The 143,934-nt window shown below is 34.8% G+C and overlaps 8 protein-coding genes across 14 annotated transcripts in view; 4 read left to right on the forward strand and 4 right to left on the reverse strand.

Annotated features, from left to right (window-relative positions):
• LOC132559764 (cyclic AMP receptor-like protein A) overlaps nucleotides 1-2,400 on the reverse strand; it is a 23,087-nt gene extending 20,687 nt beyond the window's left edge. For both annotated transcript variants that reach the window (XM_060224388.1, XM_060224387.1), the window contains exon 1: nucleotides 2,329-2,400. In XM_060224388.1, coding sequence (XP_060080371.1) covers nucleotides 2,329-2,385 — 57 coding nt within the window. In that variant the 5' untranslated portion in view covers nucleotides 2,386-2,400. The remainder of the gene's footprint in view (nucleotides 1-2,328) is intronic.
• A 6,743-nt stretch (nucleotides 2,401-9,143) lies between these two features.
• On the reverse strand, nucleotides 9,144-31,391 carry LOC132559768 (major facilitator superfamily domain-containing protein 1-like). Its single transcript, XM_060224395.1, has 13 exons — nucleotides 31,235-31,391; nucleotides 21,419-21,627; nucleotides 19,356-19,423; nucleotides 18,350-18,458; nucleotides 16,517-16,715; nucleotides 15,631-15,742; nucleotides 14,827-14,883; nucleotides 14,279-14,435; nucleotides 13,290-13,387; nucleotides 11,447-11,559; nucleotides 10,681-10,728; nucleotides 10,060-10,120; nucleotides 9,144-9,633 (listed from the first exon to the last, which is right to left on the reverse strand). Exons 1-13 carry the CDS (start codon nucleotides 31,389-31,391, stop codon nucleotides 9,615-9,617), a joined length of 1,407 nt encoding a protein of 468 aa, XP_060080378.1. The 3' UTR covers nucleotides 9,144-9,614.
• Nucleotides 25,499-26,899, forward strand: LOC132559763 (beta-1,3-galactosyltransferase 1-like). Its single transcript, XM_060224386.1, has one exon. The coding sequence runs from the start codon at nucleotides 25,499-25,501 to the stop codon at nucleotides 26,897-26,899; it is 1,401 nt and encodes a 466-aa protein (XP_060080369.1).
• A 313-nt stretch (nucleotides 31,392-31,704) lies between the features above and the next one.
• LOC132559755 (chromatin complexes subunit BAP18-like) lies at nucleotides 31,705-39,888 on the forward strand. Of its 2 annotated transcripts, XM_060224379.1 has the most exons (6): nucleotides 31,705-31,776; nucleotides 33,605-33,699; nucleotides 34,072-34,173; nucleotides 34,697-34,866; nucleotides 36,760-36,849; nucleotides 37,447-39,888. In XM_060224379.1, the coding sequence occupies exons 1-6, from the start codon at nucleotides 31,759-31,761 to the stop codon at nucleotides 37,467-37,469; spliced, it is 498 nt and encodes a 165-aa protein (XP_060080362.1). In that variant the 5' UTR covers nucleotides 31,705-31,758; the 3' UTR covers nucleotides 37,470-39,888. The 2 variants fall into 2 exon arrangements, with proteins under 2 accessions (XP_060080362.1, XP_060080363.1); XM_060224380.1 differs by lacking the exon at nucleotides 34,072-34,173.
• Nucleotides 39,889-47,112: 7,224 nt separating this feature from the next.
• On the reverse strand, nucleotides 47,113-94,703 carry LOC132559750 (glycogenin-1-like). Of its 2 annotated transcripts, XM_060224370.1 has the most exons (9): nucleotides 94,676-94,703; nucleotides 88,838-88,979; nucleotides 76,890-77,064; nucleotides 74,110-74,272; nucleotides 73,734-73,860; nucleotides 72,957-73,137; nucleotides 57,103-57,129; nucleotides 50,825-51,244; nucleotides 47,113-48,603 (listed from the first exon to the last, which is right to left on the reverse strand). In XM_060224370.1, exons 1-9 carry the CDS (start codon nucleotides 94,686-94,688, stop codon nucleotides 48,346-48,348), a joined length of 1,506 nt encoding a protein of 501 aa, XP_060080353.1. In that variant the 5' UTR covers nucleotides 94,689-94,703; the 3' UTR covers nucleotides 47,113-48,345. The 2 variants fall into 2 exon arrangements, with proteins under 2 accessions (XP_060080353.1, XP_060080354.1); XM_060224371.1 differs by lacking the exon at nucleotides 57,103-57,129.
• LOC132559751 (myosin-4-like) lies at nucleotides 90,728-100,582 on the forward strand. 4 transcript variants are annotated; one of them, XM_060224374.1, is made up of 3 exons: nucleotides 90,728-90,805; nucleotides 97,463-97,723; nucleotides 99,261-100,582. In XM_060224374.1, exons 2-3 carry the CDS (start codon nucleotides 97,468-97,470, stop codon nucleotides 99,968-99,970), a joined length of 966 nt encoding a protein of 321 aa, XP_060080357.1. In that variant the 5' UTR covers nucleotides 90,728-90,805; nucleotides 97,463-97,467; the 3' UTR covers nucleotides 99,971-100,582. The 4 variants fall into 4 exon arrangements, with proteins under 4 accessions (XP_060080357.1, XP_060080355.1, XP_060080358.1 ...); XM_060224372.1 differs by lacking the exon at nucleotides 90,728-90,805 and adding an exon at nucleotides 94,843-94,932; XM_060224375.1 differs by lacking the exon at nucleotides 90,728-90,805 and adding an exon at nucleotides 94,843-94,932 and having other exon boundaries at nucleotides 99,270-100,582.
• Nucleotides 100,583-101,062: 480 nt separating this feature from the next.
• Nucleotides 101,063-121,540, reverse strand: LOC132559758 (gamma-tubulin complex component 3 homolog). The gene is made up of 25 exons (XM_060224383.1): nucleotides 121,409-121,540; nucleotides 120,406-120,451; nucleotides 120,077-120,138; nucleotides 119,316-119,383; nucleotides 117,946-118,023; nucleotides 117,475-117,698; nucleotides 117,168-117,253; nucleotides 116,602-116,688; nucleotides 116,245-116,363; nucleotides 115,489-115,614; nucleotides 115,269-115,337; nucleotides 114,881-115,010; nucleotides 114,181-114,275; nucleotides 113,859-113,930; nucleotides 113,351-113,461; nucleotides 112,745-112,847; nucleotides 109,813-109,940; nucleotides 109,104-109,168; nucleotides 108,529-108,664; nucleotides 107,810-107,878; nucleotides 106,717-106,852; nucleotides 105,648-105,868; nucleotides 104,470-104,610; nucleotides 103,453-103,572; nucleotides 101,063-103,082 (listed from the first exon to the last, which is right to left on the reverse strand). Exons 1-25 carry the CDS (start codon nucleotides 121,491-121,493, stop codon nucleotides 102,927-102,929), a joined length of 2,733 nt encoding a protein of 910 aa, XP_060080366.1. The 5' UTR covers nucleotides 121,494-121,540; the 3' UTR covers nucleotides 101,063-102,926.
• A 6,915-nt stretch (nucleotides 121,541-128,455) lies between these two features.
• LOC132559779 (sulfotransferase 1C4-like) lies at nucleotides 128,456-140,363 on the forward strand. Its single transcript, XM_060224406.1, has 6 exons — nucleotides 128,456-128,609; nucleotides 129,196-129,422; nucleotides 129,562-129,691; nucleotides 132,729-132,823; nucleotides 138,687-138,861; nucleotides 140,251-140,363. The coding sequence occupies exons 1-6, from the start codon at nucleotides 128,456-128,458 to the stop codon at nucleotides 140,361-140,363; spliced, it is 894 nt and encodes a 297-aa protein (XP_060080389.1).
• Nucleotides 140,364-143,934: the final 3,571 nt, after the last annotated feature.

Below are 143,934 nucleotides of genomic sequence, written 5' to 3' on the forward strand. Positions count from 1 at the left end.
ATCTGGATGAACACTTTGACACACCTGAGAACAGGTGTGCGTCCAGTGTCATCATCAGGTCTCAAGACATTTGATTTACCTGTATATTTTCATACAGGTAAAGCAGACTTAGAGAGTGGATATTGTTTAAATATTTTCTATTATGTCCATTATTATAAAGCCAAAGCATCAGTTGAAAAAGCAATATATTTATGTAACAAATATCTGCCAAAAAGCCTAAGAATGGTGAGACCTATAGTAAAACAGCAAAGAATATCACATTTTGGATAGTGCGTTTGGTGATTTTTTTGCCAACAAAAAACATAGCTAATTGTTTTGATCTATCTTATCAAAAAGTGAGCCAAGAGTTCCTTCCTTTAAGTAACACAGGTAAAACTGTCCGTCTTGCTGCCTTATCAAGATGAATTCAGATTCCAATTAAGTAATTAGTGTCCTGTCACTACCACTATTCCCTTCCAACTGGCAGTTCTCTGATGAAGGACAGTTGTGTGCTCAGGAAACCCGGGGAATTTGGGACTTTACAGAGATGAATAATGTAATGAATATTGCATTAAAACAATTTTTATTTCTAAGACAAAGAAAGTTTCCTCTAAGTGAGTATAGGATGAACATCACAAAATGAACGAAATTATATAGAACGATATTCTCTTCAGCTACACAACAGTCATCACTTCTATGTAAATATAGATGTGCAGTAAACAAATAGAAGTTTAAAAAATAGCTTAAATTTGCCTTATTATTCACCAAAATATTGTATGCTTATAATTTTTGTTGGCATCAGCCAACCAGGATATGATTAATTGCCGTAATTATCATTACTGTACAATGTTTAGCTACTCTGAAGCTCAAACTGTTTCCTGGTATATGGTTTAATAAAAAAGTTTACTTCTTAGTCGTTTTATGGTGTTGATTAAATAAAATATAAACGATTTTATGATCATAGCCTCCATAAACACTTCTAATGAGTATGTGTCTAGTGGCAGAATTGAAGACAAATGAACGACCAATGAGAATCCTTGGTTTTCAGAATGGAAATAGATCTAGATATGTTAACTTCCTTGGATGTTTACAAGTAGAACGGGTTTCACGGAGATGAAAAATCACCATCATAATCATGTTTACAAGTAGAAATAGTGCTACCTGTACATCGCCTTACACACCTAACACTTTCTTAAGACATTATATAATGATTTTTCACAAAAAAAAAAAATCATTTTTAATGTCAGGTGTTAAGTGAACATTGTATTTTAGCACTATTTTCAAGGTCTGCAATACTTAAATCAATATGAAACTTATCACATCTTGTTTGAAAAATATGCATTGAAACTACGGTGAAGTCTTTTATATATCTATGTATATACACTGTATTACATGAACACTTTGTTAAGAAAACATCCATTTTTCTTAATTGGTGAGTGGACAGACGTACAGCAACACAAAACTGAGATCATCGTCATATCCATTTTGGTGAAGCTGCAGGAGATCAAGGTATATCTGTTTATCATTATATAGGATTACCCCAACATAACAAGTAATTGTTTATCACAAAAAATGAGGATGTTTCCATTTTTTATCATTGTGTGACTTTTAAACTGAGTGAAAAAGTTGAACCCTTAAGAATGAAGTCATTATTTATTATGTCAAAATCATCATTATGTACATGCTTCTGCACTTAATGTAAAATTGTAAACGTTATTTTCTAGTTCTTCAGAGCATAAAATTACACTTTATGTACTGTATGACTGAGAGATCACATTTAGGTATGAAAAATAGATACTTGCGTGGTTTTTTTTTTACCAGCGATCCATATATAATATCACCACAGCAGAGAAAAATATTACCAACTATGGCATTCATTAGGCCTAAATCAAAGCTAAAGAAGGCCCTAAAATTACTTTTTGACTCAATGGTTTGAAGGGATATATCTACCTTATTAATGTTTGGACCCTTCATATTTGTGATTTGACTTTAGCAATTTTCAAAATTTATTTCCTGGGGATAAAAACAAACATCATTGAAGTTGAAACGATGACATCATTTTCATGAATAGCTTTTTAAAAAAATGTTGTCATTGTTTTATACAAAGATTTATGTTTAAAGTATGAATATGCGTACCACGTGCAACAAAATCTATGTTTCAATCCTTGATATAAACAAAATGACAAAAGGAAAGACATATAAGGAAGTATTTCTGTAGGTTCAGCCAGGACAAGGATGTACATCACCTTACTATAACTAGACTGGAAGAGAAACTGTACGATATGGATTTATAGGACAATCAGACGTGTTATCAATTAAACAATGTCAATAGATAAGAAGAAGACTTACACAATGTCCAGGTTGGTCTGGAAATATCGGACAGTCAGAGTCCGAAGTGGAATTCATCCTTCTAACGTCACTCCTCCAATGTTGACAAACATACGAACTAAACCAATTTTACCTCCGCCGATGGAGAGCGTCTCACTCAAACCCTGACTAATTCTGTCGTAAATGAAATATCGTCGAAGTGAGTATGTGTTTGTGTGTTTTCCTCTCTATTCTGCGTTTAGGCTATGAAAAAAACATCCGGAACAAGGATGATGAATTTATATTCTCATTAGGCTATCTCAACAGTAGATTGTCGTATTTACAGTTAAATTAGCTTGTCCACACCTTTAAGTATTTTGAAAGCTATTACTACACCGTATTTCGAAATGTATCGGGTCTCGGACGTATAGAATATTGTTGTGAAATTGGTACCGATATGCATAATGTTTATTTCAGTGTATACTGTCAGTCAAGAAATGTAGGATTCATCTCCATCTGTTCATCGTTTTATATGTTCTATTTATCTCCAAATGATTTAATAATACCCAATGGACATTTATGCCAAACTCTCTTATTTCATTCCTTGGAATTCATTAAATCTTGTTCTTTAATCAGGTACGACTTTTATAAAGCTTACTACTGGTATTTGATCGTTCATAGTTAAATTTGTTTATGTGCTAAACAATTTGCTAGCATTTCCGATATAAAATTCTGTACATACCGACTGATTCCATTAAAATATATGGAAACAAATTGAAAGTCATAAGGGTTATGTTTCATTAAACTGTTTATGAATTCGGAGCCTATGAATTCTTTGGGAAACATTAGATAAAACAACACATTTAATACTGTCAGATCTGATCATCGTACTCAACATTACACTAAATGAATAAATAATGACGTCACAGAGAAGAGACTACTATAGATGGATAATCGTTTTCTGTTCTTGTTGTTTTCCAATAACGTCATAAAAAATTAACAACAATAATGTTTTTTATTTATCCAAGGTAACATTTAGGTATGTCTAATTTACTCTGTGACCTTTCATCAACATATACAGTTCATATAAACAGATATCACAAACAATTATGAATTTGTGGTTAGGTTACAATATTAAAAGAAACACACCTACAATCTACATATAAAATATGCAGATCACATAAAAGTCAGTGTCACTTTAGAAAAAAATCCTGAAGGCATTTCTTTTGAAAGCAGCAACATGTCGCAATACAACACATGGTATTTAATTGTCCACTATCCAGTTTATTTGTACTTTGCATTGTTACATATAGTCTGTCCTCTATGCTCTTAACTGACACTTCAACTTCCTGTCCACTTTTTTTCTTACTCTCCCTTGTCCGTTGCCTTTTGTCACTCTCCCTACCTCTTGAACTACATTGTATATATACATAAAACTACTACGCTGTATATGTAACGCCCCTGTGTGTATATCATTAAAAAGACATGTGCATCATTGTGCGGATAGCCTTCAATGATATAACTTGCAGTTAGTATTCATTACTCATCCAGGCGCGTTGGAGAGAGAGAAAGAGAGAGAGAGAGAGGGAGGAAGGAGCATTCTAATCATTTAATCAATCACACCAGCTGCATCTAGCCTGTGTTTCAACAATGGGGTACACAGTACACGCCCCTCCCGATATCAGGCTTGCAAAACGAACTGTCTCTCACGGGGTTGTTTACCTTGGTCCAGCATTACCTGACTTTTGACCTAAACTCTGCTCTCAATGATACCCACCAATTTATCGTTATTTACTTCATTAATTTTGTTACTTACCTTCCCCACAAAGAATATTAACTAACATCCCAAAACAAAATAAAACAAAATCTTACATGATAATTAATAACCGTTAATCCATACCACAACTTGCTTTTCTGAGAGAAGACTTTTATAAAAGTTTAACTAAGTTCATTAAGCTTCAGTGTCTTATTCTAAAACAATACGCCTGCAAGTTCAACAAAAAAGTTCACGACACAGAATTATGTACAGTTCCAATAGTGCTAGTCGTTACTCCATAAGATAATGACAATAATTATTTCTACAGTTCACAACAGCAAATATTCCAAGTTCATGATAATGGCTAATCAAATTGATATTGGTAATTATAATCACAATTCAAAATAAGAAGAGAACAATTACTTCCCCTTTAAGCATGCTTGGTGTGATTATGTGTAATCTTGAGAAAAAAGAGTGCATCATTTGTTTTCCTGTATCACCACTTCTTGGCTTATTGATACAGGAAATTTCCTACATTGAGTTTCACCACTTCTTGTCTTCTAGATGTAGACCTAATCACCATGACATCAAGTGTTTTCCTGAACGACAATGACATATTATTGTATTTGGTGAAGTTACAGCTCTTTGTTTTTATAGCATTAATCTTGCACAAATATCTCCTCTGAATTTTGAATCAAATTCTTTCACATTTTGTACACTTAATTACCCAGGACCTGAAGTTGTGTTTTCCTATTTAGCAGAAATTGAATGAATATATATACATATATTTTCTGAATTTTAATTTTGTATGAAGATCTCCTTTCTCAGTTTTTCGTCAACTGCTCTGGGAATCCGTATTCTTTATACCCTTTACATGAAATGCCAGTTTTTTGCTAGCATAGCGATTTTACAATTTTGGAGATACAGCCCTTTGATATTTAAATTTTTTTTTAATCTTTTCAAGATATCTCCTCCCTCCGTTTTCAAATAAATTTTTTTAAAACTTTGTACATCACAGGCTTTAATTTTTCTATCGATCTCTTTATACTTCTCCACACCACTCTGGTAGGGATTTGGGATATACTAGCATCACCTGTCCGGTCGTCCTTAGATGAACTTTGTTTGGGTATATGTTCTGTTTAATGAATTTATTTTTGAAATTCTGTGGAATTGGTTAGTACAATACAGTTTTGTCTCACTATGCATTTTGGTTCATTCATAAATAAGGCGTCCAAACACCTGATAATGGGGAAAGAATTTCTTTCTTGGTATAAGTGTAATAGGAAGAAGTAATGAAAAATACCCTTCCACCACTGGGGTTCCAACTAGCGACCCTTCCGGTCTCTAGCCGTACACTGTATCACTTGAATAGAGGAAAATTCCCTCAAACCGAGGCTAGAAAGACGACATGTACGCTCAACTTCTACAAAGAAACAATGAAAAATTTCACCTTTCTAGATATTTTCTAGGAAAAAACAAACAAACAAACAACACATTGACAATTTTTTGATATATTTCAAATTTGACAAAATAAGACCTGGGAACTTAAGCATGTCAATGAAATCTTTATTCCCAGTGTTATAACTAGATATTTAATGGACAATCTCCCATATCACTGAAATACAAAATATGATTCACTGTTTTCTAAATAATTCACTCTAACCCCTTTCCTCCACCCTTAAACACACAGATTAGGGGAAAGGGGAGCTCATCCTGTTACAGTCACATTCCTACTCATCAACTATGTGGGACTCCAGGGTAATACAACTGGTCCTGGGCACATCCCAGCCACATCTTCACATTTATATAATAAAGTCTGACCTTTCTTTTCTCATTACTAAATTCCAGTTAATGCATTTTCCAGATTTGGTCCCAGATTACGTCAGACAATCAGTTTCAAACTAAGACTATTTATAAGCTATAAGTGGAACAATTCAGCTGAATATTTCTTTTTTGCAAAAACTGATTTTTACGATACAAAATAAATAAATAGGAAATTCAAATGTTATTGTAACTAATTGTTCTACAAAATATCTATTTCAGTCTATATAAAACAATACAGCAAAATTATAAGAACTTAATAAATAAATTCAGCAAGCTTGTATTTCCAATAATATCTGCATTCATTTCTATAACAGATGTAGAAAGTCATATATAAGGTGTCCGTCAGGTTCACAATAAAAATGTTTCACATTTTCATTCAATATAATTCAATGTACAAATTTTCAAATGTCAATAGGTTTTCATGACATAATTATGTTAAAATACATTGCATTTGTATTAATCACGATGTAACTAAAATTTCTGACAATGACATTATATATTATCATTTTCTTACACATCCCCCTCCCACAACAGAGTTAGGGGTATTTGTTTATTAATCTGTTCCAAAAAATTTTGCCCTTAAAACTCCTGAACCTGTGAGCTGATTTCAGTGAAACTATACAGAAATATTGTGGGCTAGATGTAGATGTGAAAAAAAAAAAAAAAAAAAAATATGGTTGCATTGATAACTTGATCACTATAAATATATGTTTGCATAATATCCTATAACTTTTACACACCATATATGGTATGGCAATTGACATGACAAGGGAATGGCAAATGACTAGAAAAAATCAAGGTCAAGGTCACTGGGATTAAAACTAAAACAACCGATGTGTAAAAATTCTTTAAATCTGCATATGCAGGTTGGGGGAGGGGAGGGGAGGGGGGAGGGGTTTGGGAGCATTAGTTATCCTCAGGGTGACAGCTCGAGTTTAAAATGTTGAAATGAAATACATACAATCATATTTAAACAGTATGTACATATCAGTCAGGAATGTGCATAAATAAAGAGGAACTATACATCTATCATGATACACAGGAGGGCTGGCAGCTGGTGTTTCACCTCTAAAAAAGGTCATTTTTACTTTTGTGACAGCACAAAGATGTGTCTACACATCATCCCTGATTCAAAGAAGAAGGATGGACTTAGTAAAGCCTAATGAACAGCACTCATTGTCATTTCTTCTGACAAACTGTAAAATATCAACAACGGAGGTTGGAGACGCAATGTCCCGCAAACAGTGAAAGCAGGAAATTCCTTCAGGGAACAGCCGTGGATCCAAAAGGATACCGAGTACCCACTATAAATAAGTAGAATAGACGTTGGGAGTAGGCACAACACAAAACAGTTCCGGTCCAATCCACGAATAAATCATGGATTGGACTGAAACTGCTTCGTGTTGTTCTTACTCCCGACGTCTAAACTGTAAAATATGTGTGAGTTTATTACCAGACATGGAGTAGTTGGTGATTGTTTATATTGGTGAAACACTACCTGAGAGAATACCTGATATGTATCAAGATAAGATACAATATTAATGGCCAGTGAAAAGCACCATTGGAAAGTCCCATTAATATCACTTTTAAAAAATGACACGTACAAATCACCCATTTCCAGAAGTCTTTCTTTAAACCATATGATAATGTAAAAGAAAAGTTGTAACACAGTATATTTAATTAGGTTCAATATCAAATAAAATGCCAAGAGTTGCTTCAGTTTCTTATTTACCAACATTGTTGTCTAAACTGGTGGTTGAAATTTTACTTCCTGTAATCTGGACAATATATGAAATTTAAAAACGAAGTCGAATTCCTGTTTTGTATATACATGACATTTAAAAATGAAAAGTTTAATCCTGTCTCGAATAAAAAAAATAGGAAATTATAATTCTGTCTCGAATATACATGACATTTAAAAATGGAAAGTTGTAATCCTGTCTCGAATATACATGATATTTAAAAAGGGAAAGTTGTAATCTCATAAAAATGATACAAGTATTTACATATTAAAATAGGGCTATATGGATATAAACCAAAGACTATACAATGATCAACAGCATGTGAAATATGTTTTATGAAAGTCGTACATTTAATTCTCTTGCTGATTTTTCAAATACTTAATGTAAAACCATGCAATAAGACAACCTACGGTTCAAGTTCCTGTTCTACAAAAACTTTATCTAAAATGATGGCAATCAATACAGCAATGATCAAAAATGATAAAGTATTGTGATAAAACCCGCCAGGGTCATACTTACTAATTTGCTATTTTTACTGTTGAAAAAGAAAATTCATGCTATTTTACTTATGCCAGAGATTTACGAACCATATATAGATATCCTAGTACGTATTTGTACTATTTAAACGAACAAGAACGATGCAAGCAAAACAAACTGCCAGAACAAATTTGAAAACTGAGATTAAAAATTGTGAATGACAAGTATTTGATCAGGTACAAGTACATACTGATATATTTCATCAGTTTTTGTTTTACACAAAAGTAAATAGATATAAAATGAGCCATTATTTATTGTTTTTTTTTCCAATCTACAAGCATTTTGCAATAAATAAAAAACAAAATATATATCTGTTGGAGTAAATACAAGATAAGTATTAAAGATAGGCAGGTCATTGCTATCAACAATTGTACAAAGTCAAAATGACCAATTCAGAGCATGACAAGAGTTCAAGACTGAAATATTTTAATGCCACTTTATCAAAATAATTTTTTTAAATAAACCAGAATGAGGAATCGGAATAAAACATGACACTGAAGCTGAGTAAAACATTGAAGTGAAGCAGAATTATATCACAATGGTATAATATAACACAAATCGTAAAATATTTCAAGCAATGAAATATGTGTATATATGTGAATATTTGTGTTCCAAACAACCATATCTCATTCATATATTAATAATGAATAGGACACATCAACAGTCAGGATTTACAACACTTAATTCTTTTTCACTGAGTTTTTAATGTTTGTTGATTTATACATAAATGTAAAATGTTCAAATTGTCCTACAACACAAATCACAAAGTGACTCCTTAAGAAATATATAAACTTGTGCATGAAAATTCAAAATAAAGAAATATTCATTCATAAAATTTGCAAAATGTCAAGATTTTGAAATAAGATACTAAAAGCCTAAAATGTATATACCTCGTAATGTATAATGCACCTTATGAAAAATGGAAAGGTCATGCTGTTTCAATTAAAAAAAAATGAAAAAAACTAAAACTATTTATTTTTCAAAAATGATACCATGAAAACAGAATGTATAAATGGCTTTAAGAACACATTACTATAGTTTGAAATTTGAAATTAATAATATAAAATCAACTGGCCAGTTTCTATAAAATCATGCCTTCATAACCTATTACAATCTGATGATATGTAAAATGGTCCAAAGAAATGTTTTGGCAAAATATTTATATATCTACCAGCATACTGTCGTGAAGCCTGTGACAGAAGAGTATAATATAAGTAAGAAAATGTCTTCCTTGCACATTCCTGTCAAACACTTTGGTGTTTGGAATATTTGTACATCACTTGAAGGAAAACACTCTGATTACAGAAGTTTGACTGGAAGGTAGCCCCTCTGTGTGATGTGTTGCCAATGATAAACATCATTATTACATCACAAATGTGTTCATAATCACATTCAGAACATCAAAAATGATGAGTACAAGAGTCCTTTTTTTGGCACTGTGAATTTTGTCCAAATATTCAGGTGGAAGTCTAATTGATCACGTTTTTCCTGCAAACCAACGAAGAAAGCATATACAGCAAAATATTGAAATTATTTCAGTACAATTTTTTTTCATTAATCAGATCACTTTCATTCTGAATGTTAAATAATGTTTTAAGCACAATAATTTGAATTCAACATTATGAAGAAAAAAAAGACGATCGCAATAGGTCATCAGACCTTTCGGGTCAGATGACCTAATAACAATAGGTCCACGAGCGTTGTACAGTACATGAATTACTCACTAAATCCTATCATAAAACACAAAGTTACACACACAAACATTCAAGTTATACAGAAACTTCCAAGAGAATCGCTGCCTTAAACACTCCTGTTATTGGTGTTTCAGGTATTTCTGCATTGCCTGAGACTTTTGACATGAGAAAACCATATAACTACATATATGAAATAATGCTTAATTGGTTCCAGACTTACTTCTCCTCTTCTTTTTCTTTTTCTATTTTTCTTTGCTTTGCAGACATGTTGAGTTTTCCACCTGTAAAATAAACCATCTTGCACTATTTTTTCAGAACAATGCACTAGTATTTTTTTGCCTGTTTTTTCAATGATTTTCCAAATTTAACCGAGAAGGTGATGGAAATAAATGAATTCATGAAGGAGGCTGAGGAGTTATATATTATTTATCATAAAATATTCACACCTTTTCCTTGGATCCAATGCTTGAACATGTAAACAGTTATGTGGTGTCACATTTTAAGGTAGGATGAAGTCTGAAGTTAACGTTGGGCAGTTGATGTATAAAGAGACTTTTTGGGAGATTTCAAAATTTTCCTCATTTTTCGAAGTGAACAGAGAAAACTAGACCCTTAGGTTATGATTCTTAATTACGAAATTCTCAGCAGTTTCATGTTAACAAATTTTACAGCATTCTATAGGCTTATTCACCAATATTTTTAAGGATTATGCAATAGGCTAGGCTTAAATAAGCCTTCTCCCTATAAGTAAATATATCTCCAACCACAGCTGATATTAATATTTATTATCTCTGGTTCAAACACTACACATCAGACTTCTAATCTGATCCAATTTTTATACCTTTAGATGCGTCCGAAAGATACAATAAAACTGCAGCAACAAGGGCGACTGGAAAAAAGAAAGAAAAAAAATTCATTTTATATAAAGATGTACATATAAAGTATGTTAAGTATTTCTTCAACAAACAAATTTAGACCTGAAGTCTAATGGTGGCCTTATTGTATGATAATGACAAGAGGCCTAAAGGATCTGTTCGCTCACCTGGCCATTTTGATTCCTCTTCACCCAACAATGCTTTAGACCGAATTTGGTCATAATCAAAACATTCCTACAGAAGGAGTAGGATTTTAAAGAATTTGCTCTATTTCCCCTATTTAGCACCAAACCCCTCCCACCCAAGGGAGCTGAGACCTACCATTTATACAAAATTGATTCCCCTTCATCCAACAAAGCTCTATACCAAATTTGGGTAAAATCTGATCATTTCTACAGGAGGAGTAGGATTTCAAAATTTCTCCAATTGGCCCCCTTCCCTCAGACACCTGGGAGCTGAGACCCATCACTTATACAAAATGTGTTCCCCTTCCCCTTGGAATGCTCCTGACCAGATCTGGTCGAAATCCTTGAAGTCATTCATAACTAGTAGGTATTTGTATAAAAAATTTGATGAATGGATGACAGATGTTGTTATATGCCATAAAAAAGCTTGTTATTCTTTTACAAGCAATAGATATAGGTGGGTGTATAATCACGCATTATCTTATTACTGGATGGGCATGGGTTATGGTAAAAAAAAATGCTTAGCAGAGTAATAAGAAGTACTTACTACACAGCCAAACAAGGAAGAAGACCTCCAGTATAAGATAGCCACTAGAATCGACTATAGAGCCTGCAGCGATGGATATTACAGCCAGTCCGAGGTTCTGAATAGCCTGCATACTACAACACAAATACTTATCTATTACATACCTTTAACAAGTGAACTCACAGATTATAATGTCCGATAATACATTAATATCTAACACTGGTATGTACATAATAAACAGAACTTAGTGATGACAGTACCTACACAGTAAACAACAATAAACAGTGATATTACAGTACCTACACAGTAAACAGCACTAAACAGTGATATTACAGTACCTACACAGTAAACAACACTAAACAGTGATATTACAGTACCTACACAGTAAACAACACTAAACAGTGATATTACAGTACCTACACAGTAAACAACAATAAACAGTGATATTACAGTACCTACACAGTAAACAACACTAAACAGTGATGTTACAGTACCTACACAGTAAACAACACTAAACAGTGATATTACAGTACCTACACAGTAAACAACAATAAACAGTGATATACAGTAAACAACACTAAACAGTGATATTACAGTACCTACACAGTAAACAACACTAAACAGTGATATTACAGTACCTACACAGTAAACAACACTAAACAGTGATATACAGTACCTACACAGTAAACAACACTAAACAGTGATATTACAGTACCTACACAGTAAACAACACTAAACAGTGATATACAGTAAACAACACTAAACAGTGATATTACAGTACCTACACAGTTAACAACACTAAACGGTGATATTACAGTACCTACACAGTAAACAACACTAAACAGTGATATTACAGTACCTACACAGTTAACAACACTAAACAGTGATATTACAATACCTACACAGTAAACATCACTAAACAGTGATATTACAGTACCTACACAGTAAACAACACTAAACGGTGATATTACAGTACCCACAAAGTAAATAACACTAAACAGTGATATTACAGTACCTACACAGCAAACAACACTAAACAGTGATATTACAGAACCTACACAGTAAACAACACTAAACAGTAATATTACAGTACCTACACAGTAAACAACACTAAACAGTGATATTACAGAACCTACACAGTAAACAACACTAAACAGTGATATTACAGTACCTACACAGCAAACAACACTAAACAGTGATATTACAGAACCTACACAGTAAACAACACTAAACAGTGATATTACAGTACCTACACAGTAAACAACAATAAACAGTGATATTACAGTACCTACACAGTAAACAACACTAAACAGTGATATACAGTAAACAACACTAAACAGTGATATTACAGTACTTACACAGTAAACAACACTAAACAGTGATATTACAGTACCTACACAGTAAACAACACTAAACAGTGATATTACAGTACCTACACAGTAAACAACACTAAACAGTGATATTACAGTACCTACACAGTAAACAACACTAAACGGTGATATTACAGTACCTACACAGTAAACAACACTAAACAGTGATATTACAGTACCTTAACAGTTAACAACACTAAACGGTGATATTACAGTACCTACACAGTAAACAACACTAAACAGTGATATTACAGTACCTACACAGTAAACAACACTAAACAGTGATATACAGTAAACAACACTAAACAGTGATATTACAGTACCTACACAGTAAACAACACTAAACAGTGATATTACAGTACCTACACAGTAAACAACACTAAACAGTGATATTACAGTACCTACACAGTACCTACACAATAAACAACACTAAACAGTGATATTTTACAGGGATATTACAGTACCTTCATGGTAAAAGACTGTACATTACTTACATTCCGTATGCAGTGCCAAGTTGTGATTCTTGGATGACTTGAGCAACAAGGGGCCAGAGTGCACTGGCTAATATAGAGTAAGCTAAACCCATGCAAATCTGTAATGAAATGTCATACCCATAAGTATTTGTAACAAGTCACAGTAATCCATTATAATCATTTTGGGGATACCGGTATATCTACAAGCTACTGTCAAATCAGATGTTTTTGTGGTGCTCAATTTTCGTGGGTTTTCGTGTTCGAAAAACTATTATTTCATGGACATTTGATTTCGAGGATAAATATTACAGCCCAATAAATGTACTTGTACTAATTTTAACAGTTCATAGACTTATGAATTCTTTGATTAAGAACACCAAGGAAATAAATGGAAATAAAATCCCCATGAAAATTAACGATTACTCAGTAAGTCAGTGATCATGTTCAAAAATCAACATCAAGGCCACAGTGCCCAAATTCCACATGCAATATATGGTCATTGTAAGTTGGATCCATGGTGTGAAATTTGTAGTACGAGGTAGAGTTTTCATTCCCATAATAAATGTAACATGAGTGCTGCGAGACAGATAACATATACACCTATTCCATGCTAAGGAGAAATTGAAGTAAATATGAATCACCAAATAAAACAATACCTGTCTTATCAAAATGTCTTTTTATGTCAAAAAACTTTCCAAAGTAAGTAAAACAAAATTGAAGGAGACAAACTAAAGTCAAGATAAGAAACCTACAAAGAATGTTAACTCTTCCTAAAAATTTGGCAACTCAATATTCAATAGGAAAAATATATGCTATAAGAATTGTTTATAAAGCACGGTTTCAAAAGCCTTTTGAATTGATATACATAAATACATATTTATACACCAGAAGAAATGTTCATAGTTATTTTTAAAGTTAAAGCTATGCTAATTAAATATCTACATCATGATGCATTTCAAACACAATATTAACTTGTAACCACTGCCAGATAGTAAAGAGAATAATCTTACCATGGCAACGAAGGGGTTGAGGAAGGTGAAAGCTAATAGGGCATGACATCCTATTGTTGCTACGGTACCCAAAATTATCCAGAATACATTCTTTCCACTTCTGTCAATCAGGAAACCAAACAAAGGGGAGGCAACTGCTGATATGATGTACACAAGGCTAAACAGAAATAATAGCATATATATATATATATGTTATCTGTAAAACATAAATCTTTAAGTCAATGATCAGATCACAGAAACCATTCACATCAATAAACCAATTTTCAAATATTTTTCTATAGATATATTTGATCATTAAAAAAAATTTTGTTTTGAAAATAATAAAATGTTGCTAAAATTTAGAGATAAAAGAATTCAGCATCTATCTAACAATAAGCCAATGTCTGATATTAAATCCAGCAACACATATAGTTCCAATATTAAACAAATTTCATCTCCCACTTGACCCCCTGACTCGATTAGGTAATAGGCTTGTGTACCCTCAGCTGTATTTTGGAAGTATAAACATTGGCAGTAAAATTAATTGAGGTTTTTGTTCAATTCTGTACCTGTTCACAGTATTTGCAGCACTGGGACTTAGGTTCCATTTCATTTCAAAGAAAACTCTGAAACATCAAGGTGGTCATAATATAATTATGATTAGATATGTCATAGTAAGTTCATTAACAATGATGGTTAAAACTGATCCTTCAATTCTTTTATGAATTCACTGATCAAGGGGAGGGTACTTAGAGACACAGACCAATGGTTACTTAAAGACAATGACTTATGAGGGAGGGTGTACATTTACAGACACATACTGATGAATGAAGTGGTTATTTAAACACAATACTTACAGCCACACAGACACAGACTGATGTAGGAGAGGGTATCTATAGACAGACTGATGTAGGGGTGGGTACTTATAGACACAGACTGATGTAGGGGTGGGTACTTATAGACACAGACTGATGTAGGGGAGACTACTTATAGACACAGACTGATGTAGGGGTGGGTACATATAGACACAGACTGATGTAGGGGAGACTACCTATAGACACAGACTGATGTAGGGGAGGGTACTTAAAGACACAGACTGATGTAGGGGAGGGTACTTATAGACACAGACTGATGTAGGGGAGGGTACTTATAGACACAGACTGATGTAGGGGAGGGTACTTATAGACAGACTGATGTAGGGGTGGGTACTTATAGACACAGACTGATGTAGGGGTGGGTACTTATAGACAGAGTGATGTAGGGGTGGGTACTTATAGACACAGACTGACGTAGGGGTGGGTACTTATAGATACAGACTAATGTAGGGGTGTGTACTTATAGACACAGACTGATGTAGGGGTGGGTATACTTACAGACCAAGGCCAATGAAGGGGAATACAGCAACATAATAGGCAACACAGATCACACACATTAACCAGAAGGCAAGTGGAAAATCTTTAACATCTGTAATCCTGATCACCTCATCTGAAACAGAAAAAGACTCTTTGTCTGAAACATGTCATCTCACCCTGAAAATTCTGCACCATTTTTATCTAAGAAAATGCAAGCAAACTAAAAAATGATAAATATACCTGAAAGTGTTAAACTAGGCTTGTATAAATATTCACATAAATATGCCTAAACAGATTTGTACCTTGATTGTGATGAGCTAAATGCTGGGTCCAACCACACGAATGAATCTTAATGCTAAGCTTATCATGTAACAGAAGTTCGTCATTGTGAAAAATGAAACAAATGTCACCAGTGACCGATATTGATACAATCTGTGGTAAATATTCCTTAAGATGTGCCTACATGGGATGTTTAGTGGTTATACAAAACAAACAACTGAACCAAAGTTAATAAAGCAGTTGATAAGCCAAGGCATGATATCTATCTGAAAAAAAAAATTAGAAAATAAAGAAAAAAGAAAAAAAAAATACTGCATGAAGCAACTCTGCATTTTATCATACAATCACCTACCATTTTTAAGAACCTGTTAAAAACATTTTTTTTCTCTCATTTTGACGGTTGCACAGTACCTAGAGAACAATAGGAGCCCAGTTAACAAGAGCTTCACCTGGTGTCCTCAATACAATCAAAACATGATTTATGTACGAGAAGATAACACAGATATTGTCATCTTACACTTTACAGGTCACACTATTGTTGTTTTACTTAAAAATACAATCAATGTACAATTTAAATCATATCATTCATGATATAATTATAGCATTGTTCTTGTTTGATTTTCAATACCTGACGCAGTGGCTTTCCTGTGAAGGATTCTGTCGGTTCTCTTGTCGAAGAAGCCAAGAGCGAAGGCACAGAGGAGTGACAGGATACAGATAATACCGCCGATAAATAACGTGATGCCAAGACACTTATATCCTGTCATTCCATGGTCTGCGATCAGCTGGTACAGGGGCTGCATGACATTCATGTTCACGGTACTGCCCTACAAGTCACAAAAACACATATTCAGGATATGTATTTATTGCATAATCTGCCTGTTATCTAGTGAATTTACCAACCTAGCTTAGATCTGATATGTATTCAATAGTCTGTATCACATGCAAATGAAGAAACAAATCTTTCACAAATAGTGAAATTAGAAGAATGCTTATTTTTACCAATAGTTAAACCAGGAAAATTATTATTTTTACAAATAGTTAGACCACAAGAATGTTTATTTTTATCAATAGTCAAACTAGGAAAATGCTTATTTTTACCAAAATCAGACCAGGAGAATGCTTATTTTTACCAATAGTCAGACTATCAGAATGCTTATTTTCACCAATAGTCAGACTATCAGAATGCTTATTTTCATCAATAGTCAGACTATCAGAATGCTTATTTTTACCAATAGTCAGACTATCAGAATGCTTTTTTTCACCAATAGTCAGACTATCAGAATGCTTATTTTCACCAATAGTCAGACTATCAGAATGCTTTTTTTCACCAATAGTCAGACTATCAGAATGCTTATTTTTACCAATAGTCAGACTATCAGAATGCTTATTTTCACCAATAGTCAGACTATCAGAATGCTTTTTTTTCCCAATAGTCAGACTATCAGAATGCTTTTTTTTACCAATAGTCAGACTATCAGAATGCTTATTTTCACCAATAGTCAGACTATCAGAATGCTTTTTTTCACCAATAGTCAGACTATCAGAATGCTTTTTTTCACCAATAGTCAGACTATCAGAATGCTTATTTTCACCAATAGTCAGACTATCAGAATGCTTTTTTTCACCAATAGTCAGACTATCAGAATGCTTTTTTCACCAATAGTCAGACTATCAGAATGCTTATTTTCACCAATAGTCAGACTATCAGAATGCTTTTTTTCACCAATAGTCAGACTATCAGAATGCTTTTTTTTACCAATAGTCAAGACTATCAGAATGCTTGTTTTTACCAATAGTCAAGACTATCAGAATGCTTGTTTTTACCAATAGTCAGACTATCAGAATGCTTATTTTTACCAATAGTCAAGACTATCAGAATGCTTGTTTTTACCAATAGTCAAGACTATCAGAATGCTTATTTTTACCAATAGTCAGACTATCAGAATGCTTATTTTCACCAATAGTCAAGACTATCAGAATGCTTTTTTTTACCCACAGTTAGACCAGGAGAATACTTATGAACAGCAAAGTTATATCAGCATGTTTATTTACATGAGATTTCTTGGGACCAAATGAAAACCCATGTCTGAAATTTGTAAAAGACTGTTCCTTTCCTTCTTAAGAAAAATGATGGCATGAAAAATTTTAAAGGATGGTTAATTGACAGGCAATGCAGAACAGTGAAGTCAAATATTAACAACCTATTATCATTATCAGTTCGTTTCATGTGGTTCCTGTTCAGTTTTAAAATGAATGAAAAAACTCAGTTAATCAAAAATTGCCTTTATAGACAATGAAATAATTAATATACAAGAAGTTGAATAACAATACATCTGGTTTCATGGACCACATGAAACATGAATACAAAAACAGGACATTCACACTTCAGTATCTACTTTAATGATGTATTGAGGTCAGACAGATTGGTAACTAGGACATTCAGTATATCACTTCTTACCACACGAGAAAAGCTGAGCTGAAGACCAAACACCATGTTGAGTTCCCTCCCTTGAAACCATTTGACGGCGTAGGTGTTCTGTGCTACAGCCAAGGATTCTCCACCTATCCTGGAGAGAGAAACACAATAATCAAAGAATAATTTTATATCTACAGATACACTGCCTATATCCTGGAGAAGGAAACATGAAACAAGCAATTTCCACAACCATGTTCCCCGTAGTCAATCAACTGAAATGCGAGCTTTCCATACTAAATACACTGATTGTACTAAATATGCACACTTGCCACACTGATTTTACTAAATACACTTGATACGATGATTTTACCGAACACACTTAAATACACCAATACATGTATTACTAAAATACACTGATTTTACTAAATACAGTAATTTCACTAAATACACTAGATACAATGATTTTACCGAACACACTTAAATACACCAATACATGTATTACTAATATACACTGATTTTACTAAATACAGTGATTTCACTAAATACACTTGATACAATGGTTTTACTGAATACACTAATTTTACTAAAATGCACTGACTTCACCAAATGAACTGATTTTGAAGGGTTATGAATGTGACCAGGCCTCACTTGTATAAAACATCTCAACTTGAGATTTCCTCAAGTCGAGATTTTCCTCAGCTGATATCTCCTCAAAAACGGCTTGTATAAAATTTTCTCAAGGAACAGGAGGAAGTCATCGGCTAGGATGTCCTGAAATTCCTTGAGGAATTTTCATACAAGATATTTTCAAGGAGATATTAGCTGAGGAAAATCTCGACATGAGGAAATCTCAAGTTAAGATGTTTTATACAAGTGGGGCCTGATATCTTTGTGATACCTGATATTTTTGTGTTCTTGACTGAATTAATGCTACCTTGCCTTGAAGTAGAGGTACACATACATACATCGTATTAATATATCAAGGTCAATTCCATAAGATGTATGTTCTAAGCTTGTTTTCTTTCCTTTACCTGATACAAACACTTACCCAAATATAAATCTTGCTAAATCCATCAACCAGACCTTATTGACAAATGCACCTAGGGCAAACAAAACCTGAAAGAAAACATTAAAACTTTGCTAGTCTATCAACAACATTACAGAATTTACATTTCTTGGTGTCATAAGTTTAACTCCTATCACAATGACAAGGGATCCACCACTTCTCCCTGCCTTACACTCCTGTCACTTGATTAAAAAGGATCAAGCACTGTCCCCTGCCTTACACTCCTGTCACTTGATTAAAAAGGATCAAGCACTGTCCCCTGCCTTACACTCCTGTCACTTGATTAAAAGGATCAAGCACTGCCCCCTACATCACACATCTGTCACTTGATTAAAAGGATCAGGCACTGCCCCCTACATCACACTTCTGTCACTTGATTAAAATTATCAAGCACTGCCCCCTGCCTTACACTCCTGTCACTTGATTAAAGGGATCAAGCACTGCCCCCTGCCTTACACTCCTGTCACTTGATTAAAAGGATCAAGCACTGCCCCCTGCCTTACACTCCAGTCACTTGATTAAAAGGATCAAGCACTGCCCCCTGCCTTACACTCCTGTCACTTGATTAAAAGGATCAAGCACTGTCCCCTGCCTTACACTCCTGTCACTTGATTAAAAGGATCAAGTACTGCCCCCTGCCTTACACTCCTGTCACTTGATTAAAAGGTTCAAGCACTGCCCCCTGCCTTACACTCCTGTCACTTGATTAAAAGGATCAAGCACTGCCCCCTGCCTTACACTCCTGTCACTTGATTAAAAGGATCAAGCACTGCCCCCTGCCTTACACTCCTGTCACTTGATTAAAAGGATCAAGCACTGCCCCCTGCCTTACACTCCTGTCACTTGATTAAAAGGATCAAGCACTGTCCCCTGCCTTACACTCCTGTCACTTGATTAAAAGGATCAAGCACTGCCCCCTACATCACACTCCAGTCACTTGATTAAAATGATCAAGCACTGCTTCTTGCCTTACACTCCTGTCACTTGATTAAAAGGATCAAGCACTTCTCCCTGCCTTACACTCCTGTCACTTGATTAAAAGGATCAAGCACTGCCCCCTACATCACACTCCTGTCACTTGATTAAAAGGATCAAGCACTGCCCCCTGCCTTACACTCATGTCACTTGATTAAAAGGATCAGGCACTGCCCCCTGCCTTACACTCCTGTCACTTGATTAATAGGATCAAGCACTGCTCCCTGCCTTACACTCCTGTCACTTGATTAAAAGGATCAAGCACTGCCCCTTGCCTTACACTCTTGTCATGTGATTAAAAGGATCAAGCACTGCCCCCTGCCTTACACTCCTGTCACTTGATTAAAAGGATCAAGCACTGTCCCCTGCCTTACACTCATGTCACTTGATTCATATGTTGAATTTTACTTCAAGTTTATATCTCACATTTTATCATATAACATCACAGACAATACATGGTTATCCTACAATAAGCCCAGGGAGCCAATAGATTTCTCTCTGATTGGAAAGTCACAGGGTTCATAGGGTAGGCTTATTATATAGGATATAGATCAGTATTTGGCTATACAAATTATGTAATTCTACTAGACAATAGTGAATTTAGGCGGGCATATTGGTAAATATATATATTTTGTACAAAGGACATAATTAGGTATTTTTTCACACAAAATCACCAACTTTGGCATTTTTAGCTAAAGATGGTATTTTTGCTTTGCTGACTGAAGCAAAATTTCTGTAAATTTCAACATGATAACAGACCATTGGCGAGTTATTCAACAAGAGCTTGATCACCAACAACCACCATTAACATGATAGTGCAATCATTACAGTGGTATATTTCCTACCAAAAATTATCAATTAAAGACTTATGAAACCTTACGTTACTAAAACCAGCAATCAAATCATAATTGTCTCCAAAAGTATCATTTTGTGTTTTCAAATACTAGTGATATAAATTAAAATGCAATCTTTTTAAATATGCGATTTTTCATATGACATTAATACAAACTCTTAAGAAATGGAGATCAAGTTTGAATGTATCTGACCAGTAGACTGTTCACTGTACTGACCTGTCCTCCAGTGACAAACAAACTGAAAATGATGGCTCCAAGTCGTACACCGAACACCTTATCAATGAGGAAACCGCCAAAGAAACACAGGATAACATTAGGCCAGGAATACCAAGAGTAAAACCCCATAAAGGAGCTCTCGGACAGGTTAAGGTCCTTTATCATGGTGTCTTGAAGGGCAGCTGGGTTGTCATAACAGAAGTAGCTTCCTGAAACATTGGATATAAATATTAGTTGGAACATATGATAGATACATCCTTTGTATATAACATTATTCTCTGGTCATGTTTTAGACAACTTATATATCAATCATTTAAATATTAGCAACAATATCTAGGTACAAGTTGCAGTGGTGATGCCAAAAAATTGGCCAATATCCAGACATTGTGACCGAGAAATATACACCCATCAATTGATGAATCAGCGATTTATGTCTGGAGCAAATATCACAAAGTGTGTGATAAAAGTAACTGACCCAATTACTTAAATTTGTCTAAATAAATAACTTTATTTTAGCTTATATTTACAGCCTTTAAAGTAGATTTCTAAGCTACATTACAATTCTGATATTTATCACTTGTACATCATGATAACTCTACCTCCTGGTTTTATTTGTACAGTTTCACAACCCTTCCTCTTATTAATACCGAACTATCCTGACAATAAGGCTATTGATCACTCAAGATACATTTAAAAATGATTGAAATAAATTATATGACCTTTTAAAACATGTGTTTGTGTACAGTGTTTTACACAATCTCTATAAAGCCAAGCCCATGCAAATGCTTTTTACCCAAAAATGTATCCTTCTCTCAGGTAAACAAAATCAATTATGATCAATAATTGTTCTGGTTTAGAGAAAATCATTTTTCAACCAAATAAAAAAAATCCCTGATACAATGATGGATGCCTGTATATAACACATTACACCATGGCTAGCACTAATCAAAGGAAAAAAAGAAACAAAAAAATACACATTGTTCATGATGGTAAGGGATTTACACCTACATTCTGATATTTCACCCATCGACACATTGTCAAGGTCTAAACTCATTGAAACAATTTTCTATAGACTATGAATACATTTATTTCATGCATATTAAGTCTTTACTAGAGCCAGTCAATCCTATATCTCAATCACTCATTCACCCATACAAAAGTTTAGGTATTCGATCACTGATCCAGAAAAACAATCTACAATCTGTCTGATGACATTAGTCATACAGCCTGTCAGCTGATGTCAAAGACAAATATTACAGGATATTTACTTCACACTTATCTAAGACTACCAATTTCCAGAAGTAAAATTTAAGAAAATTTGGATTATGTTCATTAAATGTCCTGTTTACTTCATTTATTGTTTTTGTTTTGTTGTTGTTGACATTACTTGTCTTAACTTCAGAAACATAATTAAACATCAGTAAAATGGGGGTTAACATTCATGCAGAATCAGAATTCTCAAAAATATGTTAAACTAACATTCTATTGAAGTTTCATGTCTATAAAACATTTAGGAAGTTTTGAATCTCAAATCTAAATCTCTACAACGTTTTATTATAGGTACACTTTCCATATCAATGCACTGTAGTGTACTAGATTAACAATTACCTGAAAGAAGCTTTAAATATCAGCAGTCTTATTACCAAATAAATCTGAGTGATCGATGTATAAAAACGTATTAAGCTGTTTTACCAGACACAAGATCACTAAAATGAAAAACTATCAATTATCAACAAATATAGCTATATAATTGGTGAATTGTCATTAAATGAAAATGATATATATGACTTTTTCCCCCGGTTGTACATTGTCTTCAAATACTTTTAACACAAATTTGTAATGAAAATTTCACTATAAATACAGAGTGAAGTTGACTAGGCTTTGTTTGACTATGTCTGGGAGTGTGTTATAGTACAATTAAGATCTGATAAATAATGAGTTCATGAACATAGTTTATTAAAGAGATTGTATGTTCAACGTATAGTCACAGACGGACAGTTCTTTAATTCAAAAGCACATGCTTTCAACACATGTGTTTTGTCACGTCATACGAGTGCAAATGTGTAACATTGTCTATTCTTCATTCAGGCTGTTGGAATGATAGCAATGAATTACATATTATTGAAGGACAACATGGCTGAAGAACAAGACATATGTAAACACTGAAGGAGTTTTAACAGAAATGGACAAAAGAGTTTCAATAATTCAAAATGTATGTGGACATTAGAAGGACTGAGGAAGTTACCAGGACAACATCAATAGAAGACAAGTACACAGTACAATTTTTAATTTCCTGTTCTACGATCAACATTATTTAAATACTTACTTAGAATATTGTGAGTGTAGTTTAACAATTCATGTGAATGTAGTTTTAGAGTATACTGAAGTTCGTCAACACTACAGGCATAATACATACAGACTAGGAAGGACCTAGACAGGAGTGTGGTAAACTATGTAAACTACTATTGATCCTGGGTGTGAAGGAGGACTCCCACGTTCAAAGTCTGGTCAACCTCAAATATACAATGTAATATGTTTTACAAATGAATTCTATTGTTTAAATATAAATATGATTTTGTGAGCATTTGATTTACATAATTCTTTTCCATGGTAATGTCTGTAAAATGAATCACATGTATATAATCCAAAGGTGAAAAACTGTGATTCTGTTAAACAGCTGTAAACTACTGGTTTCTCCTGAATGACTACAGTATATCTACACATCTTTGTCCATCAGATGTTTAATAGATCAGATTTTCGTTTTAATTTAATTTTTGATATTTTGTGGTAAGTACAAATTTTGATCAGTTTGAAACAATAATTTATTACAACGTACAATGTCTAAGTGAATTACCTTTATGTCACAGGAACAGGCAAGCTGACATGTTTTTACCACAAATTTGTAGGCAAAGAATTTACATATTTTTCAACCTCAAATTTGTAGAATTTATAAATTAATTGAATTGTATGAAAAAAAGCAGAAAATTTCCAGCTCAAATTATCTTTAAATTACTTAACAACATAGTGCTTTGATCACTAAAAAAGAAGCCCAGACATGTCTGTGCATTTCATTTTTCTTTACCAGCAAGGTAGATAAGTAAGTGTTTGCTAATCATATATCAAAAATCTTTAAATAGAAATACAATTATCTGTTCATGTAAAGATATGTGATTTTTACAGCGTTATAGTATGACAGGCAGATATATATATCATGTATATTTATCATTTCTGGTTATGCATCAGTTCAAAATCACCTGATAATTATTATGTATCATGAAACGTGAAATTGATTAAATCATTAATTAAATTAACTACATCGTTATGTACCTTTGCCAAGTTATATAATATCACATCATTATCAGCCTTATTAATATAAAGGTCACACACCATTCCGGTCGATCACACAATCAAGTGATAAGATCGTTATGTATTTAACATTAGAAGATTTACCAGAGGCAATCCTTCATTATCACACATACTAAAATTTAGGCCATGTATTGGAATTTAATAATTATATTAGTCATACATTTGTGAAGGAACAGGGAAAACACGCATTTCTATCGAGTGCTCCAACTTGGAATCAAACCTGGGCTCCCGGCATGATAATCAACTGGTTCTACAGCCTGCACCAAAGAAGCATGCTCTGGCAGCTGAGTGACAGAGACTGTACTTAGCATGATGTACTAACCACATCTACCCCTCCTCCTATACTACTCCCTCTGGTTTCCTAGAGATTTCCTAAATCTCAATTTGAGACTCCAAATACCATAATCTGTGGGATTTTCGTGATAGAACAGGGAAAATACACATTCTTCTAAGTGCTCTAATCAGGAATCCAACCCAGGTCTCTGGTGTGATAAATGACCAACTCTCTCAACTGAGCCAAAAAAGTATGCTCTACCAGCAAAGTGACGCATATCATATTTCACACAATGTATATACAAGCCATTAAGACCCACTCTTTTACACATTCAGCCTGCCTTTTAATTCAAATAATTATCAAAAATTCTTATCTACAGATAATTCTATAAATATGTTTCTGACAACTAAATTTTTTTTTTTCAGGTAGACTGAAAACGAATGTATAGATCTGGACAAGAAGCAAACTGCTACATCTTATATATATACACACAGTCTTTGCAGCATGTAAAGTACAAAATGGCTGTCTGGGGAAACAGGCACTGTCAAAGACAACTATTTCAAATATTGCTGTATGCTGTCCTTATACTCGGTATTGTTGGACTCTTTTCACAGATCCTGTATTTATCTTCGAAGTTACGGAATTTATCCCATCCTGATGATGACCTTTACATTTCCAACGACACACAACAAAATGAAAACACTAAACCAGTAAAATTTTTATCCTACAGAAAGAATTTCTCATATCCTTTAGACGTGGATATTGCTTATCTTGTGAATGAAAAGATTCAGTATAATAATTCAATTCCACATAAACAGATCAATCCACATCCATTTAAATACATGAATCTTCCTGATGCATGCAACTTCAGCTTGGGTGAAAATGGTTTAACTGAAAACGAAACAATTCTTGTGTTGGTAAAATCTGCGGTAAGACATTACAGACTGCGTGCTGCTTTACGTTCAATATGGAGGTCTTGTAATGATCCAGGCATTAAAAAGGTGTTTTTGTTGGGTTACGATGGGATCAACCAAACCCAGATTAACATGGAGAGTCAAACTTTTGGTGATATAATACAGGAAGACTTTGTGGATGTTTACAGAAACAATACTTTTAAAACAATAATGGGATTTAACTGGGCATTAACATTCTGTACCAAATTAATGTTCCTTTTCTTCATGGATGATGATTACTATTTGAAATTATCAGAACTGGCTCACTATCTCCGAAAAATTCCTGAAGAAAATCGCTACAACATATTTAGGGGGTCACTTTCCAAGACTGGAGTGCCATACAGAGACAGAAATACTCGTTGGTATGTTACTGCTGAGGAGTATGCATTTGATCAGTATCCTCCATACATTGGCGGAGGTGCATATGTTGTTTCTTATGACGTTGCAGAAAGACTCCATCTTGCTTTTCCTTTTATTAAATACTTACCTATTGATGATGTGTATCTAGGTATTGTGGCACACAAGCTCATGATCACTCCTCGCCGCGATATCAAGTTTCAGTCATATTACAGAGGTGCTATTGCCAAAGAGTGTTCCCATGATGCCTCAGAACTTATAAGACAGAATTGTCCCCTTGCTCGGTTTGGATATAACATGTATATACATCAAAACAAAAGAAATGCAAAGAACACCAAAGTCCTTTGGGCACTAATAATAACAATTTGTATTCTTTGTGTTGTCTGCTGTTGTATTGCATTTCCAGTGATACTGCATATATACTGTGACAGACTTTATGAAAAAAACATCATGAGTGAGCAAAACCCTGGTAGGAAGCAGATACGGAAAAAAACATCTTCTAAACTGACAATAGTATATGAACATCAGTGACACATTTGATTCCAATATGCCTGTCATCAGGGTGTGTTATCAGAAGGGTCATGGATTATAATAGTTGAATAACATGACCTAGATCAGCTTGCAATAATGAATCATGACATACTATTTTACTAAAGACACTTTAAGCAGTAATTAGTCTTGCTAAGAAGATCACATTTTAATCAATTTCTTTCAATTGCAAGATAAAATTATTCATGACAGCAAGTTTGGAGCTCTTAGATAAAATACTCCTAACACCTCATCTTTTTAGGGGTCAATGTGACCTGATGGCCTCTCTACATTTGAACCTTTAAACTTTCATAACTGATGACCAGTGTTATCTGAGGATTTCAATACTGGAGTGTAACATCAACCATGATTGACTTCTTTTTTTTTTTTTAAATTGGTATAAATATACCTGTTCCATGATCAATATAAATTCTGGGTATGACAGTCAAAATATAGCTTCTGTAATGTATTTCATTTCCTTTCTTTGTTTTTTTTTTTTTTTTTTTGTTTTCTTTTCTTTTACAGAGAATGAATTAAAATTACCAAAACACTGTTTGATACCATATATACTGTAGGAGCTGTGGCATGAAAACACACAGCTATTAATGACCATACGAAGAGGAAAATGTGTTTAAAACTACTTTTCATAGGAACAATTAAGTTGAAAATTTTATTTGATATCGGCCAATGTATTGAAAACATGTCTTAATAAGATTTTTCATAGTTGAGATAATGTGAATTTTTTGTCAGATTTTTTTGTGAGAAAATTAAAACTTGAACAAAGAAAGACTTATCAACAGCTTCCTGAGCTTACATATATACCTGTGTTTATATACATGTATGTTTAAGGTAGGTATAAATGTTGGTAGACCACTTAGTGACTCTAAGTGGATACATGAGAATCAATAGGAAGTCAATAAAGTGACATCAACACTCCCTTATTTAATGTCTTTTGTTTTTTATTCAGGATTTAATAAGCTTATTCTGAATTCTCCTGAATAATTCAGATAACACCGTCATATAGTTGTCAACCACACAAAAAAAAAAAAAAAACAATAAATCACAGATCTTAGTCAAGAGCCCTTTGGACTATTTACAATTGCTGTAGTCAGGCCATGTTTGTGGTTACACAGAGACTGAAGTACAAGTACAGTCATTCATTTGAAGGTCTTTTATCAATCATACAACTTGTGCACTGTATACGTCAGTTATAATATACACTATACAATATATTTCTATAGGTGAAAATGAAGCCATTGAAGCATCCTACAGAGAGATCTTTTCAGTAATTTTTTATTTGATAACGAACAAGAAATTAAGAAAAAATTTTCTTTATGGTGTAAGCTGCATTTTTTAACAGATATTTTAAAAGGATGCGTGTTATGTTGAAATATATGTAAATGCAATTTTACACTAGTAAACAAAAATAAAAACAAAAATTACTTCTTATATTTACATTATAAAGTAGTTTTCTTCTTTATTTATGCAATTTAAACAATAATTGTAGTTTATAGGTCATTATATGCACCAAAGGAACAGTCCAAAAACTGATGGAATAGCAAAAACCGATGATTCCAATTTCACGTGAAAGTCTGTCAACTACAGGAGGTACACAGGAAACAGTCCCACAATAACATCATCTTTTTCTTCAATTTTTTAAAACATTATTGAATATTTACATTTCTGTTCGCATATTACTTTGAGTTTTCTAGCTTGTACAAAATAAAAGTAAAAACAAATTAGAACAAATACAATAGCAGATTCTCATTAATTCTTCCTGGTTCGGCTTAATTCCTACATACCAGACATCACTTTTACCAAAATGTAAACAAATTTGTTGATACAACCAAATAAGAATGAACTTTGTGTTTTATTTAGGTTATCAGTTTATAACTACAATCAGATAATTGAATAACTGCCCAGTCCAATAATTGGCAAAAGAACTGTTTTTCAATATTTCAACCATTATTTATTTAACAGAGGCATTTTAAAATGCTCAAAATGCTAGTACAGTGTGTAACATAATGACATTACGCAGGAGTCCTTTATAATCATGTCATATTACTACACAAACAATCATTATCTGTGTATAATGCAGGGCTCTCCATCTGCCAGATTTGGGGCCAATATTCTGCCCCATTCCCAATGCAAAATAGTATCGTTTTTCCCAATTTAGACCCCAAGTTTTCCCAATTCTAAGGAAAACGCTGCTATTTTTCCCAATTCTACGGGCTCCGGGCCCCAGTCCCAAAATGGGTTGTGAGAGCCCTGTAATGATAATGACCATTACCAAGATGACAGAGTTATTTACAATAGTAACAGGTAATATTCATAAATACACTAATTTCCCTTAAAATTGCTGTTTAAAAATTGACACTCCTTACACACATTTTATCCATGGAAAAGCCTAGCCTTTAAGCTGATAAGAAAAGATATAACTATGAGTAGAAATGAATATTAACATACATGTATATATTGTATCATTTTACAATACAACGTCTGTGCCATCAGTCACACCAAAGTTGTCTAAAGTGCTCTTAACTGTTCAAGTAACAAAGTCCTCTCTTTCTATATACAACTACAGATTTCTTTTTTCATAGAATCTTGAAGAAATTCTTACGGTGCGTTAAGTTGTAAAATACAAAGAAATTATCATATAGTCTTGCCTTTCAAAGGGAATTCCCAAGCAGTAGAATGTCCTGCTAAAGACTGAAGGGTTGCTAGTTTGAACCATATCGGCTTTTCCATTACTTTATTCTACTGCACCAGGAACAACCAGATAAAATATACGATATTCCTTTTACTTTACATCTGGAGAAGTGTTACCCCTGTGTTCAGGGTTTCAGACTCTGGTATTCATAGGGCCCAGTACAGACCAATTCCCATTTGAAAATTGACACTGTATTTTCTAAATTTCGGTTTGCATTTTCCGAAGGGGGATACTGGTTAAAACATTGTCTACATTTACAGTATGTATTCTGTTTTGGAAAATATGGACCTTCTGCAATGAATTTTAACAACCTTCAAAACAAACATGAAATTAATAGAAACAAACAACTTTATATGTTTAAGTTTCTGTGGAATTGGAGAGAGATGGGAGTGGAACTAAGGCGGGAGACATATCAATTCAGACGCTCGTTTTAGATATTCAGAAAAACTAAAATACAAACATCTATTGGAATCTGTAGACACTATCAGTTTACCAAGTAGAAAATGCAATACATATCTAACTTATAATCAAGACAGACCACTGGAAACATTATTCAAGAATTGCGAAAAAGGGATTTTAGAAATAATGACAGGGCTCTCGATCTCCCAGATTTGGGGCCGAACAATGCAAAATAGTATCTTTTTTTCCCAATTTAGACCCCAAGTTTTCCCAATTCAAAGGACAGACCACTGGAAACATAATTCAAGAATTGCGAAAAAGGGATTTTAGTAATAATGACAGGGCTCTTGATCTCCCAATTTTGGGGCCGAACAATGCAAAATAGTATCTTTTTTTCCCAATTTAGACCCCAAGTTTTCCCAATTCAAAGGAAAATGCTGCTATTTTCCCCAATTCTAAGGGCCCCGGACCCCAGTCCCAAAATGGGGTGTGAGAGCCCTGAATGATAAATTGTTCATAAGCATTAAAAATAATTAATCAACAATTGAAATTATTTTCTAGTGTTTGCTAATTTGTTAGTATTTTTTTATGTTATTTCTTGTACTGATATTTTAGTTTTACATTTTAGTTACAGTATTTTTTCCTATTGTTGGATTTCTTTGTTAACCAGTCCTAATACAATAAACAAATACAAATTATATGAAAACAATCCTATTTTGCATACATTTATTATTTGCCAACTTTTCAAAAGAGACACAGGCAGCTGTACATCACTACACGTAGAAAATGGTTTAAGGGCATACATAATCAGAAAATGATTCAAAATTTGTCTTAAAATAGCTGTTTTAATAATATTTATAGAATATTTGTAGAAATTAATTAAATGTCTACCCTGATTGTTATTATGTTATTCTACTTGTTTTATTTTTTAAATTGTCTAATTATTTTTTTCAATTTTATAGTTCTTTCCAAAAAATTTTGAAATGTCTATGGTATTTTCTCAATTCGTGAAAAATGTTGATGTTTTTTTTATGTTTTTGCTCAGGGCCCCTTTCCCAACGTAGCTGATAAAACCCTGACATTGACAGTGGATCATGGGCTGTGAAAACATCCCGAGAAAAAGTAAAAAGCGCTGTCGCGGAGTAAGTAGTCTCCATAGTAGTTGAGATACTTAACTGCTGTGACAATCACCGTCAGCTGATCAAAGTGTCATGACTACTAAAACTCACCAAAACTGAGAAAACACATGATAATCAAAATGAGGTATCTGTGCAGAAATCGGCGGGGATTACAGGCCAGAGTCGCTCCACATCCCGTCAATTCTTCGTCCTCTTCTTCATCGTCCGTTTTAGAGCGGAGGAGTGGAGTTTTCTCAGCGTCTGACATTTTGTTTTTTTGGTTGCTTCCTTCGCGTGACTACTTTCTCTGACCAGGTGGTGTATCACGAGACTGACTAAAAATAGAAAAATACCCTAGGGAAAATATTTTGCGTTTTCTATATTTTTGCTCACTTAAGTTATAATAAAATACAAAGACTACATTGAAAATGAATTGAAAAGTCTTTTGTCATAACTTAAGCTGATATACTTTAGTGTTTAAAAAGTTAAGTGCTTTATATGCTTTTGTTTAAAGACTATGCGGCTTGTTCCGTTGTAAACTTTACTGTATCCGGTGTTTCCCGGCTGAGAAGAAGAAAGAACGCACTGCTTCGCGCTTTTCATCATTTCATCTGTTATACTTGCTTTGCAGGATCATGAGTTCTGCAAGCAAGGTACTTAAGTTTATTGTCCCATTTTAAATTATGCATATATCGCAATGTGTGCACTGTACCGTTAAGTAACTTAATTCCATTTAACCGATTTAAGAAGACAAATCGCCATATCATGGTACATTGAATATTTCAAGACGAGTTGTCTTGTTGCTGTGGTTTTTGGGTTGTGTACATGTTATCATATCGTCAATGCTATATATTGGTTCTTGTTTATTATGTGTTATTTGTTCTTCGTCTTTTTATCTGATTGCGACATATGTTTATCTAGTTACATTTTGTGCATGTGCATCACATGTCTGCTCTGTGAGTCAAAATATTGAATTTCTTATTGGCATTGGCGTCAGACAGAAAAAAAACCTTGGCAAATGAGTCGGTTATTGAAGAAAAGACTTTTTGTATATTAATTTCATTTTGTTGTTGGTTTCGGTTGTAAACGGAACTTAAACCCTTTAACACATTTCATAATTTCCTTGAAGGAACAATGTGGCAAATGTAGATTAAGAAGTTGTTTTTGACTCAAATGATATTTCATATAACAAAAGGCAAAGCTGGAAAAGAACATCTGGTATTGAAGTTTTACAACTGATTTGATATAGGTGCATCCTAAAAGTGATTTGATAGTACTGTGAGCTTTGATGAAAATTGAAAGTCTAGTTGTAACTGCTTGTTGACAAAAATGTTTACAACTGTTTATTTGATTAAAATATTAATTGTTAAGTGATTTCTCAGTAAATTCCAATCAATATTTCCACAAGGACCTGTATAAGCTATTGTACCACATCTGCTGAAGTAGAACTCTCCCTTTCACAAGACAAAACAGTGAAGCCATGCTGTGTTGGTCGTGTCTGGCCTATTTTTTTTTGCCTATGGAATGTATGGTTCCTGTATGTATTGCAACAGTCAATGTGTTAAAAGTAAAATCAATATAAAAAGCTATTTATCCATACACTTTGTGCCAACTCTTTAAAAGAAAATGAGATATATTCTGGTAGCATTGAGTATTATTGTGGCTTTAATAATTATTTTATTTTAATTAGCATTCAAATTTAACTTACAAGTCACTCTCACAGCAACCAATGTTTTTTGAATGCCTAATTAAGGGAGATAACTCTCAACAGAAAGTAATTTACAGTCTCCAACTCTTCTATGAATAATTGTACAAAGTATGACATGAGATGTGTATACACTCTCCACAGTGATCCGTAGTTTCAGTGTCTTTTTCTTGACTGAAAATTTCAAAGAAAACCACAAACATCTTGGATTAATGATATGCTAAGTCTGTTTTTCAACTGGAGTATGGCGTTAGTTTTTTTACTAGTTGAAAAATAATGTTATACACATGATGTCCTTAAAAGAAACACATGTTTTTAATATGCTGTTGATTTTTCTTATATTGTTATCTTAATGTGCAAAACATAATGCTATCTTTGGCTATTGACTTTAAAAATATTCTTTTTTAAGTCCTGAACAGTTTTGCTCTCAACAAACATGTTTGGCCATAAATGACTTTGTTTGTTAACGGACTGTTAAAACTCAAAATCAAATCAATATATTGGAAGGAGGTAACTTTGTTCAGTTTTTCATGTCAGTTGAGGGCTGTTAATGTAAAACAGGCTTTCTTGAGCTGAAAATTTTGAGATTTTCATAATCAAGCATATATCGGGTATGCAAATCCTGAAACAAATCTTACTGTTGCTGCCTATGTGGATACTAAGTCCATGGCATGAAGCATTTCCTGTTAATGTATATTTATATAAATTCTGGTAGCAGATGAAGTAATGATATTTGAAAATTTGATATTCATGTATTATATCATGCGGTTTTGTAGGTGGGTGAGATATTCACAGCGGCTGGAGCAGCCTTTAGTAAGCTAGGAGATCTTACAATGCAACTTCATCCCACGGCAGAGCCAAGTCCCTCAAGGTAAGATTTTCACTCCTACAGGAAAAAAAGTCACTTTTTTTCTATTGTTGATTTACTGAAATTTCTAATGATATCTGCAGTTTCCATAAAAAATATCTTACTGAAGTGAAGTTACTGGGTGAAATCAAGATTTTACTGACAGCTATGAAAATTTTCTGTTTAAGCAAGTTTCAAGTAAGAATGTGCTTTAACGCTATTTTGGGAAAGAATATTAGATTAAAGTAGAACGCAAGGATGCACATACAGCCCCCCTGTCACACACCTGTCTTTATAGTAATAAAGGTAATTAAGAGAAATTTGATTATAGAAGTGTATTTGACGGTAATGTAGTGTAGCTTGTGTGTACTGTATGTACTATTGACCTTGGAACAGTGGGAAGTGGACACAACAGGAAATAGATCTGTTGAGAAATGCTGTGAAAAGGTTTGGTGATGACTTGGACAAATTAAGTGATGTTATTAAAACAAGGACAATGTGAGTACAGAATCTTGTCTGGAACTGAAACTTAAAACATGATATTTATTATTTTGCATGTGACTACATATACATGTTTGAATTTATTTTAGAACAAAACTCTAACATTTAGATTTCATTATATTAGTTTTGAAGGAAATTCTTTGGAACTTTAAGCTTGCCTAAACAAAAGATTTCATCGCATGTGATAAGAAGTTAGATGTTTTTGATGCTCGTTAGTATGCCTTGATGTTTCTTTGTTGTTCATCCTAAAATACTTATTTTGATTGACGAAGATTTCCCTAAATATTCGTGTTAGCAGTACATAAATATCTAGGTTCGATATCAATGGAATTAGGAAAAATGAAAATTAAGACTTCACATAATAAGTAACCTAATCAAGCATCCAGTATATTGTTTGTTCAAAGCTCATACACTGTTCAATTGTCATCATGTACAGTATACCACAGTGCACACAATGGAATTGAGTTGGATACAAGTTTAAGATTTTGTTGGTAATATATGATTGTATCTCCTATGTTAGTACTCAGATCCGAACACAAATGAAACGGAAGTCTTATGAGGATGCTGGTCTGCCCCAGCCCACCGACTCTCCCAAGAAGGTAGTGATCGATAAGAAGCTTGTGACTGTAACTACCACGCCCACTGCTGCTGCTGTGGGTGGGGAACCACAGGCCAAGAAACAGAAGAATGGTGGGTTGCAAAGTCATCTTTCTTACTTTTGATGGAGAAACTAAAATAAATTCATCCTTTCTCAGTGATCTTATACTGAGAAGTAGATATATAGATATATGTTCTAAAACAGCCACAAAAATTTGTATAAAATGTGATGGATATTTTCATTAATATCAACCTCTCTTTAGGAAGATCAGATCACGTTTTTAAAATCATGTTGTTCTTTTTTTTTACTTTAGTCAGAAGTAGACTAATAATCATAACTTTTGATGAAATTTTTCATCAGAATATTTAGAAGGACTTAAATGATATGATATAGATAGCTCATTTGTTCAACAAAACTTGGTTTCAGGTAAATCATTTAATAGTTAGGTGTGTAAAGTCTTGACTTAATGTGCTAGTTAAGTCAGTTAATTGTGTTTTATTTTGTATATTGATTTTACGCGTCTAGACACTATATTTTAAATGTTCGCATTAACATAATGGGGTTGTCAGATTAATAAGAGAGGCATATAAATTAATTTAACATGGAAAGAAAAACTTATATATATTGAAATATCGTTAATAGAATTACCTGCCACATCAGTGTATCAACGTTTGCCTGGTTGTGTTAATGTTTGCTTATTTCTTCGATCTTAAGTATCGTTTCCACAATGACAAGAATTCTGCAGAAAGTTAACTTTCTATTTTAGACAGAGTTATGACCTACTAGTGAATCCAATTTATGGTGAGCATCTTTGGGATGTATATTTAGTGTACATGTCTCCTGTTGGTAAACTAAGTGAACTCCACAGGTGTTATGTAGGGATCAGTCTTTGTCTTTTCTAATACTCTAATAGCAATGTAAAGTACAGAGATATGTGGGAACACTGGTCAGTACAAATGTGGGAAAATTTTGATCCGCAAATTATTATTATTATTACTGTTCTAACGGCCCATCAACACATAAAAGGTCATTAGGGCCAACAACCGGTGAATATGAAAGTGATGGTAAGGATTATGAGAACAAATCTCTATTCTTGAGATCTGTCTTTTTAATAAACATCTGAGTGTTTTAGCGTTAGTATTTAATCTATTCCAGCTTGATTGCTTTTCAGTTAGATGTCAGACTGGACAGGGTAATCTTACAAACATCTAATTAAATCAGATTACACAGGTTAATCTGAGAAATATGCTTTGTCCCACAGATTAGACAGGTTAGTCTGTATCAGACATGATAAAACTCTGAATATAGGAGCTTTCCATAGTACATGTCTCTAATAAATCATCATTCACAAATTTAAAGTCATTTTTATATTACTGTTCATGAAATCATATATTCAGGAATATGTCTGCAGAGATGAGATTGTGAGATAAGTATTTATGAAATTCAAGTGATTTACAGTATGCACAGGCCTCAGGATGTTAGCATTGGTATTGTCAAAGAGCAACTGTGTTTATCACATTTTGATAAGGTAATGATGCCAGTACTTTCCTAATAATTGTTGAAGCTTCAGAAAGTGCCATTATACCTTTCGGTCTAGTTTTCTGCCTTGCTAGGACCATTTTAAATACTTAATTCTGATTTTACGCATTATCGTCAATAATAGCTCAAACTCTGAGCTCAGGCATTCTTTCACATAATTCACATAAATTTCTGACTATGCAAAAGTTGATTATCATATGTTGTGTACTGCTGGATGGTAGATTAGACATGTTTCACTTTCATAATGACATGGATTGATCCCAGAAATGTTTTCTAACTTGTGACATATACACTTTCCTTGTTCTGTTGTTTGTTAAAATTTATGGTTTGTACTGGAATTCTTTTTTTCCCTTTTTGTTCTGTTTTTTATTATTACTTTTTTTTTTAATTTCACTTCAGTTTTGTTATTGTTGCGAGCGTTGTTCAGGTTATTGTCTAATTTTCAGATGTGACACTCAGTGCATTGAATGCTCCCGAAAGTGATGTGGATATTGAAGGTGATTCATCATCCTCTAAGAAATTAGAGTTTGACTCAGGTACGAAGTAGAATTCAAGAAACAGATATGTCGTCATACTTTTTTGTATTCAATTTAAATATTACATGTTAAGTAATTTATTAACTAGAGTAACTGTTTCAGCTTGTATGAGAAGCCTATATTGTCAAAAATATACTTTTAATCTTACACAGGAGGAGATACATTTTTCTTGCACCTCAGACCTAATTGCTCTTGATAGCCTGTAATGGGCCTCCCTTATGTTGTTCAGTAAGGTGGTCACCAGGTCCTGAAAGGCCTATAAATGTTGACGTGGTGATAAACCCAACAAACAAACTAAATCAAAACAGAATAAATACTTTGCTGCAAAAGGAAGTGACTATAAGGATATACAATTGTGATAAAGATTTCCTTTTTGCATTCACAACTAAAAATTCTTGATAGTAGTTGTAAAACAGATGATTGATAGATGACAACAACATTTTTAGACAAGAAATCAAGCCAGCCATTAGAGTTTTACTCCACAGAAGTCTTCCACTGTTGGAAAAGGATCAATTTTGATGTAGACATTGCTATAGACATGATCAAAATAAAGTTTAAATAATTTATAATAAAATCTGTATTTTTTTTGTGTTTCAGATGTGGATTCTAGTATGTTATGACTAAAGAAAAGCCTTTGATACCCCTGTCAGTGTGGGAACATGATGAAACTCTGCTACCAATTAGTCTGACGATTAGTTAGGTACAAATTTCTTGTGAAATTTTGTGTACCAAATCAAATATTGTTAAAAGATAATTTGCTTTGAGGATTTTCATTGCATTTGTTGATTACATCTATATCTTAATGATGTTTCAGAAAAGTGACTATGAAAGTGTGTATATGTGCGAGTGTGTTGTGTTAGTGTTTCATGGCATGACAATACTGGATAACCTCCCTTTGTTTATCACATTAGGGTTGTCATCATATATAATGCTTTTTCATATCTAATGTAGTGTTGATCTTGTAATAAGACTATACTATATTATCTTGTTTGTTTGGATGGATTATAATCTCAAAATTATCAAAATATGTTAGCAAATTGTACTGTATGTACCTGCTAATTCAGAAGTCTTTGAAACTGCAAATCTCATTTCAGAAATATCCAACAATAACAGATATTTCATAGAGGAAATAATCAGGAATAATTTCCTTATAAAGAAAAAATTGAAAAATAGTTGACGAAACTTGAGTGATTTTTGAGTGAGAGAGTTGATGTAAAATTTATGTATAAATGTTTTTTACTTTCTGTGGAGAGGCAGCATTGATACAAAATATTGTAATATGAATTGTGTGTACATAACTTTAATAAGCTTTTTTAATGTCAGTTAGGTTTTATTTTGAGTTTTATAGAAATGACAGACATCATTTTCATTGTATAAATACCATTATATAATATCATTTTGTAAATATGTATAACTTCATTATTTTCATTATAAACCATATTGTGTTCGTTGCCTTTATTTTATTGTGTATCATGAGTAAATTTTTGGACATTTCCTGAATATTAAACTGTTTACAAAATACATGTAAAAAGAATCAGTTAAAGCTGACATATTGATTTTTTGAGGTCCATGTATTTTTGACAATTATTCCTTACAGGTTTGTAGTGCTGGTTGTCAGAAAATCATGTTAGTGATGATCCAGTGTGTGTGTTAATATATACCAGCACAGAAATGTCATGACTTCATATCTTCAATTTAATAGCCCACTTGGTCTGATTGACCAGTGAAATCCTACTCCTTTAGAAGTCTTCAGATTTTGTCTAAATCAAGTTTAGCATTCTTGGGTAAAAAAGGAAATCATTTTTGATAAACAGAGGGTCTTGACCATCTGGAGCCAGAGGAGTGGGGCCCCACATTAGGGGGAATAGACCCAATTATTTAAAATCTTACTCCTCGTTCAGGAATGGTTGGATTTTGTCCAGATTTGATCTGAAGCATCCTTTGGTGAAGAGAGTGCATGTAAACCCCTTTAAGAGGAGGAGGGAGGAGGGGGCCTAATAGTGGAAATAGATAGTGTTGAAAAGGTTTTCCCTTTAGGTTAGATTAATCAATTTTGGCAAACTAATCCAGGTAAGGGATACAGGCCCATGGAACTCATTTTGTTTTGAAAATTTCAGAAAATCAAGAAGATCTTGAAAGGCCAAGAAATTCTGATGAACGAACATTGAAGTTCTTTTTTATATAAATATTAAGATCAATCCAGTACATCTTAATGACATGAATCTTATTTCAAGGTAGGCTTACTTTATTCTTTATGATAGTGTATTGGTTTAACCTAGAATACAAGAACAGGTATAGAGTAGAATGATAAGCTACCTGATATACAGAACAAACAGTGTGTGTATCGAATTAACAATAATATCTCTAATTTCCAGTTATAAAATTTCTACATCAAGCAAGCTCTGTGTACAATTTTTTATGAAGAATTTTGAAGTGAAGAATATGTTGGGTTTATCGTTATTCATTTGATGAAATAGAAATTTTGAAATATAATACAATCCTAGTTCTGACTGTTACATCAAACCATGTCCTGTATATTTTGGAACATTATCTTCAGGTTGGTAATGTCAATAGAATTTGTCTGATGAATGTGATCGTGTAGTCACTGACACATCACACTCAAATCTTCTACTGGTTGTGTTATAAGAACTTCTATCCTGTCACATCCTGTATATGTGTGTTAACATTTTTTGATAATTTTCCAACTGGACCAGCTCTTAATGTAAACCACTTAGCTGTTTCTTTGAGAGATAAACTCTGTTGTATATGATATAAATGAATTACCATGTTTATGAATATTGGTATGGTAATATTGAATTTGTATCAATTGACATAATTTAGTAAATTTTAACAAATTCAGATGTTTACATCGTACAAGTTTACTATAATCTATATACTTATATGACTACAGAGTCTCCATGCAGACTCAATGGCATCCTGTCAAATCTGATCTCTGTTGTTTTTAACAACATTTCAGAATTTTACATTTTTCACAGTCAGCAATGATTTGTAAACAATAAAATGAGTAAGGAAATGATATCCTGTTTTCTTGTTATGAGCGACTTCAATCAGCAAGAATATTTTTGTTTTTTGCTCACCGGGCCCAAAAGGCAAAGTGAGCTGATACTTCTGCATTTCTGTTGGCACCAACTTTTCCATTTAAACAACTTCTTCTCAATAATCAGAAGACCAAATTTCGTGGTATTTGGCTGGACATTTACTAAGATGAAACCCAACAGTTTTTGTGAAAAGAAATTACCTTGATTCATATTCAAGGTCACAGGAGCCAAATTTGTTAAAACCTTTAAATGATTTCTTCTGTTGAACCAAATAGTACAAAAGCATGGTATTTGGCTGACAGGTTCCAGGGATGAAGCCTAACAAAGATTGCAAAAAAAGAACATCTTTTTGGGGATGCTAAGGTTGACTAACATCAGAATATATCTCAGAAAGCTGAGTCTTCCTACAAACATTGATAATTTTGACAGGACATTCATGTTATGGTCATATCTGTTGTAAACATATATCTGTCCATCTGTTCATTTTCATTGGATTTTGATGAAAGTTGCTTTCAATACTTGACACCTGTCCATATATTTCTTAATATTAAGAAACTCAATCACAAGGGGTAGGTATTATGCGGGGCCCTTCCTCGACAATGGTCTAGTTTTGACAGGACATTCATGTTATGGTCATATCTGTTGTAAACTTTCATTTGTTCATTCTCATTTTCCTTTGGTAGTTTTCAACTAATCCCTTTCAAATACAGCTATGATTTCCTGAATGGCAGTTTGATTCAACCATTCTTAGGAGAGTTTTTGCCCCTTTCAATATTGTTTGCCGATCTGCTCAGAGTTGATAACCATTTGTGTTAATTACAACTTTGTTGTTTATATAGCAATTACTATGGGTGGATGCACAAATTTATTTATGCATTAATTTACCAAAAAGCGATAATCCACTTACAAATTAAGTACATTGAAAGTATTTGAATCTTGGTTTTAGCTTAATCACCATGGCATGAATTTACACTTTCTCCCACATTTAGAAGAAAAAGTTTTGGGAGAGTTATAGCCCTTTGTTTAGTTTATTTTCATGGTTAATGTCTTGTCTAGAGGTCTCCTCAGTTTTTAACCAGTTTCTTCAAAACTCTGTTGGCTTTGTAACGATGATATGAAATTGTTTTCCAAAAATGACATTTATTTCAGCATTTTGATTTTGTCGAGAAATTCTTCCCAAGGATAATGTGTTCTCATTGAAAGTTAATTGTCATATTCTATCATCAAAACAAAACACACAGAGACATTTTGACTCATTACATGTTAGAACAGTGCCCATGAGTCATCCTATGAAACATTGGGAGTTCCATGCTCTACATCAATGAATCTTGATTCAACGTGTGTATCACTGTCGAGGAGAGTGTCTTGCAGATATGTGTGTTTTAGAACATGACTGATTTGGGGTGGACTGGCTATAGATTGGGCAGGAAGTTCAGAATTGACATTCCTCTACAAATAGTCAATATCCTTAAGAACTCATGCAGAAAGAGAGACGCTGCAGCTGGTCAGGGAGGGGCACACAAGATATAAGGGATCGGTCTGACAACTGCCATTACTTCATCTTTGTGTACATGAGGGTACCCCAATTCATGGCAGGCTAATAAAGTCTTCATTTGTTTAAAAATTGAAGGCTGATGTCCAATATCGGAAGTTAACTATTGCATTTCAAATTTAAGCATACCACCCATCAATATAATTTTTTAAACAGTAAATTTGAAGTTCTGTTTGCTAGGCCATCTGACCTGAAGAGTCAAGACAACCTGTTGTCAGCATTGTCAGGGGCTGGGGCCAAAAAGGGTAGTTAGACAATACTTTGCTTCAAAATGCTACTTTTCTTAATACTTCAATGGATTTCATTCAAATTTTGTCAGAAACATTAGAAAATAGACAATGTTTCAAAATCCTATTCATCTTTAATGCTTGAATGGATTTCATTCAAATTTTTTCTGAAACATCAGTAGATGAGGGCAATTAATCCTTAAGTTCAGAAAGTTGATTTGACCCCTAGGTTCCAGGGAGTGGGGCCACAAATGGGAAAGTTAGTCAATGACTTTGCTTGAAAACACTATTTTTCCTCAATGCTTGAATGGATTTAAACCATCATCGTAGGAATTCATCAGATTTGTCAGACCATCATCTGCAATTCTGTGGTTTGTCTGTCCTTTCATCAATTGTCAAATGTCCATTAAGGGCCATGACCCTCTTATTCTTCCTCTCAGTGTATCATTATGTACCAGCAAATCTAAACTTTCGTACCAAAAACATCACAAAAATAATCATTTATATGTAAATACTTTTATTTTGATAATAACAATCCTATTTATATATATCATCAACACACATCATTTATGTAGCACTTATGAACTAACAGACACTGAGCCAACAAAGTTACAGCCAAGTTAGGACCTGTAAATCAGTCGCTGACCAGTGTATTCCTGGCTAGGTTAACCAAAATATTGCTTCTGATTGCCATGAAACTGTGCAAAGCAAGAGAAGCCAGTTGTTAACATTGATCGGCAGTGGTTATTATCGAGAGACTTTTAGCGGAAGTGAAAAAAAATCTGTCTCAACATTAAATATAAACAAGTCTGACATTTTCATCATTGAGTAGTAAAATCCTACCCAAAAGCAAAAATCTACAATATAATTAGTTCCAGATCACATCACACTATGGCAGAAATTTAATGTCTCAGATTTTTCTCGATGAAAAATTTAGGATTTTTCACTTATGTATAGCTGAATGTATCCTTAAATCATTTCATTTTTTCATTTCTCTATATACACTGCTGTTCACTCTCCGTGAATCCACACATCAAAACACAACATACAGCTTGTATACAATTGAGGGCAATATTTTGATGCAAATTCATAAATTTTATAAATTACAAAAGTTTAAATAAAGATTATAATGTACTTGATGCAAATTCATAAATTTTATACATTACAAAAGTTAAATAAAGATTAATGTATTAAAGACATAACTTCTACAATTTTAATCGGAGTATACTGATTTTTAGTAACAACTGAATGATTGCAAGTTTTAGGTAATGTAACAACACAAGTATGTATTTTTAAACAACAAATATTTCTCATAATTAATGGTAAGCATATATACAGACCTCCCAATCCTTGATAAACTTAACAAGACAATGAATTCAATATTTTGTTTAAACATTTCTTGAAAACATTTTGCATTAATCCCAATGCGTTTACAAATGTGATATATATATTTAGACGGTGATAAAACAAATTTGACAGTCTCATAATGTAAATTTGACATCTGCACCAAATGCCGTATCCTTGAAGCACCAATCACCTCTAATGTTCATTAGCCTGTGATTTAGTCATACTACCAGACACTAAATGAGGAGATTATATTTTCGCTTAAAAAAAAAAGCCCTTACCAGATGCGAAACATTTTTAACACTACAAAGGCAGCCAGACATTGCTGGAATCTGGTGAAAATATTTCTGCCTTGCGTGTTAAGAAAAACATATTTGCCTTAGTGAATAGCATTGCACACAGAAATACATATACAAAATGTAATCATGATAACCATGGATTTCAGAATAGAACACAACTCTCTTTAATATTCTGCATCATATTTCAATATAAACTTTGTCCCAGTGTATGCTGGACAGTCAACCAATTAACCTGAATCTCTAATCAACCTTAACTTAATCTTTGGTTTACATCTTAACTTAGTATTGAGTTTATTTCTTAACCTTAAATCAATATTTGGTTTACTGCTTAACCTCACCTTAATGTGGGCTAACTGCTTAACCTCAACTTAATCTGGGCTAACTGCTTAACCTCATCTTAATCTGGGCTTACGTCTGAACCTCAACTTAATTTGGTTTTACTGCTTAACCTCAACTTAATCTGGGCTAACTGCTTAACGTAAACTTAATCTGGGTTTACTGCTTATCCTCAACTTAATCTGGGTTTACTGCTTAACCTCAACTTAATCTTGGCTAACTGCTTAACCTCAACTTAATCTGGGTTTACTGCTTAACCTCAAGTTAATCTGGGTTTACTGCTTAACCTTAACTTAATCTTGGCTGACTGCTTAACCTCAACTTAATCTGGGTTTGCTGTTTAAACCATAGTTAGTTTTTGGAAAGATGAAAACTTAACAAAAGCTAATATAAATCCCTGCCTCAGTTTGTGTTAAATAAGTTCGAGAAACTTAAAAATAATATCAATTATGATTCTGTTCATGCAAAGATTGACTAAATAGTCAATAATACCTTAATATCCAGTGGTCAAAGTAGAATACTCTACCAAAGGAAGCAAAAAGTTTGAAACATTGGTAATATATGGCATTAGTAATCTTTATTGAACTAATTTCTATAACAATGACCTGAACTGGTTTCCAAAGAGTTTAATCTACAAGATATTAAAAATACAATGCATAGGTGATGATAACTATAAATATGTATAACACAAATATAGAGTTAAATATAGAATATGTTTATACTATTTAGAAAATATAAGTATAATTGTAATAGTTTAATAATATGTAACATGCATTTTGTAATAAATTTTACCTATAAGATGAATCATGTCCCCACACATTACCTTATAGTACGGAGTTGTCGCCCCTTAATAGTGCTCTCTTATTCTAAAATGTTTCTTGTACACAGCATTACTTTAAAGTGAATAAACTATGGAGTTGTCTCCCTGAACATTTTTTTTTCATATGTAATCAGACTTGTCTCCTTATTACTATATTCTTACATGTATAGATGTTTTCTGAAGAAGTATACTTCAAGAGTTCTTATGGAAATGGGCAAAAGCATAAAATGAGTAGTTATCTCCCCAGTAGTTATAAATGGTTAGAAAAAAGACCATCTTAAATACTTGCAGATTCTTTTCTGTTCATAATAGATTGTAAATGTTTCAAAATGATTAACACATATCTAGTCTTTGATTGGTTCTGCATGGATTCCATTTCGATCAGTTAATACTGAATTATAGCTACAACATTTCAAAGTAAATAGTGTCTAGATCTGTGTTAGAAACATCAGGACTGTAGAACAGGTATGTTAGTCTGCATTTTTACTGTACTAGGTGAACAGTGTCTGGACCTGTGTTAGAAACATCAGGACTGTAGAACAGGTATGTTAGTCTACATTTTCACTGTACTAGGTGAACAGTGTCTGGACCTGTGTTAGAAACTTTAGTCAGGTATGTTAGTCTACATTTTTACTGTACTAGGTGAACAGTGTCTGGACCTGTGTTAGAAACATCAGGACTGTAGAACAGGTATGTTAGTCTACATTTTCACTGTACTAGGTGAACAGTGTCTGGACCTGTGTTAGAAACTTTAGTCAGGTATGTTAGTCTACATTTTTACTGTACTATGTGAGTAAGGTATGTACATGCCATTTTGAGTCACATGTGTTTTTCTCATCGCAGAAAAAACATCTATATTTAGCCTAGAACAGATAAAAAAATATCATCTACAGAGAATGGAATTAGAATCTAAACTATAATCTATAAACACATAAGAGAAAATCTCACCTGATAGAAGTACCTTAAAGGTTCCATTTCATAAGAATATAAGTAGTTTTAACTGACCTGTAACTACAAATTAGCAACTAATTCAAAGTTATGGAAGATGAAATGGGACTTAGGGTAGAAAAATACATATAAAATGGTTTTTAAAGCTTTATTATAATACTGAAAATTACCATTCAAAAATACCTAGCAAAAGAAGGCTGGATATCTACCAGCTCTTAACTAAAAACCCACATGTTTTTTTCATACCAGAGAGATTACTATGGATTGAAGTAACAAAATATCAAACAGATTTACAACGTAACCCAATACAAAAAATTTCTCGTTTATAAACTTTAGTGATTAGTAAACAATAAAATACACTGCTATATATAAGTAGGAAAAATATTTTTACAGAGAACAATATGTAGTTTCCTTTCTTTTTCAAATTTTCCTGAATTTGCGGAAGTAATTTTGCCCAGTCAGTATAAAAGTTAAATATCCTGTGTAAGTTTTGAGCAAGATGTAATTTCCTTTATTTTTTTCCTGAGTTTGTGGAAGTACTTTACAAAACTTAACATACTACTATATTAAATGTTGTAATAATTCATTCTAATAGATCAATTCACTGCAACCCCCTAAAATACTGATATAACTTAACATGAACTTAAATAACCACTTTTCCTTAAAAAAAAACACCAAAAAATAAAACAAAACCTTCTCAAAAACATTCTCCCTTAAAAATCACTGTAACTTAGTATGAATATGTTTAACACAATACTTCAAACTCCCAGTAGAGCTGATATCCTTTAGAATGCACATACACACCTGTCCATTTACATACATTTATACAAAGGTGAAAAAAAACCCATCATACCTCTAGTCCTACTTAACCATAATGTCAACAAATATTTCTAATCAATCATTTCAGTGACTGGTCATGTTTTCATTAATAACATCAACTATAAATCATTTTCTTACAGAAAAATCAATCTGTAGGTGACCCTGCCATGTGTGTTCTTACTGTACAACATTAGTAGAAGCACCCATTTAGGGTACCATCACAGATGGTGTGAAATATTCTGACGTCGACTGGAGTCGACTCCAGATCAATCGGAAAAAGTCTATAGAACTTCAGAACAATTTGGACTACATTACAGACTAGTCTGGAGAGGACAAAACATCAGTCTTACACAGAGATAATTTGGACTGTATATTACAGACTAGTCTGGACAGGACAAAACATCAGTCTTACAGAGAGACATAACTAATGTACAGGATTCTTTATAATGAGAACAAGCCTTTTGAACACTAAAGTTATGCCACTGAAATCAAATACTTATATTTTATTCCAGTGAAATCAAATTTGTCTATCTCATCCCACGGTAATGTCCATCAATATTTCCTAACATTTGTTATAGTAAACTGAAGGAATCAAACTGGATAGAAGTTCTTATAACAAAACCAGTGGAAGATTTGAATGTGACATTTCAATGACTACACAGTCACCTTCATCAGACAAATGACCAGTATGGAGTGTATTAGCACTGATGTATGTAGTGTATGAGATGGTAAGGAATCAACCAACTTTATTGACTGTACTTTAATGCCGTGTACTCTAAGGTCGAACATATATGACGAGATGGTAAATAGAACATAAACCAAAAAATACACATGATGGTAACAATGTACTGTACTATGCTTCCCCACTTTTTAACCCCACTTTTTAAGGAATTAGATAAGATTGCTGTCAGGGTTTGTCCATAACAAATTTATAACATAGTGCTAGGCATATCAATAATGATACTGTTCCACAAGACATATTAGCAGGAATGCATTTTATGATAAAATTACCAGAAAATGACATGCCACATGAACAATATGTTTTTATTCTGTAAATAATAGTTATGGAATTTTAGCAGATGACATTAATATCACCTAACTAACATCTACAATTTCTTTTAAATCAAGCATCTTTTAACAAACAGTTTTCTAAACTAAGGGTGGTCTGTTGATGCAGTGGTAGTGCACTTGCTTTTCAGCTAGACATCCTAGAGTAAGCTCCCTTGCATGCTTCTAACCGAGTCAACAAGAGAGATTACTATAAGCTTTTAGCCTGTTTTGCAATTATTATAAAATAAATAAAGTGTTTAATTAGACTAAGAACCCAACGCCTAAGCAATGCATTTTTAAGAGCCAACATACTCAAAATAACAGCGAACAATCTAGTACATTTCTTTGTCTCTAAATTACTCCCAACAAAATAGCCTTCTGTCAAAATGTAAACTTACAAGTAATCAAATGCTTTAACAGGAAACAAAAATAGATGATAATGAACAAAAATGCACATCTGGTACTTGTATAAAGTTGTTAAGAGTTGTAATAATTTTTAATAACCAATAACGGTATTAATGACCCTACAAGAAACTCCTGGGGAAGCCCTTACCACGATTTAATATCATTTTATAGCTTTTGTTTATAACAACTTAATTAACAGCACATAAAATGTACAGCTGTATCTGCAGTCATTATTTCCATATGGAAATTAGTCCAGAATATGTTTGCAGCATATTTTTAGGCCATCAAATTTTCTTAAATCTTGAATTTTTCCTTTGCTTTAAGCCAAATGAAGCTAAAATATCATTAATAATGTTTGAATTTTACTTTCGTTTTAATGAATGTATTTTCAATCACAATCACGTAAATCAATATAAATGGAAATAATGCGTTACTTTAGAAACTGATCTTTTGTCTCACCCAAAGTCCAACATCAAACCTTGTTTTATATTATGCACAAGAAATTCTGGTATGTCAACTCAAAATGGTGGTCTATTCCATGCCTGAAGTTATTATAAAGGTATACCAATATTAGTGCTTTACTCTTCAGGTGTTAATGGTACACCAAATCCCATACATTTTAAAACCTCTGACAGATCTATTCCTTGTCTGAGGATTTTGACTTTGTCGAGAATGGACTCGTGGTGGAACCTGTGTCCTCAGAAACTGGACTTTGTAGTGTCTCGTCCAATTTTTTCTGTATGTTCTCAAAGGCGTCCACTCCCATATAATCCATCTGACCCTTTTCCCAATTGAGTTTGCGTTCCTGGTCACTGACATCCTGCTCCGAATATCCTCCGTCCGCACCTTGGTCCGTCTGGATAGTCAAGCTGGCAAGATTAGCCACTAAGCCTCCCTGTAAAATTCAGAGAATATTGTGTTTATTTCTCCACACGGATCATGATGTCGACTTCATCGTCTTCACATTTCTATTCACTGTATCTATAGTGTATATCTATACATTCTACATGCCATTAAAACTCATAGCAAAATTTAGCATTCATAGATTTAACACAAAAATTTCATATTTACATCAATATTTTAGCACTGGAAACAAAATAACAAAAGAGGCATGCAAGTTTATTTTAGTGCATGTGTACGTGTATTTAAAGTTAACATAGTTCTGATTAAGTTGAGTTGAAAAAAAAATATGTCAGAAAGCTCCATTGTACATTGAAGAAAATGTAAAAAGAAAAATGGTTTTTAAAATTGTAATGCATTGCTGATGATAATTTTAAGTTTTGGAATTTCTGTAAGTATGGGAATATTTGTCAAACTGGGGCCTGGTAATTTCATCATACTTCCCTGAGGAACCCTCCAACATCTCCAAGATGTGTTGTACTAATTATATGGTACACTTCCATGTGTACATTTCTCAAGGACAAAAAAAAATATACTCGGTAAAAAAAATCACAGAACTAACATTGCCTTTGATGATACCAGGTGGATAGATTTGCAGATGTTAACAGGAAATGTAAGATAGGGTAATAATTATACTCAAGCACTTCATTTCACAGAAAATTGTCAGGAATGTTTAGAAATAAGAAAAGTGGCCAAAGGTCACCAGATCAATATGGACATGTTGAAACTAGATATATTTTCAGTCAGGAGAGACATTTTTAAAATTTTCAATTAAAATGTTTTGTAACGACTAATTAAGATTTGCCGTCAGAATAAATCAAGGAAGGATAACTACTGTTAACAAATAATTTTCAATAGTTTTCTATTTATTCTACTTCATGCATATCACTTTCATATTGCCCCACTCATTAACTTCTGGAGGTCATCAGAATCAACATGTGCATACAATCAAGCTGTCATCCTTCCCTCAAAGTTCTAACCAAGTTTGAAATATTTCCAATGAAAATTAAACAAATTATGCTCAAAAATTTATTTTTGTTATATCAACTACAGTAAAATTTCATTGAAATTGGCTATGGGATTTTTGAGAAGAAATCAAAAACGTTAAAAAATAGATTTTGTCTCAGGTGACTATTGTATTCGTCAAAACTCGAATCAAAAGAAACCAAATTGCAATTGTTTCTAAAATCTTTAGCAAAAACTGTTGTGCACTAATCAATTACACAATATTTCACAAATTAGACACTGTCAGTAAGAACAATAAGTTTGATAACAGGGTAAGTAGCATATTATTCACTGTGTAATATTTTATGGATTTCAAATACCAGCTGCTTTTGGTGCTGATAGAGTGATATTAGTTTAGATAAATTGAAATCATAACTGATACAAGGAATTTCTGAGAGCTGATTAAAACTGAAAGGTATTCCTCTTGAGATCTAATTACAGAACCATGCTAATTAAAAAAACAAACTCCACGAGCACTAATCAAATGAGAAAAGGAACATTTAAGAACTTTTTGAAAGTAGATGTTTTAAAATAAATCTTCATTACACTGATGGAAAAGAACTCAGAAAGTGATTTTACATCCTTCTACACTTAACAAAGAATAAAGAAAGAACACAGAATCACAACACTCATTATAAGATGTGTCTGTAAGTAGTGGTACACACACAACACATTACAATAGCTAGTCATGTGTGGTGCCAAGTGTCAAGGTCTATAGAAGGTCATGGCTGTACTCAGCTCAGTACAGAACAGTTACGTGAGACAATACAGGGACTTGGCACTGATCATTGTAGAGTGCGTATTGGTGATCTGAGAAGTCGGTGTGATTCATTAACATCTTACTCAAGGCATGGTCCAGTTATTATCATAAGCCAGGAAAACTTGAGAAATGGGGCTGGTGAGGTAATACATTATATAGCAATAGTCAAGATGATACTTTCCCATTGTACTACCATGTTACTATGGCCAGTATTGTCAAAATACTCATGTGTAGTTTACAGTGGAACATACCAAAATAGTATTACTATCACAGTGTTTTTGATATGTAAAGATTTTCATTTCACACAATGAAATTTGATGAAACTTTTAACAGTGTCATGATATGTCAGGCGACTCACACAAAATTAAAGTGCAATATATCAATTATTTGAAGATCAGACTATCTTGTACCAAAGTTGCCAAAATTCAGCACACATGATCAGTATACTCACCGTTTCTTCATCAGTATTTTGTATTTCAGGAATAGGATCACTATCATCAGTTTGTTCAAGGGCAGGTAACTCTGTTTCAATTTCACTACTTTGACAAATAATACTGTCTGAATTACTATCCCCCCAGGCTTTCATAACCTGAGAAATGTCATACGAGCCCGGGGGTGGGGCATCAGGGTTTATCACAGACATGGGGTTTTCGACAAAGTGAGCCTCGGGCAGCGAGTACTGCCGGGGGACAACCTCGATTTCAACAACTTGGGGATCCGACGATTGGTCAGAATCTGGCTGTTTGTAGTGGACATCTACATTAGGAGGGACAAAGGGATACACAGACTGGATGGATGTTGGACCTGGAGCTTGTGTGACGGAATAAGTTTGACCGCTTGCTTTCTGGCTGACGGACTGGATGGCTAAGTTCTGAAAACAAAGATCAATGTCCAGGTTTGTGTGCCTTTGGTCAACATTTGACCAAACAACGTCCAGCTATAGCTCTCAGCCTCATAATCAGTCCAGTATCCTGGCCATAGAAAAGGTCAACAAGGTTTCAACTAAGGGGAGTTAACTCTGAATGGGATTACATTGGTTAACCTTTTTATTGCCTCAGTTTACACTCACAAACTGTAAGTGATTGTATAAATAATGATATAAAAATATCTTGTAAGCATTAGTAGGTTTCATATATCTGTATGTATTAGTTACCTTTTCCCAAAAGCATGATTATATTTATACATATATCTATGTAAGTGACTTTTTCCCAAAAGCAAAAGTATGTATATTTGTTTAAGCCACCTATTCCTCAAAAGCATAAGCCGAGGATATATCATGTCCAGCTTGACAAAGCTGTAAAAAGGATTATGTCAATTTGACAGCTTTTTAACTTGCACTATATAAGTTTTAGTGCAGATTAGCACAAATGCATATATGATAGGGATTACAACTAAAATATTCAACTTATACAGAATACTTTTGATATGCTAATTCAAAAGCAAATTTCTGTTGTATTCTGGCTTTGTGTTGAGATTCCATCCACTGTCATTTATGAACAATTTATTACATTTGTCTGCAGTGAAAGTTTTACAGAAGATAATGGTGCCTACGTCTGGAGTTTTATTGAATTCCAACGCAGCACTTTAATTCATTAAGATCTTCCCATTAAATATTTCAATTTCAATAGAGTATGTGATGCGTAACATTATATGCTGCCACCTAGAGTAACTTAAGAGATTGTTATGTTATATGCAATATTCAAGAATGTAGAACTAAGAGGTGATACTGTACTGAACCCAACAGTGTGTAACTAAGAGATGATACTGTACTGAACCCAACAGTGTGTAACTAAGAGATGATACTGTACTGAACCCAACAGTGTGTAACTAAGAGATGATACTGTACTGAACCCAACAGTGTGTAACTAAGAGATGATACTGTACTGAACCCAACAGTGTGTAACTAAGAGATGATACTGTACTGAACCCAACAGTGTGTAACTAAGAGATGATACTGTACTGAACCCAACAGTGTGTAACTAAGAGATGATACTGTACTGAACCCAACAGTGTGTAACTACTGTACTGAGTGTGCTAAGAGATGATACTGAACCCAACAGTGTGTAACTAAGAGGTGATACTGTACTGAACCCAACAGTGTGTAACTAAGAGATGATACTGTACTGAACCCAACAGTGTGTAACTAAGAGATGATACTGTACTGAACCCAACAGTGTGTAACTAAGAGATGATACTGTACTGAACCCAACAGTGTGTAACTAAGAGATGATACTGTACTGAACCCAACAGTGTGTAACTAAGAGATGATACTGTACTGAACCCAACAGTGTGTAACTAAGAGCCCCCAACAGTGTGTAACTAAGAGATGATACTGTACTGAACCCAACAGTGTGTAACTAAGAGATGATACTGTACTGACCCCCAACAGTGTGTAACTAAGAGATGATACTGTGAACCCAACAGTGTGTAACTGAACCCAACAGTGTGTAACTAAGAGATGATACTGTACTGAACCCAACAGTGTGTAACTAAGTGAACCCAACAGTGTGTAACTAAGAGCCCCCAACAGTGTGTAACTAAGAGATGATACTGTACTAAGAGATGATACCTGAACCCAGTGTGTAACTAAGAGTGTGAACCCAACAGTGTGTAACTAAGAGCCCCCAACAGTGTGTAACTAAGAGATGATACTGTACTGGACCCAACAGTGTGTAACTAAGAATGATAGTACCCCAACAGTGTGTAACACTGAACCCAACAGTGTGTAACTAAGAGGTGATATTGTAGAACCCAACCCCCAACAGTGTGTAACTAAGAGATGATACTGTACTGAACCCAACAGTGTGTAACTAAGACCCCCAACAGTGTGTAACTAAGAGATGATACTGTACTGAACCCAACAGTGTGTAACTAAGAGATGATACTGTACTGAACCCAACAGTGTGTAACTACAGTGTGAGCCCCCAACAGTGTGTAACTAAGAGATGATACTGTACTGAACCCAACAGTGTGTAACTAAGAGATGATACTGTACTGACCCCCAACAGTGTGTAACTAAGAGATGATACTGTACTGAACCCAACAGTGTGTAACTAAGAGCCCCCAACAGTGTGTAACTAAGAGATGATACTGTACTGAACCCAACAGTGTGTAACTAAGAGATGATACTGTACTGACCCCCAACAGTGTGTAACTAAGAGATGATACTGTACTGAACCCAACAGTGTGTAACTAAGAGGTGATATTGTACTGAACCCAACAGTGTGTAACTAAGAGATGATACTGTACTGAACCCAACAGTGTGTAACTAAGAGATGATACTGTACTGACCCCCAACAGTGTGTAACTAAGAGATGATACTGTACTGAACCCAACAGTGTGTAACTAAGAGCCCCCAACAGTGTGTAACTACAGAGATGATACTGTACTGAACCCAACAGTGTGTAACTAAGAGATGATACTGTACTGAACCCAACAGTGTGTAACTAAGAGCCCCCAACAGTGTGTAACTAAGAGATGATACTGTACTGAACCCAACAGTGTGTAACTAAGAGATGATACTGTACTGACCCCCAACCCAACAGTGTGTAACTAAGAGCCCCCAACAGTGTGTAACTAAGAGATGATACTGTACTGAACCCAACAGTGTGTAACTAAGAGCCCCCAACAGTGTGTAACTAAGAGATGATACTGTACTGAACCCAACAGTGTGTAACTAAGAGATGATACTGTACTGAACCCAACAGTGTGTAACTAAGAGCCCCCAACAGTGTGTAACTAAGAGGTGATACTATACTGAACCCAACAGTGTGTAACTAAGAGGTGATACTGTACTGAACCCAACAGTGTGTAACTAAGAGCCCCGACAGTGTGTAACTAAGAGGTGATACTATACTGAACCCAACAGTGTGTAACTAAGAGGTGATACTATACTGAACCCAACAGTGTGTAACTAAGAGATGATACTGTACTGAACCCAACAGTGTGTAACTAAGAGCCCCCAACAGTGTGTAACTAAGAGAGATACCCCCAACAGTGTGTAACTAAGAGGTGATACTCTACTGAACCCAACAGTGTGTAACTAAGAGCCCCCAACAGTGTGTAACTAAGAGGTGATACTATACTGAACCCAACAGTGTGTAACTAAGAGATGTACTGTACTGTACTGAACCCAACAGTGTGTAACTAAGAGCCCCCAACAGTGTGTAACTAAGAGGTGATACTATACTGAACCCAACAGTGTGTAACTAAGAGCCCCCAACAGTGTGTAACTAAGAGGTGATACTATACTGAACCCAACAGTGTGTAACTAAGAGGTGATACTATACTGAACCCAACAGTGTGTAACTAAGAGATGATACTGTACTGAACCCAACAGTGTGTAACTAAGAGCCCCCAACAGTGTGTAACTAAGAGGTGATACTATACTGAACTAAGAGGTGATACTATACTGAACCCAACAGTGTGTGTATACTGAACCCAACAGTGTGTAACTAAGAGCCCCCAACAGTGTGTAACTAAGAGGTGATACTATACTGAACCCAACAGTGTGTAACTAAGAGCCCCCAACAGTGTGTAACTAAGAGGTGATACTATACTGAACCCAACAGTGTGTAACTAAGAGGTGATACTGTACTGAACCCAACAGTGTGTAACTAAGAGCCCCCAACAGTGTGTAACTAAGAGGTGATACTATACTGAACCCAACAGTGTGTAACTAAGAGCACCCAACAGTGTGTAACTAAGAGATGATACTGTACTGAACCCAACAGTGTGTAACTAAGAGCCCCCAACAGTGTGTAACTAAGAGATGATACTGTACTGAACCCAACAGTGTGTAACTAAGAGCCCCCAACAGTGTGTAACTAAGAGGTGATACTATACTGAACCCAACAGTGTGTAACTAAGAGCCCCCAACAGTGTGTAACTAAGAGGTGATACTGTACTGAACCCAACAGTGTGTAACTAAGAGATGATACTGTACTGAACCCAACAGTGTGTAACTAAATCATGGTACTGTGCTGCCCCTTGGAGGGTGTAACTAACTGGTCTAATTGTGATGCCATGGTGCTGCCATCTAGAGTAGATGGTAATAAAACTATGGTGCTGCCATCTGTTGTAGGTGGAAATAAAACTATGGTGCTGCCATCTAGTGTAGGTGGTAATAAAACTATGGTGCTGCCATCTGGTGTAGGTGGTATAAAACTATGGTGCTGCCATCTGGTGTAGGTGGTATAAAACTATGGTGCTGCCATCTAGTGTAGGTGGTAATAAAACTATGGTGCTGCCATCTAGTGTAGGTGGTATAAAACTATGGTGCTGCCATCTGGTGTAGGTGGTATAAAACTATATTGCTGCCATCTGGTGTAGGTGGTATAAAACTATATTGTTGCCATGGGGTGTAGGTGGTATAAAACTATGGTGCTGCCATCTGGTGTAGGTGGTATAAAACTATGGTGCTGCCATCTGGTGTAGGTGGTATAAAACTATGGTGCTGCCATCTGGTGTAGGTGGTATAAAACTATGGTGCTGCCATCTAGTGTAGGTGGTAATAAAACTATGGTGCTGCCATCTGGTGTAGGTGGTATAAAACAATATTGTTGCCATGGGGTGTAGGTGGTATAAAACTATGGTGCTGCCATCTGGTGTAGGTGGTATAAAACTATGGTGCTGCCATCTGGTGTAGGTGGTATAAAACTATGGTGCTGCCATCTGGTGTAGGTGGTATAAAACTATATTGTTGCCATCTGGTGTAGGTGGTATAAAACTATGGTGCTGCCATCTGGTGTAGGTGATATAAAACTATATTGCTGCCATCTGGTGTAGGTGGTATAAAACTATGGTGCTGCCATCTGGTGTAGGTGGTATAAAACTATGGTGCTGCCATCTGGTGTAGGTGGTATAAAACTATGGTGCTGCCATCTGGTGTAGGTGGTATAAAACTATGGTGCTGCCATCTGGTGTAGGTGGTATAAAACTATGGTGCTGCCATCTGGTGTAGGTGGTATAAAACTATGGTGCTGCCATCTGGTGTAGGTGGTATAAAACTATGGTGCTGCCATCTGGTGTAGGTGGTATAAAACTATGGTGCTGCCATCTGGTGTAGGTGGTATAAAACTATGGTGCTGCCATCTGGTGTAGGTGGTATAAAACTATGGTGCTGCCATCTGGTGTAGGTGGTATAAAACTATGGTGCTGCCATCTGGTGTAGGTGGTATAAAACTATGGTGCTGCCATCTGGTGTAGGTGGTATAAAACTATGGTGCTGCCATCTGGTGTAGGTGGTATAAAACTATGGTGCTGCCATCTGGTGTAGGTGGTATAAAACTATGGTGCTGCCATCTGGTGTAGGTGGTATAAAACTATGGTGCTGCCATCTGGTGTCTATATCCAATAAAGCTTTCATTTAAAAAAAAATTAAGTTTTAAATTTTTTCATTTGAACATTTTTAATATTTGAAGATTTCATCATACTTCTTCCTGTTTTGGTTGACAAAGAAGTAATTGTGATTCCTAGTAAAGGGCAAAGCTGAATTTTTATCAGTAAAAAAAAGAAAATTACTGTCACATTATTTCTGAACAAAAAAAAAAATAGCAAAAGCCTTAGATATCTGCATTCAATATGGGGCAAATATTCAAAAGCATTTCCAATAGGATAAGGAAACAGTATAAAATCAAATTACTAACATGAAAAGCGTGAATAAAGCTAAGATACTGTGAGTTTATATATTGAATTACAGAAAAAAAAAACAACATCCATTAGGTTTACCTCTTTACTTTCTGCACCACCAAACATCTGAAAATAGTTATAATGTTCTCTGATTACAATTTGTAGCAAGGGACAAAATGGCAAAGAGCTAAAGCCTGCTTTTCCTTCTCTAGCAAATTCCATCCTAATATTCAAGCCATCAAAATGGGTAATGCAAACTCTCAGAATATATGTATAAAAAGCTTTTAAATCTAAAATGAAGCAGGGAAGGTTTCAAAAAACAAGAAAAAATCACAGGTTTGATTGTTAACAGTTGTCTCACAGTCTTGTGATCTTCAAAATGACTTCATAAGTCAAACTGGTTATCAGATGTAATCTGCAATTTAATCCAATCACACAATATACTGTATAACTAGTCAGCAGAATATCAGCTATGACGATATCAAATCATGTACTACATTCTTAGCAAACTACGAGAATCTCTTCATCATGATTTTAGATATATATCAGCTGATGATGGTGTGATTATAACTTTATGTATGATTTATATCATATCATATGCACAGAGCGTCAATCACAATTTAAATCTCTCATGACTATTTATACAATAATAACTCTGGGTTGCATTCATGTTGGTTCTGTTACCCATATCAGGGTCTTAAAAGAATCAATGTCTCTAATATGTCATCTTTTGCATTGTTTAAAGTAATATCTAGATCAGCATTTGCAAAATCATGTGAATATGTGAATATGTCCGAAGAGGTAAGTTCATGAAATAAAGTATTCACAAAATTGTAAGTGTTTTCCAGTATGTGATACACCATAGAGCTGATATAGGAGACCTACCTCCAACTTTAACTCAGTCGGACATAACCTTGACCTTAATACAACAATATCGGGAAACATCGTTCTGCCGGAGACAGAATATGGTTTAATTTGTTTGCTGGGGTTATGACCTGGCAGGATCACCTTGAGATGGAATCTCTTTGGTATAGCTGGTGGCTTTCTCACTGAACAACATATGAGAGGCTTTTGCACGCCGTCCATAGCAATCAGGGTAAAGTGTCTTCCCAAGGACACAACTATAACAACACAGACCAGCCATTTCCCCATCTTCCTCGGAAACACAAACCACCACTAGTAGTAACCACTTAACACCATACTTTAGATTTTTACTCGAGAATTCTACGTCAAATCTCTACAATATGAGCCAGTGTGACTCCTGACAGCTTAGACTTTAAGCAATGACCTTGGACCCATTAAGTTTTTACCTTGATATTTAAAGCACTTAAGACATTGACCATGGCTCAAATCCCTAACATGATTGTCCTAGATACTCAATTACACAGGTTTCTTTTTTTCACAAAAAATGTTTTATTAAGTCATATTGTATAATAAGTACATTAATGTCATAACAACTCTGGTAAATCAGCACAGTAGTCCATACACATAGTGTCTCGTCTTCTGTGCTTCAACCCTCTATTTTAAGAAATATCTTATGACCCATTGAGTCTCCTTGGGTGATCAAACTGGTCCAATAAGATTTCCTGGTGAAAGAATTGTTCTGTCTGTTATCATGTGTATATCAAGCCGAATAAGGTATTTTTGATTTGGTCCCTGGAGTTCAATCCTCACATAAAAAATGTTCTTATTCAGTAGAAATTTCTTTTTCAATACGTTATACTTATTTTTGATTAAATGTCTGAACAGTTAAACACATATATATATAGAACCATCAATGTACATATATCAATATTGATTTACTCTAGGGACACCTCATCAATTCTCGAATAAACTTACACATCACGAAACAGAATGAATTTAACAATACAATGAGTTTTATTCAGCTGTATAACTGGTATTGGGCTCTGATAGTTCTGCTCCAGATATTGTATTGATTCCTGGAAGGTCCCCCCTAGAAGAGTCTTTAAGCTGACTAGACAGGTCACAGATAGGACATCTCCCAGCATACACATTACTTCTGTTAATCAAAGCAACATGTTTGTTGTTATATTAACAGATGTAATCAGACAGTGTGTGCCTCGTGTTGATCTCTAATGACATTGATAAACACTTCATCAAACAACTTTACTTTCATGTACACAAACACATTGTGCTCAAATAGTTTCACTTGGATAATTATACCCAAAAACCTGAAAATTTTCAGAGTTTTCCAATGAAATATGAAATCAACAACTTTTAGCTATTACCTATCAGACAGTCTGCATTCCACAGACAATACAACATACCACCGATACTCAGGAAATAAAAGCTGGAGTCTTACTGTAATCAGATCAGAATGTCACTAAGTCTGGTCAAAACTTATTGTCATCATACCAACAACAACGCTAAAATGACCATTTATGGTAGTCATAACAACAAAATTACAAACGATGACCATTTATGGGTGTCATAACATCGCCAACAATGACCATTTACTGTTGTCATAACAACAACATTGCTAACAATGACCATGTATGGTCGTCATAACAACATCAACAATGACCACTTACTATTGTCATAACAACAACAACGCAAACAATGACAATTTTTGGTTGTCATAACAACAACATCACAAATGATGACAACTTATGGTTGTCATAACAACATTGCCATATATGTACATATTTATGGTAAATATGACAAAAAAACTCATCTTGCGAACATGTAGGTAGTCACAACATCGCTGTCACTAAGGTTAATCATGGTAACCATATAAACATAGTACTACAACTTAACATGGTCCGACCACAAAGTCTCACTAGGGATTGTTTGTATATGGTTGTCATCAATTGTAACTACTGTTACCATGTCATAAGTTTTGTCATAACTGGACTGTGACTGCCACTGCTGTATCGTCATGCCAACAGGATTGCCACCACCATTTCATCACCATGCCAACAAGATTGCCACCACCAAAGCCATTGGGAGAGCAAGAAGATAAATCGAACACTTGAGAAATGAAGGACATGCTGACAGGAAGTAGTCATGCTTACAGGAAGTAGTCATGCAGAACATACAATATCTACTAGCAGGGTGCAGTTTTACTAAACCTAACTAAATATACTATAACTTTGTGTTTGTTCTAATTTTTTCTACTGCTTGTCAGCTCTGTTTCAATATTTGATACATCTCTCAGGTTGTATGTTCAAGTTATAGTTACACCAAAAGTCTACTTACATGTAATGTATCTAAAACATTGATAAATTCCTTATCTCTATGAAAGATCATACTGTGAATGATTTTAAATTTTTATTTTAATTCTTAAAACATTACTTCACACTTAAAAATTAATATATATTGATTTTATTTCACCGAATATTACTGACCAAAGAATTCAAAATTTAATTTTAGAACAGCAAAAATCAAATTGATATCAGATCCACTTCATTGTATTACTTACATATATCTGACAAGACAAAATAAACAAACATATTCTGATATGTTATATTTACAAATCCAAAGTCACATGGATATTAAAATAATTATAACCATGCCAAAGATTAAGTTAATCAGGACAGGCAAGAAAGAGGGAGATGGGTAATTTGGCTAGGGAGGAAAGGGAGATAACTATTAGCTGGATGGGAGCCTGGACGATGAATCTGAGAGCTGCAGCTTTCTACATTAGTACAAGTTTGACTGCAACAAAGTTAGTTAAAGCATGACAATTCAAGTGCTATAATAATCTGGTTCTGATTTTAAAATATAAATGTCATTCATCATAATTTCAATAAAACAATTTTCTGTGAATTTAACAGACATTATTTTTTCTTTCCTTTATTTATTTCAAAAATGAATTTATCCCATTCTATCAGATTCAATGCTATCTTTATTAATTTTGAATCCTTAAATATTCAGTAAATGTTGTTGGCATTTCAACTCCAATTATCTAATACTTGTTTGTTTTTTTTTCTCCCTGAACATTAGTATATTTCATAACATTTTTTCATGTTTTCTCATAAATTAATCATTCTAAATATTCTATATATGGTAACAACACAAACAAGATAGACTCTCTTTTCAAGGGCTTAAACATGATCCCATAAACGAAATTAGGCACTAGAAATTAGCCGATCATCATTAGCCAATCCTAACATAAAACTTCACAAATCAACTTTAAGCAATAAATTAAGTATGTCACTATGTGCAGAACTTAAATACAAGCATAACCAGTTCAAAATATAACATTTATGAAACTTAGGAAGTCCAGACTCTTCTTATATCTGAGATTAATGTTTCAAAGAAAAAAAATCAAAATTAACTAACAAAAACAAGAACAGAAAGAAAAACATTTAAGAAAAAATAAACATTACATCAAGAGAGCATGCAAATATCAAAACAGTCATAATGATAGTGATTAAAAGATGATAAAACAACATTGTAGTGTAAGTGATGGTCAAAACTGGTTGGACATCCAAAATAATGGTAGCTTTTGAGTCCTGTGCAAGTCTTAATGAATTTGTTGACCAAACGAGAAATTATCTTGTAATTACCAAGTCAGGCAGATTATGTCTGATTCAATGAAGGTGCATATGTTATTTTCTAAAGTCCAGTACTTATAGTGATAATATTCACTAAGCCATATGTTATAAGTGTTTTAACATCATTTTGTTAACATATAATCGTTATGTCTAACTTTTCTACATGTAGTACTAGTAAAACCACAGCGGTTTGTTAGAATCCTTATGTCACAGTATCACCTTCAAAAAAATTTCTATAAAAAGAAATTTCTGCCCTTATTTTTCAACAGTCAAAAGGTGAACATTTTAATAGGACATTATTACACAAGAATGGCTGAAATATCAATATTCTTCACCCATCAGTGAAGTAACACTTGTGATGCTAACACTACAAGCATTTCAAGGTCCGATTGAGAATCTGTATACAAACGATTTTCTAGCGGCGTTTATCACTTGGGAATAATATCGATACCGACATTTAGATCTAATGGTGAATTCTTTCTCCGAGATAAATTTGGACTCCGTCATCTGTATATATGTAAAATACAAACCAGACAAGTTTGTGATTTTTGTTGTTCAAATATCTACGCTCTTGATGGTATATAACACAGAATTCGCAACGCTGAGGAATAAATACTGTAAATTCTAATTTAAAGCTTATTTCAAACCAACACAGTCATGAATTTTGCACCAAGAATCCCTTTACTTCTCATTTTCTCAATAATAAAGAGATTTAACAACTGATTTTGTGTGTACATGAACTGTTCCTGGACTTACTTTACCAAATCTGTATACTGCTATGATCATTACCAAAAACATTTATTGTGATTTTATTAGGTAATAAGAAAATATGCTTCATATTAGTTTGTAATGAAACCCGAGGTTTTGCTTACTGCTTTAAAAAAAAATTACAACATGGCTATTTCATAACCACAAATTAGATTTTGTGCTGAAATGCCAGGAAATTTGGTATCATGATATATATGTAAACTAAATAGTACTGGCACAGTCAAAAATAATCAATATGCCTATGATTCACATGCTTTTTTGTCACATGATTATAAAAGAGGCCAATGATAGAGAGGACATATGATTTACATACATTTTACCTGCCACGTTATTTTATGCAGTTACTTAATTCTAACATATAAACTGCAAAAGTGTGGTCCTGTATAAATGAATGTAGGGATGTTAAAATTCATAACTACATTCACATACAAGTACAATGGAAACTGCTAAATATCATGTTCCATTTTTCAGGAGGAAATATGATAATAAAGGGAACATGAGGTTAGCAAGCTGACATGTTTGTTTGGAAATCAAAATCTGAGAGTTAACTTTCTTATGAGACAAACTGACTTGTTTCTGACAGAAATTGTTAGAAGACAAAAATTTGTGTTCTGATTTGTTTTTCCCATTTATTTATTTAATTCCTGTTTTCTTTCTTTTCACTTAATTCATCTTGTGACATTCAATTTCTTTTATCTGTTTTTCATTAAGAGAAGAGATTTTTTGTTTATGACAGACAGAGAAATCATATTACTGGATGAGAGAAAATAGGTAAAATTGTAGACACTTTTACCAACAATAAGAGAGAAATAGACACATCTGTGTCCGTTAGGTGGCGAAACATTTGTCTTAAATATAAATCATCATTTAAAGATGAGAAACAATTAAGACGTAAAAATTCAATATTCTTGCTGCAAGACAACCATTCATTTCATAACTCAAAGATTATAGGAAATTACGGTGAAACTACAATGTCCCTGCAGAGTGCATCTCATCTGTCTTCATAGTTGGAGACCAATATGAACCAATAAAAAGGGGAGATAATCCATTCCAAACACAGGAAGAGTTCTAAAATTTGATGCTAAATTTCAAATCTAGCTGTATCAGTACTAAACACACTAAACACATACTTCATCAAGACTAATAAATTAACTAAAATTACAGGAATTAAAATTAATGTAATTCTACGCTCCAAATCAATGGTCAAACAGTAGTTAGATCACTACAACACTATATCTAAGAGATATAAAACCTTACCATATTTCCTTTCTGAGGACAGCATGGTTAAAAACAAACAGGAATTTACTGATAACATTTCACACCTCAATATTTAAAGAAATTTACAACAATCATAGTATTATAATCTATTTATGGCAACGCTGCTTCCAAACCCCTTGAATTAAATTGTGTAAAATTTTCTTAAAATCTGCTATATCAGCAGTGTATCTAAGAATATAAATACACATAATAATTTATAATAATTTATCTCCTTTATAAAAGAGCTACGTACAAGAAAACCTTAAAAACATCTTGATATTATGGCAATATATAGTTTGATGAATATATTAATGGAACATTTCAAATGTAAAGAATATATATGTATATAAATCAGTACTTTTAGGATAATAAAAATTCTTCAACTTTAATTCAAAATGTGTAAAGATGCATACTTGTATATCCTTAAATTATGCACTCTGAGTTTAAACTAGAGATCAATGTGAACTGATGATTTACAAAGTATACATGTATATAAAACGACTGAAAACTAAAATTGAAAAAGATATTTGACATTGGTGAAGGTTAGATACAGGATTTAATTAATACCAAACTCATTAGGTATAAAACAAAGAAATATTTCAATATATGTAAATTCTTTTTAAATTACTGAATCCATCACCATGATATCTACACTGAAAACACAATTTCTAAATTTCATAAAATGCATCGATACATGGCTGGGGCTTGATTTGTGAACTTAAAGTGTGACAGTAAATAAATATATACATGTAGTTATTATAATATCTTAATAGGTATAAATTAACATTGAAATATTCTCAACAGCTACTTAATCAATAGGCTTGACAGGACGGTTTCATCTTGAATCAAAATCACTGAAACATGCTACAAATCACTGATGTCTTCTGAGCGTTTTAATAAGGCACATATGACGTGATGAGATCTTGTTTGTTAAAAATTTCTGCAATGCACGCAGATTTAAATTGATTGCATTGGTTTGTTCTGTAGGGAATGCACGATCTAGTAGTTAAAGTTTCCTTTCAAATAATACAAAAAAATATGACGTATAAATGCCAGTTGGTACATTTCAGTAAACATGTTATCACTTCAATTTTGCTGATTAAATTATAACATTTAAAACAGTCCTGACAAGAATGTTTTTTTACTTAAATATCAAAGCACCTGAGGAAAAGTGTTCAGTTTTCACTGCAATTGTGTTTCCTGTGACATTTTAACAATAAAGCAGTATATAGTTTGTGTTTCACAATGACCTTGACCCTAGTATCCAGTAATGTGACCCTAGTTCTGTTATACCCCTACTTTATGATAAAACCAATTATCAAATGCCACATATTTGTTAAAATTGCACTAGTCTTATCAATTTTATGAGAGCTTTAACATTTGAAAGTGTTCTTCATCAAAAAGCTCATCCTCAATACTCCAGGTGCTACGATCACTTTCGCTCCTTTCACCCCTGAAACATCTCATGGCAACATTGAAGGCACAAGAAAAGTAATTTGATTGGTTCTAGGAGAAATAAACTGACTAATCACATGCTGATATCCTGCCTTTGAAGATTACAAAGCCGTGAAATCCAATTTTAAATCCATTACAGTGCACTCTTATGGGACCTAAAGATTTGTTTGATATACATCAAAGGACCAAACTAGTTCGGCTTGTCCACAAGGCGTTGGCACATATGGAGCCTTCAATTTTGCCAAGACATGTTCGAGGGGCGCAAAGAGCAAAAGTAATCATAACCCCTGGAGTATCAAGGATGTACGATGCTAAACTTCAGTATTAAGGTATTATGGAATTGACACAAACATTAATGCTTAAAGAAAAATAAGCCAGTTTATTTTCACAGCTATCAATTTTAGTAGTTATACTTTTCTTTACTCTATTTCACAACACCAATGTGAACATCATGAAAATACACTGCTTACCAATATCTTTCAATTTACTACAAACAGTGTCGTACATGTGATATAAAGTACCTGTTTGTGAGGAATAATAGAAATCTAGATATTGACAAATAGAAAATAGATTTGACAACAGCCTGGTCAAGGGTTTGATGCAAAATGAAGATCAATAATGAATTTATTGCACAACAGTGAAACTCTGAGATTATTTACCTTGAAAAATAGACAGAAGGCTCTAGAAAATTTAGCACAACAACACATAGGATAAAATTGTGACCACAAGGAGGCATCAGGCTTTGGTCCCTTTCGTAGAGGATATGTGCCGTATGAAGTACGGTAAACATTACATGGGGGGATATCTCGAGACAGGCCACGGTACTTCCTCTAGTTGAACACAAGACAGGAAAATCCACATCATCATTTTCTTGTAAAGATACATAATATTGAGTCAGTAAAAAGTAATTATAGCAGAGTTGGGGGATCTCTAGCTCTGATATAGGAGACTACGACCATTCTTCTATGATTTTACCACAACATTTCTTTGACACAGATTGATATGATCTTAAGTTGATACAGAACTTGATGAACCAGTTCTATAGACATATAGACATTGTCAATTTATTTATTTGGCAAGTCCGACATCAATTATTGACTCACAGTTTTGTTCTGAGATACTGAAGTCACATTGTCATGAAAAATGAAGCCATAAAAATATTCACAGGAAACTCACACGATAACTTCTTCTTGAAAATAGTGTCGATTTTTTCTTTTTCTTTTTTCTTAAGTTTTCTTTAATTTTTATTCTGAATTCAAGCCAAACATTTTTTCACCTTACAGTGGTAGTGATTGCATAGTGTTACATAATTCCAATATGTTATTTCCTCTTCTCTTTACATGAGAAGGACAGAAAATCAGACATATCTACCATTACAGAATCTATGAAGACATGCTTTTTCGAAACAAAACACAAAAACAATAGAAAGTACAGCAAGTGTAAACAAGTGACAAACTACCCCACTCATGCCAGTGTCAACCTCACTGTGATCAATAGTTCTCCTGGCCACAGCCGACATTCAGCAGCAAACATTTCTCACCAAATTCAGTGAGGCATTAAGTAAACAGATAGGAGGAAACAAAATGACATCAGGGACAGATCAGTTGTGACAAAAGGCTGAGAAGGGAGCGAGAATGAAAGTTAAAGATGACAATCAAAACACTAAGAGCATGATCGTAGACAGAATAAACTAAAATAGCTAACAAAATATCAGAGGAGCTGGACGGGTTCACTCAAAAGAACAGGAACTCAATACTGCAAAAACTATATATCTCACTAGAAACAAACTAGAAACAGAAACATCATCAGTCATTCTGTAATAATATAATTTGAATTTTAGAAGTACTCAATAATTTATGCCAGATAAAAACTACAATCTTTATTTTAAAACCAGAATGTTTTAATGTACATGTACAGCATTATCATGCTGTATAATTTTTATAACTTTTATTAATCTTTTTTACATTACTTTTTACATTTTTTACAGACTTTAAACATGTAAATCTAGAGCAACATCGAGTACAAACTGTAGATAAGATCCATTTTCACCCGACATCTAAGTTTATCTTACTTTCTTATAATGTCTGTCATGTTTTAGATAATGACACTTATATATGATATACAAGAGGAAGCAGGGAATTTTAAGTTGGTGCATATAATACAAGTTTATTGTAAACAAGCAAATCATTGAATTTCTGTATTTCACAATCTTAATCTTATTCATATGGTTTAGTTTAAAATGTATTATTCATTAAATTTTTTAACTATATAAGCCCTCCTGAATTTCTGACTGTGTAGAAGATCAATAATTTAAATGCCTTGTGATAACTGTATTTAGTGAATCTCACTGACAACAACAAGAAGAACAATAGTGCTTGTATCTGAAGTAACATAATTTTGATCCTTAAGATTAAATTAAAACTGACCCTTCCCTTCTGACATGTCATTTAAAAATTATAGCACTGCTTAATATCAGTATCCAAGGTCTTATTGACAATACAATGAGTGACCTTGACCTTAACCTTTGATTAATCTCGGTAATACGAACACAAATGGCTGACATTTTCAGACAATATGCCATATGAGCTATTCTGTTCAGAAGAACATGATTGCTAAGTTTTCAATTCCACAATGAACATGAAAGCCATGTGATTTAATTTAACTTAATTTTTCCTAAATTATCATTCCCTCATGAATAGTAAAGTTCTAACTACAGGACATTTAACAGCGTTTCTTTTTATCAACTGTTATATGTTCCTCATGCCTAGTGAGAATTTTCTCCACCTTGAATAAACTATTATCCAAGTTTGTGTTTCTAACATATAAATTTGAGTGGGCTTATTAGTGAACATGGGCTTATGAAAGGAATATACAGCAGTGGATACCGTTGTTCAATATTTGATTGAGAGTTGGGTCAGTCACTCCAATGTTACAGAATCTGAGGAACATTACCGCTGACTCAGGTTACTAGGGATTATTACAAGAAAATAATAAAATATTTGCTGGTAATCTGTATGAAAATACAATACATGTGGGTGGGCTTATTATCAGGAACAGACTTATGACTGTTGTAGATTTATCATTGATACTGTCCAGGATCTGAATAACATCCTTACACTGATACCAACTGTTTTATAGATAGTACAGTGACACTACCTACCATAAAAAAACTATAAAGACATGTAGATAAGCTCAGGAAATATCTATTACTTTATTTTGTTTACACAAGTCCATGTCAACAAAGGTTTATTATAGGTGGATGCTGTACGGTGTGTGTATACATCAATCATATACAGTTTGACTCAACAGTCCAGTCTAAGTGTATGCTTTAATCTTAACCTGGATATTTTGACACACGTCTAACGGCTGTGTCCCGATCAGAAATTTTTTTGCAATTTCGCTTTAGAGTTTATCATCTTTAGAACAGTCTTGAAACAGGTTATATCCCCTTATATTCCTATATTTATCACTCTTGTTGACCCAAGTGCTCGAGGAGTCTTAATGGTGGAAGGATACAAGAATACCTGAGGAAAACTCTTGTTGTCGGACACTGGTGACCCAACACCATTTGACACTCAATCATGTTAAAAGCTGAAGCATAACCTCTGGCTATTGACCATCAATGTTTTAGCGATATATATATATGTTAAATTTGTCATCATATTCATTTCTAGGTAAATGTAATTTTACCTGAATGTTGTACAAGATGGCTACACATGTAACTAGTTCCTACAACATGCTGTCTAATACAAAAGTCCTTTACCCTTATTTATTTCACCCATAGTGTGTTTCACAATTCTCATCTGGTGAACATGTAGTAGAAAATGACATTATTTTTATACAAGTGTGTGTGAAACTTTTCCTAAGATCACCAGAGATTAAAATAGCTATTATATGTTAAGTTACTTTCCATGACTTATCAAATTTTAAGGATAAGTACATCGGGTTGTTTCATTTTTACCGAGAGCACACACTGACTAGAAGTAATCTAATTGGTTGAAAAATGACATTATAAATGTTGTGTATGATACATGAAATATTTCACTTTAAATGCTTTATACCAATATATTCTCTATCTTGATTATTATTAAGTATCATTGGTTAATATTTATCTGGATTCAACAAGAAATGATTGAATTTTTATATCTATGTATATATATGATACAGAATTTACAGTTTAAGATGAACATGATAATCATTAACTCGGACTTCTCAGTGAATCCCTCATTTACGGTGTTATGAATTTCTTAAATCAAAACAAAGAAATGGACTCCTTGGTGATTCTCCGCTGGATACACACAACAAGAAGTACAAGGGGTCTGCATCACTCACCTCGCTAATTCAGGTATTCAGTCATTTAACAAAGAATTCAAATATGACAAATAAGTTCTAAAATAATTGGGTCCCACCCTTGTGGTCAAACATAAAATTTGCTTCAGACAAAACTTGGATAATATTTTTGTAAAGAAAAATGATTTTTAAGAACTTACATTTCCCCAACTGGAACACACCCCTTCCATCCAAGAAGGCCTTGATGCACTGTTTATATAGAACTTATTACCATTTACCCAAGAATGCTTCTGATCAAATTTCAGCAAAATCCAATCATTTCTACAGGAGGAAAAGGATTTTAAAGAATTTGCTCTATAATTCCTTTTAGGTCCATGCTCTGCCACCCCAGTGGACAGAAACCCACCATTTATACAAAATTGATAACCCTTTCCTCATTCACATACGCTTCAGACCAAATTTGGGCAAAATCCAATTATACCTACAGGAAGAGCAGGACTTTAAGAAATTGCTCTATTGTCCCTTTTGGGCCCCACTTCTTCTGCCCAAAGGGTACAAAACTTTTTGTTTATACATAGTTGATAAACCTTCACCAAAGAATGCTTTGAACCAAATTTGGACAAAATTCAATCATTCCTACAAAAAGAATAGGATTTTAATGAATTTTCTCTCTTTCCCCTATTGGGCCTCACTTCAAGGGGTCGCGACCTACAATTTATACTAGTTTTTTCCCTTCCCCAATTGATGCTTCTGACAAAATTCAGGCAAAATCTGCCAAGCCGCTCATGACTAGTAGTGATTTGTGAAAAAAATTGACGGACAGACCTTTGGGCCAGGTGAGCTAAAAAATATCACCTGCAATATAAACTACTTTATCGAAAACAAACAAAAGACAACTTGTATACAAGCAGACAATACAAAGCTATTTAAATCCTTTACACTATATAAGTATACATTTGTGTTGTCTTCTAAAATATCTTGTCAATGTGATAACAGAATAATTCAACCTCAAGTACCACTGATCAGGCTAAGTACAATTGATAATGATACACATCCATGAATCCTGGATAATTTTTTTCATAATAAGTCCAAAACAATCATATACATATATGTTGAAAATTGATTTTTAATGTAAATGAATAGAAATATATCCCCATTTAACCCCACAGTTATGTCCCTTAGACTGAACAGTGGTAATGACGAGTTCTACAAATCCAATAAAAAGAAAACTAAAAATTGAAAGGAAAAATGCGAAGACAAAAATTATCAGTGAGGTGGAAGCAGCATTGTCAGGTGTCATCAAAGTTAAAAAAATGATAAACTTTACATTCAGCCATTAGGTATAATAAAACAGACAAGGAGAGAATCTAGTTACATAGAATCAACATTTCACTCTGAACATTCCAACAAAGATAATTTATACATAAATAATTATATATATTAACAAGATGAGGCCCAATGGGCCTGCATTGGTCACCTGGTAATATATACCGGTCAAGTATCATGCTTCTAGGCCTTCTAGTCCAAGAGAAGAAGTTATATAAAGGTTTTAACAAATCCGACCACTGTGACCTTAAATATGAGTCAAGGTCATTTCTTTTCGCAAATTTGTACGGCATCATTCTAGGAACATACCAGCGAAATATCATGCCTCTAGGCCTTTATTTCTTGAGAAGAAGGATTTAACAAATCCGACCTCTGTGACCTTTAGGCAAGGTCACTTCTTTTCGTAAACTTTGTTGGGCTGCATCCTATAAAAATACCAGCCAAATATCAATTTTTTCTGTCCATTGGTTATTGAGAAGAAGTTGTTTAAAGAAAAGGTTGACGCTGAACTACCAACAGATAGATGGACGACGGACGACAAAAACTGCACCACGGCATAAGGTCACTTGGCCTATTGGGCCAGGTGAGCTAAAAATGCTGAAACTGAAGTAGATATCAAAATATATTGTACAGTGATTGACCAAAAAGACATAAAAATCTATTTTTTTTATATTTTAAAGATCTGGTGTAAAAGAAAAATCACCAGAGCAGCCTAAAAAAAAAAACAAACAAATTCTTTGTCCTATGTCACCAGTTTACAGAAAACTTGGTCCCATTATCCTTAGCCAATAGTATTCAGAAAACTTAGTTGCATTATCCAAAGCCCCTCTACAGAAAACTTGGTCCTGTTTTCCTAAGTTACCAGTCTATAAAATGATTACAGATACATATTTTAAACAGTATGAAAATATGCAACAAATCCAAATTCAACATGAAAGTAAAAAAACATGAGATGTTAAACATCTAAAATTCAAATATTAAAGAAAATTTACGATTCTGTACAGAGTCTTTTGCATGAACACATACAATCTGAGCTGAGAATTATGTCTTAATAATCAGTAATTTTACTGATATCATTACATTATGATAAATATGAAACTTAAACAACAACACATACATTGCCAGTCTGACCAACATTATGATAAATATGAAACTTAAACAACAACACATACATTGCCAGTCTGTTTCAACAAAGGTTACCAGTCAGAGGTACTTAATCCTTAAAGTGACAATTTCTCGTTCAATTATTCACAAGTATGGTTAAAATCGGAGTAGCATCTGAGGCGTGCTATGTGGTACTGAAGTAACAATTTCAATGAAATTAGAAATGTTGATGTTAAAAAGAAAATCATTAAAATTCCTGCTTTTTTTGTAAGAAAACTGTTCAAATCTAAAAGATCAAATTGTTAGTAGGTTCATGCTAAAACAAAATGAAAACTTTGTGAACTGTGTTTCAAGTTAGTTTGGAACGCCATAACGAAGAAATACTGAAATGTAAAAGGTTAATGTTAAGAGAAAGTTATCTTTTCCTATGGCAAACAATGCACAGAAGTTGTAAAGACCCATAATTCTCTGCCCTCTAATGACAGACAAATGAGGCTTTGGTTGTAATTGGGACTTACAACATGAACAAGTCTAGACTTGTAAATTTTAAGATAGTAAGTACAATTGACAAGCCCATTCCAAACACCAAGATGTTTCAATGAAGATAATACAGCCCTGTAATATTCCTTCCCTCACCCCTTACATCCACCACCAAAGGTGGGCAGTTTAGGACTCCTAACACTGTTACTCCCCGACTCCCTGTTCACTCACTGAGTGGCTGAAGATAGTTTTCAACTCCTAATACTGTTACTCCCCGACTCCCTGTTCACTCACTCAGTTGCTGAGGATAACCTCAGACTTCTTACACAGTTATTCCCTGACCCCTTTACACTTACCACCTAGTGGCTGTGGATAACCTCCTGACTCCTAACACTATTATTCCCTGACTCCCTGTTCACTCAGCGGGTGGCTGCGAATAGCCTCTGACTTCTTACGTTATTCCCCAACTTCATGTACACACACAGAGTGGCTGAAGATAACCTCCTGACTCTTAACACTATTCTTCCCCAACTGTACACTCACAGAGTAGCTGAAGATAACCTCCTGACTCGTAACACTGTTATTCCCCAACTGTACAATCACAGAGTACCTGCAGATAGCCTCCGTCTTCTGACACCGTTATTCCCTGCCCCTGTACCCTCATCATTGACTGTTAGAGGTTTAGCCTAGGATGTGTCCCATCATTTTTAAGGTGATAAATAAAGCTTATCCCTAATCCCCCTGTACACTCACCACTGACGGGTCAAGAGCAGGTTGGACCTGGGACATGAAGATGTCCCACCACAGCTGTAAGAAGTCCTGATTATGACCTGAATCAGGGAGGGGCTGAACTGTCTTTGTGGAGGTGTTGTAAGGGTGATGCCAAGGTTTTGTGGCACCTATAAAATGTACGATCTTCACATCTTGTTTAAATCTGAAAAAAAGAACAGATTTGCAATTTAAGGAATATTTAGGGTTTCAAATAATTTACAATCATTATGGTAGATTTTATATTTTTTCCATGAATTCAACAACACTTCCATAGGCAATCAAACATTGGTAAATATTTCCAACAAATAGCTGTAAATATTTACATTTCTGGTGTGAATTCCCTTTTAAACCTTACCAACAAATTGATGTTAAGGCTTTGGTAAATGTTCCATCAGTGCATTTAACAAACAAAAAAATAATTGTTAAAATGTAAATAAGAAATTTTTCCCCCCTTTTTTTTTACTGATTTGCAAACAAAAATTTTTTTTTTCAAAGATGATTTATTATATCAGCATAACATGTGTCATTTACAATATCTGTTAAAAAATGCAGTTTACACACCATTAAACAACAACAACAAAATGTTTCTTAATTGACAAGTAATTGAAGAAAGTTACACTGTGTGGAAAGAGTCCCTGTCTATAAAAGGAATTAGACAGTGTAAACTCTCAATCTTAACATAAATATACAGTGAATTACTGTGTTACCTACTTTGTAGGTAACTAAGGTTTGTGACACCTACAATGAAGTATTACTTACTGTGTAAATGCTGGTAAGTAACTATAGAAGGCTTGTGACACTACATTGTATATAAAAGGTAAATGTCTTGCTATGTCTTTGGTTGCCCAGTCTTTGAAGTATATGTTAAGTAACCCTTGGTCACCACCTGTAAAATAAAGAATATCTCTACAAATGAGAACCATTTTACAATCATTCACAAAGCTGTCAAATTATCCTATTACACAGCAAACATGTAGTATATTTTTGCGTTGACCAATTTCGGGCTAGTTTACGAGGATTTAATTTTGCGAATGTTGATTTGAGATTATTTTACTGCTTACAGTAACAACGACTTTGACTTCGGCCTAAAACTAAATAAAACTTTAACAACATCATTTAAATATGTTCCACTTACCATCAAAACTTCCTTTAGCTAATGCGAAATCTAACAGACTGTTATAGGTCTCCTCAGAAGGTCGGAATACAAACACCCCAGAGTTGAAACAGTCTGGCCAACCAGCATCAGGGGCTGCAGATAGTTCTTCTCTGTCAAGCAACTCATCAACATTTTTAAGGACCTGTAAGGAAAAAGTGAACATTCTGTATTTACTAATGTCTGTTGAGAGTAACATAACCAAAAACCATAGGAAATGACTATTACTTGATAGTGAAAATTTCTTTTTTTTCAATGGTTCAAATTTTCATATATTTTTCGAAATTTTGAAGTAAAAATGATTTTTAAAGGAAATCGTGATATGATTTTTTTACTGTATTTATGTTACACTATATTTCATCACTGAAAATTGCAAAACTACCAACTGTCTGAACAAACAAACTTTTTTAACTCCTACCAGTGCCATAGGACTACAAGTTCTATAGTACAACATGTTTTGTCAATTTTCTATAAATTTTATTGTAAAAAGTATTTTCAGATCAAATGTTTTACAGAAAGGCCATCACTGGTTAAAAAACACTATTTCCTGAAATAGCGAAGTTATTTCTACCACTATCTGTTCAGTGACAATCATCAGAATAATTATCAAATCACAAAATGGTATTAAAGTCATATGTATTTTGTAACATATTAAGGAAGGATGCAGATCTAACATTTAACGTTACACAGAAAAGCCTCAAGTTATCACAGTACTGGATTTAAGTGGGTTTGAATGTTATGTGAAAATTGGCCTGGACCAACGGAACGCTTCGAGTTATAAGAGTTTGAGGTAACAAGGCTCAACTGTATTTTAATGTAATCATAAGTTTTTTCCTCACAAATTGTTCAATACAAACTTTATATATCAAGTGTAGTATGTCCCGACTTTATATTCATGAAATGCTTCAAGAAAAGGCTTTAATCTATTTTAATATAAAATGAATATTTTTTTTAAATGAATATTAGATAGGGATGGAATCCTTTCTAACAAGACAATAGGACAGTCTATGTAATTTATATTTGTATATGTTGGTTGATTTGGATATTGAATATCAACAGAAATATAGTATTACAATAACTAAAAAAATATTAATTGTAAACTCTTTTACAAATCAGCTCATTTGAAATTTTGCCAGACAGATTTTCCACTGATACATGACATATTTATCATGTTTGTCACGTAGGATTACCTGTATAAGTAATGTTTTACACACTGACAACACACTGATAGCATTAAGAAATTCTAAACATTACTTTTTAAATTCATGAAGGATTTACTAATAGAGTCAATGGCGTTCGTGCTGTTGGCTGGGTCGTGGGGTCCTTTACTCTGCAGCTGGATACCCGAGAGTATGCAGGGTGATTGAGTAGTCAGGAAAATCAAGTGAGGAATATCAATCACAATAGCATCAGAGTGAGTTCTGTTTTGATTTATTACTAACTGTCAATCAGTTTCACCCTCTCTGGCTGGACCAATGTTCCTGATGAAACCCAAATAGAGCGATGGTCCAGATGAAGCCCGGAGAGGGCAATGGTTTTGATGAAACCCAGAAAGGGTGATGGTCCTCATGAAGCCCGGAGAGGGTGATGGTCCAGATGAAGCCTGGAGAGGGCGATGGTCCTGATGAAGCCCAAAGAGGGCGATGGTCTCAATGAAACCCAGAAAAGGCAATGGTTCTGATGAAACGCGGAGAGGGCAATGGTCCTGATGAAGCCCGGAAAGGGCAAAACTGGTGGATGGTTAATAAAAATCCAAAGAGCTCAATCTGAAGCTGTAGTGATTGATATTCCTCACTTGATTTTTTAAATTCATCATACAATTAAATACTGATACTGTCAGAAACTCTAGAGGCACTCCTTAAAGTATTGATACATAGAGCACTGATAATGAAAGAAGTTTTCACTATATGACCTGGTTGTTTTCCTGGTCAATATGCCATTTTGGATCATGTTACCCTATTTATTTGGCAATCAGTCAAATCCTGGTAATAAGCCAATCAATACATATTGCTGTTTTGTAGAATTACAATAAGTGTCCTTTCATTGTCTTGATGTAGGCCCACACCATGACTTTGAGTGGCAGTTTGTCTTTCTCATGGAGCTGAGAACACAACTGGTTTGTGCTGACATGGTTGTGTCCTTGGGCTAGACATTTTACCCTTGGGGCTCTAAGGTACTGACCCTGGCTGTTCACAGGATGATGAACTTCGTGTTGATAGATTTCTAACATGTTTAGTAGCACTTTAGAACGTTACCATATTTATTCCCAGGAGGCCAACATCTCTGACTCTCAGAAGGTAGACTTCTAACAGGAGTAGTAGATTGAAAATTCTCTAGCAATAGGTTGTGGCTATCATCATGCATGAACTGACTACCAGAATATATTTTTAGAGAACCAAATTCATTGTATATGACCTCAAAGTTGGTCCTGTCACCTTTAGTTATTGAACTTTGATTCTATATAAATTCTATGATACAGAAATGCATCCCTGACTAATTTTTAAAAAATGTCCACATTGAATGTGACGCAGGTCATAAAATCCAAATACAGACATGATGACAAATTAACCAGAAATTAATATAATAAAACCACACTTTTGATAGACTTGTCAGATCGCTGAAATTATACAAAAGACTTAACGAAAAACTCATTAAATTCAAGTTAAAAATGGGAGTTTCCCTCCCAAATGAAAAGTATGGAGTCAAGATCATTATACTGTCAATTTTTATGTTTTTTTTTTATTTTCAAGTAAACTTCTTACTAAGGTATCAGCATCAAGGAAGACGGCTTTGTCATACATGGTGAGTCGCCAACAGTGGAACTTGGTGAAGGTAACATTAAGATCAGGTCGTCCAAGCAGCTGGAGATTGGAAGCATCTTTACTATCAAGGAGGTTAACTTCATACAGCAAGTCAAACACCCGTCGCAGCTGATTCCTGTCAATAGAAAAAAGTCAAGGACCTTTTGAAATGGTAGAAGGTTTTAAAGGGACATTCTGTCCAATTTTCAGTTTCTGGCTTTGGCAAAATTTCTTACTCTTCTGTACCATTTAAGAACTTGTTCTAATGACTTTTAAAAACAATTATTGGCATTAAAATATCTCTTCTGTTGTCACTTTGGAAAGGTGAAAATGATGCGAATACTTCCAGTCAAACCTTGTAATTGCAGTGCATAGGGAAATCCAGAACTGAACGTTCACTGAATCACAGATAAGAACATGGGTAGATTTTATACAGAACAGAACATAGGGTAAACACACAAGTATGTATACTGGTCACTAAAAGATCTACTGGGATTACTTATCACTTCTTCAGGCTTATTTTCTGATGATTTTGTAATTAACACAAATATTTCATTCTGTTTGGCTTATAACAAGGCAAACCTGTTACGACACAATCAGGGTTGTGCGAACGTTTGTTAATCAATCTAACTAGAAAATTTCTCCAAATCAAATATCACATGGTAAACTTATAAGTGTATGTTTTCCATAAGAACATAAGTAGATGATTTTGTACAGTTTTCTTTAAAAGCATCCTACGAAATCCTAACTTGTGTAGAATATTCCTTTAAGATCCATTTGCAAAAGAATCATTTTATCAATAACTCCATGAAGTAAGAACCATGCCTGGTCACCTCTGGCTTTCTACACTTGTACTCTACCACACAAGCTCAAGATTAATTCTACCAAATTGGTAAAAAGCAACTTGTGTATTTTACCATAGTGTCACAAATTCCTCCTGCAGGAAAAATCTTGTCCTAGAGTTACAGGGGAACAGTAGTGCTTAAGCAACCTGGCCAAGCATTGATATTGATTCACGTCCATACGTGGGTGTCAATATTAACAAGATACTGCCCAATAATAATGCCCCCAATCGACTAAATGTCTAGAGACTATTTCCTATTTTTTAAGTGGATCAGGAGTTCAGGAGAATTATTGAGCAAAACTGAAGTTATTGTGTCCAATAAAAAAATCTGTTTACAGGAACAGTGTCCATGACCTAAATTTTAACTTCAAAAATGAAAGGTCAGATTGATTACAAGAGATCCCAAAGGAATCTTGGTGCCAACCATTGTTTGATCTTTATATGCTCTTTGAAAGTTGGATATTTTCCGTTCTTTTAACTTCTCTGGTTTTGCTCTTATACTGAGACATTTGAACGATCCTTTGCAGAAATAGTGATGATAATCTATACCTGTCAAATCCAAAATGACCGAAAAAAGTTTCCCTTGACCCTTAGAAAGGTGACTTCTAATTTGATTCTTGTTAATTCAACTTCATAACAAAATATCTACTTATTTTACTTATACAATAATCCATAAAGCATTCCTAAAATGTGTTTGTGTTTGATTCCAAGGGAACCCAAGTTATTACCCAGAAGTGAAAATTCTATTTATGGTAACAGAGACCTTTGACCTTCCGATAGTAAACATGTTTTAATGACGACCAGAGGATATCACTCTGTAGAAAACAGATATAAAAGTTAACCCATTTTAAGGAACATCAGGGGACATCACTCCCCATTAAACATACTTACATTTATAACAAGCCCTATTAAAAAGGACATTGCTTAACATAATTACTTACTATTACTATGACAACCAAAATGAAAGAAATCATCGGCACACTACCAACACAATAATTCTAAAAGTACTACCAATATATATTTTACAGAAAGATGATTTACGGCTTTCAAGTAAGGTCAGCAGGCATCAGAATTTAATAGCCTAATTCTACAGCACCCAGCTTAAAATAGCTTTATCCCTGACGTGTTCACACGGTTCAGTTCTCAATATGGGGTCTGTCTGAGTATTGATGATGTTATAGATGAACAATCTCATCATTGTGTTGTAGAGCAGGGTCAGCAGCTTCTGTCTGATCGGAACAGGAAGACGGTAATTATTGATGATTGATCATGGAGCTCTAAAACTTCATTCTCCATATCACGAAAAGGTTAAAAAGTACAGTTAAAAAATATGAATGAAATGCTTAGAAACATTAGGACTTGTTACTCTCAACACAAAACATAGAAAACAAGCCGACGTTCAGCTAACTGGCATGTTGTTATAGAATATGGGTGAGACTCTTTAGATTGAGCAATAAAATTCACACAAATACACATAGTAAGGGGTATAACTGGATTCTTACCAGAATACTGTCAGAGAAAGGAAGTACACTGTACCCCTACTTCCACTTCACCAGATTCTGCAATGTAACTGGTATGTAGAATCGTCCTTGACTTGTTATACACAAGTATTAGTAACAAACAGTATCAGTGGTGTATTATGATGGTAGCCCCTGAGTCTGACTCTGTGGTGTAATTATGGTAGCCCCTGAGTCTGACTCTGTGGTGTAATTATGGTAGCCCCCTGAGTCTGACTCTGTGGTGTAATGATGGTAGCCCCCTGAGTCTGACTCTGTGGTGTAATGATGGTAGCCCCCTGAGTCTGACTCTGTGGTGTAATGATGGTAGCCCCCTGAGTCTGACTCTGTGGTGTAATGATGGTAGCCCCCTGAGTCTGACTCTGTGGTGTAATGACGGTAGCCCCCTGAGTCTGACTCTGTGGTGTAATGACGGTAGCCCCCTGAGTCTGACTCTGTGGTGTAATGATGGTAGCCCCCTGAGTCTGACTCTGTGGTGTAATGATGGTAGCCCCCTGAGTCTGACTCTGTGGTGTAATGACAGTAGCCCCCTGAGTCTGACTCTGTGGTGAATGACAGTAGCCCCCTGAGTCTGACTCTGTGGTGTAATGACAGTAGCCCCCTGAGTCTGACTCTGTGGTGTAATGACAGTAGCCCCCTGAGTCTGACTCTGTGGTGTAATGATGGTAGCCCCCTGAGTCTGACTCTGTGGTGTAATGACAGTAGCCCCCTGAGTCTGACTCTGTGGTGTAATGACAGTAGCCCCCTGAGTCTGACTCTGTGGTGTAATGACAGTAGCCCCCTGAGTCTGACTCTGTGGTGTAATGACAGTAGCCCGAGAGTCAGACTTCTTTCAGCATGAATGAAACTTCTACAACATTCACAAAATTCTGTTGTAAGAAAGCAACCTTGAAGTTTGTGATGTTTTTTATCTGTTTTTGTTTGAATGATTTCATTTGACATTCATGAAAATTTGTTGAAATAATTACAACCATCAATGACACTTCTAGAAGTATTTTCTTGTTTTTTTTTCTATAAATGGTTTACAATAACTAGTCCTCTACAATCAGCACTAAAGATATTTATCTGATATGACATACTGTTACCCTTTAAATTGATGAAAAATGTAAAATAATTTCACCATTTTTAAAATTGTTTAATAGAACATGCTAAATACTTTTACTCTTTTACGAAGATGGCTTAAATTTGATAAATCAAGAATGGGAAGTCTGGACAATTCATATGGGCAGAGGGCACTTATTAGGTGAAATATGTTACAGTGATTCCTGTTGCTGCACGGACATTCACGATACACAATACAATGGCACCAGTCTTATGACTAGTATAGGTACCTGTTCTAACAATATTACTGAAGTAATTAGTAATTCACACTTAACATAGTTATAATATATCTTGTCTAATTTGCTGTAGCATTGCTCCAAATTGTTAAAATGGTTACCATATCTATCCTTAAATAAGCCCAGGGAACCAACACATAAAGAGATTGGTAGATTTCATCACTACAGGACACTATGATTTAAGGACACAGAAATTTGAGTCCTATACTAATGCTTTGCCTGTGGGACTTGTTTTTAAGTTTTTAAGATCTTACTATATCTCTGAGTATTGGAACTCATCAAAGTTTGGGAAATGGTGTTTTCCAGACATGCCTTAAAAATCCAACAAAAATAACTATACATTACAGAGTTTTTACTGACTGTGGGTCACATACATCAACTTGAATGGGCTTATTAACAAACATGGGCTTGTTGCCTTATAATTATATGGTCACAGAATGCAAAATTTTATCAAAAGCTTATTAACACACCTTTAAGTGTCCTTACCAGAAATTTTTCAATTTAATTTATTGAAAGTTGAACAAAATTTAAAAAACGCTGAGACTGTGACAACAACCATTGAATAGTAAAGATTGTATAAGCTGCAACTTTTAAGGTCTATAAATGAACTGCTAATTTATTGTGAAACATTTTCTTTTTCTTAAGTAGAGAAGTGAAATTCATATTGTCTCTGACTCTAGTCCCAACATATTGTCTCTGAATCTAGATCCTCCATATTGTCTCTGACTCTAGACCAACCATATTGTCTCTGACTCTAGACCCTCCATATTGTCTCTGACTCTAGATCCTCCATATTGTCTCTGACTCTAGACCCACCATATTGTCTCTGACTCTAGACCCTCCATATTGTCTCTGACTCTAGACCAACCATATTGTCTCTCCTCCATATTGTCTCTGACTCTAGACCCTCCATATTGTCTCTGACTCTAGACCCACCATATTGTCTCTGACTCTAGACCCACCATATTGTGTCTGACTCTAGACCCACCAAATTATCTCTGACTCTGGACCCTCCATATTGTCTCTGACTCTAGACCCTCCATATTGTCTCTGACTCTAGACCCACCATATTGTGTCTGACTCTAGACCCACCAAATTATCTCTGACTCTGGACCCTCCATATTGTCTCTGACTCTAGACCCTCCATATTGTCTCTGACTCTAGACCAACCATATTGTCTCCAACTCTAGAGCCACCATATTGTCTCTGACACTAGACCCACCATATTGTCTCTTTGACTCTAGACCCTCCATATTGTCTCTGACTCTAGACCAACCATATTGTCTCTGACTCTAGACCCTCCATATTGTCTCTGACTCTAGACCCACCATACTGTGTCTGACTCTAGACCCACCAAATTGTCTCTGACTCTAGACCCTCCATATTGTCTCTGACTCTAGACCCACCATATTGTCTCTGACACTAGACCAACCATATTGTCTCTGACTCTAGACCCTCCATATTGTCTCTTGACTCTAGATCCCTATTGTCTCTGACTCTCCTCCATATTGTCTCTGACACTAGACCCACCATATTGTCTCTTTGACTCTAGACCCTCCATATTGTCTCTGACTCTAGACCCACCATATTGTCGCAGACTCTACACCACCATATTGTCTCTTTGACTCTAGACCCTCCATATTGTCTCTGACTCTAGACCAACCATATTGTCTCTGACTCTAGACCCTCCATATTGTCTCTGACTCTAGACCCACCATATTGTCTCTGACTCTAGATCCTCCATATTGTCTCTGACTCTAGACCCTCCATATTGTCTCTGACTCTAGACCCACCATATTGTCTCTGACTCTAGATCCTCCATATTGTCTCTGACTCTAGATCCTCCATATTGTCTCTGACTCTAGACCCTCCATATTGTCTCTGACTCTAGACCCACCATATTGTCTCAGACTCTACACCACCATATTGTCTCTGACTCTAGACCCTCCATATTGTCTCTGACTCTAGACCACCATATTGTCTCTGACTCAAGACCCCCGATATTGTCTGTGATTCTAGACCCACGAAATTGTCTAGACCCACCATATTGTCTAGCCCACCAGTTTGACCAGTGTGAAGTGTAAATGCACTGGTGACAGTAGTCATTGAAACGTCACACATAATTTTCTTACTCATTGCGATATAAAAACTTCTATTCTGAACTATTCATTCGTTGACAGTGATGGATTTTTGGTATAAAAATTAACCAATTCAGAACGTGGGAATTCTGGATGTTGCACTACCTGTTTTCTTAACAATCATGCACTTTACTTTTACAAATAAATTTTTATATGACTATTTCAGCAATTTTTCTTAAATCTGTTTATTGCTAAATGGACAGTGTCAGCACAATGAATCTACCATCAGCATTTTTTCCAATGACACAGCAATGATATTTTTTTTTCGTTGAGATTACTAATTGTACAAAAAATTTGTACTTGAATTTCATCAGGAAAAAGGTACAGCTCGGAGCAGAGTCACCAGGTTTTAATTCATTCTCAGAGTTAAAGATCACTAATGATAAAAAAAATCAAATTTCATTTAAAAAGAATAAATAGCTGGTAGCAGGGTGACCAGGTTTTAATTCCTTTTCTCACTTCACGTTTTAGTTACAGAGGTTAAGAAATCTTTCACTAGTTAATGACTTGTACCATCACAGAACATCTACTTGTGTACATTCTTGCTTAAAGCATGAAACTTGGCTCATACATGTCAATTTGATATGTATTGCTAAAAAAATTAAGACAGGATGATAAATTATTGACTATTGTTAACAAATATGGAAAATACAGTGATATCCTTTACTTATCTATCTCCATGATAATCAGCCTGCCTGCCAATAAGTCGTAACTCATGTATATATACTATTACATATCACATTTAACATTCCTTGGCTTTGAATTTTAGTTATCTCCCTTGAATTTCATGACAATTTTTTTTTTTTGTGCCACTGAAATTTTTCATAAATAAAGATTGTACAAATAACAAATCATACTGCATACAGTTTTCTCTGTGTCTAACTAAGGATGAAATTTAGGAGAAACAAGTTAGTTATCATAATATGGTAGCATTTCAATTTTGAGCTACAATAGCCACAACATTGTGTGTGTTGGTCAACAACATGAAAGGTTTATTTCTATGAAAAGTGTTATCCAAAACAGCAGCTCTGATGCACAAAATGTGCGTTCTATTGACATTGGGATTTACACAACAGTACGTTATTCCCTAGTGATCACAATCACCACATGGTATTGTTATTGACTAATTTTGCTGCCTTCAGCCAACAATACAAAACATTTTATGTGGAAAGGCTGCCAGCTCACTTAGATATATACCTCCAGTAACCTAATCAGGAAATGGTATAGGGATTTGATTTTACGAGATACAGTTTAAATGCACAAACTTTTTGTTTTAAAAAAGGTAAAAGTTGACATTTAACCCTTTATCCTTGACTGATGACCAATTATATCTACATGTATGTAGATTTTTTATGTTAAAGTATATAAACAGGACAACATAAATATTAACTAAATCTGCTGAGGGATTCCTGATGATGTACACCGATAAATTTTCTGTTTTCAAAAAGTTCATGAATAACCGTGACCTTTTAGTTATGACCCACAGGACCACCAAATTGAATCAAGCGGAAAAGTTGATGTTATCATACACTATGGCATGAATACAGATTCAACGCTTGAAATGTTCATAATATTCTTGTACATAACTTTTTCAGCCTGCCTCTCAAAGTGAAGGGGAGTTTATATTGTCATTCCGACATTGGTGTCAGGGTAGTATGAGGTTTGGTGACAAACAATGTGAAGTGAGTTTGTATTCTTATGGATACAAACAAATGGGGAGACACAGACAAAAACAAATAAATTCTGTATCAATGTCATGTTAATGCCTCTTTAACCATGTTCTCTTCTAATATTCTTTTATCAGAATTTGAGTGTTGATTTCAGATACATGAGGATAATGCTTAATTAGTCAAGTCTCTCTTCAACAAATTGAAAGATGTGACTATCAATTCAAAATAATTTATGAGTTGAAAACAAAGCTTTATATCAAATCAATATGATCTTAACACATCAATAATCAATGTGATAACAGATCAATACCAATAATCAATATGATTTTAACAGATCAATACCAATAATCCTTTCAATTCTCTAGTTCTTGTTGATAATTTTGATAACAACTCGGTAACTGTTTCTTTTACAGTGTTAAAAGCTGCATGGATCGGTTTGGAAAATAATTTGATTATTTGTTTCCATTTATTTGAAAATAAAATCAGCTCAAAAAACAATGAAAACTGGACAGTAAAATAACATTTTGGAGGCTATATATTCAATCTTAATGTTTGGACTATACCACCTCATTACAGTTCTAGTTATCAAAAGACAACAAAAAATTATCAAATTGGATAATATTGTGTACAAGCAAAACCGATTGAATGAGATCAGAGATCAGTCCATCAAATTTACTAAAAAGCAGTAGTTATACGGCCAAATCAAAGAATGAATCATTTCACTATAGAAAAGCAAACCAGATGTCACCTGAAGTTTGAAGCCAGCCAGTACAAAGAAGTTGCGGACTGAAGAAACCAGTCTGTCTCATTGATACAAATTAATATACCCACAGCCAGATCAATAGTATTCTGAACAACCTACTTCCTGTACAATATAGAATCTAATCTGCTGTCACTGGGCTGTCTCTAAGTACCATCAATGCTATATGATGTGTACATCATGCCAAATTTACAACTATATCTCAATTGTTTTTTACTTTTGCATATGAGTGAATCAATACAAGAAACCTGGTCAGTGGATCAAGGTAAAAATCTGTCATCACTCAATAACATTTTCCTTCATATTAATTATTATATTTTCAGGCTTCATAAGACTCAAGTGTTCCCATATTTTGTCCCTTGTAACATTTGCCCCTTGAGACATATATCCCCTGTAATATTTGTCCCCAGTAACATTTTCCCCTGTGACATTTGTCCCCAGTAACATTTTTCCCCTGTGACATTTGTCCCCAGAGATATATGTCTCCTTTGATATTTGTCCCCTGTGATATTTGTCCCCTGTAATATTTGTCCCTTGTTACATTTATCCCCAGAGACATTTGTCCCCAGTAACATTTGTCCCCTGTGACAAAGAAAACGAAGAAATAATGAGATCAGTATTCAATAAACTCATACATAGTCCTCCATTTTAGCAAGTTACAGTCAAAATGCTATTTTTGAAAGTCTGATTTACAACACATTTGAACCCTTTGACCTGTAGATTTACAACACATTTGAACCCTTTGACCTGTAATGTGAGTAAAGGTCATTATCCAAACACTTTGTAAACACAGGTCAGGGTTTTCCCAGGGACCCTAAACTTTTATGAATGAATGAGTCAAGGGACTCAAATCACACATGATGTATTTTGAGAGCCATGGAAAACCAAGTAGGTAAAATTTCTTATCCTTACCTTTTATAAACATGTTATTTCCTGCCAAAATGTAGCTGGAAAAGTATTATCCATGCTTAATGAATAAAGTATTACCTGGAGAGTGAAATTAATACTTATACTGTCTTTGGCTCGTCTGACCTTACAAAATGATCAAGGTCAATACTCGCGGAGATTTAGATACTAATATTTAAATCCTTTAATTACTGCATCTAACCTTATCCACCTTGAAAAAGGGTCAAGGTCATTCATTGCACCAAACTTAAGGAACCAGACTAAGAAGCCAGCTAAAAATGGTAAAATTATCTAGATAAACAATCAGCTTTAAACTTTCCATTTATATCACGATATTTCAGCAAAGTTGTTATTATACTACTGGTATATCACGTAAATAATCAAATAATTCTTACTGATGATAATCAATTTTCTGGTAAATTTAAAGAGACTTTCCCTCAAAGATTGATCACTGAGACCTGGGTTAGAAATGTCTGTAGTGTAAAATGATGAAACATTTGATGTAACGACTATGGCCTTTACAAAGTCTATGGCAGATAAAACACAGACGAACGATTAGGTCTGGTAACTCGGTGATCACTCAACGACAAAGTTGAGACACTGAATCATTTCAATGGAAACTAAATAAATCTAGGTGCATGTTGAGTTGTAAATGTTGAGAGATAGATTTTTCTTCAAAAAATTGTTTTTGGTGAAAGCAGACATTTCATATGATCAATAGCATTAAATTAATTAACTTTTATCCAATTAAGAGACTTGTCTTTAAAACAGACTTGTAGAAAAACATGCTGCTAAAACTTGTCAGTGACTAGGATGCAATTAATATTGCCTGTGTAATCACAGCTCCAGTGTGACATGCCAATCAATAATCAAAGAGGTAGAGCTAACACCAGTGTCTGCACACCATCTCCTTATCTCTAGCACCTTTCATCAACACATTACTTATTTATCTGAAGACACTGCACATCCACTTTCATTAATAATCGTCCCAAATATTTATCTGTAGGTGTAGCACTCAGAGATCTACATCTACAGAAATCAATATATTGAACCCCTCATATTAAATATACTTCAGAGCCCTTCAAACGTCCTTATGCTTGATGGTCGTGTACTTCAATAATGTGACAAAATGTGTCTTGTTAGAATTGACGGCAAAACTGCTTAGAAATCAAAATTTTTCTGAATGTCTGAGTAAGAATTTTGCACTCGTAGCTTTAATGAACTGAAAGGTTCTTAATATTCTCCTGAAATCTGTCAGTACTACGTTTCTGGGCAACATTTCAGATGTGATCTTGAAAATCAAATATTACAACATGGAAAATACTCACATAATCATGACAACCTCGACAAACACTTTCAGAAATTTTATTCATGTGTAGATGAAAGTAAAACCAAGAACTTCAAGGATCTTTTAAAAGAAAAGCAATTAAGTCTATGTCGCAAATTTTGGAGACTTCTAGATTTCAAAAGGTATAACTAGTACCTTAGATATTTTCCTGTGTGCTTTTCATAAGTATGGACATCTTTTTTGAATATTGTGAAAAAAAGATGACCAACTAAAAATGCCTAATTCACAACTGCTGCTCTGATCTTTCCTGTCATTGTTTACACTCTGTTCTCCACCCAATCTCCATTCACAATACCCCTTTTCCCAATTCCGTCAATGTTATTCTATCAAAGTTCAAATCTGTTAATTCAAAGAAAACCTACAATGGCTTATATCAAACAAAGTAAATAGGAAGTAAAAGCTGAGAAGGTAGAGCTCTAAGTAGACTTGCTTGACTTTCTATTTTCATATTAATTGTCTAATATCTATAAACTAGGAATAAATCAATAAATAGATCGTAAATTTATAACAGGAAGTAGAATAACAGACCGTCTTTGAAACTGCATAATGATATAAGCTTCAAGACCTTTGGAATTTCAATTAATCTATGGATGCAACCCGGCAGTATCAGATGTTTATTCAGCAATAAATATCCTTCATAAGCAACAGATCTAACCTAAATTTTGCCAAAATCCAATTAAAATCCTACTGAAGTATTTCAAAGTAACAAGAGTTATTCCAGAAGGATCTTGGCACCCAGCATCATTCAATTTTTATTGATCTTTAAAAATTTCTTTCCTTTGTTTTTGGTCTTAATGATCTGAAATTTGCATATTCCTTTGACAATATAAAGATATTTATCCTTGACTGTTGAATCCAAAATGGTAATCTGCTGGCCATTTTGTTTTTCTCATTGATCCAACAATCAAAAGGAAAAAATTAGGGACTATTTGTGAGTTCTTATGAAATTTGACAGAGATCCATCGAGTACTTAAAGAAATTATATAGCCATAACAGACTTATTTGTCCAAATCAAAGATGGCCACCTGTCAACCATCTTGTTTTTCCAATGAGTCCAAATATCAAAGGGACACCACTAAGAACCAAGGAGCACCTACATATGAAATGTGAGAAAGATTTGTCTTGCACTTCTCCAGAAAAAGCAATAACAATCTTTCATTGTCGAAATCCGAGATTATCTCGTTTTTCCAATTAACTGCTAAATGGAATATGTATAGTTACAGAATGAGGCAAACCTACATGTGAAATCTAAAGATTATCAATCAAACACTTTTCCAGAATCAGCATTTACAACAATTGTTAAAGGTTGACAGATAAAGGGCAATTTGATTAGTCCACCATTAATGGTTACCTTTTTAATTGACTACTTCTAGAGTAAATATCTCCTACCTCATAGATCCAGTGACACCATCCGTGATCATAACAACCAACTGATGTACTGTTTTGACTCGCCTCAGGGAGTTCCCGAGTACCAAACACCCTAGAGCATATGTGTCGTTTGTCGCTAAGGTCACAAATGCTCCCTTCTCACCTGTAAAATATTAAAACATTCATCAGTAACAGCATTATTATCATTTTGGTTCCAAGTATGAAGGCAATAAAAAGGATTTTAACATGAAGGTCACAGACAGACATTTTCAATTTGAAGGACACAAGACAGACACAGATATTACATGAAGGTCACAGACAGACAAGATTTAACATTAAGATCATAGACAGACATATATTTTACATGAAGGACGTAGACAGATACGGATATAACATGAAGGACAATGATAGACACAAATGTAACATATAGAACACACACACAGATATATCATATAGGACACACATAGATACAGGTATAACATGTAGGACACACACAGATGTAACATAAAGGACACACATAGATACAGGTATAACATGTAGGGCACACACAGACACAGATATTACATGAAGGGCACAAATAGACTGATATAACATGAAGGACATAGATAAACACAGATGTAACATGAAGATCATAGACAGTCACATATGTAATATGGAGGACACACCTAGTCACCAATATAACATGAAAGACACACATAGACTGATATAACATGAAGGACAAAGACAGACATAGATATAACATGAAGGACAAAGACAGATATAGATATACCATGAAGGACAAAGACAGACATAGATATACCATGAAAGACACACATAGACTGATATAACATGAAGGACAAAGACAGACATAGATATAACATAAAGGGCACAGACAGACATAGATATAACATGAAGGGCACAAATAGACTGATATAACATGAAGGTCACAGATTCAACATGAAAGACACACACAGACATACCAAATTTTTGAGGTTATAAATGGCACCACAGTGCCAATTTTCAACTATTTTTTTTCTATTTGATCCACATATAAGTTGTACCGAAATATAAGCTGCACCCTTTCTTATGATGTGGTAACTGATATAAGAGTCTTCAAAGATTATCTATTTACAGATATAGGGCCTGGTGTTACGTACGGTTTTACTTAACAATATCTCCATCGGAGTTTATATCATTAAATATTAGAAAAGGCCCTTGTATGCTGAATTATGTTAGTTCCAAATTACTTCTTGTAAGTTACACAAAGCCATTCTTATGGCAAACAAGCAAGGCAGTCTTTCTAGAATTAGACCCGTTGACCTATCAATCCCAGGATGCAACAGGCTATTGTAAACTTCTGAAGTTCAGAAGATATTGTGATTCATATTTAAAAAGTATGGTTAATTAAATCCATGAGAATACTGTTTTTATTTCAATTTTAAAATCATCCTGTATACGGTTCTAAATAACAGCTCTAGACTATCTGTTTCAGTCATAAACATATAATTGACAGGTAACCATAAAATACTTGTTAATGACGTCTCATACTGGTGTACTGGTATTCTTGGTTTAAATCACTATTTCTTATTCTTTCTGGAAGCGTGACACGTGTTACACCAAAATTATCATGGTGCAGGGTCACGCAGGTCAATAGTGCATGTGATACACCTTGACAAATATGTAACGGTCCGGAATCGATGTCTAGACAGTACACTTATTTTCTTTCTGCCAATATAAACTGCACCTGTTTATAAGCCTCACAAACCGCAGCCAAGGAAAATAACCGCTGGTTATAATGAGGAAAATATGGTGAGCAGATTTCTCACTATTGTTTTTCCCCTTGGCATTACTTAAATATATATTGTTTTGGATCCTGTGCAAAGGCATATTTTAAAATCATCCCTGGAAGCAAGGAAAGGAATTGTTTAGTCACTCCATAGTTTCAAGACAAAGAAAACTAAGAGGCTTCATCGGAAATCAAGAATTTTGATAAATGTTGCTGTCTTTGAGGTGAGGTGAATGAAGGAGTAGTAGGAAGTGAAAATACAGGTAATCAGTTTGATTACTAATTACAGCTAACGAGAATGTCCCTTTAGAGGTATGTGTTCCCCAGTGAGAGGTCACGTAATTTTGAGCCTAAGAAGGGTTACAACTCTTCCTACATATGTAGTGATAAGAATTGGTCCCAGTTTTATAATAGATAAATCAGTACACCAATACACACAATCTATTATCTAATACATCCTATAATCAGTCTCATGCATTTACTGAATAACAGCTTGGATTGTTCATTTCTGACATAAAAAAATATTTTTTATCTTTTTAAAATAAATGTTCATTAGAAACTATGAATCTGTTCATATACTTTCTCCTGATGGAATACCACTGAAACATGCTTTCCACCGCTGCAAATTGTAAACAAGAGAATCAGAGAAACTCATGAACGTTACTTAAAACAATTCTAATGGACACAAGGTTTTATCAAAAGGGCCATAATTTGGTACACTACACATTCTCTTAACATGCTAAATATATACATCAAGCTTTATGACATTAGCTAATATGTAAGCGAAGCTTTGCTCATGACACAAACTTTTAACAAAGGGCAATAACTCTTTACTGATGGCTCATGGGCCCTGTACGATTACATGACTGATGTAAACATCACATTTCAATATCCTAGTTTAAATGCAGGCAAAAAAATGTTCCACGCACAAAATTTTAACAAGGACAATAACTCTGTAGTTAAAGGGTTGCAGACCCTAACTTTGGTACACTGCACATTTTCTTCATATGATTAATGTATATATGAAAAGTTTCATTATCCTACTAGAAATGCAAGCCAAACTATGCTCAGTAAAAGATACTTTTAGAAAGGGCAATAACTCTGTAATTAAGAGGTCAAAGGTCCTTAATTTGGTACACAGCATGTCACTTAGTATGATCATGTACACTATGTTTCACAATCCTTCGTTAAGTGTGGGCAGTGTACCCACCAAGTTTCATTAAATTTTACATGCATGCAATTTAATGTTGTACTCTAGACACAAAATTCAAATCAAACTACCTGTTCAATGTCCGTTTTGAGCCTTAAACTCCTTTGATTTGCTGAATTATAAATCCATAAAATTTTCAGGTACAGGTCGATACATTTTTGTTAAAATAACTGTATATGTTCAGTGTACATAACAAAACAAAGAGACCCCAAAGTAAGCACCTGTCATGTGATATTTATTTGTTCTTTACAAGTTATATCTTTTCTCATTTTTGCTTTGTTTTTTTCCCTTAATCATATCAAATTTAAAAAGTCTTCTTAAAGGGACTAAATGGTTAGATTTCATTACTTTTTCCCCCCGTGTGTTTAATCTCAGGCAAGCAATGTAATACTTAAAATTAGACTATTCACAAAATTATAACACTCTCTGAGAGAAATTGATAGTTTCAAACTAACGCTAGTTGACACTCGCTGTTGCAGCTACCACTCATCGCTGTTTTAATCAGAGATAGCCAAGTTAACCATGTGACCTTTCAGATCGTCATTTTGACCGACCACTGTTTTGATGACTTCTTACCATGTATAATTATGTAATTAGTCAAAACTTAATTTGCCAGCCGTGTTTCAATTCTTACTTTGTAAAATGACCTCTTGTTTCACGCTATCCACTTGAAACAAATGAATTTGAATTAATCTGAATATAAGATTCATGCGCAAAGACATTGTTCACATTCTTTGAATGATAATGATATGAATAAGTAATTTAATGGTAATTTTTTGACCTTGTTAATAAAATGGTTATGCATGATTAACAGAAAGTACACAATTTTCCACAGATATTTAACTTTTAAAATGCTTTTTATCAGTTATGAAATGAACATCTAACTATTTAGTCCTTAGAAAAAGCAATAAAAATCTTTAACTGCCAAATCAGAGATGGTTGCTTTACAGCCAAATCTATTTTTCTAATCAGTCCCAAAATCAAGATGGCACAACTAGGAACCTAAGGGAACTTACAGATAAAATCTGAGAAAAAACCATCCCGTACTTCCAAGAAATATTGATAACTTTCATTGTCAACTTCCAAGATGGCCGCCTGCTTTCTATTTTAAGATCATTTGAACCGCAGACTGCCTTTTTACAATTCATGTTTTCCCTGGTTTGACAGCTGAGATATAAAATACTATGATATTGATTTGTATGTGTATGTATACCAGTCTGATGTCAGAGGACAAGTTATTTTGCATATGTACAGTGATGTGCCATAAGTCTTTCATGTTTTGTTATTTTACTATATATTCTTTATTTTTCTAACCTTTTTTCAATGAATTTTCCTGACTTTATTCAAGAACATTTTTAGTGAAATTTTATATATCTATGGAGAATTGTTTCCTGCTTCATCTCATACTATTTCCATTGTTTTCTGTTGTGTATTACCAGGAAAAAAATCATTCATTTGCAACATGCTCTTTTCAGGATGCCATTTTGACGTTATTTTAGTAAGCATAAATAGGAAAATGGTGTCACATGGAAATTAGCTGAGTTGATAATTTCATATTACTCTTGAAATAAACAACAGAATATTAAATGAGTATTATAGTTAAGTTAAGTTAAGTTAAGTTTATTACCAGAACAGGATATACCTATCCTCTACTCTGGTCTCAAAAAACATACAATATATATACATGATATTTCATATAATAAATATAGTAGGCCTATGTACAAATCAAAATAATATGTCCAGCTTTTAGTTCCGTTGAATTACTATTAAGACATTCTATATTGATATATCAGCTCTATAATTAAAAATGATATCTTGGTTTTCCCATAACTTATCAAGCCTATTTTTGAAACAGTTCGTGTTTGAGGCAGATACAACAGTTTCTGGTAATGTGTTCCAAATGCGTGTTGCTCTCACAGAAAAGTAATTACTTCTTAGTTTAGATTTAGCTCTTTGTGGAAAAAGTTTTTTTGAGTTTACTCTAACACTGTGTTTATCGGACATGTTCTCCCATAACTTTATGCATGTACAGCACTCTTTGTCGTACACTCCGCTGATCATTTTATATATCTCGATCATGTCACCTCGCAAGCTTCTATAGGCCAAGGTAGGCAGTTTTAGTTTTATTATGAGAAAAAACTATGGATATTATTGTAGAAAATGGCTAAATATTGTCAAAATCCATCCCTTAATAAAGTAAAAAAAAATCATTGAAAAAAGTTATAAATATAATTAATTAATTTATCATAAAATTAAAAATAACGCCTAAGACTTCACTGTATATTTGAAATAACCTCAGTTAGTATATAAATACACACAATTTTCACATTTTGGGAGATATAACGGTAGGGACAAAGCACAAATTATAGTATTTGTCAGTATTATCGATATATCATGTAAGCACGCATGCTAAATTGACAATGTAGGACAAGGACACACTTCACAAGGTCAGTCCATCAGCCAAAGTGAAAATAGAATACATTAACCTAACACGTTACCACATAACGCTCTACACGTACTCTGTAATCTGGTTTAACGTGATGCGGTTCAAAATAAAAGATATATTTGTAATTAATATCTTTCGCCTGTTTCTATACCCTCTCAGAACAAGATTAAAGAAATGTCCATGCATTCATGTGAGTTCAATGGGTCAACGAGAATCTGACCGCCGACTAAACCCTTTTTATCGAGGTGCATGTGAAAAACGCCGAGTACGTTCCCATTCGCTGAAGCATGTTTTACATATTTCGTCCTCAATGACGAAAGTGCGTACTCCCAAGGTTACATACTGTCATTTAAACAAACTCCTTAATTCACTGTCACGTTGCCATACATTTTGCAAGTTGCATACATGGAGCAAAGCCAACAGAAGATGGGTACTTACCCCGTTCAGCCATGGTGCTCAACTGACACACGAATGTTCCCGGAAAGGAAATGCACTGCTGATTCTCTAACAACCAATCAAAATTTAAAGGTCCATGTCACGTGACAAAGTATGGCGGCGCCCATGAAATGTTACAGACAAGTTTTTGCAGGACGTGTTGACATTCTATTTAGCAATTAGCATACATAACATCGAATTAAAAAGCATATCATGTGATTCATTGGTGATGAATATACTCCTGTGAACTGGTAAAGAAGGTAAGAATGATGTAAAATGCAAAGAAAAATAATTTTCGCCGAGTTGCTATGAACGCCTAAAAATTGCTTTGGATAAATTTTGTTATGATATTTCGCAAATTCATTTAAAAACAGAGGTAGAGATAAGTTGTTTTGATAAGTCTAGGTTCTTGTTCTGTGTTTGTAGTGTCATCAATTCTTATATATCAAGAGTAAATAAGATACATGTAGGACGCGCAGTGTACAGTTGGGACACATCTCTATAATAAACACCTGTGTAATAGTCCTGCATTTTATGGAGAGTTACAGATTTAAGTAATCACTTATTCAAATGCAGGATCATTCAGTTTTTTATATAAATATATGAATCGACAAACTATACCACCATTCAGTCATGTCATTGAAAACAATGAAACCTGTTGTTTTGTGGCTGTCCATTGGATTACATTGTTTGATATAACTGGAATAAAAACAACATTATACCAGAAAGAGTTTTTTTATTCACAGATGTAACTAATAACATAAGCATTTTAAAGTTTTAATAAACACATAATTTTAAATGTTTTCATGACATTTGTTCGAGTTCAGAGGAAAATATCCTCTGTAAAGAGAGGATGTTTTGGAGTTCCAGTGCATTTCCTAAAACCAAAGAATGCTCCCAACATGTTTGCTTGGAATTCAAGCATCCATTTTCATTCCTTGGATTTGAAAGGATATACCAGAATTTTAATGTGTCCACTCCATTGGTTAAGAGAATTAAAACAAGAAAGAGATTAGTCAAAACAATGGTTAAGGAGACAATTGGAAATTTTTGCCTGTTTATAAATGACTAATATTTCTCAGTAATTGTGAATGCTCCATTCTGATGTGATGTACAGTTAGTTATAGCACTTACAACAAAAACTGAAATTTCTTTCATTACTCCTTAAATTTATGTAATCGGGGGTTGCAAGAAACGTCACAACACTGGAGTTCGTTCTGTATATTTATTACGATCATAAGGACGACACCCTGTAACAAATACAAATAGAACACATTACACTCTTGCCTCTTACATACTATAAAAAAAAAAAAAACAACAAGGGGAGGTACATATTTATTACGATCATAAGGAGACACCCGACACCCTGTAACAAATACAAATAGAACACATTACACTCTTGCCTCTTACATACTATAAAAAAAAAAAAAACAACAAGGGGAGGTAACTCGTACAAGTTAAAAAAGCGATCTTATTAACTGAAATATGTCACTGTACATTTCGTTTATCTCTTATAATTATACATATAATCTGGTATGAGGCTATATGCTTGGTTATTACAAAATATAACAATATATATCATACCTGCATGTAGTGCAGGGCCATGGTAACAAATAAGGAGACATAGTTGGAAATTTTTACACACCGATATACACTGTTTATAAATGACTAATCACACATTTCTGCCAAGTAATTGTGAATGACATTATAGATAATCCATTCTGATGTGATGTACAGTTAGAACAACAAACACAATTATAGACATAATAAAACACTTAACGCCACAAAAACTGATATATATATATCTCAACGATTAGGCAAAGCGAAATTACTCATGAAGTAATTATATTAAATTTATTTATATTGAACAAACAGCCCTCTGGTGCATTTAAATAATTATCTGAAGTGTTTAATTAGACCAGTTTTGTGGCAATACATATTGTGTATCTAGTCTTCTTAACTTGTTTTTTAGAGTAAAACTTACCATCGTTGAAGAATTTTTTTTATTGTGTTGGTACGTTAAGTTGTCACCTGTCCTTAAAACTACCATATGATCAAAAGGATGTCGAATAATATAAAACCAATATATGAATATATGTTTAGAATAGGTATATTATATTTAGCACAAATGAGATTTGACTACTGAACATCTTCCTTTATCAAGCAGAGATGGATGTTTAAATGAGGCCATAAACATGACTTCTTGTTAACCAATAGGAGGCAGAATGGATGAAATATCCCTCAGACTTCTTGTAGGATAAGAGTGCTATTGGATTGAAAATGCATTGTTACAATTGAACAGCTGACTTGACACATTTGTCCCTTTACTAAATAACAATCAGTCTTCAAGGTCCAGTCATCTGGACTCTTTGCTTGATAAAGGAAACATACATTTTCAAAAACTCATACATATATATAGTTTTGAATTGCACTTCGTGTTAATGATGAACATCCTCTCAAAATACAACTAGCCTAAGATTTCACAACTCATACTGGCCAGTAATAAGAAAGTTAAAAATTTCAAGATGTGTTATTTCTAGGGAAAACTTAAATATTTCAAGCATGAAGTCAATAAATGAAGACACAACCTTATAAATGGTTAAAAACAGTAATATGAAGTTGAAGCTGTCAGATTGTTCTGAAATGTCCCAAAGCTCCAATAAAGTTTTTGTCCTTAACTTTGAGGAATATAATTTAGTTTTTAAGTTTTATTAATAGCACAATTTTCATGAACTTCTATATCCTGGTGCCATATAGTTAAAGTGAAATATTTATTTGTATTTCTTTTAGAAGTAATGGCAACCAACCAGAAGGAGTGGACTGATTGGGTGGGAGAGTTATTCCCCCCTGCTGTAGATGTGACTGTGAAGGACTTGCTTGGCGAAAAGACGCCCGAGGAGGAAACTGTGATCAAGGCTCGTATTAAGCATGTGTCTGCATTTAATCCTGAGGCGATTCGTCAGGTGTATGAGAGAGTGCACCTCATGTCTGTCATGGACGAGGAGATGAAGTCGCAGCAGCGATTAAAGACAGAAAAACAAGCAACAACAGGTAATTCAGATTTTGCATTTCCTTTGATCCAAGCCCCTAGGCTTGTATTCACGAAACCATACTTATACCCAAACTTCACTTTACATTAGACATTGCATGTGGTGGATAGATGTAGTTGTCTGTATGTTTTGCTTGATAAGACACCCATCTGTCAAAAAAAGCAGAGATGAGACATCCATGCAAAGAGGGTCTGCCATCTGAATATTCCTGTTCTATGCTGTCTTTTACAAAATCATTGAGAGAAAATAACTCCATTCTTTCACCAGTACTGCTTCCACTTTTCTATGCCGTGATTAAATTGCAATTAGATCATATAGCATGCACACTTTTTATATACTTATCAAAACAATTTGACAGGATGTATTATGGTAAAGGGTGAACCGTCTTGTCTCTCCATTAGTAACCCTCATTTGTCTGCAGATCTCCTCCAGTTTTCAGCTTAATTTTTTTTCAAACTTAGTAGGCTAAATCACCATGGCATGAAGTTGTGCTTCCCTGAACAGCAGGTTCATTCAACTGTATTTGGGAGAGTTACTACCCCTTGTTGTTTTCGTTTCGTTAATTTTGCCCAGAGATCATTTGTCTCAGTTTTACACTAATTTCTTCCAAATTTAATAGAATTAATCACCACGGCATGAAGTTGTGTTGACCTGAACAGCAATTAGATTCAATTGTTTTTTTTTGAAGATTAAGTGCCCCTTGTTTTCATAATGTTAATCTTGTTTGAGAATCTCAACCAATATTTTTCGAAATTGGTATGCTTAATCACCATGATATGAAATTGTCTTTTTAATCCACAACAGTTTGATCAAAAAATTTTCAAAGGATTTATTCCCCCATCCCCTCCTCTCCATCTCTCCCTTTTTTTTAGCATTCTAATGTTGTATAGTTATCGCCTTCCTCTGTTTTTCACCAAATTCTCTGAAACTTTGTAGGCTTTATAGCCACATGAAAATGCGTTTTCCTCAATAGCATTGTCATTTACTACTTATGGAAAAGGTATTGCCCTTTCTTTTATCAACATTTTCAGCTCCCCCTCCTACCTCCTCCTGCAATGTTCTTATTATTTCTATGAATTTTTATTTCCAAGGCTATTATGTACCTTTTTTATCACTCTACTTTTTACAATACTTGGCTGAGTGGTTTCCTCATGCCAGGAATACTAAGACTTATCTCCCCTGAATGAATCACAAATCTTGCTGCTTGACTTTCAGCTTTACTTATAAATAGGTAATGGTGATGACTGGTGGACCAAGGTGGAGTGGTATACATGTACAGGCCATGACATTAGATTGTAAATGTTTCCCACTTGACCTCCTGCAGGTCTGTGGATAGTTAACTTCATCTGTTGCAAGACATTTTTTAAGAGTGGCAGAATTCAGCCAGTAATATCTGTAGGAAAACCACTTAGATTATAATTGTACAATGTCACATTCATGTGTTATTGAGAAACAGTTTTCTCTAATTGACATACTCTAATTGCTTGTGTCAGATTGATCTTAAGACGGATATTATAAATGATTGATTTACAACATAGTCTCTTCAGATGGAGAAACATCCAAAGAGAAACCTCAGAAGAAAACGGTAGAAGTAGAACTGGACAATTCATGTATATGGGACTCCGAGGAAATCAGTATTCTCCGAGAGGCATTCAAATCTGTCAAAGAAGAGAATGTTCGACTTACGGGCAGAAATAAAGAACTAGAGAAGAGGAACCTATATCTAGAGACTCGTATGGGAAAGCTTTCTGGGGAGGTGGAAACCAAAGCTGTTAAAATAACAGACATTAACAAAGCAAACAGTCGTATGAAAATCCACTGTGAAAAATTGCAAGATGAACTTGACCATGCTAATGCACGGCTCACAGCAATGGAGGAAATCTTCTCGGAGATCAGTGCAGAAAAGTCTGCAATGGTGAAAGAAGTGCATGAACTTCGTGTACAAAGAGACAAAGACAGAATGGACAAAGGACGTCTAGAATTGAATTTAGAGTCCGTCCAAAATGCAGCTGAAAGTGAGAAATTAGCTGCCGAGGAAAGTGTTAAAATACAATGTCAGATAGAAATAATGGAGCTACAGAAGCGTGTGGCTGAGTTGACAGCAGATCTAGCCAATGAGAGACGAGTTCACGGTGTAACAAAACGAGGTCTAGATCATTTAAGACAACATTTTGCTAGTCTACCTCTCTCTAATATAATACCTCCTAATTCTGTTCGAACAGATCAGGTATCAAAATTCAAATATTGATCAAAGTTTAAACCCTTATTTATAACTACAGTGTATTTCAGGTAAAATTGTTATAAGAGTCCTTTGCTTGAGCTCACTAGCTATATTCACCCATGAAAAGTAGTTTGAAGGCTTAGAATTACCTCACTTGTTTAGGTGTTCTCTGCTAACTCTTACAGAATGCATTCATTTCTCTTCAGCTACCTAGGTAAACTTCAATTTAAAAAAGTTAAACACAGTTAAAAAAAATGAAAATTTCAGCCATATTGCATTACATCATACATAAGGGAGGCAAAGAGAGTAAGGCTATGTAACTTTTGTATGAAGAGAAGCACATCTTTAGTCTTAGTGGGCGTGTCTTCTATCATAGGTCAATCAGTCTTACAATAGGAAACAGATTAATGTAGAAGTAGAAAAGTGTTAATTTCATTGCCAATAGGATGAACATTGTGTCCGAGTTCATTTGTGTATGAATGTTAAGTCTAGGCCAGTGTGCTTAATTTAGTTCTGAAATCCGAGATATTTAATCTTAACATAAATAAATTGACATGAAGCAGAAAACTTCAATAACTGATACATTATTGTTGTTATTACAGATGTATTTTTAAATTAGAATTTCCAGTATATAAAGAATGAGATGTGAAGCCTTTTCATTATCTGTATGGAGAGTTGTACAAACAACTAGTAACCCCACTACTGCTAAATGACCTTACCAATTGAATCATCTCTTTGCACAGTTGATTATAAGGTGATTACTTCACAGTGTTTATATTAACTGAATATGTATATTTAAATTCACACATATGGAAGAATTGCTTGGCTGGCACTGAAAGAATCTGGAGCAACAAAGTCCACACTTAAAGAATATTTTGCACTGTTCAATAAGGCAACAGCAATTTTCCAGGTAATATTGTAAACATATGTGTAAATGTAGAACACAGCCCAACCACTGTTTGTGAGAAATGATTAAAAAAATGTGACTTTACAGACTTTTCACAATCTAACCCTGGTGTAAATCTACAAAACTTTGTATGATTATCAATTTCTGATGACGAAATCCTGTTACCTGCACCAGAGGGATAAAGAAATAAGAAATCATACAATGTTAACATATGTTATCACAGTATTGTTTTATTGACATTTAACAATAGCACTAACCTCTCCGTGGAAAATATATGTATGCATATAATATATATCATAAAAAGTTCCACTCTTCTCACTTTCTAATATAGACAGGATTTGAAGAACACAGGAGTTTGAAAGTTTTCATTCCACCTTTTTCATAGTTTATCAGATGAATTGCCTGGTCCATATTAATATAATAGAACACTGCAATATCCTGTGATGGAGAAATAAGAACGAGATTCAAGATTCTTTATACTTACAAGATATATGTCAGACCAACAGTCTTTGTTACAGATTTGCAGTACACCATCGTTTAATAGAACCAACAATCAGATTTATTATTAGTCAAATCTTTCAAGTAAAACTCATAAAGAGAATTAATAACAATCTGTTATGTCAATAGATTTAATCTCTGTAACATAATGTACACAAGCACTTCTCAATAGGTTTCAGCAATATTTTAAAAGAAAAAGATCAATTTCTACGTGACACTGGTCCCTGGTGTAACCTACCATCTGATGATGATGGGCTAAAACCTATCCATATATCATAACATCTCGCTGAAAATCTGTTTACCATAAAGAATAAAGTTAGCATAATAAATATTAAAGGGAAAGTAACTCTGCTGAAGCAGTGCAACAAAGCAGATTGGTCAATCAAAATAGCTTGCAATGACATGGAAAGGGCTTTCAAATTAAAACACACTAAGATGGGTAAGTGGGCATACTGTGAAGAAAGAGATTTTATTGGAACAGTTTGATCCAGAAGCTCAAGGATTGAAACATATCTTATGAAAAAATTGAAAATTCAACATATAACTGAGATTAACAATGATGATAAAAATGAATTTAGCACTAAATTGGTTATGTACTAAAATAAATTATAAGCAGCCTTGTCCTTCATAATATAAATTTCTCAAAACAAATATTGGGTAATACAGTGAGAAGTGTAAATTATACAAAGGTTAACACTTTACAAAGTAATGTACACAGACTGGATTTGATGTCAACGTTTCACTACAGACCTTCCCTTACAACGTGGCTTTTAATATGAATCAGCAAAAATGTAACACGGAATCAGACTTCTATGAAAATTTACATCAACCATGAGTTTAAGTCAATAGCTTAAGCTTATAACTTTTGTTCTTTTAATTTAGCATTGCTTTTCTTCAACTGCGACAGGTGATTTCACCATAACAGAACTGGCAGTCATAAGTTTGAATATTTGTCAAATATGTAACAAAAAAGTCTTATATAATATCATAGCTTCCGAAACCCCTTGGAAACTTCTTGCGGTAATAAGATTTAAAATATTCATGGATTTAAATTTTGATGTATGGAACAATGATATCAAACATAATCTACTAGTGATATCAGCAGACAAGGACTTCTACTAATGACACCTCCGACTGATGTAAGGTATTCTACAGTATTGCTGGATTTGAATTTAAATTCACAATTTTACCTGGTGAGCTATCTTACAGACGTTACAGGCAAGTGTTCACATATATAACATTCACAAGCTTTTACAAGTCTCAGTATAAAAATATAACTCACAAACACAGATCTTAATATCAGATCCTCAAATTCTTCTTCTTCAGAAATCTGAAGCCTTAAGAAGTGCTCTGCATGGAAAACACTCCATAGCTTCTAACAGTTAAAATAGGCAAGTCTGAGATACAGTAACAAGGAGAGATCTTGGTACAAGAATTTGATCTTCAGAATGGTACACAATCATTGGTTGCATCAATCATGTGATCATGGGTAAGCCTTTGTTAATTATGTTAATCCATTTGCTATAGGGACCGTGTAACTTCACCTCATCTGTGTATATGAGGAGATAATTGAAGAAATCATGTGACCGCCCTGGTCCCTCTGTACATTAAAGGACTCTGTAGTTGTGGTGCTCTCGTCTTGTAGTGTTCATTGAAGTCAAGTCTGAAGCTGAGAAAGCGAAGACTTACATCCTGATGGGTTGTCAGCATCACAAGGAACTGTTGTACCATATCCTACAAAAGAGGGGGTATTAATACTGTGAGGCGAAATAACCATACTAAGATTTGTGTTTCTTTGATAAATGTGGAAGGAGTGCAATTCTTTTTTTTTTTTTTTTTTGTGGAATTTGTGAAAGAAACATGTTTGTGAAAGTTAATCATCGCCAACAACAATCATAGCATAGTCAGCTTTTTCATAAAAATTAACTGCCGCAAACTTTAGATTTCTAAATCAAGAAAGTAAGTATTCATGAAAAAAAAAGTAGTTTTACAGTTTTGAGGTACAGAAAAATCTGAAATGAGGGAGGCATGTCTCTGGATTCTAGCAAGTTGCAAAATGAAAGACCATCAATAGGATTTTCCTGTCTTGGGTACGAAGGGTTACCTGGTAGCTCTGAGATAAAACTTTGAACTGAGCTCTTGTGTTGGGGATGATTTTCTTCAGGAATGCCATCCTGCGATGTTGCTCCTCTGTCTCCTCTTCTTCTGTCAGACCCCAGTCTCCCTGAAACAAATCAATTATGGAAATAAACAAAAGTAAATTCATATCGTTTATAAAGAACTCCTATAACCTAAAGACAAACACAAAACATGATAAGGCACACAATGTTTAATGCCAAGAATTAATTTACAATGACAGCAGTGGGGTTTTTTTTTTTGTATGGCATACTTGTAATTAATAACTCTATGGACAATAAATTCATTAAATTAAACACACAATGATAAGAAAATCACTATAACAGCATGATTAAATCCCCTGGCTCATATGAAGTCTCACTCTTTTTCACGGAAGGATAAATGTAGAGATAGCTATACTCTGGTAACCTTGAGTACGTCCACTGGCATGAATTAGTGCCAGTATAAGTTCTTTGTTTGTAATGGCTCTGTATTTCCTGTTACTCAGAGTACCACACCCTTCTCTAACACACGAAGAATCACCTTACTGAACAACTACCAGTCTTCTGGCAAATCTTACCAATCCTTTCTCATTAGTTTGGATGAGAATATAGGAGTATTTTTTTTTTTTTTTTTTTAGGTTGTTTTTTTTTGTTAAAAGAATGAAATAACCCTTTCAACACATTAGAATAGTTTACTTATATAGACTTTACATAGTATTTCTACTTGACATTTAACTGCTTAACAATCACATGACAAATGTAATATGCCACTGATAAATTAAGGAAAAACATTTAGGGGAACTATGTGTATTTTATAAAATAGCCATTCCAAGGAATCATGTCATTACAGTAATGGGATAACAGCCATTCCAAGGAATCATGTCATAACCGTAATGGGATAACAGCCATTCCAAGGAAACATGTCATTACAGTAATGGGATAACAGCCATTCCAAGGAATCATGTCATTACAGTAATGGGATAACAGAGAAGTTTCAATGTTACCTCTTTTGAGCGTTTCGCTTGCATTTTATCAAAATGTTGACGAGCCATTTGTTCCTCTGATGCCTCAGTGAAGAATCCTCCTAGAGCTGTCTGGAAGTCAATGATCAAATCGAAGATAGTCCTCAGCTGAGTCAGGATGTTCTGTTAAAAGCAGAAAGATCAGGTTAAACTAATGTACAAAGGCATAACTACATTTAATGATAAAGAAATCAAATTACAGGACAACATGAGTCACATCTGATTGAAATTCCACCCCATCACCAAAAACATGACAAGAATACCAACATGGTTTCCTAAAAAATATCACTAGGTAAACGCCAATAACAGCTCTCATGTACTCAATTGAGATTGCCATTATTGACAAGAAATAACTGAATGAATCTAGACCAAATTTTATTTTTCTATTTGAAAATGTTTTTAGCTGGTAACATATTTTTTTCACTTCCTCAATAACATCTATACATGCTAGATACTGGTTACTTGGAAAAGACATTCTGATCAAGAAGAGAAATTGTCTACATCAGCAAATTTGACTTCCCTGTAAACACCGTAATTAACTGAAAAACAAATATGAGATCCTGGATGAATACTGACATTCAGCATCATACAAGTTATCTTCTCCCTTCTTTTCAATTTTGTTTTACTTGCCAATCAAAATTTCATACATGCAAAATGAGAAAAAGTTCAGCTTTATTCTGATTACTGCCATCTCTGTTCTCCCTGTCCTTGTGCAAGAGTTTTGTTAATGGAACTTGTACTATGCTTTGTTCTCATTGTTTGGGTGACAAGAACATTGTCCCTGTGTTTGAGAACAGCTATAATGTTGTTCTCAGTGTTACCCATAGACACATCTAGTTTGCATTGGGGTTGGTGTCAATTTAGCTTTGACTGTTCATCAAGGAGACACCTGGATATGATGGTAAGACACACCTGGTGGGGGTCGTTACCTGTTGGTTATGTTTGTTCATCAAGGAGACACCTGGATATGATGGTAAGACACACCTGGTGGGGGTCGTTACCTGTTGGTTATGTTTGTTCATCAAGGAGACACCTGAAGATGATGGTAAGACACACCAGGTAGGTGGTGTTACCTGTTGCTTACCTTTGACTGTTCATCAAGGAGACACCTGAAGATGATGGTAAGACACACCTGGAAGGTGTTGTTACCTGTTGCTTACCTTTGACTGTTCATCAAGGAGACACCTGGATATGATGGTATCCAGAAAGACTTGGTGAGCAGCGATGATGTAGTCAAGGTCCTCTGCCTCGCTGACCTTGGTGAGCAATTCATCCCACGAGCACTCCAGCACCTCAAAGTTGATGTAATACTGGACTTGTTGTACGAAATGGACCATCTCACTGGTCAGCATATGGCACTGATGTAGGATACTGGACAACTCTGTAATAATATATAACAACCATCAGTGTGATGTCTCACTGGTCAACATATGGCACTGATGTAGGATACTGGACAACACTGTAATAATATATAACAACCATCAGTGTGATGTCTCACTGGTCAACATATGGCACTGATATAGGATACTGGACAACTCTGTAATAATATATAACAACCATCAGTGTGATGTCTCACTGGTCAACATATGGCACTGATATAGGATACTGGACAACTCTGTAACATTATTAACTCAAATCACTGTGTTGGTATAGACAGCCCATCAATATAAACAAGGGCTGGATTAAAATCTTTCATCCGGGCCAACAAGAGTGATTAGTGTTAATTGAAATATCCTTTCTTAATTGTGAAATAAATGAAGTATAGATATATATGTTAATCTTTACAGGATAAAATTTAGACAGATCATCAAAAAACATGCTAGGAATTCACTTGGATTGTATCCGTGGAAACCTGACAAGTTGGAATTAAAACAAGTTTATGAAATTTCAATTTTAAAATAAGGATGAACATGGTTTTCTAATGAATTTTTTATGAAGATTTAAGGCATGCATTAATAAATAAACACGTTACAAAATACCTCCTATCAAAAGTTTAAATAGATTTAGAAATGTTGATAACGCATCTGACAAAAACAATTTTTATGCACTGTTAAAAGAACGAGAAACTTCCATGTTGAAGTCAATTCATTTAGGGAAGCGGCTACATATATATTACATATTTGTAAATAATAAGTTTAAATGTACATTTCTGCAAATTATACCTTCCAACAGCTGAATGGAAAATTGTGAAAAGTTAGAAAAGCAGTGCTCTTTAAGGTTTGTACACACCTGGAATACATTGTAACATCTTTGCACTAGCCATCTGGTTTCTCCATATATTGGCCAGAATGTATTCCATCCTCTTGGACCTCCACAGGAAGTTGAATACCCGTAGGTACATTATCATACACTCTGGAGTGAACACCTGTCCAACATAAACCATATGTTATTTACTCAAACTTCCAGATCAACCACTGTTACATTCAGACAATACTGATAAGGACTTCCTGATGGTCAAACCCTGTAAGTAGTTATGAAACTACAATAAATACTAAATGTTACATGTACATTGTGAATCCTGTACTTCCCATGTAGACAATATAGAGTTGTGATTATTACTGCACTCTAGATCAACATCCATCATATAACACTAATGCAAATTCATATGACAAGAATATTGGTTTTTTCATCTAACATTTTCTTTCAACCATTTTTCATCTTTCATGGTAGGGTTAGAACTACACATTCAACTGGTTTATAAGCCTTATAACTAAAAACTTTTCACTAGAGAAGACAAGTTTAAAGTTATAGAAAAATATTAATTTTCAAATCAATGTTATAAGACATATCTTACTTTTATTCACATACAAAAAAACCTTTGTAATACTATCTATTTCAATGCATTTGTTAAGATTTGAACCTGGAACTTTTTTACTAAAAGATAATTTCTCTCTTGGTGAGCGGTACATTGTGGCTAGTATTTTACCGGGGATGCATACTCCCCGTCTCGGAAATAACTTGTCCTCATGTTTCAAAATATTTAGCTGCTGATAAAAGTAACCCTCAGTATCTTTGTAGGAGTCAGTTCAACAGAGGTCATTATCTATTTTAATGCCTCAACAAGGATTCCAAACAGAACCTCTGGTTTACTTGTCTTGACGCTCAACCTATCAAGTGATTTGTCTAATCTAACTTTACCAACACCTCATTCAGCAACTCAAATATTCCACCAGCGGAATTTTATGCATTTGTTTAAACAGTTCACAGAGTTTCCCTGTTGTTAAAAAAAATCTTCTTCTCTGTCAGTTTACAATAGTTTCATCAGAAATACAGTTAATTCATTTCAGTCACTTGATGTTAAAAGCTACTGTGATATACTCACCGTTCTGATTGGACCGTCTACATGGTAGTCAAGACTGAACACATCCCAGCCTGTATCACCTGTTGACACCTGTTAAACATATCAGACATAGCTGGAGTAGTCAAACATTACTCACACCAACCTTACACACTGCATACAAAAAATCATTCACAAGTTTAACTTTCGCCTGCATTATCTTTTTTTTTCATTAAAATGTTAATAAAACAGAGAAGAAAATTAAAGATTGATGTTAAATCTGAAGTACCTTTTTTTTTGCCTTCTATAAAGATTATAACACTGGGTAAAAAAACAGAAATAAAAAAAAATTCATATGAAGGCAAAAGAGAACCTTGGCGAACATTTCCATGCAAAATGTAACACACATTAGACATAATGCTAGGTGATGTTTGAGTAAAAATCTACAGAACTACAGCAAAATGATTTCCTACAATTCATATGACAAATTATGAGCAAATGACTTGTTTTGAAATATGTAAAAAATATTTTTATCACTCAGATATGGAAAAAAGAAATTTGTTTGAATTTTAACTGGAAAATTTGTTTCAAGCATCATAATTATGCTGACAATAATCCATTTTTATTTTACAGTGTAAATATGTGTTTAACTTTTCAATAACAATCACCATCTATACACACGTGGTACATGTATCATAGTTTGGGACAAAACTACCTTAGATGTAAAGAGTAAATATCATTTATGTGTAAAACTTTAGACAAACCTCAAGAAGTCTGACATCGAGCCTTTTAAGAATATCCGAGTCATCAAACTGTGCATTAGTTGCCCTAATGGCTGTCTCTAGAATACCAGTCAGATTATGAAGATACAAGTTCCCGGCTGGCTTGGCAAGATCTTCCCTACAAAAACAGAAATATTACTGTGATATTCCTATCATACAGTAGCTATACACAAAACTATATGTTTGGTATATTGTTGGTTTGTCTTATTAACAGCCAGGGTCATTTAAGGATGTGCCAGGTTTGATTGGTGGGGGAAAGTCGGAGATTCCTGAGAAGAACCACCAACCTCCAGCAAGTGCCAAGTGACTGCCCTACATAGGCTTTCAAAGGCCTTAACCACTTGGCAATCATAGATATCATTCATTTTAATACTCTACGTCCACTACAGAAACAGTTTCCTTTCTCCTTTTCAATACTATTGACACATTTCCTTCAAATGATAAAACTCTATTAGTAACAAACAGCATAAAAGTTTTTCATAGTTCTAATTCATAAAAATTCATAAAGTTTAAAATTACAGAACCATGAATATATGAAATATATTTGGAATTCTTACTCTAAGAGGTCCATCAGGTGTCGTATGAAATCCCCTTGTCCCAGCAGTAAGTATCGCCTCATAGCCTGAAAACATCGAGTAACACATACAGCATAATATATCACAGGAGGAGGAATTCATCCTACATAAGGTTATTGTCTATGGAGTGGATTCTTAGTTCCTTGGATCTTACTCTGGATATCCGAAGACTTGGAACAGTGATTGAAGGATAAGTAATGTAATTACGTAAGTAGTAGTCAAATCTAATAGGCGAAGGGGTCAGGTACATCTGAAGAAGCCCAAAGGAGGGCGATACCAGTCGACCAATAAATAAATTGATGAACCCCTCCATTGCCTATAGGGATTAACTTCTACTTACTTACACTTATTATATAAGGTACAATGTCTTCTATCTCGAGATATGAGAACCACATAGAGGGTTCCAAAATCCTTTTATATATGTAAAAAAATCTAACATCACCAAAAGATCCATCACGACCTTGTGCAAGTGAAAATAACCAACACTGACATGATTGTGAACTGGAGCTTTAAAACATGCGACCATATTATCCACGTCCAGATGGTCCTTGAATTTGTACCATATCACATGTGATCACACAACGCACCTTGAGATGGTCCATGAATTAGTACTGTAAGACATGTGATCACACAACCCACCTTGAGATGGTCTATAAATTTGTACTGTAAGACATATGATCACACAACGCACCTTGAGATGGTCCATAAATTTGTACTTGTTATGTAGGGTATCCAGAAGATGGCGACTTGTCTCCTTGTAAACGGAATCAATCATGTGCTGAAATTCACTCACTGTGTCCTGCATAAACATTTCACCCGCTGAAACCAGGAGGTATTTGACAATATTTTAGCTATTTTTCTTTTATTTGATATACAAATATAACAGAAATTAACAAAACAGGCAAAACAAAAATTCCAGTAATGGAATTCTCAATCTATCCACCATCCTGTCTCTACCTTCTTTGGTGTCCTTAAAACTGTTTATGTACAGTATAGTTGTTTTATTTCTCAGGGAAAATATTCTGTGGTTGACCTTGTTTTGATTAGAACACAAGGATTAAATTTCATGCTTATATTTACACTAGCATTCATTTATACAGGTAAATTATATATATTTTCTGCTATTTTCACTCGTAAAAAAAATGTTTGGAACTAATTTCAAGCTATCATTATTTCCTGCAAATAAGGTGAAATCAAATCCGTTATGAACATAATCATTTATAATGTATCAGAAATATGACTTTTAACACCTCAGAAGTGAATCTCTTTGAACAAGTAGAACTTTCCTTGTTTATAACTTGTGCAGTGGATAATTCAAAAAGAAATTTTGACACTATGGAGAGTGTTTGTGCCTAAAAAAAATCCTCCCAATCCTTGTACCTCCAGACCAGTCAAGTAACCAACATCAGAAGACCTTACTGATAGTATGTGATAAAGAGAGAATTTATTCCAGTAATTTCACCAATATTCCACTGACAAAGTAAAGCTGATTTTTCATACACATGTATGAATATTTACATCAAATCTACCATCCTAATGTTACTTCTTTTACTGAGAAAAAAATAGCCAACAATTAAAAGAATAACCTCAAAAACAAATTTTTTGCTTAGATCTTCATCAGCTTTATACATATCATATACAGCTTTCAAACATTAATTTGAGTTTCCTGCCTACAGCAAAACTGAAAAGTTACTGATACTTTAATAAGTCAAAGAGATTTCTTTCACTTAATCTGCCATACTTCATATGAGGAGTGAAATGTTCCTAGGATGTCGGCACAAAAGAGGTACTGAAAACCTCCCTGCTTCTATAGTCCCAGGATGTCAATCTGAACCTCCCATTGGGTACCAACTCACTAGAGAGTGAGACAGTGTGGCAGAATGGTGGTTGTGTTGCTTTGATTCCACATGGCCTACAAAATCTTTATATCCAGTAAGTATATTTTCCAAAGACCAAATAAGGAAATTTGAATATATTAACACTTTTACACAAAAAAAAACTTATAGTGAATTTATTCAGTTTTCTACATTTCTCCTTAACATATTAACTATAATAAAGTAAAAATTCTAAAATTAATTTCAGTTCAAAATATTCACACTTGCACGAAAATTATGCTATTTTATTAATAATCAAATAAAAAAACAGGGCCCATAACTCTTTCAACAAACTAAGGAAGGTAACTCCTCCACACAAAATTTTGGTCACTTATATGTCATTGTTGCTGAAAAAAGGACTTATGTGTTTGTCAATAACATAACAAAAATACATATTAAAAAAAAAACTAGTTGGTCAGTTTAATGAAAACCAAAAAAGCAATGGAACTTTTTTTAACTGGTATCCAACTGACTATTCACATACATTTTCTCTCTGTTGAAATGAGTTATTTATGCTATAAGGGAGGTAACTCCCCCAGCCTTTACTGAAGCTGAAAAATTATTCAATCCCTGCAGATATCGAAGAACAAGATTTAATTTCTGGTGATAAATCCAACATAAATATTGATCGTCCTAATTACTCAAAAAGAGATTCTGATTGTTCTCAATGCAGCTGCCTACTAAATCTTGACAGTACTGCTTTGCTATGCTAACATGATCATTTTTGAGGAAAATAAAAAAAAAACAAAACAAAAAACAAGTCAATCCCATGAGATGAGCAATATAGAACATAAAGGTTAAAAAGGAAAAAGCTTCCAATTGTCATGAAGAAGAAATTGTGACATTGATGATAGTAAGCCAGTGTCAACACATGCATACCATCAAAACTGTCATCCTATACTAATAATGCTTACAAAGTTTTTTTTTCAGTGGGAAATAAACAACATTATGCTAAAAAATACAATTTTCCCTAATCTTAAAATGCTTTCATCAATGAAGAGCATTTGATTCTTCCATACTTGTGTGCTGAGAAGATGATTTTTGAAATTCAAGTAAAATGATGACCCCAGCCATCAGCCTCTGTGGGTCAGTCAGAATCAATATGAGCATACCATTTAGCCATCATCCCTCACTCATAATTCTGCCCAAATTTTAAATATTTCCAATGAAATTGAACAAATTATTTCTAAAAAATCTCTATTTGTTATATAAGATATAGTAAACTTTACCCCCTCCCCACGGGGAAATGCAAGATCATGGGGAAATGCAATTCACAATTTTGGTGAAGCACTTTAGGATACATAAACAGCATTTGATTTTACTATATCTGGGTGCTGAGAAGAAGATTTTTTAAATTTGTCTCAATACGACACTTTTGGCACAACCTGTCAGGCTCCTTTGGGGTGGGGATCATATAATTCATCATTTTGGTTCATCGTAGGCCAGGGAAGGTTCTCCAAAATCTGCCAATTAAAATCTGTTCAGGGTTTTTTGAGAAAAAGTTGAAAATATTAAATTGTTTACCGACACTGGACAAAGGTGAGACCTTGTCTAAGGTGACCTAAATATACAATGAACTTAATAACCACCTTCCCCCTCCACCACCACCATCAAAAAGGAGACAAAATACAGATAAAGCAGGTAGGAGGATGTTATGCTTTTAGGATACTGTATGGGCACTACACATCCTAACAACAGATATAATGTAAGCAGTGAACGTAGTATTATATCATATTCTAGATATTTTACCTTTAGTGTTGTCCATGATCATGGCGACCTCACGACCTTTAGTGGGGGTTCGGTCCTGACACACCTGTCTCAGGTAGTTAATTGATTTACCAGTATTCAGTATCTGTCAGAAGCAAAATTCACACATTCATGTATATTTTAAGAATTTAATGTTTAATACACGATCTGTGGACAATTTCTAGTTACAACCAACAGAGGGTCTTAACTCTGTAGTAGTTATAGCTTATCCTTTATACATACAGTAGAAAGTGTTGTATGTCTTCTTCTTTTCAATTTGTGATAATTTTTTTGTCAGTTTTTATTCAGTTTATGAATCAAATGATTCAATCCTCTTTTTACTTAAAATGGCTTTAAAGATCAAAATAAGACTGTTTAAAAACAGATTTGTACTCTTTATCCTCCTATTTTTCACATTGCTTGTTTATTCAGCTAAAATACTCCGTACTTTGATTATAAATTCTGAAAATGTTTTTATATCACTTCATGATTTATTTCTTGAAATTTTCTCTCTTGCAGTTCTTGAGATCTTTCAATTCTTTTTGAGATTTAATTATCAATAAAATAGCTCTGTATACAAATGACAAGTTTCATTGTTCGATTGCATACCCGTCTGGCTTGGTCCATTGTAATGAAATATGGGATCATAGACTTCCTCAGTGTGTACTTGTCATGCCATAATCGGTCATTCTTTACAGTTGGATCTGATGCCACAAAGAACTGAAAATACCAATTTTGATGTTACAAGAATAAATAGGTTAGTTCCTTTGTATCTACATTACTGAAATGTATATAAGAAATTGCTCGATACTCAAAAGCTTTCTCTATATTACCCTGTAAAAATATCAACAGACAGCTATCATTTGCCTTCTTACAAAACCATATTTAATTAAAAGAGATCCTGGAAACAATTTGAATTTTATATTTATCTTTACAGCCAACGCAAATATTACTATCAACAAAACATACAAAGTCCTACACAAAAGACCTCAACAACAGAGCAGTGCTTTCAAGTTTATCTCTATAATATCTCTAGTTAGGTTTCGTTAAATTCCAATAACATAACTAATAAACCGGTTAAAGTTATATCTGTTCTCATTCAATGACAATGCCTTACCTCGTCATGAGTGTCCTCCAATTCTCCATCATATATCCACCGTATCAAGGTGGAGTAAATAGGCTGGGACACCTGTCAAAACAAACTCTTTCATTAAGAAAGCATTGTTGAACTAATTAATCTTATCACTAATCATTGCCCAACTTGTAATGAATCAGAAAATCTAATGAAGATGAAGAACCTGGGAGTTAAGACAGACAGGTTTAAACCAAATTAAAGTTACCTATTACCTTAATAATAAATGAGTAATAGAATATAAACAAGCCACTAATTCAACACGAAAGGTGTAATGGTTCTGTGGAAATTAAACCAGACTGCTTACCATGGTCAAGGTATGCATTATCAGGGCCTTGATGTTTGGGTCTCCATGCTGCATGTAGGAGTACAAAGATGAGGCTAGAGCTCCACCCTTCTTACCTATAATTTGATCATTCTTATTTATTAATTCACAGTCCTGTAAATACAAAATTCTAAATAAATGTACAGATAAAGCACATTCCATCACCCACATTCTAAAATAGAAATAATTGTTAATGCACAATAAAGAGGATTGTGACATAGAGAGGAAGATGATATCACTGACTACAATTTTCTCTAACTTTCATTTTCATCACATGACAATTTTTGTAATATTTTACTGAAATTCATTTGAAATTGTTTTGAAGACCATAGACCTATTTCTAGCTAAAAAATTACCATTAAAAATATTGGTATTAATACTCTAATAATTAATACCTCCAGTATTTATTAACGAATTATAATTTCAAAAAAGAAACAAAAATACAGTGATTAACATTTAGAGAGAATGTCTATCATCCATGAATATCTTTATTTACATGGATGTGAAAAGACATGATGAAAACTTGGAAGTTTCAATATTTCAGCAGTAAAGTAATGGAATGAGACATTACTCAAAAGGTTTACAACTCGTGATTCTTCTTAACATCTTAAATGGCAAGTAGTTCAGACTTCCAAAAATTAGCTTTATAGATACCTCTGTTAAAAGTTACTGTAACAATTACCTCGACACACATCCACCACTGTGGCTAGAGTCTTAAGGCGTAACAACGGATCAAATGTCCATACCACCAACTGTCTCAGCGAGATGGAGCTCTCCTCTGGTGACGTCAGTCCTGTATCTCCCTGGTTCAACTGTATCACAATAATCAATTTTATACAGTGTACTTTAGAACTTGACAGAGACTTTGAAAGCTTTACCAGCTATATCTGCAATAAAATTAAGGCTGACTTTTACCTAGTCAGACTATGAAACCTGTATCAGCAAACTCCATATCAAGTAATCCATACAGATTTTCTATAAAATTCACTACTCAGTCTAGGCCAGCCACACAATATGATCTTTTCTAAATTCTTCACTCTATTTACAATAAATATATCAACATGATTTACCTGACCCTCTAGGACAGCGATTAGACGGTAATATTCAGTCAGTTCCTGGTGTAATGCTGCACAAAAACTCTGAAACAGAACCCAAATATACATTAAAAACCTGAATAAGGAAGTCAGCGCCATTTCATAATTGGTGGTATTTTTTCATGCCTTTTAAATACTCTGCAAATTTGCTACATTATGAGATTTTTCTGTACAATACCAACTCAACCAAGCTCACCTGACCAACTAAGCCAAAAGTCTTGTCTGCACTTCTAGTTTGGATGTAATCCTTGGTTTTGGAATAAAGCCATCCACATTCGGCAAGCTTGCTGACTAGTTGTCTTATTGCTTTAGGTATCCCAGCCTCCAAATAAACAACATAATTCACGATTAATCTACTGTTAAACTATGGTTACGCAAAACAAATAACCTATGTCAGTCTGATAGTACTAAAATTCACAAAAGCTCTGAATAAAAAATATATTAGTTTATCAAAACCTACAAGTGTTCTCTCACATTTTCTAAAATGTGACCAAAAGTCAAACGCAACTGAAATAACTAACAGTAGATGCCATCCTTAGTTGTCTGTTACCAGTCATGTTTGTTACCTCATTGCACCAATGCCAGTACCTTTACAAAACCATCAAATGCATGACAAAAATAGATATTGGTCCTCAATTAGAGCTGTTTCTAATCAAGACTTCGATAATTCATTAGGTGCAATTTGTTTTTCCAGCAAAGTTTTTGAAACACGCCATTCCAGATTTTTTTTTGTAAGAAGCAAAAAAACAATTTTTTTACTTTAAATCATGAATTGAATGCCAAACAATCCCTCACACATTCTTATCATTCATGAGAAATGGTCCCACATTATGCAGATAATCGACTGGCATGTCCTAGCACATTTCCCAAATCATGCGTAACTATTTAGAGACAATCTATGATTAAAGCTAATTGTGTTTAAGTTTCAGTATTGTTGGTAACTTGTGAGTACCTGGGAGTCTATTCTGTAGCCTTCTTTAGAAGGATCAAATCTAATCCATTTTCCTTCAATCCCTTGAAAAGCATACACAAGATCTTTGATCAATTCTGCTTCAGGCAACTCAAAGGAGGCTGGAAATAACAAAAAACAGAATCAGTTTGGACTACCAGTTACGGCTATCAAGTCAATCCACAAAATCATCATCACTTTTATCCGATTTGAAATATAGAAAATTCAAAATACTATAAATCTTCAAATACAATTTTTTCGGTCTAATACTGTACAAAATAATCCCTTTTATGTCTTATATGTCAGATTTCTTCCATCAAATCTGGTCAATTGAAATAGCCATTTTTCAAGAAAACTTACTTTTATCCCCTCGCAGAACCAATATGTTGGATTCAGGTTTATTGCGGCGACTGTCCCTACTTGGTACTAATGCTGTATTTGATTTTTCTATAATTTAGAAGAAAATAATTAATTTCAAACAATTCTATCTGAATTACAACATCGGTGATGAAATGTTGAAAATACACATCAATGATTGAAAAATCCTTGAAGATCACAATTTTTTGACCCATATAATTTTCTGATGGTTGAAAATTCTTTTTTTCTCAGACAAATTTATCAATATCCATTAAATTCAACTGTATCAAAAAATACAATCTTTTACAAATTAGTGAGTTTAGGAAGGTATTTTTTTACTTGAAGTCTGTCAAAAACCTCCATTCATGTCATTATGTAATCATAGTGATTTAATGAAATATCAATTTCCAGGAATCACAGAGTACAAATAACATCAAACAATATATCAATTTTTTTCTGTTGCCCAAAACTTTCAAATTATAAATTCTTTAAAAATGGTTTTGAGAAAAGTATTTTTAAAAATTAGAACTCAATATAAACTAATTAAACAAAAATTAAGAAGAAAAGACCTTGTCTTGAAAGAGTAGAAGCCAGACGAGAGCCAAGCGTTCGGCTGTTACCACTTCGGTCCAATTCGACAGAGTTGAATGTTGTACTGCAAAAAATCAAATCCAACAGATGATTAATGGTGTGAAACAAACATATTTTAACTATTTTATTTGTAAAACATCCTACAGTATCCTTCATGGCAAGAAGCAGGCATTGTTTCTAGAATCATCGGATAAGAGAACTTAATATAAATTAAATGACTTGTGATATACCAAAAACACAGGAAAAATGATGACAGACTTTTTAGAATTAATGTGATTTACTTACACTGGCATGTATGACTGGGGTACTGATGGGTTACTATTGTTGAGGTCACTGCGAATACTACTGATGCCACTACTGCCTGTGCAGTGAGAGACGGAGTGTAATGCTGTCACCTCCCCGACACTTCCAGGTGGGGGTGGATACCTATGAAGGGCAGGATTGAACGGCGTGGAGGTGGCATGGGAGGGCAAGCCTGATCCAAACAAGGCAGAGCCATTCACAGTGGGCTGAAATTGAGGCATACAAAAATGGCTCAAATTTTTCAAGGATTTTCATGGTCAAGTAACATTAATATTCACAACTCTACCTCTTATTGAAATTCATTTTTAGAAAGAGGGGAAGCAAAATTCATTCTAAAATGTATATAAAGTTACTTCTCTAATGAAGATGGTAATATGCACTATCAAGCCACTTTTTGACATGCCATTGGACTTTAAAAAAAGAAAATCATTGAAGAATAATACAGTTACCTACCTTTGCAGCTGGTCCATTGGCAGAATCATTAAGTGACATCAGAAGGTACAAGACAGCCCATCTTTGTTTCAGTATACCCTACAAATATACTGTGTAAGTTATAGGTACAGTGAAACATACCTAATATCATCTTACATTTGTCAAGGGAAAATGTGATAATAGCAGACCTTGATATTAACATTTGACAAGTTTTTTTTCCAGATGTCTTATCATCTAAGTTAATTTTTTGATGTACCAAACTAACCGAAAATATTTGTTGACAAGAAATTTGTAATTTGATTTGTTTTTTCCCATAAGAACAGTGATTTTTCTTCACATTTGTTTGTTTATTCCTTGAAATATCTAATCTGCAATCATAAATTATCATGAAATATCATATATCATATTTACGGTTTGCATGTGGTAAAATTCATACATCATACATCATACTATAGTGTCGTCAGTTGATGTTTTGCCATGTGATTTAATAAATCATCTGTTATTGTATAGGCTTCATAATAGGACATCATTACAAAGTTGATATATATGCAGTGTGTATCTTTGTAACTTCAATAAAATACATTCTGAAGACTGTCACTCGGACATTGCCAAAAAAATATTGTATAGAGTGTGTCAGCTTTGAAACACCACGTTTCATTGGCTGTTATATTAGTGGTTATTTTTAATTGCCATTCAGATTTTGTGAAATGCAGCTTCGCAAAAATCTGGTTTCAGAATAATTTTACTGTCACCTAACCAGTGCTGTCTAAAATTTAAGCAATAAATGATTTGAAGAAAGATAAACACCAACATTCTGATATTATCACCAAAGGGATTTTCAATCTTCATTTCATGTGATACGTTATTTATCCTGAACAAATTGTTTCAGAAAAATGATTATGATACCAGCAAATATGTAAGTGGCCCGATGAAGCTTTTGAAAATTCATTGGATAATAGATTTCATGCAGAGTGTTGAGTTAAATACACAAGTGTATATTTGTTTTCTAGGATTTCAGCTGAGGTTATAGTTTTATTACCTTATTTTGATTTCTGTTACTTTATACCTATATTACATTCAGCTTACAACAAAAAACACAATCAGGGCTGGGTGAAAGTTTGAAAATAAATCTAGCTTGTAGCTTGATCTATGAACAATTTCTGCGAATTAAATATCGTATGTTTGTTTAAATGATAAATTATGGCGTACAATTTCCATACAAACATAAGTAGAATATTTTGTACAGGTTTTTTTTGAAAGCATCCTATAAAATCCTAACTTAGGCTGAATATCCCTTTAACAGTGACTGTGTTTTCCAGACATTATCACAATTTGTTTCAGTTTCATGACTTTTCATAGGTTTTATCATTTGACCTAGTTATACAACTAACCTGTGCCTGAAGTTTTCTGTGAAGATCGGAAAAGATAGCAGCATCTTTCTCCCTTCCTTTACGAACCACTGAAATAAGAAATAGCTCTACTTTATCCAAAAATGACTTCAAAAGCAAATTTTTAAACAAATTTTTCAGAACAAGTGAAGACATGCTATTCAAATCAAGATAAGCAGCTTCACATGAACTTTTCCCTTCTTTCCTCTTGAAAAGAATGAAATGAAATCAAGAAACACAAAATTTGAGAACTCCTCCAAAGAAATAGGTATAATAATCTTTAACTCTCAAATTCAAAATGGGGCCCTCCCTGCCATTTTGTTTATTCTGATCAGTTTCAAAATCAAAAGGGCACAACTAAGGACCAAGGGGAATCTACAAATGAAATTAAAGAAAGATCAATCTTTTATTTTTCATGATAAACTTATAAACTTTCATAGTTAAAATCCAAAATAACTGCCTGTCAACCTATTTTTTTTTTAGATTAGTCCCAAAATTAGGATGGCCAATCTAGGGACCAAAGATATGAAATTTGAGCATGATCCATGATATTTTTCAAGGTATAGAAATTGCAATAACTGTTTACTGACAAACCTCAGATGTAATGTGATTTGAAAGCCTATCACTTGATGTTGGTGGGCTTGTAAACAAAAGGCTGGAGGTAAAACAATGTAGGAAACAGTGATGAACATCTCAAAAAAAAAAGTAATTATTTGTAATTAAATCTATGGCAATAATGAAAATAAAAATTTGTATCGTCTTACGCTTTCTTTTGATTTTTTCTGCGACTTGAAATTCATTTGTCTCTACTGGTGAACCAAAATTACTGAAAATAAAGGAAAACATTGTAAGTTATTTGAGAACGGCATAGCTTTGAATATGAAAAAGAAAGCTGTGTCATACTTACAAACTAAGATATCTTTAATTTTTACTGAAAATTCCACTAATTAATTATTTCTCTCAGTCTTTGATAAACATTCAAGGATTATATTATGGATAATGCACAAATAGTTTTTGAATTTCAATAAAATTCAACTTAAATGTATGTAATTTAACCACAGTATCGTAATGCAAAAAAGATATGTCATATTACCTTCCAATAATCTTAAGTGAATGTTGTAACACAGGCAAGACGGAATCTGAAAGAAAAAGAAAATGGGATGAAAAAAAATCTAGTTGATCAATCCCTCATGTAGAGTATGAAAATAAAATTCATGTTTAATTTTTGTTAGAAACACATGTTTTAAACTTGAGAAATGATGTAGTAAGAAAAAATTTCAATTACTATGAAATAGACAGAATTACATCAAGTACATCTCCATCTACCTGGTCAATTGACCTCATTCAACATACTTTGGATATTGTTGATGTAAGGAGGAAGCATGTTATTATAGCAGGATGACAGAAAACATGTTGGTCTACTGTTGCATACTTGAAAAAATCTGATGTAAGTGAAAAATTTCTTTTAATGTTTCTGTTAAGGTAACATTGTAATCAGGACTATAGCAGTACAGTGCCTCCTTGAAAACTGCAAAAGTTTGGGGTAGACACAAAAATAACCATTGTGTTGAAGTAGGGATACAGGAAATGAACAATATGTTTAGTTTTGTCTCAGGTGGCTTAATTATCAGTAAATATTTCAAATTTGTCACAATATCAGACATGAAATGTTTTCTGTTCAAATCCTGATAAGTGTTTTCCTTCTCTCGAGTCTTTGCTATTTATGTATACACACGGATATACACTGTATATTAATAAGATGAAAATACCCGATTGACATGTAACCCATGAATTTTAGCTGCTCTCTTCTGCAAAAAAATCATTATCATTGGGGGATGGTCAGCATTTTCCATATAGATTTGTAACTTTCCAAGTCAATTCGTCCCCACCCCCTTTTTCCACCAGCACATCACTCAACCCCTAGGCATGTGTTAATATTCAGTCATTTTCCGAAGTACAAGGGGTCACTTGGAATAAATTTCAGACCTTTCAATATAATACTTCAAAATAACAACACTGAACGAAGAACAATGGTCTCAAATTGCACAGATTGGTCAAGTTCAGACCAACATCATTTTGAATGTATGACAACATACCATCTGACAATCCTGTCAATTTCATGCACAGTTTCTTCAGTAATAACGCAGAGGTCTCTGGCCCTCTCTCTGTCCTGCCGCTCATATTTGAAAGGAAGGTAACATTCGTTGTACAATAACTTGTGTTTCTAACAGAATGTCAACCGGTCGGAGCCATATTTGTTTTGCCGCGCTATGGCATTTGCGCATTAGGTAAAGCTAGCTTTATTTTCGTATTTACACTGAAAATAATCAAAGTACTTGAGGTCCTGAACGGTTCCTCCAATGACAGACAGCGGTAGGGTATCGAATAATTCCCTTATAATGTCTTAATTAGGTACTACACTAAACAAAAGCTTTACGACAACATGGATTATATCAAGGAATATACTTCTACTTAGAAATATATTCCATATTCGTATTCATTTCGGCTAAATGACATACAATTAACCAGGGACGTGAATTAACTGACTGGGAAAGAGTTTCTGTCTATGAAAGCACTTCTCACTAATGCGGACAGTTTGTTGAATGAATTGGATGAACTTCAAACTTTAAAACATATAGAGGAGAAAGATGTAATTGTAGTCACAGAAACACTACCAAACGAAATCAGGGCAAGTCTTCATGTTCATTCCTGTGGGTTACCAACTATCCATCCCGGAATGATATTTAAAGCTCTCGAGGTCGTGGGATAATAATATATATGTAAATAATAAATATATCACCGCGAGAATAATTTGTGGATGTTGAAATTAAATTGGATGTGAGAGGTCCGTTTTTTTTAATTACTTCTCATATTGTTATTACTGAGCTTGTCATATATAATGATGTTAAAATTACTTTTTTAACGTTAAACAAACCCACTTCATTTCCATATTAACTTTGAGAGATTGTACAAATGCCGGACCTGGTACAGAATCATGGCGATAGGAATATCATAAAACCACCACAAAATCGTTCGTGACCCGTAGAAAAATGCCCACCTGTCACATAAATGTTTTACAGAAAAATAATACTGGTAAGTGTTGTTATTTCAAAAGTTCATCTATTGAACTATGGTCGGATGGACTAGATAGACGACAGAGTGCGACTATCTCTTGTTAACAACGGTACATTCCATATCCAAAGTGTGCCGTGTTTTTTATAAGTGTGTTTCAAAGCGATCCAAAACATAAAAAGGAAACACCGGGCATGGAAGGGAAAGATCATGTAAATGGATTTTTCTAGTATGTGATGATTGTTAGAATGAAGATTTTCAACACATTCGTGTTATTATGTAAATCATTTCAACTGAAACTCGTTTTGAATATATAGACTATTCCGTCAATTCAGACGATGAAATGAATATCGGAATGCACAAACAATATCAGATGCTAACTGTGTACTTATAGATAGTCTTACGATAGCGAAAGCAGACCTACCCATGTATGAACTATAACGCTATCATATAAACTCCTTGTTCAACTTTCATTTTTAGTACTGACATAGAGAGTTGACTGATAAAAGGCAAGCAAGGAAACAAACAAACAAACAAAAACAAACATAAAGAAATAAGACATAAATTCATGATGTCGAACCAAGAAAACAAGATACGAACGAATAACCTAAAAAAATTGTGATTCGAACACGTGACCGTTGCACCGAGACGGAGGCAACACCATTTTGCAAAAGTAAATTCGTGAAAGGTCAGTAGTGAGGAGTGCGCACATTACGTAGCTATAGGATTTTTTCATTACTTTTTTTTTAATTTTTCGTGGAAAGGTCAAAGATTTGGCGAGGTCGCCATAATTGATTGTCGAGATTATCGGACAGGCAAAAAATAATTGCAATAAAAATACAGGAAATTATTACTGTATATAGTAATGCAAACTTTCCTATTTATATACCATATTTTTTCATATTGTTTACCTTATTGCGCTGACTTTGTAATTTTTGAGTGTCGCGGGAATGACATAATGTTCTCGATTTCTTATGTCATAGATCTCGGAATGTAATATTCTGTCTTAACTCTGACGTCCTCCAAGGTAGGTTTTTTAACCTAATTAGAACTTGAGGGGATGGGAAGTGTTCCCCTTCAGGACAATGGTATGACGGAAGAGTAAAAAATTACTGACGTCACATGAACAATGCACTGACGTCACGTACATATAATTCGAGGTGTGACGTTATATATTTCGTACAGATTGTTGAATTGTGACGCCAGCAAGCCACGTGTTTGCTGACTAAAAATCTTCTCCCTCTGGCTGAGATCCGACTATCTCACCCTAGTGGGGGTAAAATATTCTTTTAATCTCACACAGTAAAAAACATGGATTTACTTGTCCAGGGTAAGAGAAAATGAAATCCTACACAGGTAAAAGCATGGATATATCTATTTCAGGCAAAAGAACACCTTCCTCATCCCGACGGGAGAGACAGATTCTATTTATCAACTTACATCGATGTAAATGTGGTAATCTGTTCGTATCACATGTCACGGGCATTTCCTTGACTGGTGGCAACACGTATTTACACGAGTGGAAATAGACCATACAGACTGATACGGTTTAATCACATAACCGAGACAGCACTTGATATATACAGATTTTCAGATTTTACTGAATTGCGTTTTCTAGACAAATTCACACGTGATCACTGGGATGAATCTCAACACCAGTTAACAAAACCGGCTAGACATCAATAACCTCTCCGATTGTTTATGATAACGCCAGTAGGAATACCGAAAGATCGATTCTAGTTTTAATGCTAGATCACGTAAAATCCAGGACTGTACCAACATCTGTTCTATAACGACGAACACAAATCTCGGAAATGCAGGATGGCTGCATACTGGGGGAAAACCGAGTCAGGTCTTCGGCTGGAGCACTGTCTATGTAGATAATTTTCAATAATATCAAAAGCATACTATATCAAATGGGAAAATGAAACCCAGGTGATCTCCATTTTGAAAGTATTTCACAAACAGGAGATTGGTAGTTAAATTGCGTAACTTCATTCACATTTGTCTCTGAATGACTTACTACTCCTTAATGCATTGTAATCGACTTAGTTTAATAGTATAACATGTTAAATAAAAATATTGTATTAAAAACGTTTAGGTCCAAAATTTTTAGAGCCGGAAACTGCTATGTTTTCTTAAATAAATTGGCTGCTCCAGTCCCATTCTCGATGCTCTAGGGGTTACAATTACTTTCATTCTCTGCACCCCTCCAACATGACATGGCAACATTGAAGGTTCCATGCGTGACACCATGTGGACAAGACAAAAAGACCAATTTAGATCCTTTTGGTGTACATCAAACGAATCTCGAGGCCGCATAACGGTCTATCGTATTAGCTTCGATATTGGCTGTCGCTTCTTTGTCATCTTCAAAAGGAGCTTATCAGCCTTATGATTGGTAGGTTTTTTTCTCCTGGAACCAATCACAATACTTCGTTTTGGTCTTCAATTTTGCCATGACAGTGATCATAACCCCTGGGTGCTCCAGTCCACAATTGGGGAATTAAAAAGCATGCAAAAAAAAAATACATTGTAGGTGTAAATGTCGAATTTGGTTGTAAGTGAACATATGTAATTCGTAGACGTACAAATGTAAGTTTAAATCATTTTATCAAAAGGAGGAAAAGATGAGAAGAACGAAAGAACAGACGATAAAAAGAGATTATATAGATTTGATGTCAATTCAGTATAGAGACCTCATCTAATGTGTATTTCAAAATGACCCTTTTAATTAACATCAGTCCTAATCTTAAAAGTTATCAACATGAACACCAAAGAAAAGAATTTCCCAACATTAAAGCAGACCCTACCGACAAATACTTTATCCCCGTTATGCAGATGAGCCAATCGGGAACCCTCGGCATTTGTACACGAGTCGTTTATAGAAAATGTTGAAGGACTCCGGATTGGTTATTTGTTTAATATGTTGGTAGAAACCCTAATAATAATCTATTATTACACATCCCAGGAAGAGTACGTAAACACATTTGTATCTGTCGAATAAAATCTTTTCCAATGTCCGTATAAATGTAAGGAAGGACAACTCTGATAGAACTTGCCTAATCCTTGGGAATTCCTGGAAGATATACCGGAAATGCTTGGATGGATTTCCGGTTTCTTTAACGATATTTTGCCATTAAACACATTTTCCACTCCCTATCAGCTACACCATATGCTGAAAGCTTTTACCAATCATATAGCACTGATTTCCTGATTGCCCTACCCCCTCGGGACCCTCAGTGCGATGTGTTGTAATCTACAAATCGACAGCAGCACCACTACCTTTCCGACATTTGAAAACGTCGAGTGAGACAGAAATTATGGGTTTGTGAGGCGTGCTTAGAAGCATTAACACCATGTTAACGTTATTCTGTGAGATAAAATTAGACGAACTCATCCGTAGCAAACAACCATTATCCCGCCGTATGAGGAAATGGATTTTATACAAATGGGTACTGCAGTTATGCGCCAATACAAGTCCCTATAACCATTCCTTAGTAAAAGCTCCATGTACCCAAAACGTTGAATTATTTGATATTTATTTTTATTTTGTAATATGTTTGGATTTTTATTCATTGCTCTCTCGATATCTTACCATATTTGTAAAATGCAACAAAGAACCAGAAATGAAAGTAATTTTGTGTGCGCGCGTGGTAGTGAGGCCAAGTTTTTTTTTAGTGGTAAATGCTTCTCGTGAAACTGAGCATTTCTCCCATCTGGGAGAATGATTTGATACACGATCGTATCTTACCTAATTCCATATTTAAACGCATGTCACTTTGCAAAAGATAGAATCTACATTACACATGTACATTAAACAACAGCAGAACAAAGGAGATTATTATTACAGTTGAACATCGTCATCTCGAACTCGTATGACTCGAAGTCTCAATTAACACAACACATTCGAGCTAATTTAAATCGAAAAGTTGCTTATCTCGAAGTTTTCCCCCGATCCCGCCGAGTTCGAGATAGCAAGGTTTGACTGTATCCTACAAATGAAAGTTATTATGGATATATAAATTAATTGGGTAAATATTGACATAGGTGTAGGTACAATGTATTATGTCATGTAAATCGATTACCACAACATGTCGTTAAAACATCTATTGTTTATGTTAATCTGGTTGCGGGTAGATATCGCTTCGACGGAATGTTTAATCAAGTATGTTAAAACATTGGCCGTGAATAAAGCTGTCGACGATCAAAGGGCAGATAAGCCATTACGGACATCTGTAAAGACTGAATGACAGGTTATTGGATGAAGTGGGCATGAAGATATCTGTTTGAAGAACCGTTCGACACCATAGAACATTAACGTTCACTAAGCAACCCATAAAATAAAGGCTGATCAGTTAAGTGTAGGGTTCCTTTGACAGCGATAAATGGGGAGGGTCCATAAGAGGGATACATCGATCGCTGCTCTAGTGTCCCATTTAAACACTAGATCACATCTATCGCGTCACCCTGTGGAATACAGTGTGTCCGCCTGTTGTGTCTAAAACATTTTACGTCGTTGTACATAAGATATAAAAATGCGTATATTGGAATCAGCTTGTTCGTCTGTCCCCAGAAAAAATCTGTCTGGACAACTCCTTCTAAACTACTGGATCGATTTCAATGAAGCTACACAGTTTGGGGACCATGTGTAGATGTTCATGTAACCTTTTTAGCAAAATATTGGTTGCTATGGTAGCCATTGGCTTACATTTCTAGTTTCGTCCGTTTAGGTAAATCGTGATACGTCAATGCATTTGGCACTCCTCGGGAAATTCCTCTAAAAGAACACGTACGGAAACGGAATCTGCAGAGGTATGCCGAATGGTGACACTATTAACGTTGGCGCATATCATTACCTTAAGCACACCATGTTTGTGTGTGAATGTACATTTGCAAGTGCAATGGAGGCAGCGCCCTCATGCATAGATATATTTGCATTTTGGCCAACTAAGTGCGGAAGGAAGTCTTTCAGTACCTGTATATTGTGTACTATTTTAACATCAATATCGGTCTAATTCCAAATTTGTTGGGATGCTATAAATAAGCAAAACTGTTGACATCCGATAACAGAGATATATCCATCACGGAGTTCAATGAGACGTTACGTTCCGACCTTACACCAAAAACAGACAACTTGTAAGCCGAGACTTATTTCCTTATTATCGATGGTTACTTATGACTGAACACAACTCCCCATCACAGAAATGAAATATATTGCTGACGTACTCTGAATACATGCCCATTACTTCCACATACCAATGTCAAAGCTATGCGAAAATTTACATCTACAACGATGGAATCGCTGTATTGCGGTTTCCTATTAAAAGCCCAGGGGCCTATGTTATGAGTCGTTATTGCTCGGTTTTAACAATATCTATAACCTTTAATTAAATTCTGATATTTAATTTCCACAGCGGCGTGCCGTTAAGAAAAATGAATAAGCTGTAGAAAACCAAAGAACGGAGCATATATTTCGGCGTGTTGCGTCAATCAGGTAAAAAACATTACATTATTGCTATGTAATTTTAAAAAAGTCTAAATGATCCTAAAGAGCAATGCACATTGCCTGAAAAGGGCAAATCTCAGACGCCAACACTACAAAACATTATTGGTAATAGCTAAACAATACACCGTAAAAATCAATAGAAAATATCGATTTCCGAATCTCGGCTGATCACGCCAATGTGGATGGTGGCTTACAAGCTCTCAAGGCAGCGCTGGGAAACACAAATCTAAGGGCCGAGATGTTGATCGTGAAATTAGATGGCTCTAAATTAATGTCTTAAGAAAAAGAGCGTGATAACTTTCGGGTGTATTTGTCAGACTTCTATAATATTTAAAGTGTAAGCAAGAATAGGAGAAAAGGTATTGAAATCTTCCTCCCAACACCAATTCTTTGGATCGGCGTCTAGTCTTAACGGCTTTGAGGAATGGTATAATTTCCTGAAACTACAGTTAATTAAGTTGCTGTGGAAATTGCATTACGAAGACATTTTGATCACTGATTTGATTGCTGCAGAAAGGGAGCGAGTATTTGTTATCTCATTCTAAATTTGGAAATTTATATGATGACAACACCCGAATTTTCACACGTGCTACCTGGTCAGCACGTGTACGATGACGTTCTCTTCTTTGGTTATAGCCCCCCGGACGTGCTGGACGCAGTCAAGGGCTTTTCTGTCAGGGATGATGATGTTTTTATTGTGACGTATCCTAAAGCTGGTGAGTAAATTGTCAATTGATGACGTCATAAGCTGTAACTATTATTTAGCAATAGTAACTTTCCTCTGTCAATTCTCCAATACACATGCACTTTTGTTTTAAATTGTCTCAAATTGTCTGGGGATTGGCACGAATATTCCCTATCCAACCCCTGTAGATTTTGTGTTTCTCTGATCTCTGAGACATTTAGAGTAATCTAAAATATAACTTGTTTATTTCATCGTGCAGCTTCATCGGTAACAGAATTAATAAAACAGAAAAATCGCTGTGGTCTGAAATTATTATGTATGATAATGATTACTGCGTATATAAACGATATCATCACTTCATGGTCACTGGATGGAATATAAAAGTGCGAGAACAGCGCCAGGGTATCAATGTTTTCTAGGGACACGAGGGAGGGAAATATTTATCTATAGATTAAGTAGTACCAAACTTGTCTTTCTCCATTTTCATATTAACAAATCATCGTCCTCTAATCACTTAAAGGTTGTGCACGTGCATAGGTCTACAAGTTATACTTAGAAGGGCTTCAATAACGTTCAGTTAACGTTTAAGAATGAAAGATGTTTTTTTTCTTTTATAGGAACAACCTGGATGCAAGAAATACTTTGGCTGATTATGAACGAGGGAGATTTTGAAGGTGCCCACAAAAAGCCAGTCTATTTCCGGTCACCATTCTTAGAGTTCAAGGACGACATCCTGAACGAGGTCGGCCTTGAGCTTGCGGAGCCGATGCCGTCGCCTCGTGTGATGAAAACACATCTTCAACCATCCATGATACCCCGTGATATTGCTCAGACAAATTGCAAAGTAGGTAAACGGTACCGATCATATGTATGACAAGAGAAGTAACTCTGTATACTTAATATGAAAGTTTCACCATTTAAGAGCTTCTCAGGTTCGAATAAACGAGATAAAGAATGTGAAGTCGAAATATTTTATTTTACAGATGATACTTGTATTTCGGAACCCTAAAGATCTGTGTGTGTCCTACTACCATTTCTACAAGTCAAGTTCGTCTGTAGGAAACTTTAAAGGAACATGGACAGAATTTTTGGAAATGTTTAAAGCTGGACACGGTAAGTATATGACACTGTCGGTGTTCTCTCTGTGTTATATAGTTTGTTTTGTGTTTCGAACAATTTTGACGTTCTATTTGATTTGATCTACTCATTTCACATAGATAACGGTTTAACTTGTCATTACTACTGCCCGTTGTTTGCGATTTTGTCTTTTTAGTTTTTGTCATAGGGACTTGGCAAGAATTCCAAACCCATGGTACACGCACGCGCACGCACGCATACACACACAAACACGCACGCACACACACACACACACACACACACACACACAACACACACACACTCACACACACACACACACACACACACACACACACACACACACACACACACACGCACGCACGCACGCACACACACACACACACACACACACACACACACACACACACACACACACATATGTTATTGTAACTATAATATGTATGTGTGGTCCGGGAGTTTGGAATTCGTGCCAAGTCCCTGTGGTTTTTACATAAATCCAGTCCAGGAGACCCTCCATCTCATACTTCTCTTCAAAGGACTTTGTTTTAAATGTATTTCCTCTCAAACAGATCTTAACTAAATTAATTTCTACAAGACTTTGGTCGGAATTTTGAACCTGTGGTAAGTTTTAGTGGAGTTGTATGTTCATATGAAGATAACTAATATGAATATAAACTGCAAAATACCTGGCAGTTAACATCTTGCATATCTTGGTTACAGGCAGAAACTCGATAGTATCTAACACTGCCGTCGCAGTGATTCATAATGTAAACAAAAAGAAAAGTAATTTGTGTTGTCGTCATGTGATCTCTCTGTAATCAGAATGTTACCTTCAAGAAGAATTTCCCCATTTAAGGAATACCGATTTAAATGTCTCTTACAATATCTCATAAGGGAATCCAATTCTAGACGGCAACCTAACCGATCACATTCCCTCGCGGAACATCACCAAACAGAATAACATTCACACGTAAAACTACGATCCATCCATTTGGTTCTACAACAACAGCATTTGTTGACAACTTTATCCTGAAGAACGATTCGATTGCGATACCAAGTCAATTATTCCCGGTGTGTGTGACACAATCTAGATTAATTTAATGCCCAAACGTATGAAAATGTCAGCATGTTTGCAATTCATTTAATTCTAGTGTATAGGAAAGCAACTTCGTTAAAAGATCAGACATGATGACATGGTATTGGCGATAGACATGAATTGATGAGGAAACCATGGAAATTAAGTTCGAATCACTTGGGTATATACAGATAGATAACGTGGGATACGTACCATGAAGTTGGGGATAGCTACCGTGGGGGTAGGGATACGTACCGAGAGGTTGGGGATAGCTACCGTGGGGGTAGGGATAAGTACCGTGAAGGTGGGGATAGCTACCGTGGGGGTAGGGACAAGTACCGTGTAGGTGGGGATAGCTACCGTGGGAGTAGAGATACGTACCGTGTAGATGGGGATAGCTACCGTGGGGGTAGGGATACGTACCGTGAAGGTGGGGATAGCTACCGTGTTGGTAGGGATAAGTACCGTGTAGGTGGGGATAGCTACCGTGTTGGTAGGGATACGTACCGTGTAGGTGGGGATAGCTACCGTGGGGGTAGGGATAAGTACCGTGAAGGTGGGGATAGCTACCGTGTTGGTAGGGATACGTACCGTGAAGGTGGGGATAGCTAATGTGGGGGTAGGGATACGTACCGTGTAGGTGGGGATAGCTACCGTAGGGGTAGGGATAAGTACCGTGAAGGTGGGGATAGCTGCCGTGGGGGTAGGGATAACTACCGTGAAGGTGGGGACAGCTACCGTGGGGGTAGGGATAAGTACCGTGAAGATGGGTATAGCTACAGTGGGGGTAGGTATAGACATCATGGGTGGGTGGGGGATACATACATTAGGGGCAAGGATACTTACATTAGTAAATTTTTGATAGTGATATGTGAAGATACGTAGCGTGAGATGAAGATACGTATCGTGGGAGTGAAGATACATACCCCGAGATTGGGGATACGTACCGTGGGATTAAAAATACGTAGCTGAGAGTGGGAATACGTACCGAGGGATGAGGATACTTACCGTACTGATAGAGCGGGATAGGTACTACGGGCATTAGGATACTGTAGCGGTAGGGATTCGTACCCTTTGGGTTATTATACGTACCCCCTGGAAAGTCGTTAATTGGTTGATCCTTTGGTCTGTTGGTTGGTCATTTGGTTGGTTGGTTTTGGTTGGTCATTTGGTTGGTCATTTGGATGGTCATTTGGTTGGTTGGTCATTTGGTTGGTTGGATGGTTGGTTGGTTTTGGTTGGTTGGATTTGGTTGGTTGGATGGTTGGTTACAGGTTTTCCGTCTCCCTGACTTCTTTTCACTACCTGTTGTCTGACCGACGAACGTCAATGTTCTGGCGAATCGTGAAGGTTAAGTATGCGTTTGGTAGGAATGAGGATACGTACCACGGATATAGGGATAAATACATTAAGGATAGGAAATATTTCTGAGACAATTCTAAATGTTATGTCGATTTTTTAAAAGCATAATAGGAATATGATAGATACGATATATAACTTTAAATGAAACACCTCTGTATATAGTTCATGTTGTATTAATCGGATAATGCTTGGCTTAAGTACTTTTATCTGACGTCATCATCGATACTCGGAGTGACGGGGTGGGGTGGGGTTACATTCACTATCGCTCTCTGCACCTCTGAAACATTTCCTGGCAAAACTGAAGGCACAAGCGAAATAATTTGATTAGTTTAGAGTGGGTTTCAGGAGGGAAAAAGACTAATTAGAGACTGATACGCTCCTTTGGAGATTATAATGGAATGACATCCAATTCCAGAGCCTGTGCAGCATACATCGAAGTCATAGTTGTCTCCTCTTATCCACAAGGTGTCGCACCTGGAACCTTCAGTTTTGTCATGAAATGCTTCAGGGTGCAGAGAGCGAAAGTGACCGTAACACATGGAGTATCGAGGATAATCTGACATAAAAACTGCATATATTTGATATCAATATAAAGTAACACATTGATTCTAACAGTGGACCATGGATCTTGGTTTGACTTTACACGGCTATGGTGGGAACAGAGAGACAACCCAAACCTCCAGCTAGTGTTCTATGAGGACATGAAAAAGGTGAGTAACTATTCTCTGTCAGTAAACTAACATTGAAATCAAGTTATCCGGTGTATTTCAGTATGTGACATTTTTATCTCGGACTGTTTTGAAGGTGCGACCACTGACATCCCGGACTATTTCAGTGCGTGACCACTGACATCCCGGACTATTTCAGTGTTACCACTGACATCCCGGACTATTTCTGTGTGTGAACGCTGACATCCCGGACTATTTCAGTGTGTTACCACTGACATCCCGGACTATTTCAGTGTTACCACTGACATCCCGAACTATTTCAGTGTGATTCCACTGACATCCCGAACTATTTCAGTGTATGACCACTGATATCCCGGACTATATTAGTGTGTTACCACTGACATCCCGGACTATTTTAGTGTTACCACTGACATCCCGGACTATATCAGTGTGTTACCACTGACATCCCGGACTATATCAGTGTGTTACCACTGACATCCCGGACTATTTTAGTGTTACCACTGACATCCCGGACTATTTCAGTGTGTTACCACTGATATCCAGAGCTATTTCAGTGTGTGACCACTGACATACCGGACTATTTCTGTGCGTGACCACTGACATCCCGGACTATTTAAGTGTTACCACTGACATCCCGGACTATTTCTGTGTGTGACCGCTGACACCCCGGAATATTTCAGTGTGTGACCACTGACATCCCGGACTATTTCAGTGTGTGACCACTGACATCCCGGACTATTTCTGTGTGTGACCACTGACATCCCGGACTATTTCAGTGTTACCACTGACATCCCGGACTATTTCAGTGCGTGACCACTGACATCCCGGACTATTCCCGGACCATTAGTGACTATATCAGTCAGTGTGTGTGTGACCACTGACATCCCGGACTATTTCAGTGTGTTACCACTGACATCCCGGACTATTTCAGTGTGTTACCACTGACATCCCGGACTATTTCAGTGTGTTACCACTGACATCCCGGACTATTTCAGTGTGTGACCACTGACATCCCGGACTATTTCAGTGTGTTACCACTGATATCCCGAGCTATTTCAGTGTGTTACCACTGACATCCAGGACTATTTCAGTGTGTTACCACTGACATCCTGAACTATTTCAGTGTGTTACCACTGACATCCAGGACTATTTCAGTGTGTTACCACTGAGTGTGTTACCACTGACATCCCGGACTATTTCAGTGTGTTACCACTGACATCCTGAACTAGTAGATTGTTGTACGTGTGAGGTCCACTTCTTTGTGATTTTGTTATCACTGACATCCAGGACTATTTCAGTGTGTTACCACTGACATCCCGGACTATTTCATCCGGACTATTTCAGTGTGTTACCACTGACATCCCGGACTATTTCAGTGTGTTACCACTGACATCCTGAACTATTTCAGTGTGTTACCACTGACATCCCGGACTATTTCAGTGTGTTACCACTGACATCCAGGACTATTTCAGTGTGTTACCACTGACATCCCGGACTATTTCAGTGTGTTACCACTGACATCCCGGACTATTTCAGTGTGTTACCACTGACATCCAGGACTATTTCAGTGTGTTACCACTGACATCCCGGACTATTTCAGTGTGTTACCACTGACATCCTGAACTATTTCAGTGTGTTACCACTGACATCCCGGACTATTTCAGTGTGTTACCACTGACATCCCGGACTATTTCAGTGTGTGACCACTGACATCCCGGACTATTTCAGTGTGTGACCACTGACATCCCGGACTATTTCAGTGTGTTACCACTGACATCCCGGACTATTTCAGTGTGTTACCACTGACATCCAGGACTATTTCAGTGTGTTACCACTGACATCCTGAACTATTTCAGTGTGTTACCACTGACATCCAGGATCCCGGACTATTTCAGTGTGTTACCACTGACATCCAGGACTATTTCAGTGTGTTACCACTGACATCCTGAACTATTTCAGTGTGTTACCACTGACATCCAGGACTATTTCAGTGTGTTACCACTGACATCCCGGACTATTTCAGTGTGTTACCACTGACATCCCGGACTATTTTAGTGTGATTCCACTGACATCCCGGACTATTTCAGTGCGTGACCACTGACATCCCGGACTATTTCAGTGTGTTACCACTGATATCCCGAGCTATTTCAGGGTGTTACCACTGACATTCCGGACTATTTCAGTGTGTTACCACTGACATCCAGGACTATTTCAGTGTGTTACCACTGACATCCAGGACTATTTCAGTGTGTTACCACTGACATCCAGAACTATTTCAATGTGTTACCACTGACATCCAGGACTATTTCAGTGTGTGACCACTGACATCCCGGACTATTTCAGTGTGTTACCACTGACATCCCGGACTATATCAATGTGTTACCACTGACATCCCGGACCATTTTAGTGTTACCACTGACATCCCGGACTATATCAGTGTGTTACCACTGATATCCCGGACTATTTTAGTGTTACCACTGACATCCCGGACATCCAGGACTATTTCAGTGTGTTACCACTGACATCCGGACTATTTCAGGACTATTTCAGTGTGTTACCACTGACATCCGGACTATTTCAGTGTGTTGTGTGTTACCACTGACATCCCGGACTATTTCAGTGTGTTGACATCCACTATTTCAGTGTGATTTCCAGGACTAGTGTGTTACCACTGACATCCTGAACTATTTCAGTGTGTTACCACTGACATCCTGAACTATTTCAGTGTGTTACCACTGACATCCCGGACTATTTCAGTGTGTTACCACTGACATCCTGAACTATTTCCGGACTATTTCAGTGTGTTACCACTGACATCCCGGACTATTTCAGACTATTTCAGTGTGTGTTACCACTGACATCCGGACTATTTCAGTGTGTTACCACTGACATGTGTGTGTGACCACTGACATCCGGACTATTTCAGTGTGTGTGTTACCACTGATTTCCGGACTATTTCAGTGTGTTGACACCACTGACATCCGGACTATTTCAGTGTGTGTGTTACCACTGACATCCTGGACTATTTCAGTGTGTGTCCCGGACTATTTCAGTGTTACCACTGACATCCCGGACTATTTCTGTGTGTGACCGCTGACACCCCGGAATATTTCAATGTATGACCACTGACATCCTGGACTATATCAGTGTGTTACCACTGACATCCCGGACTATATCAGTGTGTTACCACTGACATCCCGGACTATTTTAGTGTTACCACTGACATCCCGGACTATTTTAGTGTGATTCCACTGACATCCCGGACTATTTCAGTGCGTGTGACACCTATTTCTGACATCCAGTGTGTGAACTATTTCAGTTTGTTACCACTGACATCCCGGACTATTTCTGTGTGTGACCGCTGACACCCCGGACTATTTCAGTGTGTTTCCACTGACATCCTGAACTATTTCAGTGTGTTACCACTGACATCCCGGACTATTTCAGTGTGTTACCACTGACATCCCGGACTATTTCAGTTTGTTACCACTGACATCCCGGACTATTTCTGTGTGTGACCACTGACATCCTGAACTATTTCAGTGTGTTACCACTGACATCCCGGACTTTTTCTGTGTGTGACCGCTGATATCCCGGACTATTTCAGTGTGTTACCACTGACATCCCGGACTATTTCAGTGTGTTACCACTGACATCCCGGACTATTTCAGTTTGTTACCACTGACATCCCGGACTATTTCTGTGTGTGACCACTGACATCCTGAACTATTTCAGTGTGTTACCACTGACATCCCGGACTTTTTCTGTGTGTGACTGCTGACATCCCGGACTATTTCAGTGTGTTACCACTGACATCCAGAGCTATTTCAGTGTGTTACCACTGACATCCCGGACTATTTCAGTGTGTTACCACTGACATCCTGAACTATTTCAGTGTGTTACCACTGACATCCCGGACTATTTCTGTGTGTGACCGCTGACATCCCGGACTATTTCAGTGTGTGTCAACTGATTTCCGGACTATTTCAGTGTGTTACCACTGACATCCTGGACTATTTCAGTGTGTTTCCACTGACATTCCGGACTATTTCAGTGTGTTACCACTGATTTCCGGACTATTTCAGTGTGTTTCCACTGACATCCCGGACTGTGTTAATGTTGGAACCATTACCGATTATTTCAATGATGGGAACGCTGTTATCTCAGATTTTTGCAATGCTGAGCCCTTTGAAATCCAATGGTTTGACCATTGAAATCCCACGCTAATTCAACGGCAAGGTCAAGGACAACGCAGATTATTTCAATGGTGTTACCATTGATACCTCGGACTTAAATGTTATCACTGACATCATGAAATGTTGCAGTTGTGCAATGTTGCGAGTCGAAATTTCCGGACTTTTTCAATGTGTGGCCAAAGAAATTTGAACTGTTCCACTGTGATTCTTATAATTGATATTCTGAGGAGGATCAACGGTCCGGTCACATGAATTGGTAGTCTTATGCTTAAGTTTTATTCCACATGTCACACAAAACGTGTTCTCGGATTTTAGATTTGGTCATGATATCGGCAGTATGAATACGCATTAATGAAAAGGAACGTGTATGAAAACGTGCTATTGTGTAGTAATTGATGTCAAATGTCATCGATCTGGAAATAGCTTTACGTTCACGGAAAACATCCCAGTTAAAACAGTGTATCAACTTTATAACAAATACATAAAATATAAATTTCTGAATAAGGATTTCTATTACGAAATTCGGTCTCGAATTTTGCATTTTCTCACTTAATGGAAATAGAATATGTATGAGAAGATTCGAAATATTTGGCATGGGATTACGTATTACAATAACTGTCCTCTTATCAGATCGATTGTGTCTGAGTTTCTGGCTTTTAAAACTCGTAAAATGTATCATTTTCGAATAATGGCAAAAGTTTGGCGACACATGTTCAATAATGTCTGCTTGTTTTTATTTTGTTTTGTCTCATTTGTAGTTACAGTCCATCCTACACGCTCTAGATAGTGTATAACCGACTGATGGAACCGATGTCGACAATACTTACGACAGACTTAGAGTTCTCATCTAGCCAAGGCTCGAGACACGAAATCGAAATGTATTTCTTGTTTACAACTAATAAAAAGCTGTGTTAAGTGTCATTTTTTTTTAAACACCCTGTAATTTCCTACAGGTATAATGTGGCGTTGTTTATCCGTCCGTCTGTCATCATTTGTAGATATCTCCTTTCAACACACAGAAGTAGACTGTTCATAAATGACATCAGAACTCTTTAAAACTTTGTAGGCTTTGTCACTGTTATTATTATTATTCAATGTTATCCGAGAGTTCCTGTTTTCTGTATTTTTCGGTTTTGTGCTGAGGTTTTCCTCTCGCTGTGTTTAATTAAGCTAATTCACTTGCTAGTGTTCAATTAATTTTGTCATGAAATTGCGTTTTCCAAAATGATTTTTTGATTTGGCTTTCAATTGTTTTTTCTTCCTTTTAATATCTAAATCTAGTCCAGATATCATTTTTTTCATTGTTGGACCGATCTGTTTAAAACTGTTTTAAAACCAAAACACGGTTTGTTTTCTGCAGTTGAACAGTTCTCGTGTCATGATATTTGATCACCAAATCATCGGTTAATCTACTGACAGAGAAAAATATTAAATGTATGAATATTTCCTATGTCGAAATATAGTATTACTGATCTTTATACTTATTGATAAAATCAATTGACAATTTATCAAAGGAATTTGTTGTGACGAGATCTGAATTCCGACTATTTTGTTCACGTTGACAAACTATTTAAAAATATATTACATATTGTTATTTCATGATGATGTTATTTTACTCTTGTATTTGTTTTTAAAAGTTTTCACTTAAATATGAAAGTATTTTAAAAGTTATCGTTATTATTGAACAGAACCTGCCAGAAGTTATAAAGACATTATGTAAGTTTCTGAATAGACCACTAGATGATACCACTATACAGAAGATCGCCAAACATTGCGAGTTTAAAAGTATGAAGGAAAACCCCATGACAAATCACCTGGATGTGTACTCTATTGACAGCAAAATATCCCCTCTGCTCAGGAAAGGTGAGAATTGAGTCTATTAATTATAAACAATGGAACGTTCAGCTCTACTCAGGAAAGGTGAGAATTGAGTCTATTAATTATAAACAGTGGAACGCCCAGCTGTACTCAGGAAAGGCGAGAATTAAGTCTGTCAATTAAAAACGGTGGAATATCTTCACTACTCACGAAAGGTAAGTATTTGGTCTGTTAGATATAAACAGTGAAATATCATCACTACTCGGAAAAGACGAGTATTAAATCTGTTAATTATAAATAGTGGAATATCTTCTCTGTCCAGGTAAGGTGAGTTTTTAGTCTGTTAATTATAAATTGTGGAATATCTTCTCTGTCCAGGAAAGGTGAGTTTTTAGTCTGTTAATTATAAATAGTGGAATATCTTCTCTGTCCAGGTAAGGTGAGTTTTTAGTCTGTTAATTATAAATAGTGGAATATATTCTCTCTCCAGGAAAGAGAAGTATGTATTAAACTGTCAATTATACAGTTGTCTTCCGTCAGAGTTAAACACATCCCCCGTCTCCCCTTTATTAATTTCCTTTTCCCAATTCAGAATATTTAGCTCTGTAAGTAGCCGATATATGACATAACAAGGACATACGTTTTGTACTTTCTAAAGTATATGTAATTGTTATCGGGTGACTAACGATATCCTGAAGAGGGTCCGATTCCTATGAATGACGGCAAGATATTGCAATATTCAGCTGATATTGGAGGTTGTCCTTATCACAAAATAATATTCCCTTTAGTGATCAACATCGCTCTCATTCTTACACCGATGTTCATGTTTGACGGAACGTTATTGGCCTCTGGTGATATGGACCCGGTGATATTTGAGGGTGTCCTAGCTAAATGAATTCCAGAATACACAAACACTTGATTTTTCAACAATTACAAAACAACCTACTTCCTTACTTTATCAAACTTCTTAAGAGGGGTGTATAATGTAAAGTGATATGTTCCTCTTTAATAATCTGTTTCGCACGTGCGGTCAAGGCAAAATCTGAATGCCGTGAAACTTGCCGAACATGTGCCTTGTAACTGTACGATAATAAATCGGTCGACAACCGGCCTGTTACATATATTACAAGGTCGTGCCTGAAAAAAATACCGATTTTCTTCCTAGAAATGATATGTTTAAAGGGAGCGAGCTCTTGTTATCACATTACAGGATTCACGAACGGAAGTTTTAGAGAAGTCGAGAAAACAAATTACGAAATAAGGAAATGGAGACTAATTAGAACACGGGTACACGACGAAGGTTTTTTAACAGGAAAAATCGTTATTAAGTACTGACTTCTGCATACATTCGTTGTGTATTTGAATGAAAAATAAAATTATATCGATTGAAGCCTAATATATATATATATATATCTTTTTTTCATTTTTTTTCAGGAGAGGTCGGAGATTGGATGAATTATTTTACGGTTGCCCAGGACAAGGAGTTTGATTCTTTTTACAGCAAAACTCTTGGGGCATTAGATATACCTTTTACTTACCAGTTGTGAATAACGATCCCCTCAGCTAGAAACATGGTACATAGAACAGTGATTTAGTTTTAACTTCTCCCCAAGTCTAATCACTGGTGTCACACATAGATAAATTATTTACTTACCTACTCCCTAAGTCTACTCGCTGGTGTCACACATAGATAAATTATTTACTTACCTACTCCCTAAGTCTACTCGCTGGTGTCACACATAGATAAATTATTTACTTACCTACTCCCTAAGTCTAATCACTGGTGTCACACATAGATAAATTATTTACTTACCTTACCTACTCCCTAAGTCTAATCACTGGTGTCACACATAGATAAAATATTTACTTACCTACTCCCAAAGTCTAATCACTGGTGTCACACATAGATAAATTATTTACTTACCTACTCCCTAAGTCTAATCACTGGTGTCACACAGAGATAAACTTACCTACTCCCTATGTGTCACACATAGATAAATTATTTACTTACCTACTCCCTAAGTCTACTCGCTGGTGTCACACATAGATAAATTATTTACTTACCTACTCCCTAAGTCTACTCGCTGGTGTCACACATAGATAAATTATTTACTTACCTACTCCCTAAGTCTAATCACTGGTGTCACACATAGATAAATTATTTACTTACCTACTCCCTAAGTCTAATCACTGGTGTCACACATAGATAAAATATTTACTTACCTACTCCCTAAGTCTAATCACTGGTGTCACACATAGATAAATTATTTACTTACCTACTCCCTAAGTCTGTCACACATAGATAAATTATTTACTTACCTACTCCCTAAGTCTACTCGCTGGTGTCACACATAGATAAATTATTTACTTTACTGGTGTACTTACCTACTCCCTAAGGTCACTGGTGTCACACATAGATAAATTATTTACTTACCTACTCCCCAAGTCTAATCACTGGTGTCACACATAGATAAATTATTTACTTACCTACTCCCTAAGTCTAATCACTGGTGTCACACATAGATAAATTATTTACTTACCTACTCCCTAAGTCTAATCACTGGTGTCACACAGAGATAAAATATTTACTTACCTACTCCCTATGTGTCACACATAGATAAGATATTTACTTACCTACTCCCTAAGTCTAATCCCCAGTGTCACATTTAGTATATACATGGATCAGTTATTTAATTACCTGCTTCCTAAGGTTATGACGTCAGTCATGACTTTCTATCGTATGAGGTTTTCGTTGTCTGTCATACAGCTCGCGTAATAATCCTACACTTATCTCTCATGCATTCTTCCATTTCGTGTCTTAGTTTTTTTTATGTCCCACAACCAGCTTTGAATATTAATGATAAAGTGATGATTGTTCAGCTATCAAGCGTTGTTTGTCACACATATGTCATTCCATGAAGTAATGAGAAACATGTGTATTAGATGTCATTTTACGTTTTAATTGCAAAATTGTAATTTGTTGAAAATAATTCAATCGTTTTAAAAGAAAATCGCGAAAATTCTGACCCGTGAAAATTATCAAAGATACGGTAATTAATTACTGAAAATGTAATCCGTCTTGTGCAACAGAATTTCGACAGTTTACTGACGAGTTTTCTATACCAAACTAATGATATCATAAAGTCAAGCGCTTTATGTCATTTACAGTACTTTGAATTCAACTTTATTCTGTTTGAGTATAAAATGACATTGCAATGTACATGCAAATATTTGTGAATTTATATAAACATTAATATTTCATATTAACATGTAGAATGACCAGTTTAGTAGATTTACAGATGAACATTTCCACTGTATTCCATGTATTGATTTTTCTTTGAATTAAAAGAATTATACATACATTGGCTGTTTATTTTTACCGTCCAGAAAAGAATTAAGTCCTGTATCATTTTTGCATTACATAAATGCCTGGACAAAACAAATCCTTTTTTGACGTCGGTGTGATACATGTTTATGCTAAAAAAGTTTTGAAAGATGGTTTGATTTATATTGTATAATCCATGAAGTCTACAGGAGTGAAAACGCCACTAAAGTCCAAAAAGTGAGGCGATGTCAAAGGTGACATTAAGGAAAACAGAGAATATACAATGGGGGCAGCAGGTACTATTCCTACGCCCTACCAGCAGGATACTTGAAGGAAGAAAGTTTAAATAAGTTAATATATATATATATATATATATAAACATTTTATCAGTTTTGTCCCTCTAAAATGTCTACTACCCAGACTAGTGTTTACTACCTAGACTGGTGTGTGATATCCCGATTTGTGTTTGATATAGGGCCCGAATAGTGTGTTAATCTCCCAATGTGTGATTGATACCAAGACTAGTGTTTACTACATAGACTGGTGTGTGATATCCCGAATTGTATTTGATATAGGGCCCGAATAGTGTGTTAATCTCCCAATGTGTGATTGATACCCAGACTAGTGTTTACTACATAGACTGGGGTGTGATATCCCGATTTGTGTTTGATATAGGGCCCGAATAGTGTGTTAATCTCCCAATGTGTGATTGATACCCAGACTAGTGTTTACTACATAGACTGGTGTGTGATATCCCGAATTGTTTGATATCCCGAATTGTGTTTGATGTCACGATTACTGTTGATTTCAATTATGTTTTATTATTTATTTTACGTAAGGGTTATTCAGTACATGCGTGTTCGTACCTAGTTTTCTATATCGACACGCTGTACAATCCCCGGTTTTTCAGATACGTCACTCAGTGATTTTTGTTTCCAGCATAACATTAAATAACAACGGATGCATGTGGTTTGTTTTGGGATTCCCGAGTCATCCACACCACTCGTGCTGAACGATGAGGTTAGGAGTTCCCCATTTTTTTTACATGACGTCACGCAGTGTTGTCATGTACAGACTAATTTTAGACTGGAATTCCCAATTTTGTATCTACACACGACAGCGCCGCGTGGTATTTCAGGTATTTCAGACAAAGGTTTCAGGTACAACCGCCTAATCATTCACCAGGACAATAGCTGTCCTGCATGTTAAACATACATATCCCAAACAACATTTAGTCAATAACAAAACACATAACTGGAATTTGATTTCGTTATGAAATACCTCCCACGCGAAGTTTATTCAATTGATCAGCTGACTCCGTCTAAAGCCACAAGTAATAACACATTTCAATTTATGTATTTGGCATTATAAACAAGCGTAATGATGACTCGGATAACTTAGTACAACTGTTTTTTTTCTGTAGTGCTTTAACCGACGACGAGACATATAAAATCGACAGGGACAAAGTTCAAACATTAATGAAAGGGTTGACCAAACCTGTGATACAACTAATATTGCGACGCCAAAGTGATTTGGACCTAATCTGGGACCTATACAACATAGTAGTTTGTAGGCTGTCACAAATATATGTAGTGCTAAACCCAATAAAGCAGGTTCTTAATTTTATTCCATCTGTCATCACACTGTAAACTTCTGGGATGAAGGTTTTACACCATCTCATGAGATTACACCACGACTGTAAACTCACGATACTGGTGTAAAGTTACACCAAGAAAGGAGGCAGCTGTGGTGCCATCTTTTGTGGTGTAATCTTCTTCTAAGTACAAGTGTCA

The sequence above is a fragment of the Ylistrum balloti genome, unplaced genomic scaffold, assembly GCF_031769215.1.
Source record: "Ylistrum balloti isolate Yb309-2 unplaced genomic scaffold, AGI_CSIRO_Ybal_v1 Utg370964, whole genome shotgun sequence".
In the NCBI taxonomy this organism is placed as follows: domain Eukaryota; kingdom Metazoa; phylum Mollusca; class Bivalvia; order Pectinida; family Pectinidae; genus Ylistrum; species Ylistrum balloti.

Coding starts and splice junctions, on each gene's coding strand:
- LOC132559763 (XM_060224386.1), top strand. CDS start 25,499: ATGTATAGATCTGGACAAGAAGCAAACTGCTACATCTTATATATATAC.
- LOC132559768 (XM_060224395.1), bottom strand. CDS start 31,391: ATGTCAGACGCTGAGAAAACTCCACTCCTCCGCTCTAAAACGGACGAT. Junction 21,628..31,234: donor CATGTGTTTTCTCAGTTTTG/GTGAGTTTTAGT, acceptor CCAATGTTTCAG/GAAGCTACTTCTGTTATGAC. Junction 14,884..15,630: donor CCCTTCATTGGCCTTGGTCT/GTAAGTATACCC, acceptor TTGATGTTTCAG/AGTTTTCTTTGAAATGAAAT.
- LOC132559755 (XM_060224379.1), top strand. Junction 33,700..34,071: donor GCAGAGCCAAGTCCCTCAAG/GTAAGATTTTCA, acceptor ACCTTGGAACAG/TGGGAAGTGGACACAACAGG. Junction 36,850..37,446: donor GAAATTAGAGTTTGACTCAG/GTACGAAGTAGA, acceptor TTTGTGTTTCAG/ATGTGGATTCTAGTATGTTA.
- LOC132559750 (XM_060224370.1), bottom strand. Junction 57,130..72,956: donor CTGCTCTTGACCCGTCAGTG/GTGAGTGTACAG, acceptor AACTATTTTCAG/ATGTTTGGTGGTGCAGAAAG. Junction 48,604..50,824: donor AAAATACTGATGAAGAAACG/GTGAGTATACTG, acceptor TGAATTTTACAG/GGAGGCTTAGTGGCTAATCT.
- LOC132559751 (XM_060224374.1), top strand. CDS start 97,468: ATGGCAACCAACCAGAAGGAGTGGACTGATTGGGTGGGAGAGTTATTC. Junction 97,724..99,260: donor AGAAAAACAAGCAACAACAG/GTAATTCAGATT, acceptor TTTACAACATAG/TCTCTTCAGATGGAGAAACA.
- LOC132559758 (XM_060224383.1), bottom strand. CDS start 121,493: ATGAGCGGCAGGACAGAGAGAGGGCCAGAGACCTCTGCGTTATTACTG. Junction 119,384..120,076: donor AGAAAAAATCAAAAGAAAGC/GTAAGACGATAC, acceptor TTCTTATTTCAG/TGGTTCGTAAAGGAAGGGAG. Junction 115,615..116,244: donor GCTACAGAATAGACTCCCAG/GTACTCACAAGT, acceptor GTTTATTTGGAG/GCTGGGATACCTAAAGCAAT.
- LOC132559779 (XM_060224406.1), top strand. CDS start 128,456: ATGACAACACCCGAATTTTCACACGTGCTACCTGGTCAGCACGTGTAC. Junction 128,610..129,195: donor TGTGACGTATCCTAAAGCTG/GTGAGTAAATTG, acceptor TTTCTTTTATAG/GAACAACCTGGATGCAAGAA. Junction 129,692..132,728: donor AATGTTTAAAGCTGGACACG/GTAAGTATATGA, acceptor TGATTCTAACAG/TGGACCATGGATCTTGGTTT.